Source organism: Microtus oregoni, unplaced genomic scaffold, assembly GCF_018167655.1.
Source record: "Microtus oregoni isolate MIOR12 unplaced genomic scaffold, Mior012 000006F_ref0000085, whole genome shotgun sequence".
NCBI lineage: Eukaryota > Metazoa > Chordata > Mammalia > Rodentia > Cricetidae > Microtus > Microtus oregoni.
This window is the reverse complement of record NW_024543065.1, coordinates 3750487-3869648: the sequence shown is the minus strand read 5'-3', so window position 1 is coordinate 3869648 and position 119162 is coordinate 3750487. Positions and strand designations below refer to the sequence as shown.

Sequence of the window (119162 nt, the reverse complement as noted above, 5' to 3'; positions counted from 1 at the left end):
TTGGACTAGAGACTTTAATATCGGATTTGAGGTGTGAAAGCACACATGTTCCTTCCCCCATGCTGGCCAGGTGCACAGAACACTTCTTGGAGCACCTTGCCAGATCAGCATGCCACCATGTCACCATGCCTATTTTGTCTCTTGATCTCCCTTCAACAAATCTCTCTAAAAATATTTGCTATTGGGCAAGAACTGAGAGCAAACAAATGACCTTTACTTGATTAATATAACAGTTCATCAGAATAAGGAATATTATGTAGACCTTAGAAGGACGTGTTCTTGACAGGTTCAGTGTGGCATATAGTCCCAGGCTGAAGCAGGAGGCTCCCTTAATCCCAGGTCAACCTGGGAATCATTGCAAGACCCTACCTATCGAAGAAAAGAAGAAGAAGAAGAAGAAGAAGAAGAAGAAGAAGAAGAAGAAGGAGAAGGAGAAGGAGAAGGAGGAGAAGGAGAAAGAGGAGGAGGAGGGGAGGAGGAGGGGGGAGGAGGAAGAGGAGGAGGAGGAAGAGGAGGAGGAGGGGAGGAGGAGGGGGGAGGAGGAAGAGGAGGAGGAGGAAGAGGAGGAGGAGGGGAGGAGGAGGGGGGAGGAGGAAGAGGAGGAGGAGGAAGAGGAGGAGGAGGAGGAAAAAGAAGAAGAATAAAACAAACAAAACTGTGAAAAGATGTGTTGGTGAGAGAAAACTCACTGACCAATGTGTGTGGTACAGGCTGTGTGTGGCTGTACAGCTGAGGGCATGAGGTAGAGGAAAGTTTTCTTATTTTTATTCCACATATTTTAAAATGACCTAATATTTGTGATAAGCCTGCGCTCAGCTGCTACAGCAGGAACTGTGTGGCTGGGTGGTAGAAATCAATGTTCTAAGGTTCATTGATCAGCATTAGCTGGCCATGCAGCTCCCCAGTCTCTTTCTGCTTTGCTCTCTGTTCTACAAATTCTGCTCTTACTCCTGGTGCTTAGGAGCTGCAGGTCACCCTGTGCAAAGGACTGGCCTCCAGTTGCTTCCTGCAGAAGCTTTGGGAGCAGGATTCATTTTCCTTAATATGATCACATTCTCTAGAAAAGCTCCTCCCATTCAGGAAAACAACAAAGCAGAATAAGATAGGGTTTTTTTTTTCTTCTCAGTTTGAAAATCTTCACATTTCCTTTTCCAGGTTACCTTTTTCTCTTTCATCTCATGTTAATGGGTTTTTGTCATATTGCTGTCCTTTTGTTGACACTCTCTGTTGATGGGGAGACCGCTTGTTGGTTTCCTGACTGCCCAAACTCAAAATAATCACACAGAAACTATGTTATTTGAAATATTGTTTGGCCAATAAGCCAAAGCGTATTTCTAACTTGCTCTTATATCCTAAACTAAGCTATTTTCATTAGTCTGTGCACCAGCATAAGGTCGTGGCCTACCAGGTCGGCAGGCTCCAGAAAAGGCATCTGTCCCTGGTGTGGTGGCTACATGGTTTCTCCCTGACTCCACCTACTCTCTCTCTCTCTCTATCTATCTATCTATATATATATATCTTCCAGCCTGGCTATATTCCGTTAAGCCATTGGCCTAAAGCAGCTTCTTTATTAACCAATGAAAGCAACACATATGCAGAAGGACTTCCCACACCATTTCCCCTTTCCTATCTAAATGAAAAGGAAGGTTTTACCTTTAACATATAACAAAAACAGGTATCAAGCAAGAATTAAAGTTACAATATTTATATCTATTTTATCTTTTATCATAACTAAGGAAAACTATAACTATCTGTTCTTCAACTCCATCAAAGTCTCCAGAAGGATATAATAATACCTAAGTAAACATTGTAAGCAACTTTCAAAACTTTAGAAATGACAGAGACATTTTGCTGCTTGGACAGTCACTCAAAGTTCTTCTGTACCATTGGGGCATCCATCTTCAGCCTACAGGCCCATAGTATCTGGCAGACTTTTTTATGAAGCAGGAAATTCTAAAACAGTTTCACCTATATTGGCAGTTTGTGAGTCACTTTTTTTCTATGTCCTGCATAATGTCTGGCAGACACTTTCATGAAGCAGGAACCTCAAAAGACCATCTCACCTTTAGGCAAGTTCAGCAATCATCTCTCCATGGGTTCTGCATGTCCAGCTCCCACAGTATAGTATCAAACAATTCAGTCAAGAGCAATTTCTTGCCCAAATGACCAACGAACTCCATAAGGAGCTTCTTCAGTGCCCATCATCCTCTTGAAGTAGATTGGTGCTGCCAGGAGATGAGTCTGTCATAAAAAACCCTCAGTTTTTAAAACATTTTAAATGCCATATTCTGAAGGTTTCTGAATGATCTGAAAGATATCTATCTAACTGAAATATATCTCTATCTCTAAAAAACCTAACTGACTACAAGCTTGACTATTATAGAGATATCTAGAAACCTATATTTCTTAATTATACATTTTTAAATGAGCTACATAAACACAATACCTTAATCAAGAGCAGAAATATACATATAACAAAACTAACCTTAAATCTGTATCAATAAACTAAGATCCATACCAATGCAAATCTCTATAGCATATCTCCCTTTAAATGTAACAAACATTTATAAACAATATTTGGGAATTTAGGTGTAGTTTTATCCAAACTGCTTTTTGCTTTTTGTTGGGCAAAGTAATTTTTGGGGTGTTCATGGTGACCTTTCGGGGGGTCTTGGGCATCAAACCACATTAGTCTGGAAGGAATCCACAGGCTCTCATCTTTTGTGGAAACAAAAGAAGAACCTCTTTTTTTAAACAAATTTTTAGACCCAAATTTTGAAGTCAAGATGCTTTTAAAACATATATGTTATATCACTAACTATATAGATTACAGAAATACACATACATATGTAAGTGGCATTTGCAAGAATGCTCAAAAGAGTACAACTGCCAAAAGACCCAAACTAGGAAAAAAAACATAATGAATTTGTAACTTGAGGGAAAGTTGTTGGCAGAGGTTTCTCTCCCACCCAGTCCCACAGTTCAGTCCTAAAGAGACACACAGAAGTCTATATTAATTATAAACTGGTTGGTCTATTAACTCGGGCTTATTAACTCTTATATCTTATATTAACTCATAATTCTTGTCTGTGTTAGCCACATGGCTTAATACCTTTTATTAGTGATGTATTCTCATCTTGCTTTCTCTGTGTCTGGGTAACAACAGCAGACTAAGCCTATCCTCTTCCCAGAACTCTCCTATTCTGGTCGCCCCAACTGTGCTTCCTGCCTGGCTACTGGCCAATCAGTGTTTTATTAAGCCAATATAAGTGACAAATCTTTACAGGGTACAAGAGCATTGCTCCCTTTCTTTTTAAAATAAAAACTGTGAATCCAATTTTGATGGAGGAAGGTCATTGGCTAATAAAGGAACTGCCTTGGCCCATTTTATTGGTTAGAGGATAGGTGGGAGGAGTAAACATAACAGGATACTGGGAGGAAGAGGAAGTGAGCAGAGTCTCAACAGCTCTGCTCTCTGGAGCAGACGCCTGAGAGAGACGCCATGCTCCTGGCTCCTGGGCAGACGCACGCTATGAAGCTCCAACCCAGGATGGACTAGGCTAGAATCTCCCCGGTAAGCGCACCTTGGGGTGCTACACACAGATGATTAGAAATGGGCTAAATTAATATGTGAGAATTAGCCTAAAAGAGAATGGGCCAAGCAGTGTTTAAATGAATACAGTTTGTGTGTTGTTACTTCGGGGCATAAGCTAGCCGAGCAGGCAGCCAGGGTGCTGGGGACGCAGCCCTGCCACCCTTATTACTACAGTTGGCGCCCCACGTTATGGACTAAACCCACTTAAAAAACCTGAGAAGACTTAAAAATAAGGGAGAGAGAGTTTAACACAGATTTTTGCTGTTTGTTGGTGGCATGCTGTAGAGAGATTTCCTGATTCGGCAACAGTATCAGAAAAAATGCTATGTCATTTTAAAGCGCGACTTCCTGGGGCTGTGCCGCCATTGCGATCTCTGTCTGGCTCCTGCGGGAGACAGAGCTTTTGAATAGAGCATTTGGAGTAAAGTGCTATGATTTGTTTGATGGCAACTAGACTCGCTGTGTTCTCGGGTCTGCTCTGCTTGTTAGAGGCAAGCATGCGCTTTCATCTAAGAGAAGCTTCCTGACTCAGCTTTAGCTGCAAAGCCTGCAGCTCATTAAGAGGTCCTGCCATGAAACACTTAAACGGTGTTGATGAAAAGCTGAATGCATGCTTTTCGGTTTTCAGCCATAGCAGGAAAAAAAGCTGCGCCGTTTAAAAATGCCGGCTTTCTGGGCTGTCCTGCCAGGGCAAACTCTGACTCTTTTACGCAGGCGGTCCGTGCAGTTTACAAGCACAGGCTGCTGAAGCTCGCTTGCTGGCAGGGACCTTGAAATGCCATAGAGTTGTCACAGTAAACATGGCTACAGCCTGTATATCCGCCATGAGGCTGGAAAGCTAAGGAATGGACTGGATCTAGCTGGCAAAGCCATGCCTTTAATCCTACACATATTGCTCAGTAATTTAAAGGCTCGTGTGGTCAGAAAAAGAGAGATATACAATAAAGAGAGATTCAAAGACAGAGAAAATTTCTGAATGGTTTAAAGTGTGTTAAAAATATATGCAGACTAAAAGTTGAAGTTCTTAAAGTAAAAAACAAAAAAAGGAAGAGAGTTGTTGTGTGTGGTAGCACACGCCTTTATTCCCAGTGCCTAGAAGGCAGAGACAAACAGATCTCTGTGAGTTCAAGGTGTAGTAGTGTACACCTTTAATCCCGAATGCCTGGGAGGCAGAGACAGGCGGATCTCTGAGAGTTCAAAGACAGCCTGGTCTACAGAGTTACTTCAGGTCAAAGATACAGAGAACCTGTCTCAAAAAGCAAAGAATTAAAAGTAAAAATAAACAAAATAGAGGTTAAAACAAAGCTGTACAAAGATGGAAAATACACAGAGAATCTTGATACTGTATGCTATTATGCTCTCTTTGAATTATTTGAATGCTGAGGAAGGAGCAACAGCTGCTAAAAGATATTTATTTATAAATATTGCTGAACTAATCCAACATAGATATTTTGAATTTGGATCTAAGGATATGATACTTTGGAAAGGAGTTTCTTATTTTGTTTTCACAGAGGATGAGACGCTGTTCATTTCTTCTATTCCGATTTGGTATGATGGACCACGCCCTCCTGAAGGGTTGAAGTGAACATCTTCAGAAAATTGGTTCGCTCAACTGCCAACTGAGATGAAACTAGCACACAGGTTATACCATGAAAGACCTAATTAACGACGCCCCCATTCAGCAGGAAGCAGTTTGGAGAGAAATAACTGCGCCCATATTCCCAAAAAATTTTATAAATGTTCTTTTACATTTAAAGGGGGATATGATATAGATATGAATAATTTGCATTAGTATAGATTTTGCTTTATTGATAGAGATTTAAGGTCAATTTTGTTATATGTATATGTATTTCTGATATTGATTAAGGTATTGTGATTGTGTAGTTTATTTAAATATGTAATGTATAATTAAGAAATATAGGTTGTTAATGGATAATCATCGATAATAGTAAAGCTTGTAGTCATGTTAGTTAGATTTTCTAGATATATAGAGATATATTTTAGATAGATATTCTTCATGTCTTTCAAAGATTACAGAATAGGGCATTTAATGTTTTAATAACTGAGGACTTTTCATGACAATGAGACACTCTGCTCCTGGCAGCACCAATCTACTTCAAGAGGAAGATGGGCATCGAAGAGGCACCTTATGGAGTTTGATAGCCATTTGGGCAAGAAACTGCTCTTGCCTGGACTATTGCATAAACTGGACACAGAGAACCCACAGAGAGAGGACTACTGAACTTGCCTAAGGTGAGATGATCTTTCGGGGTTCCTGATTCATGAAAGAGTCTGCGAGACATTCTGCAGGACACAACAGATAGTGACTGAACTGACTTTGAATTTTCCTGTTTTATGGAAATGTCTGCTGGATACCATGGGCCTGAAGGCTGAAGGTGGATGCCCCAACGGTACAGAGGAACTTTGGGTGACTGTCCAGGCAGCGAGATGTCTCTGTCATTTCTAGAATTTTAAAAGTTGCTTTTTTCTTGTTTGCTTAGGTAGTATTGTATCTTTCTGGAGTCTTTGATGGAGTTAAGAATAGTTAGTTATAGTTTTCCTTAGTTATGATAAAGATTATTGTAACTTTTACTTGATAACTGTTTTGTTATATGTAATTTTGCTATGTTAAAGTTAAAGCCTTTTTTTTTTTTTTTTTGTTTAAACCGAAAAAGGGGAAATGATGGAGGAAGGTCATTGGCTAATAAAGGAACTGCCTTGGCCCATTTTATTGGTTAGAGGATAGGTGGGAGGAGTAAACATAACAGGATACTGGGAGGAAGAGGAAGTGAGCAGAGTCTCAACAGCTCTGCTCTCTGGAGCAGACGCCTGAGAGAGACGCCATGCTCCTGGCTCCTGGGCAGACGCAGGCTATGAAGCTCCAACCCAGGATGGACTAGGCTAGAATCTCCCCGGTAAGCGCACCTTGGGGTGCTACACACAGATGATTAGAAATGGGCTAAATTAATATGTGAGAATTAGCCTAGAAGAGAATGGGCCAAGCAGTGTTTAAATGAATACAGTTTGTGTGTTGTTACTTCGGGGCATAAGCTAGCCGAGCAGGCAGCCGGGGTGCTGGGGATGCAGCCCTGCCACCCTTATTACTACACAATTTCCTTTGTTTAACTTTTTCCCCTGACTGTTATCCATAACAACTTGTAAGCAAAACTCTAAACAAACATTTATAATCCATTTTTGGGGGGAAAGTGTGCATAGTTTCGTAGTCTACTCCCTGCTGATTGGGGGCTCTGATAATCTTATGGGGACCTAAAGAAAATTTAGGATTATGGTCAAGTCCTGACTGTGAAGCTTGATCATCTCAGCCAACAGTCTCGAGGCTGTTCTGGATGTAGAACTCAGAGGAAACTCCAACAGAGGTCCTCTGAAATGTTGGATCATCTGGGCCATCCACTCGTATTGAAGATTTTTCAGGGGATCTTCCTTAATCAAACCTGATTTTTCTTAACCCAGAATGAATCCACAGTCTCTCATTTCCTGTGGAAACAAAAGCAAAACCTCCTCTCAAAAGTAACATATCTTTTGACTTAAATTTTGAAGTCAAGACATTTTTAAACTATATATGTTGGATTAATCCAGTAGCATTTATAATTAAATGTCTTTTAGCAGCTGCTGCTCCTTCCTCAGCCATCAACAATTCAAAGACACCACAATAACATACAGCATCCAGAATCTCTGTGTATTTTTTATCTTTATGTGGCTTTATTTTAAACTTTTTTTTTTTTTTTTAATTTTCGGTTTTTTGAGACAGGGTTTCTCTGTATATCTTTAGCTGTCCTGGAACTCACTCCTTCTTGAACTCACAGAGCTCCACCTGCCTCTGCCTCCCAAGTGCTGGGATTAAAGGTGTGTGCCAGCACACCCAACTACTCTCTCTCTGGCCCCCCCTTTTTTAAAGGATTTTATCCTTTTTATATTTTCTCCCAAGCCTGCATATATTTAAAAGACACTGTAAAACATTTCGTGGCTTTTTTTTTTTGTCTGAATCCATCTTTACTGTATATCTTTCTTTTTCTGACCACATGAGTCTGATTTGTCAAGCAATATAGCTAGGATTAAAGCTGTGGCTTTGAAGGCTGGATCCACCCCATTTCTTAGCTTTCTAAGAGCTGATTTCATGGTGGAAGTATCGGTGGGAGTCATGTTTAATGCCACAACTCTATGGAGTTTAAAGGTCCCTGCTACCACCAAGAAGCATGCTGTCAGCTATTCATAAACACTATTTAAGTGTTTGGTAATGGGGCATCTTAAAAGAGCTGCAAGGTTTTTGCAGCTAAAGCTGAGTCAGGAAGCCTCTCTTAAATGAGACTTGCTTGCCTCTAGCAAACAGAACCCACCCGAGAAAATGCTGATACCAAGAAGCCATGCTTAACTCTGTTCTTTTGTGTTTATAATTACTTTCCAAGTTCTCTCAAGTTTAATGTGGATGTAGTTGTCCATGTTAGGTTCCAATTGTTAGCGGAGACTGCTCATTCATTTCCCAGCCACCCTGACTCAAAGTAATCACACAGAAACTATATTATTTGCAATACTTTTGCCCAATATCTTACGTATATTGCTAGCTAGTTCTTATATCTTAAGCAAACCCATCTCCATTAGTCTGTGAATCACCACGAAGTCGTGGCCTACCAGAAAAGTTTTGGCAGGCTTCAGCGGAGGCATCTGTCCCTGGTGGTGGCTACATGACTTCTTCCCTGACTCCACGTACTCTCTCTCTCTATATATATATCTTTTCCAGCCTGGCTATATTCTGTTAAGCTATTAGCCTAAAGCAGCTTCTTTATTAACCACTAAAAGCAACACATATACAGAAGGACTTCCCACACCACTCTCTGATATTTTTCTTTTAGACATTGCATTGGTCATATTTACATAAATAAATATAAACACCCATGTTTAAATGCGTGTGGTAATAGACACACAGTCAGGGTCCATCCTGGACCTAAGACACCATGGTTGGTTTTTCAAAGTTGAAGACAAAGAAATGTTTGAAGAGATGAATAGATGTTAGAGATCAGAAAAAGCTCTGGGAACTGTTGTGATTATTATTTTTTTTTGTTATGTGTGGGCATAGAAGTCTTTCAGAAAAAAATAATCAAAATATCCTAAGAGTAATTAAACACACATATGGAATACCACTCAGGAATAGGCGGGACTGGTTATCAACAAATACAACTTGGATGGGTTCCAAAGGCATTATGTCTCAGTCATGTAGTCCAGCTGGCCTGAGCCTCTGAGACAAGATACATGTACTATGGCTGGCACAGTCAGAGGAGTGGAGGCCCTTTGGAGCCTGGAAGATGGTGAGTGGGTCTCAGGAATCAAGCACTTAACTCTATACATTTGAACTTTGGTTAACTTTGCCTTGGTTCTTCCCTCTTGGGAATAAATAACTAGTTGTTGATTTTTCTAGGAGTCCACAGTTGAGACTTTATGCTTTTAGAGAGACGGAGTTTTAGAGAGACTGACAATTTTAGAGAAAATTGGATATTTTATACTTGGCTATTTGTAATATTTTATATTGACATTAATTTGCCACCTTAGAGACAAATGAGATAGGAAATGTTCTAGTTGAGAAGTGATGTTCGTGTAATAAGTTGACAAGGGGTCAGTTGGCTAGTCTTATGTTAACTTGCTATGAACGGAGTCATCTGAGAGGAAGGAATCTCAATTGAGAAAATGCCTCCACAAGATTGAGTTGTAGGCAAGACTGAAGGGCATTTTCTAAATTGGTGATTGATGTGTGATGGTCCTTGGTGCTTTAAGAAAGCAGGCTGAGCAATGATGAACAAATCAGTAAGCAGCACTCCTCCATGGATTCTGACTTCCCCGATGGTGGGCTATGTGGAACCAGAAGACTGAAATAAACCCTATCCTCCCCAATTTGCTTATGATTATGGTATTTTATTACAGCCAGAGGAACTCTAAGACAGTGTCTCTGCATCCAGTCTCCTTTCCTGGGATCTAATTCAGATCATGAGACTTTACCCAGAGACATGTTATCTGATTCCAGCTAGTTATTTTTGTTTTCCAGTATGTGCTCCTTTTTTTTCATCCCATGTAGTTTTGTTCCAGGCATTACTACTACTGTGACTAATATTATTATTATTTACTGTTATTATTTGTAAAGAGCATGCCATTGCAATTTGAGTCTACCATTAACAGCTTACATCAAAATGGATTTGCCATCGTTTAGGAACTATTAACAAAAATCCAGCTCATTCATAGTTTTTACCTTATGTCATTCTTCTGTAGGATGCCATTCATGACCTCACATTACATGTGCTATTCTTAGCAATGAGCTTGATTCTTCTTGTTCAATGACGTCATTTGAGAGGGTCAAGAATTTTGTACAACGGCCTTCTAATGGAATTTGATGTTTTCCCTAAGATTAGATGAGTATTGCGAATACTTGAGAGGAAGCCCATGAAGGCCACCATTATATTATATATGCCGGTACCTGTGACCAACAAGACTTCACTGCTGTTCATCTTGACCACCTGGCTAAGGTAGTATTTAACAGGTTTCTCCAGTTAGAAGTAATATCATTCAACAATTTTTCCAAAACGCATTCGCTAGAAAAAGGTCACATGCTTAGCCCAAACTTCAAGTGGTGAGGGCTAGTCATTTATAAAATATTAGCTTAAGACCCTGTAGAGTTTGAGAGCTGAGCCTTGAATTTGATATGAGCTTCCTAGCAGCCCAAGAAGCCATCAACCATAGCAGGTACTATGGGAGCCTCCTTGTTTATGTCTAAATGCTTTATTTGTATGTAAAGAAACATTCTAGTGGTGAAGCTTAGCTCACCCCAGCACTGGGGACTGGCAGTCAAAGCAGTGGGGCTGGCTGGTTGACTCTATGGAAAAGAGGTTGAGGAAGGGTCATCAAACAGAAGAGCCCCAGGGTCTCACCCAAGGCTTTGGGGACATGGCCAATAATCAAACTGTCAAACACAGTTCAAAGGCCCTGATGTAGTCACACCAACTGGAGAGGTCCCAGCTCCAGTCAGTTTGGATGCTATGTCCTATGTCAATGACCCAGAAGACACTACTGGTCTGCAACTTCAGTCTGGCCACCCGGAGAGTGGAGTTGCTGCAGACTGTGTACAGGCAGGGGGTACTGAGGTGATTAGAGTCCCTGTACAGCAGCTGATTGGAACTGGGGAAGTGCATAGTGCACTGGAGGTGTGCTCCTCTTCAATCTGCATCCCCACTCTACAGCCCCCACTCAGCCCACAGTGCTCAGTTATTTAAAATTCCTATCATCAAGATTAACTAACTCTGTTCTTTTGTTACATGGAATGTGTGGAGTTGACGCTGCTGACAATCCAAGGTCTCCTTCATTACTAAGATAGAAATATATTATGTTTCAGAAGATAAACCTAACCACAGGAACAGCAACTTCGATGAAAATGTCAGTACGTAGTCGCCCACAGGGCAGCTATAATATGCCATAAGATTATACATTCTCTTGATATGTTCTGGCTTATGTGCTCTGATATTATCACTGCAACAAGCCCATTTAATGAACGCATGAGACTGCTATTTTAATATTAGTTTCCCTACTTATTTACGAACTATGAAAATTAGAAATCCCACATTCACGAGTCATTTCTGGAACATTCCCTTATCTGACCAATTACATTAAACCTGGAAACTAAATATGCAAAGTCCACATATTGGCACTTTGGGTCTCAAGCAAAGCAACATAGGAAACTGATAAAGAATAAAACACTAAAGCACTAACAAGAAATGAGAGACTTGAACTAATACCTAATAGTATCTGAGGTTACTGCAGCAAGACATACCCACGTTTTTGTAGGAGCTAGCCACGGGAGCCAGGGAGTCTTTCTTTTCAACCTAGGGTGCTATGGTTTGAGTGCTTGCATCCCTTCAAAACCCAGGTTCGAATTTAACACTCCAAACAGTATTTAGGAGGGAACTCCGGCATTAAGACTGCTCATGGCTCCGCCAGTGCCCTTGCAATGGACAAGAGAGAGCAGTCACCCTTTGTGCCACTGGAGCAGTGTTGCCCTGCCTGGTGAGGGGGCTGCAAGAGACATCTGGAAGCAGGGAATATTTACCATACACCCAATCTACTAGCACCCTCATCTTGGTTTCCAGGTTCTAAAGAGTTACGAGCCACTCTGTCTGGCTAAGGCCCCATGGATGACCTTGTGCATCATGGTTTTGAATTTTTTTTTATTATTAACCTTCTAAAGACATTCTGTATCTTCTGTTCTCCACTTTGTTGTCCCTCATCTCTGCCACGCATTTCTCTGTCCTTTGAAGGGGTTGTCTTGGTGTCCCAGACTCACTACCATGCATTCAGGAGAGGACCTGTCTCACTACCAGAACTGGAACAGACCGTCTTCCTACTGCTGACTTCATGACTTTCATTAGTTCTGGCAACTTTTTGGCTGTTGTAACCCTGTGCATTGTTGAGCATCCATTCCCTGTATATCTAGAACTTTAAAAAATGAAAACAGACTTTCTCCTTCAACTTCAGACCATGAATTTCCACTCTTTCTCTGATCCACCTGGGTATGTTTTCTGATCTCAGTTCCAAGTCATATTTGTGTTCCACCTAACACCAGAGTACAGTTTGAATTTTCTAACTTTGCCCTCTAGAAGGTAACTTTGTTAAACATGCCCGGCATTTTTTAAAAAATAACTTCTTGCTCACATCCCTACCTTTTAAATAAATATAGGCTTATGACATTTTCACCATCTATTTTAATTCTCCAGCCAATATTTCCATAACTGCAGTCCAAGGAAGGAAGTTAAAAAACATTTAAGGCACTTTAAAGCAAAAGGTGACTTCTGTGTCTCTGGCCCAGAGCTGATTCCGCAATATTTAATTCTTTGCTGCTGCTAGCATTTACTCATGAGGTTAACAGTGTGCTCTATCTGCACACATGTTCATTCTTTCTACTTCTGTATGGGATTCCTCTACAAAGTTTGCTCGCGTGATTGACAAGTCAGTATGAGAATTTGAACATCTGTAATTATATCACTTAATAAATTTTCATTACACATTTTGGGGAGAAAGTAAAGGTCGAGCTACATATATTTCAAGCGAGCCTTGAATTCATGATCTTTTTCAAATCTCATTAAATCTGGTTGCTTTTTCATTAATTCAATTACAGATTATTGAAAATAGTCTTAAAACTTGTTATAGTTGTTGGAATAGAAAATAATGTAGCCATAATACACCTCCATTGTTGGAATCAGTACACTTATTTCAATATATTCTTTTAAAGTCTATTTTACAACTGTGTTTACATTGCTCATTTCCTTTTTAAGATGGTTTCTCTGTGGAGAGGATACAGTCGGACAGGTAAAGGCTGATATTCACCGATGGGCCAGGGAGCTCTGAACACTAATTTTCAAAAGAGCAAAGTCATTAGCCCCTTCACTTGACTACTATTTATACTAAACTCTAATTTAAAATGCTAATATTATCATGCTTCTATATAATACATATATGGGCTATATATCAACCACTTCTTAGTTGCATCCTGAACTTTAACACCCTACAACTCTCAGTTCTGCTATATGTTCTATTCACTCCAGTGCTGGGAATATGTCCCAGGGACAATTCTAATTATGGTCAATGTTTCTATGGCTTTCCCAAAATATGGTCCTTTGACCTGTCCTTGCTGGGGATGGAGGGTTTGAGAACCACTACATCCTATCTACAGCCCGGTCTTGCAGAAGAGTCTATGGGTCTCAGGGGCAAACTAACACCAAAGTAAGGCAAGCAAAACTGCATCCCGGCACAGGTCATGAAAATTGCCCCTCCTAGACTAATTCAAAGCTAGGGTTACTCTGCTTCAGTTAAGTGAGTCAAAATGATTTCTTACTCAAGTCAAGTCAAGGTTGTTTTCTATAAGTATCTATACAGTTTCTAAATAACATATGACTAGGACACTTCTGTCTTAGCAAGATCCATCTCTGCTGAGAGCTACACAAATGCTCTTTATTAAACAATTACACATGAGTGCAATCACCCAGGAACTCCACCCAGCAGCACGATCAGGATCTGTGCAGGTGACCATAAGGATGCTATTCGCTTATGCAGCAGCAGTCAGATGGGGTGCTATACACCTGGAATTCCAGGACCTGAAGGATGAAAGCCAGAGGACCAAATTTTGGAGTTGCTTGGGCTATACAGCAAGTTCAACGATGACCTAGGCCATACCCCTCCCCCCCCAAAAAAAAGAAAGGAAAAAAAATTTTTTTTCTAGCAAAAATCTGGCAAAAGAAAAAAAAATAAAGAAAATATAGCAAAATCCAAGGAAATAAATTAAAAAGCAAGAAAAAGAGGAGCTATTGAATTTGCAAATCCATCAATATCATGCCTTTTCTAATTTCTGAAGTCTATGATAGTGAGTCCTTCAATCCCAGACTTGCTTCAGAACAACATCTAACCTAAATTTCGTTAGACTCAGGAAATGGTCCAAAAATCCATATTAAGTCGATAAACCTTCAAATTGGTTGTTGAAACACTGAAGAAAAGCCTGAGTCTTTCATAGGGAGCAGAGAAGACCAGATGTAGTCAGTAATTAATCCCACAGAAGAGCAAACCCAAGGTAGGGTTGAAGTGACTAAGACTCAGCTTGATTTACCATTAGCATAAAAAGTCAAAACCATGTCAGTCAGAAAATGCTTAGGTGAAAAGATCCCACAAAGCAGCGGGGTCTCATTTGGTGATGGGGTAGACTCCCTCGTGAATGCTTAAGGAAAACAACACATTTTTGCTAAGGCGTTTTATTAGCTGGTTTGTCAACTTAAATAATACCTTAGTGACCTAAGGACAGCTTTCAGTCCCCTCAATGACACTTCTGAAGTAGACTTGTTAAACGGGAGGGACATTCGCATTTTCAACACAGAAGAGATAGCAAGTAGATTTACCATCAGCAAATCTTTTCTTAGTGTTAACGTGAAAAAGCACCAGGTCAGAGACTGACTACATCAAAAGCCCCAGTTAGATGCCCTTCCTTAACACATTCACAGAAGACTGAAAAGAGAAAACAAAGACTGTTTTGGTTTGGCCAAAAGTTGAGTCCGTTTCATAATTTAAGTATCCTCCTATAATCCCACAAGTCTCAGGAAAACAGATACATTTTACTACCCTCCCCCCAAAGGGAAAAACTTTTGAAATGGAAGTATAATATTGGTCTTTCTTTGTCAGGTGGCAACTTGAAACTTTTGCAGGAGTGATTATTATTAATACTTCTTGGCAGCTAATTATAGCTTTAATTTCCTCGCCTACAAGACATTATCAACTGCACACTGTCTCCACAGCTGACACTGGACGCCTCCATGGCTGACTGTCTCTGCATTTGGAACATGGTGGACCCGTCACTCTTTTATCTGCAGAAGAAAGAAAAAAGTGCTGCTATCATTTCAGACCCTTTACAAGAATAACAGCAACAAAATCAGGGGACAGTGAAATAAGCTTTTCTTTTTCCTTCACTATTTTCCCCTTCCCCTGTCATGCTACTCATTTGTTTTCTAAGCTAAACTGTTCATATTAGTTATGGGCATACAGAAGAAAATCCAAATTACTGAAATTTCCTGGTTCAGTTCTGGCTATTTCCTTCAAAATGTCAACATACTCTATCATATATAAACCAGGCGGTGGTAGTGACACACGACTTTAATCCCAGCACTTGGGAGGCAGAGGCAGGTGGATCTCTGTGAGTCTGAGGCCAGCCTGGTCTACAAAAAGAGTTTCAGGATAGCCAGGGACTGTTTCCAGAGAAACCCTGTCTCAAAAAATGGAAAAAAAATTATGCTTAAGAAAATGTAACAACTACATTAATTCAAATTTTTGAATGAATTAATTCAAATACACTGAAAGCCAGTAATTTAAAGAAAAATAATAGTTTCTTCTATTAAACAAGACCCCCCCCAATTTATTTGACCCCACATATATAATATGTTTCTCTTCTCATCATTTAGAGACTATTGTAGTATAAATTTTAATTTCTTGTTCCACTATCGTGTGTTCCCTTAAGCCATAAGATCTCTGCAATCCCCAGAAAAGGTGAAAAAGACAAGATTAACTATGGACAAAGTCAGTGGCTTCTGTACCTCAGTGACAACACCAGCAGCGATGGTGGAACCGCTATACCGCAGCATAAACCTCCCCAGCTCCTTGAAGTCTTTGTAGAGCTCCAGAGCCACTGGTCTCTGTGTCTGCAGCTCTACCAGTGCATTCTGGCCCTTGGTGAGCAGCCTGTTAGGAGTGGAGGAAAGAGAAGGGACCGATGGATACGGGAGTGAGCCCCTGAGAAGTGAGCAGTCCACACCCAAGCCGTATATCAACTCAGTCTTCCAATCCAGGAAAGAAAGTTGCATGTGTGTATGCTTTAAATTCAAGGATATACCTTTGAAATTTTCTGGGTTAAAATGAACAAGGGTAATTCTAGATTTAAGAACCATTAGGAAGATGTCAGGTAGGAGTAGGGGTGTATATGTGTGTGCACGCGCTCACTCACGTGCCGAGCCTGCATGCATGTGAACCAATATAAAAACACATCCTATCCCCTAAATGCTCAAGCACCCATTCTAATCATTCCCGGAAGAAATCTAGAAGTTTAGTTATCTAATAGAGGGAATAACACACAGTTTATCAAGATACTAAATCTAATCCTCTTTTAAAATGTCGTTATTTATTTTCACAGTTCTAATGAGTCACCCTTGGCCTTCATACACGCTGCATATATTATACTAAAGATTCAGCAGCAGGCTCAGTGAAGGAAAATTCAAGAAGATAAGATGAGCCCATTTCAACTGAAAAGTTCTCCAAATAATTGTCATACAACCCAGACACAAACAATCCCACAGAGACGAGCATTTATGAGAGCCACTGAGTAGGGTAGAATCTTGTCTCTGCCACTTGCAAGCTTTGTGTCCCTTTGCTGATTCATGTGACTGCTGAGGGATAAGTCACGGGAAAACACTCATGACAAAGTCTAGAAAATATGGATCTTGAGAAATGCCATCCTTATAGTTCTGTGGTGTTTCCCAGAGCATCACGGCAAACACTGACATGGAAGCTAGCTAAGGGCTCCAGCAATGTGCCTCCTTCAAGAGACTTGCAGGCAGTCCTTTCCTCCTGAGGAGCAGACTGCCTTCAGTCCTCTTAGCTGGCACTCATCCAATTAACCCATTGGGCACCCTGGACCTCTTACCCAGGTGCAAACGGTGAGAATATTCAACGGCAAAAAAGGGGATTTTGGGTGGGATTCCCCATGGGGCTCAAGATGAGGGAAACCCCAAAGTGCTGGCAGCCAACCAAACTAGGACAGCCTTCAACTCTACTGAATTAGATCTGTATTCTGAAATACGCACTTGCATTATTTTATTTTATTTAAAGTATGCTTAGTTTCTCAGACAGTACTTCCTGTGTCAGGCAAAGAAGAGCTGTGCAGACCTCAGCCTGGATACTAAGGATAATAAGAAAACCAACATGATCACCTACCATGTAGACGGGAGAAAGGAAGGTGCTAGAGAATATGCAGAAACTTTTTTCTTAGGCTAGGGGACAAGCTCATTGAGCAGGTGACAAAATTAGAAAAGCATGAGACTGAAATCTGGAACAAGTGACAGGCAAGTTAAAATTCTCTTTAAGAACACAGGACTAGCTTTTGTCTTTGGTCCATCAGTATCTGTGCTTAAAACATACATATACATCTGTACTTACATTTTTTTTTATAATTCATATCACCATCATACATAACTTTAATCACATCTAACATTCCTAAACTAGAGCTTAAACATTTATGTAGGTGTTTGTATGATGCACATGTGTGTAGGTGAACGTACACATGGGTGTTCAGGCACGGGAAGGTGCAGGTCAGTCTTGGATAACATTCCTCAGCACTATTCATCTTGTTCTTTGACATGGGCTCTCAACGAACTTGCCAATTGTGCTAGGCTGGTAGGCCGGTGAACCTTAGTGAACTTGGCTCTGCCTCCTGGATGCTGCCATTACAAGTGGATATTAGGTCACCTAGCTTTCTTCCATGGGTTCTGAGGATCAAACTTGAACAGCAAGCACCCACTTTACCAACTGAACTGTCTCCATCCCTTAAATGTTTATTAATACACACACACACACACGTCACTAAAAGCTAACTGGTGAAAAACTGGATTCCATTTCCCTCAGTACATACATGAGCTTATCTGTAAGGAATTTGCTTACACTGTTAGTGTTTATGATTTCTCCATTGAAACACTTACTTAGGCTTTTTCTTTGTGACTTCACCAGTACTTTTGTTTAGGACACTGATCAATCGCTTAATCACAGCAGGCTCGCTGACGGTTTGGTAGTGTAACAGCACCTGAAGCAAACCAAAGAAGGCCACACTGAGAACTATTCGCCGTAGCAATTGCAGCCTTTCCTTTCGGCACACGATTAATTACACTCAGTCCAGCAGCCCCCACCCAGCCTCCACTAGCGAGGTGCTCCTTCGTATTTACCCTGCACTCAGGGTAAACTTTAGCAGGCTGCAGAGCCTTCTGTTCCCTTTTCCACTGCAAGGGTGAAGAGAACAGTACCTTGGGATTATTGCAAAGGCTAAAAAGCAGATATTGTTTACAACACTTACAGCCATGGTGACATCATAAGGAACAGCAGGGAAAGCATCTAAGCCTGAATTCCAAGCCTTTTATTTTATCTGTCTGTAGGTCAGCTAGTCCTTGGTGGTAAAACAGACTTCAGAGCATTGTGATGAGAAATCAACGGGATGAGATAAAGTGCTCAGAAGCACAGAAGTTCAACAAGTGAACTGTTTCATCATGAATCATGAGGGAGGGGATCTGTCATGTTCAGTAGTGATCACTACATCCACTCTTGGGCAAAAAGAACAAAAGTTCTTATAAATCGAAAGAGATAAAGGGGAAAGCAGCAACATTTGTAAGCATACCTGAGTACCAAGCATTGTGTGACAGGTAGTAGTTTTATTTCTATAGGAGATTAGACTGGGTTTAAAGTCTAACAGACATACATTCAGATCACTTTTACCTGGGCCAAGCTCCTTGACTTGTCTACCTGCAAAGTCCCTTACTGAAGCTCCACACACTACAATGAGGATGATCACATGGCACCTTGTATTAACAGTACCCAGCACATGGAAACATCAGATAACGGAAGATTTGATACATCACGCTCTCTGTGGCCATCCTACCCTGAACACTCCTGCTCTGGCACGACGTTAGATCAGTAGATCATACACTAAGTTCTGTCGACTATGTTTTCACATGAAAGAAAGAGCAAAAAGTTCTGTCAGGTAATATGGCCATGGAGCTTCATAGAAGCTTGAATTTCACACCTCAGTCAGTGAAAGCTATAAATCGCCGTCTCTTCCCATGTCGGCTACCAAGAGTCCTCCAGAAATCACATGGATGCAATCTTCTGTTTTACAAGAAAAGCTTTTATGAAGAAAGGGAGAAGCTTTGGTGGATAGCAATCAAAGTCAGAATGCAGACCGATATTCTTATTCAAATAATAAGCCCTGAGTGTGCTCCCAGTACGTCTACAGTGTGAGAACAGTAGACCATATTCCCAGGAGGCTGCCTACTTTAAAGGGTTTGCAAACATTAGTTTGAGCCGTTCAGTTGTAGAAACAGATACTTCCTATCTAGAATTTCTAACCAAAATAGCTTGCACTTGCTGAAAAGAGAAAAGCAAGCCCAGGCTGTAGCTCAGAGGGAAAGTGCCTGCACAGTGTGTACTAGGTCAGGGCTCCATCCAAAGGAAGATGGTGCTAGGGGCTGCAGATGTGCAGACCTAGACTTGGGGAGCTTCTGAAAGTCCTATCTACAACAGTAATGGCACACTGAAACTCCAGTACTTCAAATAGGTCAACTGGTCTTCTTTTTCAATGATACTCAATGATGTGAAATGCAAAGATTTCAATACAAGGAAGTCCTGAGCAGAGGGTGTCACAGCTGGAGTGGTGAGAACAATTCCATAGTCAATGACTGCAGGTCCTAAACTATTCACTGTAACGTAAGTATGTAAGAAACCTCTTCAGGACCAGATTCCCACACTCACCTCACACACAAGGTCTTTATGGCCTACCACATATCAAAGAAAAGGGGCACATGAACCTCACTGAGTTTCTCCTATTATTTGCTGAGCTGTAACATCACGACTAACAAGTGGGTTGTGGAAATATGGGGCTACATTTGATTTTTCCTTTTCTCTCCACAGCACCGTATATTAACTAAAACAATCTATTTACAATCAAGAAAATTATTGTATAATATCTTGATGTCTTAATGAATAGTATATGTAAAATCAAACTCATTCCTAATCTAAATCTACAGCACTGTGCCAACGGGAAGCTATCACATTTCACAGCGGAAATGATGAAAGCCTGGGTCCTGGCTTCACTGTTATTGTTTACCTAGTGACAACCTCATGCAAGTCTCTACTCTGTCTGAAAATATGGACAATGCTAACACAGGTCCAGAACTCTTACAACTCTGAAAACTCAAAGCATTTCTCAAACTCTATTATAGACTCATCTAAGAAGAGAAACTTGACGTGAGGCAATTCTGTCCTGTGTATCTCATGAGCTACAAACATTAACAAATTACATACAGAGAAGGTATGTGTTGAACACGGTGCTGAGTATGGTCTCTCCCTATTATGAGTTCCATATACATGTTTACAATCAGCTTTCTAATAAAATCTTTAACACTCTTGAAGTCTGAAATACACTGATCTAAGGGCAGCAGGGACTGAGCCAAGTCATCTAATGCCTCATTAAACTATAATGTTAGGCAACAAATAAAAATTTTCCTTAAGTAGCCTGCTAAAAATATCAGTGAATATATGTGATTTGATATTCAATAAATGTGCCTATGTTGGTTACTGGGGATATAAGAGGCTTTGTTTTCAACAGATGTTGCTAGGAAACTGGATGAGCAAATGTAAGGGAATGACAACAAAGTTTTGTCGAACATCATATATGAAACTAACAACCACATCAGGTAAACTGCAAGGCTCTTAAAGAAAACAGACAAAGGCTTCATGATGTTGGCTTTGGCCCTTAGCTCATGGACATGACACCAAAGGTACAGATAAGAAAAATAAACTGGATTTCTCCAGAATTAAAAAGTTATTACATTGTAGGACACGAAGAGAATCAGAAAATAACCTCTGAATAGGCCACACTTCTCAGTCCACTCAGAGATGGCTACAGGGTTAGTTTGGGGTGATGGTGCTCTTGGGATGGACAGCAGTGATGGTTAGCCCATACGACAATATACTGAGTTACATACTTAATGATGGAACTATAATTAAAATAAACTATAAATTAAAATTTAATCAATCTTACAGTATAAAGCTGTCATAACAACGAAGGGAAATTTACATTTACCTCTGTATGTACTATTATCAGAATTGCTAACTAGTAATTTTAATTGTTTAAGAAGGACTTTGTTAATTTCTTTCTATCCAAGTAGGTAGATATAACCATGTTTCCCAATCACATTCTGATATGCAGCAGAGTCTCGTAAAGCAGTTGAAAAGCTTCATTTGATGCTTATTTTTTTAAAAACTGCTATAGGTAAGAAGTGACTACATTGATATAAAAATAAGAATCACAAAACATATGATGACTTCATAGATATATAATCATAAAATGAATTTGAATGTCCTAATTAAATTTCTTCCTGGTTTCTCAAACACTATCATGGACTTTAAAAACTTGAAAGATCAATTACTATTCCTGCTTACTTCATTTTTTTTTTCTCCTGAAAAAGCTCCCAGGCTCAGAATAAAAAGAAAATAAATGTGATTATTAAATTCTGGTGTATATCTTTCTAGATTAGAATAAGATCTCGATTTGAAACAAATAGTGTATATTTATGTAAGTAACGGTTTTTCTGAATTTATAAAAACAAGAACACTGCATGGTAAAAGTGACTTTCACCTTCAAACCCACTGAGACACAGGTTTGCTGTCACAAGTGTCTACACCACATGTACTACACGGGGAAAGAACTGCCTGTCTGTAACAACATGAGAGTGTGGCCTTAAGTCTCTGAGAAGAAAATCACACAGGAAATAAGAAATCCTCAAGTAATGTCTCTCTGGGATAAAAAGCACCATGAAAAGGTCCCCATCCCACAGTGAAGCAGCAGTGGGCTGGCCAACTGCACCCTGCAGAGCAGTCGGAGTTCACCAATGTGACAGAGCTCGGGACACACCTGCAATCTCGGTGTGCACACGTCAGGTGGATAGTGCGCGAGCATGAACACACCATCAAGTCAAAACAGCAGACATCTAAGGATTTGCAAACACAGAATACTCTTATTTTCTGTATTTGTGTGACTTTCTAACCTTTAAAACTAATCTATCACCTTTATACTTAGAAATACCAAAAATAAGTATATTAAACAAAACAGAAGTATCTAAATTAAAAATGCTATGTAAGCTTTACTACCCAGTAAAAAGTCTAGCATTTTCCCCGTAAAAACTATGTTATTATCAGTTTGAATCAACTGATTATGAAGTATCCTCTCTTGAAAAAGTTCTCAGACTCAAGAATCAAAATAAGGGCTGGAGAGGTGCCTCAGGTTAAAAACACTGGCTGCTTTTCCAGAGAACCTGGGTTTGATTCCCATAATTGTCTGTAACTCAGTACCAGGGGATCTGATGCTCTTTTGGGCTCTGTGGGCATACTCATGGTGTGCAGACATACGTGTGGACAGACACCCATACATGGAAAATAAATAATAGAAAAATAAGAAACAAAAGAAGTATTTTCAAAGTGTAACTTATTTTTTTAAATTAGAAAAGATGTGGCTTTGAAACGATTGGCACATTTTAAGGTGAGTTAGGACTTCTCTGAGTTCACAGAAGCAAGGACCTCATACAGGAAACTTACAGGAAATCCTTTGGTTATAGGAACTTCAATATTGAAGATGAGGATCCGGGCTCTGAAGCGAGTGCAAGCTTTGATAGGTTCTTTGGGGCCACAAAATATGCAGCCAACACTATAATAGAGAAAGAGAGTAAGAATGGATGAGCACGAAGAAGATCACTTGTAAAGAAACTAAAATAATTAAGCAAATAGGAATGTGTTCTAAGGACCACCCATCCCAAACTACAGCACAGCTTCCTGCATTACAGCGTTCACCTCAGCACAGGAGGCGTGTGTGTCAACATGAATTAACTCCATTTTAGATGGCATTTGCTAAAATTACGTTTGGCCAAATAAAATTCTGGCTAAAACATAACCAGTGGATTGCAAAGCTCATGCACTCCGATACATGTATCCTGTGTCTGATACAATGGCTGTCTAAACTCATTTCCTTACTCACTTGATTTTGATGATATCCATCCCAACCACAGTAAGACTAACGTGATCGCCCGCTGCTGCCCAGTCAACAGGTTCATCATGCAGAGTGATTCCTGGAAATGAGTAAAAACCAAAGCCTACAGTGAAATACCTCTGCACGAAGCCATAACAGCCCAGGGAGTGTGGTGCTGTGTGCTCATCACTGTACTTGTCGTTTTCAATTTGAATGGGTTAGGAGTGAGAAGTGGACCCGGCGTTGGAGGAAGCACAGTTCCCCTAGACTTGATGCTCTAGAGCATCACCCTAAACACAATGGCTGGTATTTGTCCACAGCAGGCTGGGCAAATCTATCAAATATTTCAAACTCACTTACACGATTAAGCAACAGTCTCCCAGCAGACTTCATTCAAACACTGCTACTATATTCATGGGTGCAGGCACAGTTAAGTAGTCCAAATTATTAACTTACACCTAGTGACATAAAATATAGGACTGGCAAAGGTGGCTGGAAATATCTTATTCTCTTGAGCTGCCTTCCCTCCCTCTCATCTTTCCCAAGGAAGTCCCAAGGCATATCCTAGCCTGGCCTTGAACTCTTTGATCCTCCTGTCTTTCATTCCTGGATTCTGGGACTCTAAAAGTGTATCCTCATACCGGGAAAACTTTGTTTTCAATTAGAGAATGACCCGAATGAAGCCCGTGTTCAGTCAGAGCCTTTGAGAGTCCACCCATCTAGCCCTTAACTATTCTTGCTCAAAGACAACTTCTTCCCAGAGTCTGCACACCATGATTCACTGCAGGAGAGACAGAGTAAGAAAACAGCAATAAAACCTAACTTAAAAATCACCACATTCCTAATATATTATATAGGTATACCCAATCACCTCAGAACAGCCCTGAGAGCAAATCCTCAGGGCTGTATTTAGGAATAAGTTTCCTTATTCCATGGCTTTTGAAACAAATCCTATGTTTTCATTTTATGGGTTAGACTTATGGGTTAAATTCCTTTTCTGCTGGAAGTTGTGCCTTCTAATAGACAGTGTGCAGGCCAGTCATGGTAGAACTGTTCTGCACTGATTTATTTTTAATAAAATATAATCCCTTTATTTCTTCATAAAATCATATTTTTGGGCCTTATGTGAGATGCTCTTTTAGAACAATATTCTTGGCTTCGAAAATTAGTAATTTAAATGCAAAATTGATTATTTTAAATATCAGTCAAATATCAACTAATTACATTTAATTTTTAAATGTAATCAAAAATGGCTATATGTGTCTACTAGGAAATGGAGACTTGAAAATATGAAGTAGTTGATCTAATAAAATAGAAACTGTCTTTGTCTTAATATTTTTAAAGGGCTTTTCATATTTAATGGCCAATTTTCCAAAATACTTAACATTGTTTCTTCTTCCTCCCAACCACATTCTTGTCCCACACCTATTTTCTGTAGGCTTTCTCCTTGGTCAGACATTATTAAAGGGGCTTTCTTTGCTTTTTTTTTTCTTTGAATACTCGAGACACTTGATATGTTTTTGTCATTTGTGTTTTAGGGCTTTATTCAGGCATCCCAGGCTGGCCACCAACTCACACTGTAGTCTAAAAAGGCCCTGAAAAAACTGCAATCCTCCCTTCCTAGTTTTCCAAGGCTGGGGTTATAGGCACAAGCTACTAGGCTTAAATTTGCTGTCACTAGAGTTGCTGCTTTCTGATGTGAGTCACACACCTCCGTTCTGGGAGTAACAGGGCATCACAAGTGTACCTCACATACTTAAAGCAAAGAGCACACAGTTCCCTCTGGCAAACCTAGTGAAAACAGTGGGCAGAGCCAAGGGCTAGGACTGCCCAGAGACCAAGGCAAGTCTCAGAGCAGGAGCGCCTCTGAACTGCAGACTAGAGGGAAAGCTCAGAGTCTCCATATGGAGAACAGGCACACAGCAGGAAGGAATGTGCAGCTCTCACAGGTGACCACAGGGACTCAATATTAAGGCCTGTGGTAATTTTGGGACCATGTTCTTAACTCTCAGCTGCTGGTTATTTAAAATAATTTTTTTAGTTTATTCTTAAAAAAAAAAAAGCTCATTAGCAGACAGAAATTAGTATTTCCAAAGTGTTTTAGTTTTTGGTGAGTGTGTGAGTGTGTGTGCATGCGTGCATTCAAATCAGTACATTCACAGGGAGAACAGAGGTCAAGCTCAGGTGCTGTTCCTCAGGCACCAACAATCTCATTCCGTTCTGTTGTTTTGTTTTAAGGCAGGACTTCGCAGAGCAGTTTGCCTGCCTCTCCAGACTGGGACCGAATGCCCATGGCAGCCTGTATGTGGGCTCTAGGAACTACACACAGCCCTTCTTGTTGGCAAGGTGAACTTGAGCAGCTGAGTCACCTCTGCAGCCAGCCAGTGCTGTAGGCCTTAATCCCCTCAAAAGCAGGAGCAGAGAGCTGCACACGCAAACAACAGAGCTACAGAAAGTGGATCTTCTTAAAGTAGACATTAGTTTTCAGCTAACGGGATAGGCATGGCCTCTGGCATGCAAGAATAGGGTCACATGGAAAAGGAATCTGTCGTTCCCATATGACCTTTAAATATAGGTCGAGCATATTACCTAAATAGGTTATCTATCAATTTCTTAAAATACCTATGGTGGCTCACACATGGAAGGAATGTCAGCACATGAGGGGCGATGGCAGGAAGACCACAGAGCCGAGGCCTAGGTGATGGAGTGCCTGACTGGCATAGCAAGACTGCTTATCCAAACACCAAGAATGGAGGATGTGACTCATGGTGTTTCTGCCCAGCAGGTATTAGATTCAACCTCTACCACTGAGGGAGTGGGGTAGGAAGACAGGGCAAAGAGTGGCAGCAGAGTTTTAAAACTGAAAGTTTTAAAAATGTACACTCCAAGTTATAAACTTCCTAACTATAAACTTTACAACTATAAACACAAAGTATATGAAGAGCAATAGAGGGGTGTACTAAAATGTTAACCTTTCCAAAAGGTTATACTTCAGCTTATACTTACTATAAATAGTAGTATTCTATTATAAAACAGCTTCCATTTTACCCAGAAGTCACAGAATTAGCTAGAAGTCAGATTAAGGTTAAGTAGAACTGAGAACTTTGTAAGCTAAATTTAGATAAGAATATATACACACGAAAGCCTAAACTTGGACGGAAATAGTTATCAACAATCATCAACTCACACAGTTCACCTCTGAAGAAGCAGTGGAGGTGGCAACTTAAGTTAGCTCTACTTCTCTTTAATACTAAGCTTTTCTGTGTCGGTCTCTTATATTTACCTTAAAGACAGAAAGGGAGGGGTGAGCAAAGGGCATCATGTCTAGGTATAAATGTGATCAAAGCTGTCATTTGATTCTGAAATGTAGACTCCATGGTGACAAGCTGCCTGCTACTGACCAGCTACACTATCAGGCTGGATTCTTTAGTTTCTTCTACAAATTATAATTTTATAAGTATCTGTCTGGTATGTATACAGCTGACTCAGTCTTACACCAGATTTTATGACTCAGTGCCCCAAACAGAATACTACCAGGGTTAGAATGTCAGATGTACACACAGCCGTGTGCCACAACAGAAGAAAAATCGTTTAATGTTTTCACATGATAGTGTTCAACAGTCAGTATCATTTTGACAGTGAGTTACAATTTCAGTAAGAGGATATTTACTCTGGAGTTAGAACTAGACTACTGAAGAAGAGATCTGCTGTCTCAAGACCTGTTGGCAAAAGCGTGCTGCACACTGGTCATACCTTTTGTAGTACAAGTTTCATTGGGTGGCATTGCTAACAGTCGGTCACCAGTCTGGACATAACCAGCTTCAATTTTACCAGTCACACAAAAGCCAGATCCTTGATCTGAAAAACATACCAACAGCATATGAAGCAAATAGTAATGCTATCTGAAAATTAATACTGTGACATTGCTTTCCTACATAGGTACAAAAGGCCAGGAGTTAAATACCAATCAATATCATGTTGGAAACTTAGTATCTCTTCTAAATATTCACACTCACTTCACATTCCAGTTTTTCTTACAAATGAAATTATTCATATTATAAAAAAAGAGGTTCATTCTTTTCCAAATGTTTATTGAATGATTACTAAACAGCAGGCATTCTACTAAGCTCCAGGGTAAGAGAAGGAAATAGGCCATGTTCCATAAGAAACTTAACCCAGTAAAGAGAAAGACAAAAGCAAGTGAACTCAAGGGCCACAAATGTGATTTAAAATAAACAGAAAAACCGCGCACCTAAGAATTCATGGTGGCACACTGGGTGTAGCTCACTGGCCCAGCACATGCAAGGCTCTGGTGAGAAAGGGTGGGAGGCAGAGAACTAAGCAATAAGATGCTATTAATAGCTTTGCTTAACTTCAAATGTCTGTGGAGTCAAGTGGCCAATCTATAGTCTCTACTCTGAGGCTGAGGTAACAGGCTCAGGGTAGAGACATAAATGTGGGCAGTAGGGGAACTTATGGACATTCCTTTATGAAAAGCGTGGAAAGTAAGAGAAAGGAGACATGAGAACACTATTTCGGAATCTGAAAATGAAGCCCACACACTCAGGTCACAAAAATGAGGTGGCAGGAGAAAGTGGGTCAAAGAAAACCAGGAAGAAAAAAGTCTCACAATGGCTATGACAACAACTATCATCAAAAAGAATGCAAATTTAAGTACAGCAGGAGTCAGAACTAGAGAGTGTGTGTCACCTCAGGACACACTAAAAGGAACAAGCAAGGCAGAAGCTGGGAGGCTGCACAAAGAGCGAGCAGGAAGAAAGCAACTGCTTCAGGTGTTTCTAAGAGATAACAGGCATTTGAGAAGCACTATCATATTCCCGCTAGCACCACCTCTCTGGAGACTTACCTCAATTCCCTCCCATCCCTCTGCTCACATTCATTCCTTACTCATTCACTAAGCGTGCATTGTGCCAGGTACTGGACTAGACTCTGCTTGCCTTCAAGGGTTCACCAAATAACCAGCAGAGACAGCACTGTAATAATGAATGCCATGCAGAGTAGGGGAAGGAACATAGCAGGTGCCTTATGGGTGGGCATAGAGTAATCTGTAAAAGTAGTTCAGTGCAAATGCACTCTACTTCTGTGTGATAATGGAGATTTAGGAGACTACTGACATCTTTATATTACCAATACTTCATATCTTTTTTTTTGGTTTTTTGAGCCAGTCCTGGAACTAGCTCTTGTAGACCAGGCTGGCCTCGAATTCACAGAGATCCACTTGCCTCTGCTTCTCGAGTGCTGGGATTAAAGGCGTGCGCCACCACCGCCCGGCTTAGTTTGTATCTTTTATTCTATTACCTTTCTATAGATTTCTAGATAGGGTCTTCTACATATTTTTAAGCTAGACATATTCTTAGGTACTTAGTATAACACCTTCTCCACCAGTCTGAACTTTTGCCTCCCTCAGTTCTAGGGTACAGATTTCCTAGTTTCTTAATCACTAGTCTTTTATCACAGTTAATGGCTCTGATTTCTCATATTAAATTACCCTTTGTCTATGTGATACTGTCTCACTCAGACTGACACAGGTGGGTAGGAAACAGGCAAAGAAAGGAAGGGATATTAAAGTATGGAAATGGGGAGACAGAGCCAATGGGATCTTAAAATATTTATATATTTTATCAATTTTAAAATTATATTTAGTGTCTCTGAGTGCGGTGACTGAAATCACCGCCGTTCAAGTGTGTGATGCTCGGAAGAAAAGCTCAGGAGTTGATTGTCTCCTTCTGCCATGAGGGACCAAGGGACGGGACTCAGGCTGTCAGGCTTGGTGGCAGGTGCCCAGTGAGCCATAGGAAATGATGAGTTGTCCAATTTGTTTATGGACAGGAAGATAACGCTTAGGTTTCTTTGTCCCTGACAGGTGAATGCAAAGTGGGAAGTGGTGTGTAAACTGAAGGGTGTTCGGGTATCAGTGACAGTGTGATGATCATCCTGCACTCGTGCAGAGAGGATGGACCCAAAGACGATGGAATAAGGAAACGAGACACCAAGAGTAGCCGGGCAGCACGACACAGGCACTCTGCAGCACAGCACTCACCTTTGAAGACGTCCGACACACACAATCTAAAAGGTTTGTCAATGGAGCGTTGAGGGGGCTTGAAGGAATCTGGTAGAAAATCACAAACATTTGAATTTAAATTATGGAACATGGACATTGCTCAGTGGATGAGCGCAGCTTACACAGTGGCCTCGTTTTGATTCCCAACACCTTCAACCCGCCCCCCCCCCCCAAAAAAATTATTTTCCCACTATCTCAAGAGTGCCCATTACTGTCTGCTTCTAGAAAAAAATTATTTTGTAAATATTAACAGTAAAGACTGTCATTCATATACTTTACATTTATAAACCGTATTTCCCACATATTACTTCATTTAATTCTAACTAGTCTATCAGACAAGGAGGGCTACCTCAAACCTCCTAACATGGCTTCAAAGCACTGAATTACTTTAAATAGAACACATGATTTCATAACTGAAAGCCTAGTTTCTCTAATTACAAATTCTATGCTTTTTCATATACATTGTGTCTCTCATAAAGAACTCTAAATAATAATTAATATCAGGTTTATATCACATCAAAACAGCATAGCAGCAGTGCTCTTACCAATCTGTTCTAATAAACAGGAACCTTTATACCATGTCGTGAGCTCACTTGACTGTGATCTTGTGATTAAATTTTCACCACTGAGACCACTGGTGGGGATGAAAGCTACATCACTCTCCTATTAACAAGATGGGAGAGAGAAACTTAATTCCGCATTACATAAGCAAACATGCAGACTCATCACGACTACAACTGAATCAAGTTTGCAAAATCAACAGCAGCAGACTTGTCAAAAAAAAACAGGAACCAGCGAAGCACAGCCATGAGGTTATCTCAGCCAGTATTTTTCAATTTGGAGGAAATTCGAAGTTTTTCTTCTAACCATTAAAGCATATTTACTCACTGATGTAGACATAGTGCAGGTTTTTGCTGGATAAATTCTTTTCTACCAACATGCCTCCATGACATCCTTAAACTTTACTACCGAAGCTGGTAGGTGGGAGAAAATCTTATTTACAGAAAGCTCAGGCTAAATACTCAATATATGCACATTTTAAAAGTCAGGCATCTTAAAGAATATATTATATACATATACCAGAAGAGAAAGAAAAAAATAAAATTAAATACATTTAACAAGATAATATCAATACAGAAGGAAAGGGTGGGAATAGGTATAAATAACACTAAGGGTTTATAGATAAGCCATGAGGTATCATATTATTTTATATTTTTCTAAAATTACATATAATATATGTAAATGTATGTGTATATGTATAGTTTTAATGACATTATGCCACTTGGGTAATAATACTACCCTAAGAGCAATAGACTAACAAAAACTCCAGTACTAGACATAAGAAACATTTCAAGTGTTGGTAAGAGGAGGCCAAGAGATTCCCCAAACAATAGAGGGTATTCCTGTTGCCACTGACCTATCACCCAGAAGACCCACAAACTTCAGACATGGGGTTAGGAGGGATTGAACTGGATTTGTCCTTAAAGCCTCCTCCCTGTGAACTAGCTAGCACCCAAGGGTGGGGAGCAATCAACAGTACTATCCAGCTGAGACGCCTCTGAACCACTGTGATGAGCAGCATGGGACGATAACTGTACATTAAGGTGCAAGAGGTACTTCCATCTCACCAGTAACAAAGAGCTGTTTAACTAGATTCAAGGCCTGCTTAACAGGAGAGAAATCATGCCTGCTACTGGAACTATCCACCCACCATGGCTAGCGAGGTTATGGATCTTAGAGAACGTTGCCACTTTTCTAAACCAGCATATCTCCTAAGTGCATTCAAAATACTTATTCTTTTATCCCTAGAAAACTGCAGCTTCTCAACCTCATGAAAGAAGCTTGGCATTGCTGCAGATAGAGCCCATTACAAAAGTTACAAATGATCCAAATGAAGAGAACAAATGGTTATAGGGTGCCAAGCGCCAACTGATACACCTACAACACAATCCCACACACCTAAGGCGCAAGAAACATGGTGGAGGATGGGACAGAAAGACTGTAAGAAAGAGCCAGAGGACCAGGAAGTCTGCTGCAAGATTGTCCCCTAGACATGACAGGGAAATGACATCCATGATACCTTAGTAATATGTATGCTGAGTAAGACCTAAGCAATGATAAAACCAATGTCCACACTAACACCCTTAGAAAAGAATAGTCAACTAAGGAATGCTGAGAGGGAAAAGAAGTCTTCCCCAAGGAAGAGTCCCCTAATTGATTAACCAGTACCAAAGAAACAGCCCTGGAATCATATACATACAAGCAATACTAAATGGACTCAGCAGGTTTTACTTATATATCTACGCATATATATCAAAATTACACATATCTCAAAACAATAACACTGACACAAAAAGAGGCCATGACTTGGATTTGAGCGTGAATGGAGGGGGACGGGGATTGGAGGAGGTAGAGGGAGTAGAAGGGTGAGGGAAATGATAAAATATTTTAATTAAAAATTATAATATATAAAAATTTTAAAGACCAAAAAAGAATATTAACATAATAACTTGTTTTCTTATATCAGTAAAATAACTTAGAGATATAACTAAGCCAATTTAATTTAAAATTATCATACCTTAAAACCTGCTTGCTTAAGAAAATGCCCAAGTTTTCCAGTAATCTCTTGAAATCTTTCTTGTTGCCAATTTACCTGACAAAGATTCAATTTATACTTAGAATTATACATGAGAATATGACACATAAAATCAAAATTTCTATAATAAAATGTACATAGCCAAATATATAAAATATAAACTAAATTTAAACCTCAGAAAAAAATCTTAGCATTAATATTTTATTTAACTTTTAATAATCTAAGCTTAACTTTTCCTAAAACAGGAAGCCAACAATTTCTAACAGTTAGAATCTACTAGTTATGCTAAAAGTGATTTCAAATTTGGAGAGAATTTGATTTATTAAATAGTGCTTTGAACAAACATTAGACTAAAATATAAGGACTAACACCCACCTCTGCCAATCATCCTAATCAAGTATCAAGATTCAACTCTAGGTTATATGCAGAATTTATGACTATGTACATCAGTGCCTACAATTATGTGGAAATACATACCACAAGGAGTGTGAGCAATGAAGTCCTGACTCTTATGTAGTGGCTAAAATACAAGTACATATCAAAAAGCTTTCTGGTTTTCTCTACGTTTGAAATTTTTCATACAAAAATTCTAGAGAAAAATTAATACTATATGTAATAATAAACTATAGAAAAACTAACAAGGAATATTGGTGAATATTTATCAAAAGTTAGGGTAAAGAAAATATCTAAACATAAAAATAAGCAAAATAGATATTTTTATGTCCAAGTAATCAAAATGGAAAGAGCAAACTGTACAAATAATTTCAAAAGGAAAAATATACTTAAATATTATTACTATACATAAAACAATGATGTTAACAAATGAAATATGTTCTGTATATTAAATTCAAAAATAATTTTTTCATAATAGTTGATTTGCCAGTTTAGGGTCACAAATACACCATACCACATGTGCTAAGAGTAAATAATCAGCACATTTCTCAAAAGCACTCACATCACATTTGGTAAATTTCAAAAGCAATATGGCCCGAGACCCAGAGAACAAGCCATTTTAAAATATACACTCATATATACCATAAAACAACTAGAAGTCTTCAAAATTAGCTTGTTTAAAGGAATCATATCATTAACATAGCCTACAATAAAGCCATAAAAATTTCTTTATCCAAGAAAACATTATAATCCAATGGTTGTGATGGAGAAAGAAAAAATAAAAACCCATATCTATAAAAATGAATTTGCACTTTTATATGTACAATGTATGTATATACAATGTACAATGGATGTGTAACGAAATGGTAATTGAAAAGTTTTAATTTCCAAAAAGTCATTTTGAAAATGATACTGTTGATTAAAAATTAATAATACCATGCTCCATTAATTAAAAGATAGCAAATTTGTATTTCTAGATATGGTAACTAAGTTATTTGCATTTCTTAAGTAAATCCCTGACTCTACAAAGGCAAAATAGTACCCATTTAAATTTTTTTAATTTGTTTATTTTATGTGCATAAGTGTTTAGCCTCATATATGTGTGTGTACCACGTGACTGTCTAATGCCTGTAGAAGCCACAAGACAGTGTATCTCTGGAACTGGAGTTACAGATGGTTGTGAGCTACCATGTGTGTTCTGGGACACAAACCCAGGTCCTCTGAAAGAGCAACAGATGCTCTTAACCCTAGAGTCATTGCTTCAGCCACTAGAATATCATCTTAATCAACATCTGAAACAAATTCTCACAGAGTCCTTTAGCTACCTGATCCATTTTATTGACAGCCACAGCAAGCTGTGTCACTCCAAGAGAACGGACCAAAAGGCCATGCTCCCGCGTCTGTCCTCCAGTCTCAAATCCAGCTTCAAACTCTCCCCTGCTGGCATCAACAACTAAAACAGCTACATCAGCCTGAGGAAGGAGAGAGAATTAAAGCTAGAAATAACAACACACTCCTTTCATGCGAAGGACAGGTTACTCAATGAACCCCTTGGTCAGATTTAAAAGCAGGTTATAACATGACCCCAACCTGAAACCAAACACCAAAGCAAATGGGAGAATACCATGATGGCTTAAAAAAATTCAATACCTATTATAGACTTGTGTGACACCAATAATAATGACATAAACAAGAGGGTAGGTAAAGCCACTTGCTGCCGAGCCTAACTAGATGAGTTCAATGTCCTCAATCCACACAGTGGCATGAGAAAACTGATTCCCACAAGGTGTTCTCTGACCTCCATACAAATGATGTCTCCCAAGCACAGTCACACACACACACACACACACACACACACACACACACACAATAAAGAAGAACAATAAGAAAGTCTATACTTGATTAGTAAAAATTAAAATGTTTAGCAAAAGGGGGGAAGAGAACATAAAATTAAGACATAAAGATGACCAATAATTTCAAGTGTCATCTTTACCAAAAAAGATGAAGAAGAAAAAAAAGGGATACAGAGTCCTATAGAAAATTAGCTAAGATATAAGCCAGGGATTTGCTCAAAAAAAAAAAAAAAAAAGCAAATAGCCAAAAAGTTTAAATTTAAAAAGTTCCGCATTTAAAAAAAAATCAAAACTACATATTCACAGACCCTATCTTTAGATGTCACAGGTTAGTGATTTAAAAGACAAAATGATTCACTGGAGGCAGCAGGGAAGTGTTCTTGAACACATTTGTTATGGGACTAAACAGCCTCCCAAAGGGTATTTTCAAAGTATCAATAACCCTAAAACTGTGTACATTTTACTTCCCATCAATTCCATATTTAAGAATTTATCTTACAAAAACAAATATGCTACAAAGATATTCAGATATGAGAATATTATCTAAAGTAAGACAAATTATGTCACAAATCACCAAAGGTCGCAGTTCATCTTCTGCAGCTACTAAAACAGAACCTTGTGGGTTATGCACACTGGATGAAGTTGCATTTCTGTGACTGGTGTAATAAAAAGCTAAATAGCCAATAGCCAGGCAGGAGGTATACGTGGGACTTCTGGACAGAGAACTCTGAGAAGGAAGGGCAAGTCACCAACCAGACAGAGAGAGAGAGAGGAAACAGGAAAAGAGTAACCCTACATGGCAGAACGTAGATTAATATAAAACAGGCTCTAAGAGCGAGCTGAGACAAGCCTAAGCTAACGGCCGGGCTTCAGAATGAATAGTTCCCACGCCGTTATCTGTGAGCTGGCTGCTGCTGAAAGCTTGCTGCAGTATCACAAAGTTCTCCGTCCTGCGACTTAGACATTTCTCCTTTCCTACACAAATCCACAAGACAGAAAGAAAAAGTTCATGTTCCCTGTCAGCCTTCTGGTTCCCACAACTCCTGGCTTAGCCATTCTTCATCCAATTCTACTTCCATCTTGGGGAAATGGCTTACAAAATTTTGCAAAAAGAAAAAAAATGCCCCACTGTGCTTCTTCCAGGCCCATTCTTATCAATTATTTCTGTCAATGCTTTGTCTGGATATTTTTCGAAGAATGCTGCTCATTTTCCCTTACACAGATTCTGCTTAGAGTTACAACTGTCCTCAGAGACACTCAGATCACAAATAATTAATGCCTTATATTCCCCTCCTGAACCATCTGAGACTGGTAATACTATCTCTCAAAGGTCTGCTGATATTCCATTAAGTGCTCTGGCCTCTTGGTATAGTTCACAATAGCTTTTTAGTTGTTTGACAGGTTTTATTGTTGTTTTCTGTACTGTGTAGTTTATAAGAATTTCACAAAGATTATCATATAATCCTTATATGATATAAAACAATCATAAAGTAAGTCTAGAAGCTACACATAATACCACATTATTTACAGAACTTTATCATGTAAATTATACTTAGCACCCATAAGCTCGGCATGGTAGCCTACACTTATAAACCCTGCTTGTGGAAGGTAGAAACGGATCTCAGAGTTGGAGGTCACATCGAGAGTCTGGACTACATAGAAAATTCTAGGTTAGTTTGAACTCACAGCAAGCTCTAGTCTCAAGAAAACAAAACAACAAAAATAGTATTCAGGCACTGAAGGGACAACCTACATATTTTCATCTTTTACTTACTCAAATACTCTTTCTAGCTTAATTCTACTTCAAAGGGTTCATTATCATGCTAGTCTTTAATTTTAGCAATAAATGGGGTGGAGGGGTGTTCAAAAAATCTACACTTACATACCGTAATTTTGACACCAGAGTTCCTATCTCTGATAGCTCTACAGCTGAAACATGGCAGGAATCTTAGATGATACACAGAAGTAGATCATAAAAAATATATCTCATTTTTTGAACCTCCTAAAAGTAAAACTTTCAATTTGAAAATATTTTATGAGTTAAAATCCCATAATTGTTAGCTTGGTGGCTGTCAAGAACTGAAGATCAGTGTGGCACCTTCAGTTGAGAAAGTGGTACCTGGGCTGCTCCTGTGATCATGTTAGGAATGAAGTCTTTATGGCCTGGAGCATCCATTAAGGTAATAACTTTGGTTGTGGTTTCAAACTTCGTCATGCCAACATCCATTGTTACTCCCCTTAAACAAAACACAAGATGGTTAAAATCTATTATATAAGTAGTGATGTGGGCTAGACTTCTTAATAATAAGCTAAAGGACAACCTAAATTCTTCATAATAATAGGAACTCTTTTACATATTTATCTTGTATAATAAAGCACAGGGTTGAAATATCAGCTATAACCCATTATCCCTGTATGCTTTGAACCAAGGCTGTATATATAGCTACCTCAATCAAAATGATAGCTATTTCCCATTTCCTAATGTTTTGCAAGAAACTATAATTGTGAACAAAGAAAGTTATATAAACACATCTCTCGAAAGAAAAATACATAGAGAAAAGATAATGTGGCAAATTATACTTTTGAGGAATTAGCTTTTCTAATGCTCTAGTGTTTGTGTCACTATTAAAGAAATAAATACAGAAAACTTTCACTTGCAAATTTGTCAAGTTAAAATTTGAAAACAAGAAAAAAATCAGATGCCCAATTTTTAACAAAATCAAGAGGAGATGACAGGTTTTTTTTTCATATTCCATTTCATCCTTTTTTCAATTAGAAGAAATCCTTAAAAATGGCTAGAAGAGCCCTGAGTCATGTAACCTTGGAAACGTAAAAGGTTTGCTCTAGACCAGTGGTTCTCAATCTATGATCACAACCCCCACAGGGGCAGCATATATTACAGTTTATAACAGGAGTAGCAATGACATAATTCCATGGTTGGGAGTCACTATATTAAAAGGTCACAGCATTAGGAAGGTAGAGAACCACTGCTCTAGACCATTCAAACTGAAAAAGATCAGCCTTCCTTCCATAGCATGCGTCCAACACTACAATAATAAACTAGAGGTCTGCCATGGCAAAGGGATATGGGTCTCCTTAGTCAAGCCATTTGAGCTTGCCAAAGTGATGCCTAATCCTACTTAATGTTCTCCCACACCTAGAGATTCATAGCTTTTCATAAGAAAATGAAAATGTCATGCAGCTTATTAATTTCCAAATATTTAACATGGTGGAGTAAAGAACATGTCAGTTTTTAAAATGTCATCTGGCAACATACAGAAGAAACCTTCTAATATGTACTCAGAAACTTCGGCTGTCTACAGAATGGAGGAATAGTCTAAATCATAACATGGTGAGAAAGAAAGCTAGCAACCATAATATTACCAAATATGCAGATGTTACAGCTGGACATCTCCAATGCCTGGCCATTATAGGAATGAGTGAATTATTAGCTCACTTACAGCTCAACGCTGACACATAATTGGCACATTTTACTAAGCCCTCCAGCTTCAATTTCACTCTTCTCAGTCTATTAATCCACATAATCAGGATACACAAAGAAAACAAAAGCCATATTCTTTGATAATCTGTTAAGCAGGTGAGAATTACTTGGGCTTCTGATACTGACATCACATATAGTTCCACTGTTTTTCAAAATATGGCAAATAACAGGTTAAAGGGTAGAAAGCAGCTTTGCAATAATAGAGAGAGAAAAAGATAACCACATGAGGGAGAAAGGCCACGATGATCCAAATGCCCAGTTATGAGAAGCACTAAACATTAATATAACCTGCTTTACTGAGAACTGACTCACACGATCATTAGAGAAGACTGCAGGGAAATGAACACACGCAGCAGTCTGCAACTCCAGGTACTCTCTAACCATACTCTGATTAAAGCCATCAGAGATGTCCCAACTGTTAACCTAGAAGAGCTTTCACAGGGCCTCATGAGTGTTAGTTGTTCTTTTGACTCAGTAGTTCCTATCTGTCATTTCACTTTATGGCCTCCACTTCTCTATCTTTGATAGTCTTAAATACGATATACACTTATGCTTTAAATTACTTCAAAAGAAACACTCTGACTCTCGGGCCAGAAATATGTGATTATCTTCATCCTTCTGCAAGCATCCATCCAAATGAGCACTAAATCCCAAGAAAGGATAAACTGACTACACTCAATTGCTTCCTTTAGACCGTCTCATGAGAACATAGAACACGAATTAGAAAGCTGTGGTGGTCTCTGTTCTGGACCCACTGGGAATTCTGAGTGTAGGCAGAAGTTTTCCCCTTCACCTGCATCTATAACCTGATGCAAGACTGAGTCAAATCAACGTTAACTCCAGTCAGAGCGTGTGATACCCTGAGGGAGTGACAACTGCCAGCTCTTCTGTGCAAATCATCGCAGGGGATCTGCAGGAAATCTGGTGGGTGGTTCTGGTCTTTGTTGTTTGGTTTTAGATAAATATTAACCTATTTTCACAGAATAAAGGCATGAACAATGTACAAAACAAAAGAACTTTTTTAAGTTTTCTCTAACACATTTTATATGTTTTACATATTCAACACACATTGCATATTTATTTTAAAGGACTGTTATCAATTTAAACTGAAAATTTTGAAATATAATGACTACCTTTCCCTTTCTTCTCCAGTCTCATCCAAGACCCATGCATATGCAAAGGAAGCCTTGCCAGCCTTTTTAGATTCTTGCTCATATTTATGCATAGTTCTTTTGTTTACATTACCCAGCAGATAAAGCAAATGGCCCATCAGAGTACTTTTCCCAGCATCAACATGACCTAAGGAAGATTGATTCAGGATTAATACCAGGTTCATTTTCGGATTGTTCACACTGAGGCATTGCATGATTGTAATTCAATAGCTTAGGGAAGTATTTGGAGTAATAAATACCAATGTTTATCAAGGTTAAAACACCTCAACAGGGTGTGTGTGTGTGTGGGGTGTTGTGCACATTGTTTTAAAAGGGGCAATTTTTCCCATTTTTTAAAAAAATACTTCCCATTTTCAAAATATTCACCAAATGAAAATGTCATAAGCCAAGTCTGATGCCCTCCTTGGTCACAGGGCATCATTTCACCCAGAGTGGCTAGGATGCATTATGATGCAATGCCTCTTTGCCTGAAGTCTATGCTGCCCCCAGGGGCTGTGAGCCTGGAGCAGGTCCTCCAGACACGGCAGAACAAGGGCATACCAATGACCACTAAGTTGAGGAGCTGCTTCCCGCCCTGCCGCTTCTCCAGCTCTGCCTTCACATCTATCTGCTGCCTCAGCTTGCCAGACTTTTTGACTGGTGTGGGAGTTGAACTCAGCTCTTCTGAGGCTTGAATGGAGGGAGGTAGGAGCGCAGATTTATGAGCGCTGGTCTCAAGAACATTAGGAGAAGCACCGCTGCCATTGTCACCAGGAGGTCCTTTGTGAGGAGTATGCAGACTATCTCCATTTTCCTCAGAGGTTAAACTACAAAAAGAAGATCAGAAGGAAATGTCAGGAAACCTTTTCAACTGCTGTTCTACTGTGTCAGAGCACAGAGATGCCTCTTTTTGTAATTCCTTACATTTTAGATTTCAGCTAAGTGATTCAAGTCTGTTAAGGTGGAAATGGAGAGAGGCCAGAGCCAATCCACACAAATGCAGACCTCGAATCCTAGGAGAGACGTCTACCAACATTAAGATGTAGTCAAGTAGGGTGGTATGCACTGTCAGTCAGCAACACTTCTGCATCCTATGAGGTAAGAGTTGCTGTTTTAAACTTTCAAGTGCCTCTGAGATCTGAAAATGACCATTCTGGGCCTCGGCCTACATTGACTATTATGACTGAAAGAATAAATTGGGGACAATTTTTTTCAGACACTTTCTCATGTAATTTTATGATCTTAACTAATTAATGGGATTTCTTATTTCTAAACAAATTTTCCAAAAGTGAAACCATTATTTTGTAAATCTACAGGTTTAATTTTTCTTCTTGAATTGGGCACTTAGACACTAATTTATACTATTGATTTTGAGTACAGAGTATCTGTCTTACATTTAATGTTTCAATCAGTTCTATTTACCTGTATTCTATAGGTACTGCTACAATTCTCAATGTAGATAAAACAGAGTGCCTTTCAAACAATGAATACATGTGTACAAACAAATGGAGAAATGAATTGCCAGTGTATATTTTATATTCTCTCATTCAAGTACTGACCTTGTTTAGCTTCAATCAGGACTGGGTGTATCTGCGATGGTATGATCAGGATAGGGTGTATCTACAATGGTATGATCAGGACTAGGTGTATCTACAATGGTATGGTCAGGACTGGGTGTATCTGCGATGATGCGGTCAGGACTGGGTGTATCTGCGATGGTATGATCAGGATAGGGTGTATCTACAATGGTATGATCAGGACTAGGTGTATCTACAATGGTATGGTCAGGACTGGGTGTATTTGCGATGATACGGTCAGGACTGGGTGTATCTGTGATGGTATGATCAGGACTGGGTGTATCTGCGATGATATGGTCAGGACTGGGTGTATCTGTGATGGTATGATCAGGACTGGGTGTATCTGCAATGTTATGGTCAGGACTGGGTGTATCTGCGATGGTATGATAGGATTAGGTGTATCTGCGATGGTTTGGGCAGGGCTGTGTATATCTGTGATGCTGTGGTCAGGATTGGGTATATCTGCGATAGTATATGTGTGATGGTGTATTAACTATTGTGCGATCACCTAGCTCAATGTTTGGACTTTATAAAAGGAATACTTTATTGACACTGACCTTCACCAGTTCCTTGGGTATAAACACTTCTATTTCTTCATCACGTTATCCAGTACTTTAGTTACTGGTTTAGGAGGTCTGTGTGTGTATTTCCAATACAATATATTACTTTAAGCATATTGGCTGATTGCTATAACTTCTGAAACTTTCCACATTTAGACTGTAAAGTACTTAACATAAGGGTTGTGTATTTTATTTATTTTGTTCAAAGTCTCTCTAAGTGGACATAGTGGCAAATGCCTTTAACTCCAGCATTCAAGAGTTAGAGGCAGGTAGATCTTTGTGAGTCTGTGGCCTGCCTGGTCTACACAGTGAGACCCTCTCTCAAACAAAACAAAACAAGTTCCCATAACAAAGTTAAATATAATACAATACGTTACAGATAAAGAGTATCTGCATTAATTCAACCCTAATTAAGAGAGAAAGGACATTAGTAACTTTATAACTGAGTCACAACCAGATGACAACCAGAGTGCCATCTCACCTATCCCTGAACTAATACACACTGGAGGAATCGTGTCTCCTAGGCCTGAGCTCTTTTCCACACTGAACCTGAAACTGAGTGAATAAAACCTTGTTTTCAAATTCAAACACTTTGGTGGGAGACCATTAAAATTCTTCCCCACCTAGCAAGGGGACATATGTTACTACTACCACAGATTTTTATAAAAAGACAAAATAAGGCACCCGGGACTGCATTTTAAATGCTGAAAATAAAAGTCATTCTTGCTAAAATCCAATGGCTCCCTTCATGCTTTGGTGAGTGAAGCATACACAGCTTACAAAGAGTACTTCTTGTTTGCTTTGTTCTGTAAGACAGAGACTCGTGCAGCCTAGGCTACTCCATAACTGTGTGTAGCTGAGGATGACCCTGAACTCCTGATCCGTCAGTCTCCACCTCCCACACGTCAGAACAGCGAGTGTTGTTACCACACAGTGCAAAAGTGTTATTTAGAGAATAAAAATTCTCAACAATCTTAAAGATGCTAAATATTAATCTTTTACAATTTATTTGAAACATGTCTCTAGTAAAAACTCCTAGAAGAATTCTAGAGACTGATTTTAAAATAGCAAGTACTACCAATGTTGACTCAGTAATTTTTTTTTGATATTCTAAATTCTAGGCCTTAACTGCATGTGTTTTTGATACAATGACATCTTATTCAGCATAAAAATTAAGAGGGGCTAGAGAGACAGCTTACTGTACAATCATGAGGGTCTGAGTTCAGATGGCCAGCACCCACATAAAAGCTGACATGGTGTCACATATTCTCAGTGCCAGTAGAGGAAACATGTGGACCCAGGCTACCCTAGCAGGTTGTCTAGCCCAAATGGTAAGACAATGGTTAAGAGTACATAAAGCTTTCAGAGGACCCAAGTTCAGTTCCCAGCAGCAACTAAGGGTGGCTCAATCCAGCCTCCTCATGTACCTGCATTCATGGGCACACACCCCACAAAGAGACACTTACACATAATCTAAAAAGTAAATCTTTGAAAATAAAAAAAATAGTAAGGTGTGAAGAGCAAGCAAGGATAACACCCAATAATCACTAGCCTCTGCATGTGTGCATGGGTAAATGCATACACACATACACACTCTACATCCATACACACAAATATGCAAATACACACACAAATACATACTATATCTACACACAAATGTGCAAACACATACACACTACATTCACACAAATATGCAAACACACATACACTATATACACACAAATTCACTACATTCACATACACAAGTGTGCAAACACATATATACACTCAATATATTCACAAACATGTACTCATGCATACTACATCCAAACACAAATATAAAAACACATTCACTACATCCACATACACAAGTGTGTAAACATATATATTCACACATATACTCACTACATCCACAAATGTGCAAACAAAACATGCACGCACACATACACACTACATCCAAACATACAAATATACAAACACACAAGAGTTAAAAGAGCCTTAAGGCAGTATTTTTGTTTTCAATTTTCTCCTTTAATTTTATTTTGTATGTATAGATATTTTGCCTGCATTTATGCGCTGCAAGTGTGTTCAATGACTGCAAAAACCAGCAGAGGGTGCCATTATTCCCTGGAACTGGTGTTACATAATGGTTGTGAGTTGCCATGTAGGCACTGGGAATTGAAGGACTTGAACATGAGCACTATGGAAAAATAGTGTTATTCACCACTGAGCCATATCTCCAGCCCATGGCAAGTTATTAAAAATTCAGAGTATGATTCACTGACTCTCAAGTGCTGCTTGTCTGCACCACCCAGAGGTGCTCAGAATGTCCTAGTTCATAGTACTAGAGACTACAAAGCAGTTTGGTTTTGTTTAATGTTAGAGTAACTATCACTGATGTGAGGAAACTCATAGTGAGTCATACAATGATAAAGCTAGAATCAAAACTAAGTTCTCACTCCGTCTCTGTCCTTTGCTATACACAAAGCATGAGACACTTTAATGATATTGGTTTAGTATAGGAAATTGAAAAAGATGTTCACATCAATTCACAGGAGACAGGGCTGAGGGACCGAGTCTTACCCAGGCACTTCAAATCCCATAGTTTGCTTCTTCCCAGATACAGTCATTTTAGCAACTTTTGGCACAATTTCAGACTCACTCTGAGATGACCGAGATCCAACTGATTTTCCTAATTAAGGAGTGAAATATAAAAGGACAATTAATTTCCAGAAATGAATGGCATATTATCAACTAGAGATTGTGATTAATTTACAGAGAATTCATGTCTTTGTAAACATGTCTTCAAACAGTGAGATGAAGATGCAGAAAGACTATCGCCTATTTTGGGAAATCCCCGACTGTCTGGACACTCATGTTTAACCTCACCAAAATCTCTTTCTAATTTTGAGCTGACTGTTGAGTTTCAGTATTAAGAGCTAAGGTGGTTTCTGCACGGGGCCTTATTCTGACATTCTACCTAGATCCTCTACCTACCTCTCTGACCACACCCTTTCACAATACTAAAATTGTCTGGACAGTTAGCAGATGGCTAACTATTTTTGATCCCCTGAGATTTATCAACTGATGAACAAGTTGAAAGTCTGATGAACTTTGCTAGAACACTTCATGTGCTTTACTTGCATGCAGTACTAGAATCTGTGAGCTCTAAGATAGCCATAAATACAGGAGACAGGACAATGTAGAAAAACCATGAAGGAGAAGCTATGAGCCAGATCAAAGGAAGACTTCATGCATTTGACTCTTTATACATAATCCCTACATTTAAAATGTATTTTTTTAATTTTCAAGGAGTACCAAGAGTATTGGATTCACAAAAAAAAAAAACTGTATGTCACACTAGCAAATACACAGACAGTACCAAGTTAATTAGGAAAGATAAATGAATGTGCAGAGTTTACTACAAATGCTTCCTATTTGTCCACTCCAGGCCAGTCTTGCCAGAAATGAAAAGGTGAACAAGAAGAAAATGTTTGTGCTTGTAGTCCAGAGGGGGAACATAAAATAATTTTTAAAATTTATTGGAGTCCATACATGGTGCCATAAGATCTCTAGGAAAGTAGGAAGCAGAGGTAGATGATCAAGTAAATAAATAATTCATACATACATTCATACATAGAAAAATTGTAAAGCCTAATGCCATTAAAGCGAAGCACACTCCAGAAGACAGGCTATATACTGACCCTGCTGCAGCAGGCATTCTAAGAGAACAAATGGACCATGTGAAGCTGAAGAGGGCCAGACACAAGACCCTCATGCTTGTTCTACAGAAGTGGACACTACCACAATATGTGACCAAATAGCAGGAAGGAGAAAATGAGGAGACCAAGGGACAATATGTGAACACATTCCTTCTGATGACAAGAAATCCATGACATGAAGATGCATTCAGAAACCAGACCATGTGAGTACCGACAAGTGGGCATGCTACCAAACCCATGCAAGGCTTGTACTGGAGTACACATTTATGACTCAGGAGTACAAAACTGGAATGAACTGGAAAGTTGAAAACAAAGACACGTGATTGCCAGAGAAGGAACAAACCTGGAAGTACTTCAGCATTTAATGCCAGAGGATGTACTTGCCAGAAATGGGGAGCCAGCCAAAGGTTGACACCAAGGAAGGCAACAGAGGAGCCTGTGGCACAGAGCTGGCGTCCACAGGAGCTGGGGCTGCTGACCAATCAGATGACAAGAGGCTGAAAACTCAGTGGGACACGCTAACTTTAGACAAAGGTCACTGGCAGTTTATAGGAGCCCTTTAGTGGGGAAAGAAGTAAAAGCCAGGGTGAGTTAATAAGCAGGAGAGTGGGAAAGCAGAAGCGCGTGCTCTTTCTTTCCACCTGTGGCTGCAAAGTCGCCAGCACGGGCAGTTTCCAAGTTTTAGTAACTCATTTGACATGAACTAACATGAGGCTATTTGTTTATCTGCAGCCCTGATGTCAGACAGCTCCATTTCAGAGTGGGGTAGCACGGAGCTCGTCTGTTACAATCAAAAGGCAGGGCTAGCAGCCCCATGTGTGCACATGTAAAGGTTTCAGGCTGGCAGCCCCATGTGTGCACATGTAAAGGTTGCTGTCAATTCAAGCGTCTAAGGTTCAGAAGCCAATCTGGCCATAGGGACTTGAGACGAACATCATGCGCGTGCCGAGTGACTAAGAATGCTTGGTTGGAAACGGAAGAGTGGTAGAATGATGTAAACTCAAAAGGAAAATGAGAGAGCTCACATTAACATGTCTAAGAAGGCAGAAGGATCAGGAACCAAAGGACAGCAGGCACTGGGCTGGAGGTGAAAAGGAACAGAAGGCAGATTTTGATGTCTTGGAACTAAAAGATGAAACTTTCTCATAACTAACTCCTTCCGGAGACTGAACAACAACAACAAAAATAATGAATAATTGAAAGGATTTTTAATAACAAAAGAATAGACTTAAAAAGAAAGTAGGTGCAGCTGGGCATGGTGGCATGCAATTTTAATCCCAGCGGATGCAGGAAGAGCTCTGTGAATTTGAGGCCAGCCTATGCAACACGGTGAGTTCCAGAACAAAAAAATAAATAAATAAAACAAATCAGGAGCTAAGAACTGCAGACAAAGAGAGAACACAAAGCATTTGCCTTTCTGGGTCTGCCTTACCTCACTCAGTCTAATTTTTTCTAGGTCCACCCATTGCATCCATGCAACTGTCATGATATATACATATTTTACAGCTGAATAATATTTCACTGCAAACACTCAGACATGTCCATTCATCTGTTGCAAGACATTTAGGTTGTTTCCATTTCCTGGCTATTATGACCAGAGTGGCTATGTGCACAGTTGAGCAAGGATCTGTGGAGTAGGAGATGAAGGCATGGCATAGCTGGGTAAAGTGGTAGATTTATTTAGTTTCTTGAAGATTCTCTATCCTGAGGTCTAGAGTGACTACTCCAACTTACAGTCCCAACAATAATGAAGCAGTGTTTTCTTCCTCCACACCTCACCAGCATTTGTTGTCCATCTGCAGCTACCCAGTCCTATATCCAGCTTTGTTCATCTTAGCTATTCTGACTAGGATGAGATGAAATCTCAAAGCTGTCTCAAATTCCATTTTTGGATAGTTACTAGCCATTTTTATTTCCTCTAGCAAGTATACTCAGTTTAGATTTCTAACCCATTTTTAAAGTGGATGATTTGTTTCCTTTCAGCCTTGTGTTTTTTATTCTTTGTATATTTTGGATATTAATTCTCTCTGATTCAGGCAAAGATTCTCTCCAATTCCTTGACTTTCTTATTCATTTGACTATTTCCTTAGCCTTGGAGCTCCATATCCTCAAATGCCAGCATATAACACATGGTAACCATAGAAACTAATACATTATAAAGAAACCATAGAGGTGAGGGCAGGGGCATCAGGATACAGGAGATACGAAATAGAAAACAGAGTAACAGAAGGGTGGTCAGTACAGGAGGGACAAGGGACAAGTGAACACCAACGTTGTTGCATACAGCCTCAAGGAACCATATTTTATGCTTACCTGAAATTAAACAAACACACTACATAAGTATATGTGGACACACACACACACACACACACACACACACACACACACCTTAAAGAAGGCTAAGCCACTCGGGCTATGCTCCCATCAAGAACCACAGACTAACCAAAAACAGTATTAGGCACAAGAAACCTTTCAAATGGTTGGTCAGGGTATTCCAAATGAATCCTAACGCAGTATAAATTACAAATGCAGCCCTTGGATGCTTCTCAAGGATTAAAGGTAGGCCCCTCTTGCTGAAGATACCACACACTTTGGAACACAGACTCAGTTGATTGAAGATCTGACCAGAAAATTCCATGCAAGCTGCCAAAGGGCAGAGGGGAACAACAAAAATCATCACGGCAAGAAATGCATAAAGGTGTAAAAAGGGGCATACACATGCTGGTTGCGATCAATATCTAATAGACATAAAGCCTATTCAACGGGAGAGAAATCATGTCTGGTACTGGAAACTTAGTCAGCTACCCAGGGCTCAAACTAGCTTAAGTCCTTCCTTACTACATTCTAATCCTTATCCTTAGGCCTACAAATAAGTGCAGCTACCGCCCCTACCATAAAAGCCTCTTTACAGCAAATGGAGACCAGCAAGGAAACCACAACTGGACACAATGCAGAGACCACCAGACCATGGGGAGCCCGGCCCCAACAGATACTTTTACATCATAGCTCCTGCATTTATGCTTCAGGGAACTTTGTGGAAGAGGGTGGAAAGACTGTAAGAGGCCAAATACCAGTAAGTCTAAGTCTACTCTTAGAAAAGGCTGCATGAACAATAGCAGAACAACCACAATATCAATGGATATGTTAATGTGAATGGGGAAATCTGGGGGGGGGGGGCGCTACCCCTAAACACAGACCAACAGGCACTGATGACTGCCAAGAGAATAATGAGTCTCTTCCAGGAATGAGCCCCCCTTTTGGTTCTTCAGTGTAAAGTAGTCAGTAAAAACCATATATACACAAACAACAAAAGCAGACTCAGTAGATTGTGTTAAAATATATATATTTATGCATGCAGCTATACAATAATAAAGAGGAAGGTGCTATCAACTTGGGGGTGCATGGGATTGGTTCAAGGATGAGTAGCTGTGAGAGACAAAGTGATGCGCTTGTTTCATTCTAAAAACATTTCAAATAAAGGTTTAAACAACAAAAACTAGGCATAGTATTTAGACCCCTTTTAGACTTTGTGGTAAAGAATGAGACATTAACAGAAAAGGTACTGACTGCTGCATGCCAGGTGAAGGTTCTACCAACAGATGCCAGGAGGAAGGAAAACCTAAGTTAAGATACTGAAAACTAAAAACTGAATTGTTTAGAGACCAGGAAATCTAATCTGGGCATATAAAATGAGAAATGGAGGATACTGAAGAGAAGGGTCTGTAGGTCGTAATGGCCAAAACAGGGTGAGCTGTTATTCTGAGGGGAAATGAGACTGGACTGCTGCTGCAAAGTGAATATGCCACCACAAACGAGTGAGGTGTGAGTGCTGGGCTTGGGGGTGCGGGAGCAGCGCAGGACGAGGTCTTAACTCAGGGCCCAGGTGTCAAGTGATGACTGCAGAACAGGCCACAGACAAGACCCTCCGACAGAGGGACAGAAGGCACAGGAAACAAGATGATGGAAGGGCAGGAAAATGAGTCAAGTTAATTCTTAGACCCTGGGGCCAAATGGCTACACATAAAGTGAAACACAAAAGTGCATAAACAGCAAGAAACACTAGTGGCAAAAAAAGAGGGGCTGGCTTCAGGTGAGAAAAGCAATTAAGTGTTCAGCAGAAGAGAAGTGTCAGAGGAGGTGAGAGATACTTCATGCATTATGATAGTGATGGTGACAGCAGTGATGCTGCTGGTGATGATAGTGATGATGGTGCTGTGATAGTGATGCTGCTGGTGATAATAGTGATGATGGTGGTGTGATGGTGATGCTGGTGATGATAGTGGTAATAATGGTGCTGTGATGGAGATGCTGGTGATGGTAGTGGTAATAATGGTGCTGTGATGGAGATGCTGGTGATGGTAGTGGTAATGATGGTGCTGTGATGGTGATGCTGGTGATGATAGTGATGATGGTGCTGTGATGGAGATGCTGGTAATGATGGTGCTGTGATGGAGATGCTGGTGATGACAGTGGTAATGATGGTGCTGTGATGGAGATGCTGGTGATGACAGTGGTAATGATGGTGCTGTGATGGAGATGCTGGTGATGACAGTGGTAATGATGGTGCTGTGATGGAGATGCTGGTGATGACAGTGGTAATGATGGTGCTGTGATGGTGATGCTGGTAATGACAGTGGTAATGATGGTGCTGTGATGGAGATGCTGGTGATGACAGTGGTAATGATGGTGCTGTGATGGTGATGCTGGTGATAACAGTGGTAATGATGGTGCTGTGATGGTGATGCTGGTAATGACAGTGGTAATGATGGTGCTGTGATGGTGATGCTGGTGATGACAGTGGTAATGATGGTGCTGTGATGGAGATGCTGGTGATGACAGTGGTAATGATGGTGCTGTGATGGAGATGCTGGTGATGACAGTGGTAATGATGGTGCTGTGATGGAGATGCTGGTGATGGTAGTGGTAATGATGGTGCTGTGATGGTGATGCTGGTGGTAATGATGGTGCTGTGATGGTGATGCTGGTGATGATAGTGGTAATGATGGTGCTGTGATGGTGATGCTGGTGGTAATGATGGTGCTGTGATGGAGATGCTGGTGATGATAGTGGTAATGACAGTGATAGGGACGCTGATGGTTGTGATGGTTGTGATACAGTAGTAATGGTGTTAGGTGCTAAAAGAGGGAGAAGACACCTGAGTAAAACAAAAAGAAACAAGGTGAACTTTGACTTCTGTTGTAAGAACAATAAAAAGTACATGGATGAAAGCGCCAATAAAAAGCCTATGAGAAGAATTCTACACTCCCTTTAAGGCTAATTTTAGTATCTTCTATGGTTTCATGAAAAAACTTTTTTGATTCACTCACACAGTGAGTATATTGAAATACTGTAACTTTTACTTTTAAAGGCCTTGTAAGCACAGAGAAAAGTCAGTGTGATCTTAACATAATTTTTAAGGATGCAGTAAATATTACTTTGGTCTGTTTTACCTGTAAGACTCAAGACTCAACATTTAAACATTTTTTATTAAAAATAAACACAAAGATGCCAGTACTATAGATAGCAATACCAAACTTATCAAATCACTTTATTCGTCTTTCCTTCCTTCTTTCCTCCCTCCCTTTCTCCTTCCCTCCCTCCCTTCCTTCCTTCTTCCCTTCTTCAAGACATTCCTTTAGAAAACCAGAAAAACCACAGGCCATTTTTAACTTTAAAAAATATGCAAATACACATAAGATTTTGTGTGCTACTTCAAAGGGTTCACAAAGTCATCCTCATCTTTAGTAACAGGATGAATGGGAAGCAAATTCTACTGAGGTCACATTAACAACTAAGAGAGCGGGTCATGGATCAACAGGATAATGTTCAAATCACACACACACACACACACACACACACACACACACACACACACAATATCCTCCCCAACCAAATGAAAATCCACTCACCCTGAGACAATCGCAAAGAATTAAGGAGTACATTTTCAGGAAACACAAAACGCAACAGCAGGCAGTGGGTTCTGGACAGCAGACGGGTCTTGAACCCACAGCCAGCCCTTCTCTTAAGCAGCTGGTGCTTTGCTACCGTCACTCAACTTTCCTCTGAAACTTTCCTCCGGAGTCACAGCCGCACCACTCCTCCAGAATGGACAAGCTGGTCCTCTGAAATCTGATATGGTTATGACAAGTTTCCACAGAAACAGGTCAAAAAATGGTATTCAGCTCTGTGAATGTATGTATGACTTCCAAACACTACTTGAACTCAAACAGATTATGAGCTGAAAGGAAAATGTGTCCCTCCAAAGGATTATCAAGACCCTTGCCCAAACCATGCAAGATCCACCACAGACCACAACAGGGCCATCTAAAGGTACACATTCTGAAGGTTCATATTTAATGATAGCACTCAGTCCCTAGTAGAATAGGAAAAAATTGCTTATGTAGTCCATTGTTACGGGAGGTCCTCCCACTCCTCCAGCCTATGCCGCTGAGATACCAGCCCATTGGGGCGTGGTCTCTCTCCCTTTAAAAAAGCGGCCACTTCCCTCTCCTCTCTCTCTTGACTTCCTGCTCCGCAGGCGACTAGACTCCCTTCCTGGTTGCACAGAGGGCTGATGGTGATCTGTAAGTTTTTTCCCCTTTAAATAAATACCACCCTATTAATCATAATTCCAAACTGGTGTGGCGTTGTTTGTGACTTACGCCTTCAGTCCATTCTTCATTAAAACATGTTATTCAGTTTATCAAATTGCTTTCCTGCTTTATAAATAAGGAACATACAAGTTAAATTATTTCACTATAATGACAGGGTCTACATCCTAAATCAAATCACCTGCCTGCCTACCCTGTTCACCTTCTTCATGCTACAGTTACTTCTGCAACAAAGCATTCTTAAAAAATGGCACCTTCTGTCTCTTTAAAGCATTACAGTATTTGGTTTGGACATTTCTAGCCCATTTATCTTCCTTGATTTCTAAGTAACTGCAAGGATCAAGAAACACTGGAATAACAGGGCACACACCTTGTCTTCGACCCAATTTTTTTATTTGCTTAAGTATTATGCAATTAAGTTTCTAGAATACATAAGAAAAATAGTATAAACCTGGTGGTATAAATCCAGTCAAACTATGTTGGAAGAAAAGCATGATTCTGTTGAAGTTCATCAAACTATGTTGGAAGAAAAGCATGATTCTGTTGAAGTTCATTTGGAAAGTGAATGTGAGAAAATGAGCAGTAACAATTCAAAACTGGGAACAGTGATATGAAACCTGAACTTGCAGCTATCATGACTTTCTATAAAACAGCTGGAGTGATTAAAATCAGGGACTGTCACAAGAATAGCTCAATAAATTAGAGAATCTGAACTACACCATCAGCAGGAATACATTTGTATGTTTGTTATCTACAGTAACCAGTAAGACGTAAACACAGAAAAACATGGGACTAGAAACACACAAAGCAGCAAATCACTTCCTGCCAGCTTTCAATGTTCTGAGAAGCGGCTGAGGGATGAAGGATAGTGGGAATTTTAAATATGACTTCTTCTCCTACAGACAAGTATTACAGAGGAAAATCCATTCTGGACTCATCAAATCCTCCAAAAGGATTCGTCAGTGTTACTGACATTTTGAATGCTGTCATTTGCTGGTGTGAAGGGACTGTCCTCAGCACTGTAAGACATTTGGCAACACGGTCCAAATCTTTTCAGACTGTGGGGCAGAATTCCTTCAGTGGACAGTAATTAGCAAAGTGCACGTCCATTATCTAAATCCACTCCCCACAAACCAGCAATCCTTAATAATCTTTTCCTAGCTTCCAACCATGAAACTTCTCATTTATTGAGAATTCCTTACTTCAGAATTTTTCTATACAGTCCTTTCCTTTTCTTCTCACGGATATGACTCAGATTTGTCCCTTACTTTATTAACTACTCAGATCATTAGGGCCAGGTGCCTATGGTGTCTGACAGGGTGCTACCTTTATCCCTTGTTCAATAAACCGTTTCTTTCCTGTCACCAGGATCTTTTTACCCTCATTTACACACTCAAATATATTCAGTGTCTCTGTCCGTGGCCGTGGTCCTTGGCAACATAGCCCCAATTCCTGAATGAAGACTAGTTCTCTGACATCAACAATTTATTTCCTCATATACACAGCAATGACTATACCATATCTGTGCTCTGTGCAAGTGTCTTAACTTTGACAAAAAACTGTAGTTTCATTACTGAAATGATTCATGTGCTGCTAAACATTGGCTTCTTTTATTAAAATTAAAGATTCCTAAATTTGTTTTTTTGTTGTTGTTGTTGTTGTTGTTGTTTTTTTGGGGGGGGGGGCTTCGAGACAGGGTTTCTCTGTGGTTTTGGAGCCTGTCCTGGAACTAGCTCTTGTAGACCAGGCTGGTCTCGAACTCACAGAGATCGCCTGCCTCTGCCTCCCGAGTGCTGGGATTAAAGGCGTGCGCCACCACCGCCCGGCTAAGATTCCTAAATTTGAAATCAAGTAAACCAACACTTCTTAACAGCGCATGAATCATGGAGGCCAACTTTTGCACTGTATGAGGAAACATCTTTGGATTCACTCTATAGAGATTTGCTGAGCTTCTAAAGTAAAGACCACAAAACTGTCTCCCCTAGGTAACAGGCAATAAAACACAGTACGTAAGTTTACGCACACTTCTGCTATCCTGTGAGAGTAATAGTAAGTCTATCCCATGTCAAAGACTCCAAGTTACCAGCCACTTAGAGGTTAGTAACATCAATAAATAGGAGCTCTACTAACCACATACCCCAAGTTTGAAGCCAGCCATGTTACTACATGGTCTCAGGAAAGCAGTAATACCTATGTGATGGGGATTTCTAAGGAACTCAATGAATCCATTTACAAGCAGTGCTTTAAAAAAAAAAAAAAGTCCACTCCCAACAGAAAGCACACAGCCTGACAGCCACAGGAACAAGTCACTCATAACAGAAAGATAAAAAACACCAAGTGTGTGACACTGTGAACACGAATCAAAGAGTAAGACATGATTCTAATGCAAAAGGAACTGCCAGGATGTGCTTCAGAGTTAACACTGAGCTGCACTGATCCAGCATGAAGAGATTAGGGGCGGTGGGTTTTGAGATTCTACCCAACTTGGAGGAAAACAAGAATAAAAGGGGATGAGGGAGCCTGACTGCAGTTCATAGAGGATTCCCACCTAAACAGATGATGAAGACACCAAAGAGTTTATCTTATAAGACACTGTTTATACACTGAGTCTTTCAGAGCTCTGCAGGTTAAATTATGATAGTGTCCTGACGTGGGGAACAAAAACAGGAGCAACAGTCTGTCTGCAGACAGTTCACTCTAAGGGATGTGCCTGACATCAAGATAAACAAGAGGGAAAGAAACAGGGCAATTAAAAGAATTCTGAGGGACAGAAACAAGTTCCATATGGGCAAGTACTAGCACATACATGAAAACAGAGGAACAGTGACCGCTAAGACTCTAGTCAATGCACCACTAAACTGTGGGGTGAACTGGATGTCACTGGGGGAAACAATAGGAACCTGTGACTGCTAAGATCCTAAGGAAATACAGTAATAGAATATGGTGATGAGTTAAGAGGTAGAGGCAGAGAACCAAACAGGAACCTCGGTGACTGCTAAGACTAACCAAAATGCCGTGAATGAACAGATGCATGGGGGCTGAAACTCCTTTAAGAATGGAAATCCACAAAAAACACTCAATTATATGGCTACAGAGCAGAATTAGTGCACAAGCCGTTAAAACACTTGAAGTCACTCAAGACTCATACAGTGAACACAACATGAAGGGCAAGACAGCGGCCGAGTGAAAGCGTGAATGCTCGGTAGGGAGGGCAGCAGAGAGAGTTCACTCACTTTCCTTACAGACCAACGACTTCTTCAACGGAGCCAAGTTTCCCACGCATGAACTGTGGATCAAATCTGTTCAAGCCAATTTGGTCTAATCCCTCATTTTAGACAAGATTAAATGACTATCCAAGATCACACAGATGGTTAATGTAACATTTCCTCATTTCCCCCCAAGGCATCTTCCCTTGTTCCACTGTCTTCTGATTCTATCTCCTCAGAATGAGGGACTTATGTTCCCAAGCTAAATCAGGGTCATTTTAAAGTAGTCACAAAATAATCTTGAGTCAAGAACCTAGAGGAAATGAAAATGTGTTGTTCACCTCTTGATCCTGTGAATTTATTGAGGCACATCATAAATTACTGACATACTCTGAAAAGGTAATGCTAAAATCAATCTTTCTGCAAGGCATGGTGGTACATGCCTTTAAAACCAGCTCTTGGGAAGCAAAGGTAGTGAGCTCTAGGCCAGCCTGGTTATAAATCAAGTTCAAGGACATCCAGGGCTACAAAGAGAGAATTTGTCTTAAAATTATTATTTAACTATACTATTAGGTTTAATGTTTAAATTTCAAAGTCTCTTAAGAATATACTGAATGAGGTTAGTCTAGCAGTTAGATCCCTCTCTACCCAAACAGATAAAGTTTTAGTATAAAATGATTTTAATTTCTACTGGGAAACTAGATGCATAAGCCGTTGTTCCTCTAGGAAATACCTGGACGGTCTTCTGTTCATTCTGAATTTTTGGAGGTAGAAAAGAGGTATCCAGGTCCAGTGAGATGCTGTCAACTTTAGGTCACAGGTAAAACAAAATCCTAAAAGTGACTATCTGAATAATTTTTAAGCAATGTGAAAGGCCTTTGCTGTGCATCTTCGTGCACATACACACGCGTGCGCACACGCACTGGCACCCTGCTCCCTCCACTCTGAAAACTGTTCTCACTGACGAGTAGAAACCAGTGCCGATTAATCTGCAGGTTGATTTAATAACCTTTGCCAAACAGAGGTACCTACCCTCCCACTGAGTGGTTTCAGCTTTACCACAGGTATATGCAGACCTACTGAAATCAGGAGACTTTGGGGGGGGGGGGGGATCAAGGCAGGGTTTTACTGTGCTATGTAGCCCTGACTGTCCTGAAACTCACAACAATCTGCCTGCCTCTGCCTCCCGAGTACTAAAACTAAAGGCGTGCACCACCACCATCCAACTAGATGACCTTTTAAGTCGATGCCTTTAGAGTTTTCTTTTAAAAATAACTACCTAGCCTGTTCAATGGGAATTTTCCTCCATGCAGACATTAATCTTCACATGACTGCAAAATGCTTGAACATAAAAAAAAAGGCTTGGACATACACTATCACTATGAAGTGCTAAACAATAAAAACTGCTATTCAAGGGGGAAAAAAACTTCTTAAACACAATAAAAACAACCAAGGAGCTTTTGCCCACCTCTATATAAAACCCACAATAAAATGCAAGAAATACAAGGCAGTTTTTATATATAAACCTGTAGTATTAGAGTAATTTTAACCTAGACTGGTTAAAATTGCTACCAGCACCACCAGGAAAGAGATAGAAAGACAGACAGACAGAAGATAGACAGGGGGGAGGGAGGGAGGATTGATTAAGATGTATAGAGTGCACAGAAAGATGCAAGAACACTAATTTGTGCTTTAATTTAATAATGTAGGTCAGTGAAATGATCTGGTCAGCAAAGGCACCTGCTGCTAAACATGAGGACCTGAGTTCCATCCCTGGGATACACCACGGGAGAAGAGAACTGGTCCCTGAAAATTGTCCCCTCCCATGTAGTACCCAGTCCCCACACCAATAAATACTGAAAGGGGTTTAAAATGCATTTACACTTCTTAACGTTTTCAAAAAATAGTAACTAAGTTCTAAAAGCTAATTCCTTATTTTAAAACACATGTGGAAAAGAGAAAACAGGATGCAAAACTGTATGGTTAGCATGACCTTAGACCTGAAAGAACACACCGTACAGACTGTGACCGTTTTCCGAAAACGCTAAGTGACAACTCTTCCCCGACCCAACCTGTCAGCTTCTTAAGTGAGACCAGGCCTCACTGACGCAGCCCAGGCTGGTGGGAGACTCCTGGGGCTGGGGGTGTGCCAGAGCACCCACTTTTGTCTACATTAAAAATATTTTGCTTTCACATCACAGAAAGGTGACTTGAGAATTTCAAAAGAAGGAATGCTTTTTTCTATTTTTATGCTTCAGAAACATTCGAATTAAATTCATAATTAAACTTCTTTCAGGTGAAACAAATTCTGAACTTTTATGGTTTTTCATATCAAAACACCGTAAGTTCAAAAACATTTAAGATTAAAAGTAACAACAGGGTTTTCCAGGTACATTTTTGTCACCAATCACTTTCCTGAAAGCTCATTTCAATATACCAGTCCATATTAATTCACACATTAAGATTTTCAAAATTTCAAGAAATTGGTATTGATTTTCAAAAGAAAAACTATTTCAAATAAATCATTTCACTGAATCTAAGCAAACATTGAAATTCTAGTTACCAGAGGTACATTAAGAAAGTACATCAACAAAGCTAGAGACTAGACCACTTCCTTTAACAGTGCAGTTGCACTTTGGTCTGAACTATTCATTTCAAGAGAGCTATAGAGCACAAATCCCCGTCAAATCGTCACTCAGGACCCATCTCCAACAACGAGAAGGGAATAAACAAAAAAGAATTGCTGGGACCAGGTTTCAATTTTATGGACGTACCATTGAATCCATTAACTGACGAAAACAGAAACTTCAACATCCAGGGAAATGGCTCAGTGGTTTAAGTGCTTCCTTCAAAAGCCTGAGGACCAAATTCAGATACCTAGAAATCTATCTAGATGCCCAGTGGGTATGACCAAGCACCTGTAATTATGGCGTCAGAAAGCCGGCACAGGGGGTCTTAGACAAGCTGGGTAACAAGATCAACAATGAGTAGTTCCGGTTTGACTGCAACCGCAGCTCAATGAGTAAGGGGGACAAAATGATGGTGGACTCCTTACATCGCCCTTGGGCATCCGGACACAGCGCACATAGGTGCATGTTCACCCACTTGTATACATACACCCATGCAAAAACATGCATACATACAAGCATATTACACTCATATTCACACACATACAGCAAATAAATTTCAATCTGTGCTTCATAAGTCTTGATACAAACTCTAATACACAAAATAAAAATTATAATCATTACAGCAATAACAATTTCTACTGGTCATTTAGGAAATAACTGTGACAGTGTGCACTAACAATTATCATTCAACAAATACAGTTGGGTTTGGGGAGACAGAGTGAGCAGAGTGCTCACTGCACAAGCAGGGAGATCTGCCGTGAATCCCCAGGACTCACAGAAAAGCCAAGCCAGGACAGGGGTGAACCCCAGGAGCTCACCCGGCAGCCAGCCTAGCCTAACTGGCAAGCCCCTGGGTCTTACTGAGAGAGCATGTTTCAAAGCAGGTGGACAGCTCCTGAGGAGTGACACCAAAGACTGACTTTTGGCACATATGCACATACATACAAACACCCGAACAAAAATTACATTTTATTTATAGATATTATATTTATTTATGTTAGAAATAAATATAAATTTTATTTATATTTATAAATATTATTATTATTGTGACTAAAAATTTTGCTTGTTAGGCCAAAAGCACAAGAGCCTAATCCTTATCCCCCTCCCAAAACAGCCCTCTAGATAAGTACACTGCTGCCCTTCCGCATTCTAGCTTAGGCTTTTGTTTCATTTCTTCCAAACTCTGGCAGATTTCTTGCATATCCCAGTGAATTACCTGCTAGAAACCTCTCCCCAACAACTCACAGGGATCTGCTCAGGCACAGTAGGTATGAGCAACATCAAGAAGGCGTATTTGAAAACTACCTCAACAATATAGAAGCCAGGTTGATAAGCTCATTTGTGTGTCAAGAAATGCTGTGACGACTTAATAAATGACACCATTAAACATCACAACCACCCTAAGAACTGTTAGTAGCCTGCTTTTAAGATGAAAGTGAACTTGAGGCTGGAGAAACGATTCAGTGGTTAACAGCATTGACCTACGGATCGGGGTCCAATGTCCAGCACCCACATGGCGTTTCACAACCATCCGTAAGTCCAGTTCCAATGGACCCAACATGCTCCAGTTTCCACAGGTACCAGACCTACAAGTGGTATACAGATATGTAGACAAAATACCCATACATACAAAATAATATTGAGATTAAAAATAAAGGAGCCAGGCAGTGGTGGCACACCCCTTTAATCCCAGCACTCAGGAAGCAGAGGAAGAGGGATCTCTGTGAGTTCAAGGCCAGCCTGGTCTACAAAGCAAGTTCCAGGACAGGTTCCAAAGCTACAGAGAAACTCTGTCTCGAAAAACCAGATGGATGGATGGATGGACGGACGGACGGACGGACGGACAGGCAGACAGATAGATAAAGGGGCTATGACAGTGCTAAGTAAACCGCTAGAATGGACATGGACCTAGGTATCCCTGCTTCTCTACATTCCTGTGCAAACTGAGTGAGAATTAGCAACTTCCAGTCACAAATTCAGGAATACTGACCATCTGGATAAAGACAAAGTCTGAGGAGAAATAAAAATCTCAAGGTATACAAAGCTAGAAACCAGCAAAAAGGTTCACAGGAGTTCAAACCAACAAGCGCCCAAACTGTTTTAATGATGCTTTGCAATGTGTTAATTTCATTAACATTTTATTTAGATGCCACAATGCCATTTAGTTTTCCTGACATGAAACACCTATTCCCCCCCCACACACACACAGAGATAGAGAGACTTTCACAAACTCAACCTCACTTTTTTCCACAGTGCTCAGAGAGATCAAAGCACAGCCTACACATATTGAAAGCAATATACCTTCCAGCCTAGAGCTTCTCTACAGAGAAATAAAAGCCCTATTTGGTAACGGTATGTTCAAGGATATTCTACAAACAGACGTAAAACTGGAAATAGGCATATGACATAAAATGAATGAGCTTCTATGTAGAAGACTTAAATGAACTACAATACATCCAAATCATAGAATATTATGACTCCATTTTTTAAAAAAATTTTCATTTTAAAATGGAAATTCCATTTAAAAATGGAATAATCACTCTACTAAAAATAGGTTATAAAAAGTAGGATACTGAGTATATCTTAGTGTACTCTTTTTAGGAAAAAACGCCCCATATGTTTTTATGTGAATACTTTAAAGAATGCATATTAGAATGCTAAAGAACAGCCAAGTGGCAAAAGCCTGTAGGCAATTCAACTAAACAAACCCTCCAGCAGCCAGCTGAGTAATGCAAGCGTCTCAGTTCTAGACTGGACTGAGAACCAAGTTCAGTTTCCTGTCTCCAGCACTGTCCATCTGCAAGATGCTACGCTCGCAGATTCACACGGAAGCCTACTTCTCACAGAAACGGCAGAGCGGGGCATTGGCAATGCTAATCCCTCACAAAAAGCTCCAGGTACCACAAATACAGTTCTCGGCAGCACACAAGAGGCATCACAACAGTCCAAGAAGTGCCACATAACTGTCCTGGCCACTCATTCACAAGTAAGAGCCTCCATACAAACTCAAACCCATCAGTGTAGCATGAAATTCTTTACTAAAAAGCTTCAGAGATGCTGTTAGGATTCAAAATTAAATATAAGGAGTAAATGAGTGTAATACTTCTGAAGAATAACCTTAGTATGTCCTAAGCACTCACAGCAACCAACCCTTCCGTCCAGCAGTTGCACTACAGAATCATACCTTTCAGCAAATAACTGAGACTGTACAAATCTTACAGTAGTAAATAAATGAGCAATTTGAAGTCATGAGGCATCTGGTTAAATTAAACCAGACACTTAACAATGGAATACTACAAAACTCTTAAGGGGGTTGGAGACAGCGTTAAGAGCACAGATAGTCCTCTCAGAGGACATGAGTTCAAGTCCCAGCACTCACGTAGGAAGCACACAACGGCTTATAACTCCAATTACAGGGGATCTGATGTTCTCTTCTGGCCTCTGTAAGTGTTGCATTCAGGCATGTGTGCACGAGCAAACACACATAAAAATAAAACCTTAGAAAAATTCTAAGGAAGCTAGATAAAGTGCTACATGCCTGTAATTACAGCATTTGCAAGGCGGAGACGGGAGGGCAGAGAAGCAAGCCCAGGCTCCTCCAAGGCTCTCAAACCTTAAAAGAGCCTGTGCATAACCTTTTATAGATCCCTAATGCTAACACATTTCCTGATTTTTTTCCTATAAAAGGAATATAAAATAATCAAACGTTGGCTGAACTGAATCTGATTAGTCTTTTCCTTCCCTGTGTCCTTCACTAAAGAACTCAGTAATAAGTAGTATCAAACAAGCATTCAAAAGTTATTCTATTAAACACCTATTGCAAAAGAATTAAATAATTATATGTAAATATATGATCTAATTATAATATTGGCAATATTTAAAAAGCAAAATTAATTACAATTAAAAAATACTACATAATATTCAAACAATTTACAACTAAATAACCATTAAGCAAAAAGCTTTAAGAGTCTAAAGTATATTATTTTTAAATTAAGAAATTCATGCTTCAAGTTTTCCAGTGTAGGTGTATATAAAGAGAATCTTAAAACATCTGAGAACATTACAAACTACTTAAGCTCCTTCACCGTATTCAACCACTTCCTCTCAAAACTCCCACATAATATTAAGCCCAGAGCCATTCTTAAGTTATCTTTACAGATGTATAAATTATTGTTTAAATAAAAATACTCAGTAATGGATAAACTGGTGACTTTTCCAAGAAAATACATTTCCAATGGAAAATTAGAAGTCATTTACATATACCTATTTTAACAAACTACAAAACAAGAACTACAGTAAAACGAAATATTATTTAAATGCATATCTGAAAGGTTATATAGACTCTCATATTAATAACCCTTCATTACAACAGTCTTTCCATTAATCACAGGATGTGGTGGGAAAGGAGAAGACAGACTGCATCCCTAACACCACTCCTAGCTCCCCCATCACCCTGCAGTCCAAGGTAGAAAAGTCAAGGAAAACAAAGGGTCTTACCGCCATGTGCTTCCTTCTGGTTCTGTTTGCTTCTTCCAATTTCTTGACACCTCTAAGGAAAACCCTGACAGCTATGCTCTAAGACTATTTTAAATAACACAGCTGACGCAGTCACAGCAGGGAATACAGACACATTACATAAAGTCTGCTAATAAACAGAGCTACTACCAAAACACGGCATTTATTTACTTATTTTGAGGTAGAGACTCTCTACATAAGCCGGGTTATCTGACTATGTAGACCAGGCTGGCTGAAATCTCAGAGAGATCTGTCTTAAGCTGCCTCCAGAGTGTTGGAATTAAGGGTGTGCGCCACCACAATTGAGAGGAGGAAAATACATCAGAAAAGATTATCCCATGATTTAATGCCTTCTCCCAAATGCTCTTTTAACAGCTCACTCATATGAATGGTAACAGAACTGTATCGAGAACCCATTCTTAGGCTGTGTGTTTGCTACTAGTATGATTTAACACACATGATAACACAATTATCAAAATTAAGAAGGATGTTAGCATTTAGCACACTATCTTAGAAATTGCACTTATTACTATAAAACATAAAAGGTGAGCCAGGTGGTGGTGGCGACACACCTTTAATCCCAGTACCAGGGAGGCAGAGGCAGGCGGATCTCTGTGAGTTCAAGGCCAGCCTGGTCTACAAAAGCTAGTTCCAAGACAGGCTCCAAAACTACAGAGAAACCCTGTCTTGAAGAACCAAGAAGAAAAAAGGTAAAAGTTTTATGCTCTGCCTCCACAAAAGAAATGAAATATTTACAAAGCTGTACTAGGTATGAGCCAAGAACAGAATACAACAAGGTCAAGAACACAAGATGGCCCCAGTTCAGCCCTACATGCTCTCCATTCTTCAATGGCACTATTGAAAAGTAAAATTCCAGTGGCTGGACAGATGGCTCAGCAGTTAAGAGCGTGTCCTGCTCCTGCATGAACTCAAGTTCTATTCTGAGCACATGTTGAATAAATCATTGTAACTTTAGCTCCAGGGGGAATCTGACGCCATCTTCTTGTCTCCAGGTGCACCTGCATCCATATGCACATGCAACCCCACCACACATACATCATTTAAAATATGAGATAACTATATTTTTAAACTAAACTCCCTCTTTCTCAAATAAAAAATATTCAAACATGCCAAGACAGAGGTTATAGGAAGACACTCTAAGAAAAATAAAAAACAACTTAAAAGCACATGAAGAATATAGAACATGAATGAAAGAAGAAATTGTTTTTATAGTCTACCATATGTAATATAGTAAAAATACTGTGGCTAAGAAGAGTTTAAAAATGGAAGAAAAGGTTTTAAACAAGAGAAAGGAGGCTGGAGTAGCAGTTACTCTTCATCTCCACAGAACCTGCTTCCCAGCATCCGTGGGGGCAGACAACCACCTGCATCTCATTCCAGGGGTTCTGATGCCTTCTCCTGCTCTCTGCAGGCCCCAGACACCCACATATACAGTACAGCCAAGGACTCAAACATACAGAAGAAAATAAAATCAAAGAGATGGAGGAAGATCCGAAAGACAGCTCAGGGGAAGAGAGGAAGGGTAGAACAGTGCTACAGAAATAAAGGCCACAACAGACTCAGCTAGCTAGCTGTGCAAATGTGAAATATTCCCACAGATTTGTCCATTTAAAGAACAGGTCCCCTGCTGATGGCAGTAGTTTGGAAGGTTTTAGAACTTCTCAGAGATGGAGCCTCACTGAAAGTGGGTCATAAGAGAACAGAAACAGGGTTTATAACCTGTGCTGCTAACCTTGTGGATTTAACCCACAAACCATGAAACCAAATACTGGCTTAAGATGCTTAGTAGGTTCATCACAGCAACAAAAACATTGACTAATTCACTAAAAACACACAAGAATAGAACATCTGGGAGTTAGTCCAGGCAAACAAGGGGGCTCCATCTCCTGTTTGTCATGAAAAATATAAGCCGTAAAATCACGATCATGTACTACTAACTCAAAAAACATTTTGCGGTATTCTGAAAGGAAGATAAGAAAAGGGATTCAATGTAAAAAGACAAAGAGGGTCTAATAAGACGTCAACTCATTTAAAAACTGAGGGCTGGGTATGGTGATAGAGACCTGTAATTCCACCACTGAGAAGGTTGAAGCAGGGGGATCCGAGTTTGAGAGAGCCATCCTCAGCTACAAAGCAAGTTATAAACCAACAACTGTAAACTAATTTTATGAATGGATATCATCTTAAATAAAATGATAGCAAAAAGAAACTAGCACATTAGAGAATATTCAATGTGCTGCATTATCAGACTAGACTTGATATTAGAAGATCTATTAGAACACTAATAATGTAATACTTAATGTTATCTAAAGCCATCTGTATCCATGGAGACAGTGTTTTCTTGTCTCCAAGGGCATTTTGTAATCATTAAACAAACTTTCTCAAAAACTTAAAACGGGAAGAAAGCTATTTGAAAGATAACACAAAAAAAACTATTGCTAGGCGTGGTGGCGCACACCTTTAATCCCAGCACTTGGGAGGCAGAGGCAGGTGGATCTCTTTGAGTTTGAAGCCATCCTGGTCTATAGAGTGAGTTCCTGAACAGCCAGAGCAGTTAAATAGAGAAACCTTGTAAAAACAAGGAAAGGAGGGAAGGAGGAACAACAAAAAGAAGGGAAGGGGAACAACAAAAAGAAGGGAAGGGAAGGGAGGGAGGGAGGGAGGGGAGAGGAGAAGAGGGAAATGGAGGGGAGAAGAGAAAGAAAGTCAGTCTACAAAATACTGAAGAGAAATTCAAAGCTACAGGACCTAAAAATGTATTAGTAGAGCCCCAAGATAGAGAACAATTTAGTATATGTCACAACAGGTCTAATAAGAAACCTACCTTTCTATAAAGAGGAAAGATGCTGGTAGGGAAACCAAATTTACTGTGTTAGCCCTCAATGTCACTGAATCAAAGACACAAAAGTTAAAAATAAAAGAATCTGTTAAAGGTATTAAAATACTGACTCTATATTAATTAATATAACGAATCAGAACTTTCAAACAAAAGGTCTTAAGAAAAAAAGAAAAATTTGATTTAAAAACTGAAAAAATTTTATCTTCTAAAATATGCCCTAAGAGCAGAAAGTAAAGGTACACACCTTGTTATCCCAGCACCTGGGAGGCTGAGGCAGAAATGGTTATGAGCTAGAGCCAGCACGGGCTACACAGTGAATCTAGGCCAACATGGACAACAGAATAAAACTGTCTAAACAAAGCCAAAATTTAACACATGGCAAAATAGGAATCAGAAGTAACAATAATTATAAGGTCTAATCTATGCAGCATATATACATATATATATGTATATATATATAACTGTGTTTATAGATACATTTATACATACACACATATCCCTAAAACTTACTAAAGTTAAAGCAGAAAAAAAGTAGACGAAAATTAAGAAATAACAGCTTTAAAAAGAATACAAATAACTTAAAAATATGGAAAGGCAATAGAAAAAATACGTATCTGCAGGTGTGATAACAATTTCCTATGGGGTGGAAATAAGAGAATACAGTGAGGTACAGATGCATACGAAGACACCATGACTCAGGATATTATAAAACTCTATATGAACTCTAGTCCGAAGAGAACATAGTCAGGTACAAGAGGGGAGGGGAAGGAAGAAGAGGTTCAAGGAGGTGTGCCCGTGAGACTGCACAGTGTAACACTACACATATCAGAAGAAGGGCTTAAGAAAGAAAAGCAGAAAAAATAGGCAGAAAAAAAGAATACATGAACACTTCAGAAAATTTACTCTGGGTCTAGTGTATGAAATACTTTAAGAGAAAATGCACTGAATCAAGAGACTACTTAGATGTTGCTGTAGTTCTTCAAAAGCTAGAAGTCTTGAAAGAAATCACTAAAGATGGGGAATAGTGAATCAGATCCCCTTGATTCATGGACCCCAAATCTGGGTATTCAAATTTTCACTACCATATATCTGCAACCAGAAATCACTACTCAGGGCACTGCAGACATCACTTTCAGACCTGCATGGAACACTGAACAATTAGAGCCATCAACAGCTAAGTTCCTAGGTGAGGGCAAACACAGCAACACTATTCTCTTGTTTCAGCTCTAGTACTGTAAACATGTGCTTTGCAGGGTTCATTTACTCTCATGCTTTTCTATTTTTGCCTTCTTGGAAGAATACTGATATACCTAAAACCCCTAGGCATAAGAAAACTATGAGATACTTTATGAATACAAAGTGAATATTAGATGAAGTAGTACTTTATGAATCTCTGTGGGCTCGATGTCAATGTATTAATGAGATACAGTAATATATATTAAATAATGTATCTTTAATAGAGGCACGTGTAAAACAAAGTTATATGCTGAGCGGTTGATGGACATGCAACCAGTGGCTTATCAATTACAGGACACAGCGATCATATATGTCATATAGAAAGAATGTCAGTAAATCCTAATTCAGTATTTGCCATCACTCAGTGAAATGATTACCCCAAATAAGAAGAACTGACACTCTCTGCATGCATATATGCATACATAAATGCTTCCTCATACATTAGACATAAGTGTGGCAATCAGTTATAAGTAGCAGGTCAGGGAGAGAGGAATCAAAGATGACGCTAGGTTTCTGATCTGACAGACAGAGACTGATAAGCCAGGGAAAAAGCAAGGAAGCAGCAGTTCAGATGGGGAAAAGACAGACATCAGTTTCAGGATTGCATGTGCTACAACTTGCTATAAATACATGTCTACATCTACCCACCTCTTTGAAGGAAGAATCCTCACACTGTTACCTTGGCATGTCGCCTGCATCTAAAATGTTCTGCTTTAAATAGCACAATATAACCCAAGCATGACAAGGCAGGAAATATGGACTCAATTCTTACTCCTTCCACCATAATCTCTGAAATCAATAGTCACCCTAACTCCTAACCTGTATGGTTAATTATGTTTCTATATGACTCATAAAATATCAAATAACACAGATATACCTGCATGCACGCACACACATCCTACAGAAAAGAAGAACTACAAATGATGAAAATATTAGAAGAAATTCTTCACACCAAGACGGACTGTTTTTAGTTCATTTATAGAGACATGAAACAGTAGTACTTTCCACATTAATTACAAAATACCATTCTGAAGTATCAAATTTCTATAGAAACTTCTCATGGGTAAGAAAACCTATGTTGTAATTTCTTTCAACATAGCTTTTATAAAAATGTACATATACACTCAGAATGTGACATGTTTCCAACAGCCTGAAAATCACTTACACAATTACCAAGTTTTATATAATTATAGGTACAAACGTAAGAGAAATTCCTATTAATTCTTCCCTTTCTAGCCAACATTATCTTTGTTTACACACATTCCATTATTAAAATAACAGAAAACAATTTCTAAGCTACTACAGAACTCATTTTATAAACAAATATTTATATATTTACTATAAATAAATTTTATCAACAAATATATATATATTGTGTGTGTGTATATATATGTGGACATAAGAGAAAATTGATGATACATCATTTTTCCAAAATTTAATAATCCAAATATAGGTTCAAGGCCAATCTAAAAAATAGCAGCCATTTACAAACTTGTTCTTTTTCTCTGCACTGTATCATCTTTAGTGCTTCCTTTTATATCCAAAGCACCTTTCTGACATTATCATTGGGGTCACAACTAGATGCAAGATGGCCCAGATACCGCAAGAAAGAAAGGTTGAAAGCCAAGGAGATAAACAGGTGAGAACGTAAATGGGAAAAAAGGAAAAGCTAAGTGTTCTGTACTGAATGAATTCCTGGTTCTGGACAGTCAATTTTAAGAATTCTGTCCTTTACAATGTCAGGACAAAACACCCATGCACACAATAGAACAAAAAGAGCAAAAAGCAAAAATTTTGAACATTTTTCACATAATTTAGGACTAATTTTATTGTATTCCTATGTAAATAGAGACATCTGATCATAACACAAACAGAAATGGCTTTGTTTCTCACCATGAATATCTGAAATAGAAAATAAAGTAAGCCTTACATACTCAACATCCCTGAGCTACGAAGACAGCAGTTGGTCAACGAGCAGCAGCCAGTACACATTTGGTGCAAACACCCTAACAACAGTTTGTTTATCAATGAGCACACCTCTATGCCAAGGACCATGGCCACAAGTGGAAGCAGCAAAGAGGTTTCTTGGCTTCACCCTCTGAGTCTCAGAAACTGTGACATTCCCACAGCCAAAAGGGCAAGGCCTTGTCAAGCACATGTCCGACAGTCCAGTAGCCAAGACAAGTGGTAGTTTCAATCCTAATCAGCCGACAAAGAGACACACGGTCCACTTAAAACAGTACAATTCTCAAAGTATTGTTTTTCTTCTTGAAAATTACTATTAAAAAGTAAAATAATACTATCACACTCTTCAGTGTGGATTAAGTGACAATTGTGGCTTTACGAGCAAAGAGAACCACTTGCATAAGGCTTACTGTATCCGGAGTAATGATGTGTCACAAACTCTCAGAATACAATTCCACTCTACACAGGACACTGCCTATACATAACTCTAATTGGTTAGTCACATACAGAAGTCAGCTACTGAACTGATGGTGAAAGACTAGTGAACCCAATGTTAATGCTAATCCTAAAATGTATGTTCTGGTTTTTATAATGTCCTGGACATTATAAACAATGATATACTCAGTTACAAATACTATGTGGGACTCATGCTGTGGCTCAGAAGAATACTGGATATGGCAGTATCATGTACAGCTAAAACTACTGGAAAAAATTGAATACAACACACACACGCACAAAAAAAAAATTCAAGGAATAGTGAAGTAGCTTCCAAAAAAAAAAAAATATTTCTACTTAGATGGCAGCTACTCAATGTTCACTAAGAAATAGCTTTATGCAAGAAATATAAACACTACTTTTTATTATTCTAGGCAAAAGGTCATTATCCCTGATAAGTAATTTTCCTTGATATTCCTGATTATTAGAAATTAAGTTGGTCAGATATATTTGGCACTAAAATTTTACTATACAACTCTCCAGGAAAAGCAGACATAAGTACCACCTGGAGACCTTCTAGAACCACATTCCCAAGGGATCCTCAGAAACCAACTCAGACATCTGAAAAGCAGTAACAGTGGCTGTATTTAGAAAAATCTTCTCCGGGTGATTCCCAAATTCTAGGACCAGCGCTATTGAAGACATAGCCTTCTCCTACTGACTATAAGCACTCTCATGGGATCTGTCACCTCTGATGGGTCACTGCCAGGCATACAGTCATCAGGAGCAAAAAGGAAGGGTCTATATCTCATTATTTACTGTAAAGAAACTATTGAAGAAATCTGGCAAAAACCTATTAAAATAACATGCAAACATACTTCCAAACACTTTCTATATGTTTATTTTAAAGAAGATGCCTTCAAAATCTATAAAATAATGTATAAAAATAATTTATGCATTAGTTCAGCTGCAATATATACATGGTCCCTTAAAAGATTTTCATCTTATCATTAAAAATGCACCTCAACCATAATTCATAGTACTTTCAAAAATCAAGAATTTCAAAAGTTTCTAATAGGAAAGTTTTAGTAGTCACCTAAGAAAAAATAATAAAACTAGGAATGATGCCAATAATACTTGAAAATATAAGTATATCTCAACTATGCTATGCATCCTAAGAACAAATTTCATACTATAAGCCCAAGTAGTTGCACATTCATTTACAAAAAAAAGAGAACAAAATAGTTCATAGAAAAAAATATCTCCTCATAAAACTTAAGTTGTTTGTCAAATGAAACATCTGATGTTCAATTCACAATGTTTCCATACGTACATTGTAAACATACTCTATGAGCTAGCATTCAAATGAAACCAGTCATTACTCCAAAAAGACATTGTTAAAAAAAAAAAAAAACTCAGTGCAAAAATCCTTACCAACTTAAGTTGTTAAAATGTACTTAAGACAATTTTAATAAAAATCACAATTTGATCCCATAATTGAAAATGATGCTACAGAGACTTTACATTAAGATTAAAAAGCTTGCAACAGTAACTGAGTTTTCCTCTCATTACTATTCTCTAGTAAATGCTTTCTTTTGATTGGCTTTTACAATGTCATCCGGGGATGCTGATTTGAAGTCAAATGGCGTTATTGCTATAAGAGGACTCATTTCTTTGTCCGACACATCTTGAACTTGTCTGCTATAAAGGAAAGTCTTGTAGAGGTCAAGAGTGCGCCTCCTGCAGCTCTTCAGTGGGTAACGAAGACACAGCGTTGAAGCAAAAGCTGAAGGCCTAGCAGCAAGAGCCTTGGTCCACGCCAGAGACAACGGTGCTTTCTTAGCAAGGGAGCCTCTTTTAGTTTTCTTACTATCCTTAGTAGAACTGGAATTTTTCCCTAACTTTGAAGTTAGAACTTTAGTGTCTGCTGTTGGAGCAACTGATGGGTCAGCTACAGGCTTTGAAACAAACTCTGGAGTTTTTATCAGAACACTAAGATCAATATTTGAATCAATTCCAGGATTTCTCAATTCAGATAAACTGAGCTCAAAGGAATCTCTCTTAATCGGAGACTTGTCTAATTCAATCGTTTTTGCAATCAAATCTGAAAGGGACAAATTCTCCAGGTCTCTTGTGGGAGAAGTTTTGGAAAATGCCAACGATGACAGAGATCCTGTTAACTCTGATACTTCATTAGAAGACGGAGAGCGGTTTGCCAGTTGTGACAGGGGAAGGGACCCCAAGCCAGCAGATGACTGGTTACACAGGTCGGATAAAGTAAAGCACTGGCTGGGACTGTTTTCTCTGTGTTCCTCAACCAGCTCAGCTAGGGATAGACTTTCACACTGGAAAAATGGTAAACTATTATTCTTTACAATATTATTCTTGGCACTTTGTCCAGCTTCAGTGTTTATACTGGGATTAAAATTATTTTCCAATGGGACAGGTAAGTGCAACGGGTTATTTAAACTTCCCAAGATGGTCTGCACTGGCATGCTTTGAAAATCAGGTAGCACACTGCTTTGAACACCCCGAGAAGCACTGGCTGCCATGTTCCCTCTCATCAAGGACTTTAAGTCTGGTATTTCTTTCAGAGTGAAATCCTCCTCGGGAGCACACTCAGATGCAGGAGCATCTGCAGTCTTACAAGGCCCACTCTGCAGACTGACTGTGGGGGACAGACTGACTGACGGCTGACGTGCACAAGGATCTCTTGGCACGTCATCAGTCAGGGGTGTCAGGGACAGCTCCTTTGTTAACTTACATGATTCTAGTTCCTTTTCACTTTGGGGTCTGTCAAGTTTCTTTTTTCTATGAAGTAAATAGTGACTTGGCACAAGTGAAGAATTATGTGATCCATATTTTGCTATTGCACTAGAACAATCAAAAGATTTGCTGTTGCTATCCAAATGATTTTCTGATTGAGGGCAAGAATTTTGAACATTTTCAACTGAAACTTCATTAGAAGAAAATAAGACTCCTTACCTTACAAGAGCCATTAATGTTCAGATGAGCGAGTTGACATTTGCAGAAGACAGTCACAGCAACCAAAAGGAGACATGAAATAAGGCATTTAATTACTAAGTGCTTCCTTTGATTACAACTAAAGCGATACATGTTCATTATTTAGCAACAGGGACAATGAGGAAAACAAAAGAGGAATATTACCTCTAACAACCTAAGATGACCTTCACACTATTTTAATATGTGAGTAAACATTCTAATTTCCATGGATTTATCATGGAATCATAGATTTCATGAATGTGAAGCTCTATCACACTGAAATTGCCATGATTACCATTTTAAAACTTTTTAAACTCTTAAATCTTTAAATTTTAAAACTTTTAAAACTTCTTTTAAAAAGTAAAAAACTGGGTTCATTTTTCTCTGTACTTTAATACATTAAAAACAACAAGCATACACCATCTGTGATTTCCTGTGTTCTAGGAACACTTTATTAATAGAGAAGACATTATCATTACAATCACTTAAAAGTACGCCTGAGCCGGGTAGTGGTGGCAGGCGGATCTCTTTGAGTTCAAGGCCATCCTGGTCTACCAGAACTAGTTCCAGGACAGACTCCAAAAGCTAGAGAAACCCTGTCTTGAAAAACCTAAAAAAAAAAAAGTACACCTGAGTCCCAATCCCCACATGCAGAAACATACTGATTTCACAGGGGTAGGCTGCATGCAATTTTGCAGAGGCCTAACCCAAAGATTAAAGGACATATCAATCCAGTTAACAAATGACCACACTCCCAGTAACAGAATCATGCCAATTAATACAACTGTACCTCAGTTCTCATGTCCACAAAATTCTAAACCCCAAACCCACAAATCTAAAATTAAAAACCTATTCTTGTTTTTTTATGCATTAGCTAAAATGAAATATGAAGAGTACAATTTTAATACTTTATATTATTTAATGATACTCAAATAACATGAAATTATAGTTATAAATATCTATGACCTAAGTACAGAGGAATTTTTATCAATGGCTAGATATTCAATTCTGTCTCATTTCATTAGGATTTTATAAAGTTCAATAAGAAACTAACAAGAAGGAAAATGTCTTCTTTTATCTGATTTTATTTCCTTTGTGCTGTTGGTTATGGAAGCAAACACAAAACTCAAATTAAAAATCCCCAAACTGATGCTAGCGCTGGCTCAATAGTCAAGAGCATTGTCAATCTTCTCTTACCGAGGACCATGGTTTGGTTCCCAGCACCCACGCAGTGGCTCACAACCATCCTTAACTCCAGTTCAGGGGATCCGACACCTTCTTTTGACCTCCTAAGACACTGCACACATGTGGGGCACAGATAGAAATGTAGGCAAAACACTCACATACATAAAATAGAACTGCCTTTACAAAAGTGCAAACTAGAAAGCCAACTGATAATAACTGAGATTACTGATGTAGCCAACTAACAACTCAGCAAATTCACTTTTTGCTCAGCACCCAGAAGAGCTAGGGGGAGTGAAAGCATACCTTTCGATGCCTTTCCTGCAGACACTGCTCTTTCGCTCTTCTCCTTCATATTCTGCACATTGTCTTGTTCCAGAACCACTGACAAAGCCTTCTGGACATCAAACTTGTTTTTCAGAATTGCTTCAATCAGTATGTCATCAGGCGCAGCATCTCCCAGTACCTCTCGCATGTGATCAAGGCATGAGTACAGACGAGCTAGAACACACAACAGAGAAAGAGCTGTACTATACAGCATCTTCAAAGAGCTCTCATCGTGAAAGATCTTCACATGTGAACAGAGACTTTTAAATTATACTAGCAAGTCAAACTCTCCTTTTCTTCAGTAGAAATTACTTACAATGGTTATATTTTATCTACTATGCACTGTCTTCTCATATCTCATAAATGAAGAAATCAATGTAATGAATGCTTATAAATAATACTTGAAAAAATACATATAAATTGCATACAACAATATATATTCTCAGTGCAGGATAAGGTTACATGTTCCCAATTGCTTAAAAAATACAAATGGATGGAGCTGGACAGATGGCTCAGAGGGTAAAGCAGATAGGTACTATTCTTACAGAGGGACCCAAATTTGGTTCCCAAACACCAACATTGGGTCAATCAGATCAGCCTGTAACTCCAACTCCAGATGATCTAAAACCCTCTTTTGAGGTCTCTAGACATCTTCACTCATGTGCACATGTCAACACACAGACATACACATATAAACATAATCAAAAATAACAAATATTTAAAAAAAATACAAATGACACACTAACATTTTGAGACAGTCATGGTGAAATTTCTCCCAATCACTTCCAGCATGACTAGACAGGAAAGGGGATTGTGTGAGACTATTATAAACTTGTTGGTAATCCCAGGCAATCACTAGCTATATTTCTTACATGTCACAAACCGCTATTTTTTTTGCCAAACTAACTGAGCTCTCTCCATTACCGACAAATATCATCCTTTAAAATTATCAAAATAATTTAAGACCAAAATAATCAAATCTAAGAAATAAAGACAGAAAGGAACATTCATGGTTAAAACCATAATTAAACCTAGGATTGCACTGCTTAAAGATTTTCATTTTTCTTATAATTAAGCTATGATAAAAATTTAGTATAACATAATCAGTCTTACATCCTTAAGAGCTAAAATGGGACCAGGTGCCTAGAGGCTAAAGAATCAAAACAGATACTCATTTGTGTATATGCACAATTACCCTGATTTTGTTAGCTCCTGGCATTTAAGAAAATATTTATTCCCTATATCTGAGTGTTTTGCCTCACACTGATAATATCCAATCCTCACAGAAATGCTGTATGCCAGACATGTCACAGAATGTAATTCACCTCAAAAGTTTCTGTGTTGAACATGATAAGGCATCTACTATCAATACTTAATACTTCCCTTAGTAAAAGCTATTCTGCACTTTCTAATTACAAAAACAAATTCCTTAAATACCAAGACAATTCTGCTTTGGCTCTGTGTAAGAATTACACAGGCTTTCCCTGTTACTAGGAAAGAATCATGTACTGAACTAATACATGAATCACTGAAACTGGATGGCAATATTTAACAGAACAGGCATCAGAACGTCTAATCATTAATCATAGTATATCTATCCCTACACATTCATAAAGAGGAAAAGTAGTAAGGAGGTGAAAAGTGGAGACTACAGTCAGGCTGGCCTAATCAATCCATAGCCTATTCGTGTTCCTATGAAATAAAACTTACCAATAAGGCCAGGCAGATTCAGTGTGTTAATAGAGAGCCTGCTAAGCAGGTAGTTAACATGGGTCACAATTATCCCTGCTATGTAAGTAGTTACATGTCAGGATGGAAAGTTAGCCTCCTTTCTCAAATAACTTGGACTTAATCACTGACCACAGAAGCACAGGTGGCAGAAAAAGGACCTCTATTCTACTCCTGCCTTCTTATCCCTCATGACTATGCTAACACTCCTGAGTACAGACAGCACTACCTCTGTCCAAGTCACTAACACCAGATGTCCAACTCAATCTACAGAGTTGACAAAATTTAATTTCTCCTACTTTCTGATTTATGTAGTTATGCCTTCCTTCTATTTACGCTGATTGTTAGCTCCTGCCATTTAAGAAAATATTTATTTCCTCTATCTGAGTGTTTTGCCTTCATGTATGTATGTGCATCATGCCCAAGTCTACTGCCCCAGAGGTCAGAAGCGAGTATCTGATCCCATGGAACTGGAGTAATGGATGCTCTGTGGACCAACATGTGGGTGCAGGGAACTGAATCCAGGTCTCCTAGAAGAGCAGCAAGTGCTCTTAATCACTGAGCTGCCTTTCTGGCCCCAGTGATTGTTTTATTAACATATTCAAAGATCAGCTTACATTCTCCCATTTCTTTCTGTTTCCAAGTCAATTATAAACTTTACATGAACAACATGTATAGGAAAAGTACAACTGCAAAGGGGGGAGCAGAGCTCAGCCTCACTCATTCTCCAGACAGTCTTACTCACGTACCTGGCCGCTTACTCTATCAATCTATGGTTTAACAAATTCCTGAAGCAATGTCACATATGAAACGTATTAGTAAAAGGAGGCCGAAACATAGCTATTCTTTTCAAATGTTTAAGAGTTAAAAGTAAGCAAACAATCAGTGCTGCTACTCCTTACAGGTTCCATCTTGACTTCACTCACAGACATAACAGCTGCGGTTGTTACTCTGGGTTACTCTGTTTTTCAGAGGTTTCTTCCTTAAACTTCTTGGAAGCTACCCTTCTTGTAAATAGAGCAACTCCTGTCCTTTAGTCATCAGCTCTCTAAAACCTCATGGACCACAGTCCTTTAAAAATTGTTTCAACAAATCACTGAATTTCTCTTCCTTGTAAAACATGAAAGAATGAGAAAACTCAGTCAAAAATCCCAGTTATTCAGCAGCTGATAGGCTTAATGGAATCAAATTCTCAATCATACACTTCAACAGACTTCTCAATAGATACATTAAATAAGATGCAAAGTTTCCTTCAAAGAATAAGATATGCTTATATCATTACTGTTCATATTCATTACTATGAATAATCTCAATAAACTTTATAAATTCTTACTTGGTGATTAATCATTTTCAGCTAATGAAGATATGCTAATTTAAAAAGCCATACCTTGGTCAAGTTCACTTAATTGTTGATTCAAAAGAGAATTAGAAGACTCTTTCAGATCTTCATAACCATATTCTTCTACAGGGTTGTCACGTCGTGAGTAAATAAACTGAGCAGCTAGAATACAAAATGAAGAATGCTGTAATATAGCCAGTTCCTAACTTTTTCTCATTTTTTAACAAAAATTAAGATAAAGGAGCCTGGTCTACAAGAGCTAGTTCCAGGACAGGCTCCAAAACCACAGAGAAACCCTGTCTCGAGAAAAAAAAAAAAAAAAGATAAAGGAGATGAGACTATAGTTCATTAGTAAAAGCTTCCCTGATGGAGGAAGGTCATTGGCTAATAAAGAAACTGCCTTGGCCCATTTTATTGGTTAGAACATAGGTGGGCAGAGTAGGCAGAACAGAATGCTGGGAGGAAGAGGAAGTGAGTTCAGTCTCGACAGCTCTGCTCTCTGAAGAGACGCCATAGCTCAGCTCTCGGGGGGCAGACGCAGACCCAGAATGGACGTAGGCTAGAATCTTTCCCGGTAAGACTGATGCTACACAGATTATTAGATATGGGTTGATCGGGATATGAGAATTAGCCTGTAAGGGTTAGAGTTAATGGGCCAAGCAGTGTTTAAAAGAATACAATTTGTGTGTTGTTATTTCAGAGGTAAAGCTAGCCAGTGGCGGGAGCTGGGTGACGGAATGCAACCCGCAGCTCCCTACAACACTTCCCTAGTGTGCATAAGGCCCTGGGTTTGATTCTCAATACTGAAGCTGAGAAATCCCATTGAAGGCACTAAAGCAGAAAGAAACAGAGGAAAACATCAGTATGTACTGCTCTGGTCTCTGTACGCTAATGTACAGAAGGAAGGCATCTACATTCACACGCATGCATTCACTATACACACACACACACGTGCATGATTACACACACAAATCTGATCACCACTTACAATCACTTTGACAAGTGATGAAATTATAAATATTTCAAGACAATATAAATTCTACCCAAGTTGTAGTCAAAGCCCTTAGACTAGCACCTCACTAATCTCTTGTTGTTCTTCCTTCCTTCCCCCAGTCTCCAAGACCATTCTGTTCATTTCATCCTTGCCCACTATTATGCTCCTTTATTTTCTCTTGGTACTGATATTTTAAAGCACACATCAAACTTATTTGCTTAAAAAAACACTCAAAATGTATTTGCATAGTGAAGTCAATATTAAATTTTGCTATCCAAGAAACACTAATTTTGCCAGATTCCAAAAGGCTGCCAAAAGCATAAGTACTAAATTTAAAAATATATATTTTTTAGAATTATTTTCTTTAATTGACTCTTTGTGAATTTCATATCACATAACCCAATCGCACTCATCTCCATGTCCGCCTGCCACCCTTCAAACCTCCCCCAGAAAAGAAAACAATCTCGCTGTGGAAACTGCAGTGTGCCACACAAAGTATATCCTTTGACCAAAAATGTTCGTTGCAATGAGGTCTGGTTCCAGGCCTCGGGTTTCTGCTACACTACCAATACCAGATCCTCACTGGGACTCCTCTCCAATATCCTCTTGTTGCGCTGTGTCACGGAGATCCTGCAGTTTTGATTACACAGGACTGGGCCCTTCACAGACTCCAGCAGCTCACAGATGGGGTAGATGTTGGAGTAGGCCAACTCAAAGCCCCGGATCTGGGTCTGGATGGTAGCTGAATTGGTCATCCTACCTGCTCTGCTGTGCCTGTACCGCTAGGGCCAGCTCTCCCACTTTTACCAGGGAAGGGATACAGCTGACTTTCCTGCCTGTGGAAGCTGGCAAAGGCAGGACTGAATCTCCTGCACTGGTGCCATCGGGGCCGACTCTCCAGCACCGTCCTGGCAAGGGGCAGGGCCTATTCACCAAAGTGCTCCAGCCAGCACGGGGCAAGGTCAGCTATCCTGTGCTGGCACTCCATGGCCAACAAGAGGCAGGGCCAGCTCTCTTACACTCATGCCCTCAGAGCTCTCCCACACCCACACCACCAGGGTGAGAGGTGCAGGCCTGCTATCCTGGGCAGCCAGCAAGGGGTGGGGCCAGCAGTCCTGCCAGCAGTGAGGGGCATGTCCAGCTAAGCAGCACACTCAGATGTAGCTTCAGGCAGCAGACTAGACAAAGGTCATCCACTTGGCCTTTGATGGTAACACAGGCCATAGACATCAACACAGACACCAGCTATAGGAGGGCTTCAGACCCAGACATGGCCTTCAGGGGCAGCACACAGTGACACCACAGCCCCAGGACATCAAGCATGGCTACTCATACAGGCCTGTTCCTCGCCGCCATGGCATCTCCAGTTCCACCTCTCTCCAGAGTGCATGAACCACCCACTTATCTTTCTCTCCCTTCTCTCCATCACATACTCTATCTATCAATTAAAGGCTTTATTAGACCATGAGTACAGTATGTATGCTCACCTCTTGAATGAACAAAAGAAGGTTAGAGTTTTATTCCCTGAGCTACTCAATACATCATTTGTTCATTAATTCCCTAAATGAGACATACTGTCTAGGGTATTCAGATACTGAGGTGCCTGATCTTCTCACCTGAGGAATTACCACCCAGGACAGCCTGCAAGCATGTTTGTGGGGGCATTTATTTGCATAAACCCTTTCCTCCTCGAGTGGCTTTATGTCCTGGTGTTTTATTACAACCACAAAGGAGCAAATTGGGGCAGATAGCAACCATGACAGCAGTAATGAAGAGGCGGTTCTGCTTCACAGAGCAGCCAAAAGCCCACAGCTCTGCCACAGGCTGCTGCTTTAAATATCAGAAACTATTCTAAAACTACTCATTTCTTATTGGAAATTACCTGAAAACACACATTAAAAAATAACCTAGGCCCAGCACATGGTGCTCAGGCCTGCTATCCTAACTTCTGAGACTCTGAAACAGGGAATCCCTGATATGGGACAATGCTTTTCTACACTATGAATATGTATTACTCTCATTGGTTAACGAAAAGCTGACAGAGCGTAGCTAGGCAGGAAGTTAGGTGGGAAAGCCAAACTGGTAATGATGAGGAAAAAGAGGTGGAGTCAGGAGAGGTCAGCTGCTGCCCAGCAAGCAGCAGGTGAAGAAAATGAGTAACAAGTCATGAGTCACATGGCAAAGCATAAATAGAAATATGGGTTAATTTAAGTATAAGAGTTAGCCAGTAACAAGCCTGAGCTACTGGCAAAGCATTTATAAGCAATAGTAAGCTTCTGAGTCGGTTATTTGGGACTGGGCAGTCAGGAGAGGAAACATCCATTTACAAATTCCAGACTGCAGGTTAGCCTGAGGTGTGTGTTGGGATCCGAGGCAGCAGAGGCTAGAGTGTGTTCTGGTCTAATGCTACTGCTACACCACACACTTTCCTTTCTTGACTGTTTGTGGTGGAGTGTTCTGGTTATTGCTGTCTTTCTACAAGGTGGTGTTGAATCTCACACATGCCTACTAAGCTACATGCATGCCTACTAAGCTACATTTCACACCCGGTAAATGTGCTAGAAAATAAAAAAAATCATATTCTCATGCTTTTGTTAAAAGTGAGTTTATCAAAGAAGCAAAACTATTTAACTACATACTGTTCAGTAGACTTCCTAATGTACACAAAAACAACTCACAGCCTGGGTGTCCAGAATCTGAACAATGCAGGATTCGCATGAAGCCATGAGAGACACACAGAAGTCTCTGATCAAGGCATCAAGTAAGCCAGGCCCATACATGTAAATCTCCGGAAAACAACTTCTGAAAGAGTAACTTTTGTGCTGTTAGAACACTAGGTACTACCTAGAGAGTAACTATTAATTTGCACCAATTGTGAGCAATCACTGCTGTATGAAGAGTCCACTTTCATGGAAACCATATTCAACAAACCTTGTAGATCTCAACTTGCCTTTGAGACACAGTCTCTGTAGTCCTGACTGGTCTAGAACTCGCCATATACACCAGGCTGGCTTCAAACTCAGAGATCAGCCTGCCTCTTACTCAAGTGCTGGGATTAAAGACATGTGCCACCACACCTAGCAGACCTTGACTCTATAAGCCTCTCAAATCCATAACTAAGCACTACTATTCTTTCCCTAAATAAATGGTTCCCAAATGCCAGTCTAATACTCCAAATACTACTGATCAAAATTTACTATCTGTGTTATTCTTTTGGTCTCTGGTCCCTTTAAAGGACAAGCCACGCCCACTCCCCCAAGACCTCTAGTCACCATCTTGAATCTCTTACTGTCCTCTCTTGGTGTGTGTGCACGTTGTCTCTCTGTCTCCCTCTCTTTTTCTCTTCTCCTCTCCCTCTCTCTCCTCTAAGTAATAAATGTTCAGTTCTGATTCATACTATGTGTCTGTCACATGTCCCTACCCACGCGCTGGCTTGCCAAACTCCAGGGCCTGGCACCCGCCCACCCCACTGGGGACTCGCCAGCATTTCCCACTGCTAGCTGCTTGGGGAACCGCCCGGGGATTTTTGGCATAAAAATCTGCCTTCAGAGATCTTAGGATTTCACTGTAGGGCCCGGGTCTACCCTTGTTCTTGGGGTTCATCTTGAGGACAGTTTCTGGTCAGCCAGCTAAAACATTGTTTGTTCCTGTGCTCCCTCTGCCCCACCTGGTGATTAGCCGTAGGGCATTGTTTACCCCATCTTTCGTGTGGTAATTTCCCACCTGCCTGGGCAGAAATCCTTGTGCAGCAGCTAGGTACATAAGGATTTCCCCAAGGTTGAATAAATGGCATTCGGCTGATTTCCTTTCGAATGACCCAGGTCTCTTGTGTGTTCTTTCAATCTCCAGGCCCTTGCCCAACTTGCATACAGTGGCGTGCGAACTGTACCGAGGGGGTAACACAGAATCTCACTATGACCAAGTGACATCTTAATGATTTATATAACCGTGTAATACAGAGACTATTAGAAAAATAAGTCTTCAAAGCTTTCCTTAAACTTCTTCATTTTTGTTTAAAATGGGTAAGTGGGTAAAAACTCTTACTATACAAGCATGAGGGTCTGAGTTCAAATCCCTAGTACCCATGAAAACCAGGCGTGGCCATGTACATGTCTGTAACCCCAGTGCTTTGGGTGGCAGAGATAGCAGGATCCCTGAGACTTGCTGGCTACCAGCCTATGAGAGATACTGTGTCAAAGAACTAATATGAAGAGTGACATAAGATACCTGAGGCTCTCCCACACTCCCCACGCATGCACACAAGCATGCACCTACACCAACACAGAACACACACACACACAAAACTCATAAAAATTATTCATGAGTAAGAAACTCTTACAGGTGAACTTGGTGGGGCATACTTACAAAGCCATCTAAGTATGGCCAAAGCTGGAGGACCACCAAGAATTCAGGGCCACCCTGAACTATATATATAAAGTCTATTTTCTGTTTTCAAATAAACCATTACAAAAACTTTACATTTTAAAATGTGAGTATATAAATAAATACACACATACACATATCTTGTTTTGTTTTGTTTTGTAGTTTCGAGCTCTGTGTAGTCCTGGCTGTCCAGAACTTGCTCTGGACACCAGGCTGGCCTCAAACTCACAGAGGTCTGCCTACTTCTGCCTCCCGAGTGCTGGGATTAAAGGTGTGCACCACCACTAACCAGCTTCATATCTTTTTAGGACTTATGTATTATAGTATTATGACTCTAGTCCAGGATGACAATCATACTTACTTGATCCTTTTAAACAGTCAAATCAAAGAAATAGTTTTTTGGCTTTTTGTTTGTTTGGTTTACAACTTACCTGTTGATGGTGAAATACAATAATCATCCTCCACAGACTGGCCATACAAATCATCTTCTTCAAAATCTAAAACACAAAACAGATTCATTGACAAGTTCAATCAGTCCTCTATATTAATGAGGAAGTACCTGAATTATCTACAAAATAAATTAAAATAGCAACTGCCAAGGAACCTGAATGTCCACTTTTCCATAAATTCCAAGAATGGTACCCACAAAGCAGACATCCACTTAACCTAAATTACTGACAGTCTATCTTTAAAAGCATACGTACCTTCTGTTTTTTAAACTGACTGGGCTTTATTTAATTCTCCCACATCTGCCACGTGATCAGAACTCAGTAATAATCCAGTAGATTTATAAATGAATTGTCTAATTGATCACAAAACCTAAGGTAAGCCACCCGCTGCTCTCCCTAGGCAAACATCTTTACAAAAAAGGGAGTGTAGGGTACAATCCAACCAAAGTCACTCTCCGTGAGAACCAGGAAGACTAACTTTCGTGACCCCGAGTCTTCAAGTGAAGTATGTATGTGGAGTGAGTTGGCCTTGGCGGAGCATGTTCTCTAGGAAGGCTCCAGCTGCCCCTTTACCTCCGGCAGCCACCTCTGACTTCTTGTCTTCAATGCATAAGAAATTATTGCTCCTTCTAGGAAAAACTTAGTTCCGTCAAGTACCTGGCATACGTGGGACACTAAATTAATGTGTTCATAAGTTAATGAGTCAAATTACTTAAAACCCTGCAAGGAACATAAATTTATACCTGAGACTCTTAAAGAGACATTTTCAGGACAAAGTGTGCACATTTCCAGCTCTGTCAATGCCAAAAGCCTAGCAGCCCAAAAGAGAGTGATTACAAAGCTGTATGATAAGTGCTCAACGTGAGAAATAAAGTGACCTGGGAACATCCATGTGAACTTCTCCAGGAACAGAACATGCAAACCAATTCCACAGGAGAGAGTAGCCAGCTTTCTAGGGCACTCATGCTGCAGGAGCAGCATGCTTAAAGGCTAAGACCAAAAATCATGGCAATTAAAATTTGTATGGCTGCTAGTATTGGCTAAAAATATGTGAGGTTCAAAAAAAAAAAAAAAAAAACCAACCAGACTTTAATCCCAAATTTAAAAATGTTATTCACAACCCCCAAAAATATCTTTTAATATAACAAATCACTTTTACTAGTTCAGGTGGCCTAAAGAGCTATAATATTAAAATAGGGAGAAAATTCTTCCTGCCATCTTCCTAAAGTGGTTCATTTATTTCTTAAACAAAATATTGGTGTGGTTTCCTATACGCACGGCATCGCACCAGCCACTGGACTACACATAGGATTAAGCAGGGCTTTTAAACGAGCTGAGTCGGGCTGCACATGCAGAAGAGTTGCTTGCCCATTATGCACAAAGTCCTCGGTTCCACCTGGAGGTACTACATAAGCCAGACCTGAAAGTCCATGACTGTCATCTATCACCTGGGAAACAGAATCAGAGGCAGGAGGATTAGGAGTTCATCTCCTTGGCTGGACAGTGGATTCAAGTCCAGCACAGGCTACATGAAGATGTCTCAAAACAAGCAAAAACACTAGTTGAGGCAGTCATGAAAAATACTCCAAAGGACACAGAAAAAAAGAAGCAGGTGTTACAAAGAGGAACCAAAAGGTTTTAGACCTCAGGCTAAGGAAGTTAAAATACTTTTATGAATTTTTAATTATTCAAAGTCCAAAGGGAAGCCTAACTGGGGAGAAAACAACTAGACATTGAAAACAAATTATACTTTTGTAAGCAGGGAGGGAGGAACATCCCATGACAGGGCTGGACAGGCGTGGTTATGATGTCACCAATTGTTACAAAGAAGTATAACCTGACTTCAGGTAGCCAAGACAGGATGACGTCACCAACTGTTACAAAGAAATATAACCTGACCTTGGGTAGTCAAGACAAGAAGGTATTCAGCACTGAGTCTCAGAGGACACACAACTCTTGTCAAATACTTCACACAGAAATCCGGGCATTACACTGTGGGGAACCTCTCATGTTAACCAGCTGCTCCTTTTAGACAGTCCTTAACATCTTAAGCAGTACCCAGCACTCAGTTATCACTGAAGGAGGAAATAAGGTACTAAAGAGAAGAGTGTCCTTCGCTTCGTATCTACAAAATCTCTCCTGGTCTAAAGTCATTCCTCAGTGGCCATGGCCGCAAGGCATTTTATACATCCGCTACAAGTGGACGTCAGCAAAGGAAGACATTCCAGGCAGACTGGGTCCCAGTCTCCAAAGGCAGCACGGGCTGTTAGCTGTCCAACCATATCTGAACACAACGATGCTCACAGTCTCCCAGGGGTGTCACTAACAACAGACTCCTTCAACTGCACGCTCTCCAGTTGACAAAGCTCACTCCTTTTGCATTAGCTCACAGTGTCTTTATTTTCAGCTTCTAGGATGCTTGATGATACCTATTATTATCCATTCGTTGCAGGGCATATAGTCTTCCTAAAACCACTCTGAACTTGTCTCCTTGAGAACAGATTTTTTTTTAATTAAAAATAAAAAAACCCCAACGAGTCCTTTTCTAGGACTTCCCCTCTAGTGTTGCTTTTCATTTCCATTTTAAAATAATTAATATTATTGGACATTAACTGAATATATGCGTGAAGATCAGCAAATCGACTTAATTTCTTGAGCCTTTTAAACGTGAATCTTTTCTGTTTCTTAAGTCCCCAATTTTGAAATTCGCTGAAAATTCGGGTCAAGCGAGAATTCTGCAGTCAAAACACACGAACACAGGCAAAAATTAAAAAAAAAAAAAAAGTTGAACGTAAGCACTAAGCCAGCCTGGGTTTAAAAATAAGTAACGCCTCGGCGGCATGTCTGAAGAAGGGCTTATGAGACAGAAGTTAGAAACTGATATCTGGGTCCCCAAATGAAACAATGAGAAAAGAGGTATCCCAAAGAGCATCGAATCCCAACGTCGCCAAACATCCGTAGGCCCGTGAGCTGCCATTCTCCAGGTCAATCCAGAAGGCAGCAATCACGCTGTCTTCCTTCCCTGGGACTCTAATGTCCTACCCTTTCCCCCACCTTCTCCTCTCCTCACCACAAACACGACTTCTAGGGTCCGCACTCCCATCCTGGCGGACGTACAGGCCAGGATCCCAGCTGGAACAGCTAGGACGACTTCCCAGCGCGGCCCTGCCACCCACCTTCATCGTAGTTATATCCTCGGACGTTCCGATGCCGAGCCATCGCGGCACGCAGGGCGTCTGCCTCAGTCCCTTCCAAAGAACTCGGCTCAGACGCGGAGAAAGCGCCAAGCGCGGCCTGCAGACCTCTTCCGCGCCATCTTGGCTTCCGCCAGGCCTCTGCGCCAAGCGTCTGCGCAGACGCGACGTCCTACGTGCGCACTACGCGACGGCAAGCTCTCAGGGTCACAGCCGGCCTCCCGATAGCGCGTGCGCACTCGGCGGACGGCGCAAGGCCCCGCCCCCCAGCGAGTTGACTGACGTGGATTTCAATGCCGGAAATTCTCTCAGCTCTTTCCACGTTGTTGCAGTGAAGATGACGAGCCGTGATCTTTGACGTACACCAGCGTTCAGGATTATTTTCTAGACTTGGTTTTTGATCGTCTGAAAAGCTGCCTGTTTTGCTCTATGAGAGCTAGGACTCTGTTTCAGCTTTTAGGCTATAGGTAAACACGACAGGCAATCCACAAACGTGTGTGACTGTGGCATGGTAATTAGTCCAAGCTTTAGAGGAAGAAAGACATTTTGAACAAGTAATTAAAATATAGCCGCACTGGGTCACTATGTTTTGTGGTAATTCATGGCTTCAGGTATGGGCTCCATCCTCCATAAACAACTCTAGTAAACAACTGTCTGGCTTGAGCTATGTAAACTATTTTCATTAACGTGGATTAATTAAGAAAGATGCCTTAGGCATTGATTGAGTACATAAACATGTGAACTTGCTAAGAGCATTTAGTACAGCTTTTCAGACACAGCACTAGCCTTGGGGGCTTATGATGTAATACATAATACACAAATCTATAACCTGTTATTAAACATCCTCGTTTCGTAAAACACAAGGCTAATAGTGCTGTGTAAAGACAGCCTCATTATCATCATGAACAAACCGCTTTGTTGTAGCTTGTTTTTGCAATGCCAAGACCTTGTATCAAAAGGCAGACGTCAAATTCTACCTTACTCAGCTTTTCTTATCCACAACAATGAGAAAACACAAATTAAATTCATATTTGTAAATGGCTCAGGTTTGAGTTCTGACTACAGAATGGTTCTTCTTAACTATCATACTTTAACATGGCTCCAAGGCAAAATTTTATGCAAAAAAAAGTAGATGCTAGTTTTATATGATTTTTAAGTGTTTTATTTTACGCCTTTAAATAATTTCTACATTGCAGCCTATCTCTTTGTAAGTAAGGATATTATCTTACTTATGTATTATCCAACTTGTGAAGATGTAAACGACATTTGCCCATGTAAGAGTACTTAGCCCAGAACATGAAAGCGCTGAAAAATATTAAATGTGCTGGACGTGAGGGCTCAAGCCTTTAATCTCAGTACTTGCTAAATCGAAGCAGGAGGATCAGGAGTTCAAGGTCATCCTCAGCTCACAGGCAGGTACAGGCCAGCCAACACTACCTGAGATCCTGTTTCACAGGAAGTTGTGAAACGTAAACACAAATGAAGCTCCTGTCCCACTGAACCATCAGCACTGCTAACTAGAACTCACTGACGCGGCCCTTGGAATAAATGAGTTATGAACTGACCACATAAATCATACAGGGCAGTGAATAAGGAAACTGTCTTTCTGCCTAAGAGACTACGTACTTGGTTCTGTGGATCAATTTGGGTTGATTTGTGAAAAATATCAATGAAAATAGCACACTCTTTGTGCTTGTTAGTGTCAAGTTGACCTAACTTGCCACCAGCAAACATAGTCTACAGGAGAAAATAGGGAGAAAATACGGTTACAGAGAAGCTGCACTTGACTTTGTTTTTCTCAGTCTAGATCTAGTCCTTAAAAAAAAAAAAAAAAAAAAGTTTCTCAGACTTTAAGTGGAAATTTTTCCCAATCATTTGGGTGCCATTTGTAGCAGGATTAAAATTAGAGTCACCTGGAGATTGCCTTATCAGATTGTCCTGCTGAGGCGGCTGGTTGCTGTGGGAGGTTCCAGTCTCCTCTGGAGGGCACCCTCTCTAGGTGGGTGGGCCTGGTCTGAATCAGAAGGCTGGCCAGCATGAACCAAGGAGGGAGTCAGTAAGAAGTGTTCTTCTCCAGGTTCTGCTTCCCTTTATGCCTGAGTGGCCCGCCCTGGCTTCCCTCAGTGATGGACTGAAACTTGAAAGTGTAAACCCTTTCCTTCACCCAAGCTGCTTTTGGTTACAGTCTTTTAACACAGTAACAGAATGAAGCTGCAAGGCCACCTGTTGACAGTGATATTGAAGTAACATTGAAAACAATAAACGATACATAAAGTCTGTATTGAAAAATATTTACATACCTGTAAATTCCAGCAATGCCACCAACCCAGTCAAGACAATGAATATATGCAGACTCTCAAACATTATATGCAGAATATAAAAATATCCAGGGATACTTCTGCCCTTCATGACTGCCCGACATAGCCTTTGGCAACAGCTGATGGGCTGTCTGTTACTAAATACCTGTTTGTATTTTTAAAAAGTTCGTGTAGTCGAAACCTGGCAGTAGGTCCTCTTTTTAATGACTTCTTTTATTAGCGTAACTATTGTGAGATTCAGTCCCATAGGTGCTTGGGTCAACAGTCTATTCCTCTTTCTTTCAGAAAGAGTTCCATTGTATAGAAATGGAAGAGAAAATGCAGGCATCACCCGGTGGCCAGCCTACTTGGTACAAGGTGCTTCTAAAGAAGAAGTATGGCACAACTTGCCCCTCAAGTCAGAACATTGAATTATGAAGTCGCCTGCATAGTTGGTTGCTGGCCCATAGAGAGCCTGGACTCTTCCTCTCACCTCTAATGTGTCTCTTCCGCACAGAGACTCTAATGAGAGGAGTTCTCACTGCCCAGTCTGAGCTAATGTGCTAACCAATCACAAGCCATAGGCTTTCACTGTGTAAGTGGTTATTCACGAACAACAAATCAGACACTCTTCTCGGAAACTGTCTCCAGAGTGGTTTAGCTCCAAGCCCTTTACCAACCCACGGGCATTGCTGTCTCGTCTGGGGACACCCCGGTACCAATGGCATAGAAGGGCCAGCTGTAATATTCCATTAATCTATTGATACCTACTTTGTTTCCAGTGTTAACTACCGCAAATAAGACTGCAGTAAATATTCATTACAAATTCTTTTTTTTAATTTATTTATTTATTAAAGATTTCTGTCTCTTCTACGCCACCGCCTCCCATTTCCCTCCCCTCCCCCAATTAAGTCCCCCCCCCCCAGCCCGAAAAGCAGTCAGGGTTCCCTGTCCTGTGGGAAGTCCAAGGACCACCCACCTTCATCCAGGTCTAGTAAGGTGAGCATCCAAACTGCCTAGGCTCCCACAAAGCCAGTATGTGCAGTAGGATCAGAAACCCATTGCCATTGTTCTTGAGTTCTCAGGAGTCCTCATTGTCCGCAATGTTCAGAGAGTCCGGTTTTATCCCAGGCTTTTCCAGACCCAGGCCAGCTGGCCTTGGTGAGATCCCAGTAGAACATCCCCATTGACTCAGTGTGTGGGTGCACCCCTTGCGGTCCTAAGTTCCTTGCTCCTGCTCACTCTCCATCTGCTCCTGATTTGGACCTTGAGATTTATGTCCGGTGCTCCAATGTGGGTCTCTGTCTCTGTCTCCTTTCATTGCCTGATGAAGGTTAATATCCAGGAGGATGACTATATGTTTTTCTTTGGGTTCACCTTCTTATTTAGCTTCTCTAGGATCACGAATTTATAGGCTCAAAGTCATTTATTTATGGCTAGAAACCAATTATGAGTGAGTACATCTCATGTTCCTCTTTTTGGGTCTGGCTTACCTCACTCAGGATAGTGTTTTCTATTTCTGTCCATTTGCATGCAAAATTCAAGAAGTCATTGTTTTTTACTGCCGAGTAGTACTCTAATATGTATATATTCCATACTTTCTTCATCCATTCTTCCACTGAAGGGCATCTAGGCTGTTTCCAGGTTCTGGCTATTACAAACAATGCTGCTATGAACATAGTTGAGCATATACTTTTGTTGTATGATAGGGCCTCTCTTGGGTATATTCCCAAGAGTGGTATTGCTGGGTCCAGGGGTAGGTTGATCCCGAATTTCCTGAGAAACCGAAACACTGATTTCCAAAGTGGTTGCACAAGTTTGCATTCCCACCAGCAATGGATGAGTGTACCCCTTTCTCCACAACCTCTCCAACAAAGGCTATCATTGGTGTTTTTTATTTTAGCCATTCTGACAGGGGTAAGATGGTATCTTAAAGTTGTCTTGATTTGCATTTCCCTGATCGCTAAGGAAGTTGAGCATGACCTTAAGTGTCTTTTGGCCATTTGAACTTCTTCTGTTGAGAATTCTCTGTTCAGCTCAATGCCCCATTTTATAATTGGGTTGGTTAGCCTTTTACGGTCTAGTTTCTTGAGATCTTTATATATTTTGGAGATCAGACCTTTGTCAGTTGCGGGGTTGGTGAAGATCTTCGCCCAGTCAGTGGGTTGCCTTTTTGTCTTAGTGACAGTGTCCTTTGCTTTATAGATGCTTCTCAGTCTCAGGAGGTCCCATTTATTCAATGAGGTCCTTAATGTCTGTGCTGCTGGGGTTATACGTAGGAAGTGGTCTCCTGTGCCCATGTGTTGTAGAGTACTTCCCACTTTCTCTTCAATCAGGTTCAGTGTGTTCGGACTGATATTGAGGTCTTTAATCCATTTGGACTTGAGTTTTGTGCATGGTGATAGATATGGATCTATTTTCACTCTTCTACAGATTGACATCCAGTTTTGCCAGCACAATTTGTTGAAGATGCTCTCTTTTTTCCATTGTATACTTTTAGCTCCTTTATCGAAAATCAGGTGTTCATAGGTTTGTGAGTTAAAGTCAGGGTCTTCTATTTGATTCCATTGGTCAACTTCTCTGTTTTTATGCCAATACCAAGCTGTTTTCAATACTGTAGCTCTGTAGTAGAGTTTGAAGTCAGGGATGGTAATGCCTCCAGACGCTCCTTTGTTGTATAAGATTGTTTTGGCTATCCTTGGTTTTTTGTTTTTCCATATAAAGTTGATTATTGTCTTCTCCAGATCTGTGAAGAAATTTGATGGGGATAGCATTGAATCTATAGATTGCTTTTGGTAGAATTGCCATTTTTACTATGTTGATCCTCCCAATCCAGGAGCAAGGGAGATCCTTCCATTTTCTGGTGTCCTCTTCAATTTCTTTCTTCAAAGACTTAAAGTTCTTGTCAAATAGATCTTTCACCTCCTTGGTCAGAGTTACCCCCAAGATATTTTATGCTATTTGTGGCTATTGTGAAAGGTGATGCTTCTCTAATTTCCCTCTCTGTTTCCTTATCCTTAGTGAATAGGAAGGCCACTGATTTTTTTGGAGTTGATCTTGTATCCTGCCACATTACTAAAGGTGTTTATCAGCTGTAGGAGTTCTTTGGTAGAGTTTTTGGGGTCGCTTATGTATACTATCATATCATCTGCAAATAACGAGAGCTTAATTTCTTCTTTTCCGATATGAATCCCCTTGATCCCCTTATGTTGTCTTATTGCTATTGCTAGAACTTCAAGCACTATATTGAAGAGGTATGGAGAGAGTGGACAGCCTTGTCGTGTTCCTGATTTTAGTGGGATGGCTTTGAGTTTTTCTCCATTTAATTTAATGTTAGCTGTTGGCTTGCTGTAAATAGCTTTTATTATATTTAGGTATGACCCTTGTATCCCTAATCTCTCCAAGACTTTTATCATAAAGGGGTGTTGAATTTTGTCAAATGCTTTTTCAGCATCTAATGAAATGATCATATGGTTTTTTTCTTTCAGTTTATTTATATGGTGGATTACATTGATAGATTTTCGAATGTTGAACCAGCCCTGCATCTCTGGGGTGAAGCCTACTTGATCATAATGGATAATTTTTCTAATGTGTTCTTGGATTCGGTTTGCCAGTATTTTATTGAGAATTTTTGCGTCGATATTCATGAGTGAGATAGGCCTGTAATTCTCTTTCTTGGTTGGGTCTTTGTGTGGTTTTGGTATCAGGGTAACTGTAGCTTCATAAAAGGAATTTGGCAATGACTCTTCTGTTTCTATATTGTGAAATACATTAAGGAGTATAGGTATTAGCTCTTCCTGGAAGTTCTGGTAGAATTCTGCATTGAAACCATCTGGTCCTGGGCTTTTTTTGGAAGGGAGATTTTTGGTAATGGTTTCTAGTTCTTCGCGACTAACAGGTCTATTTAGATCGTTCACCTGGTCTTGGTTTAGCTTTGGTATGTGGTACTTATCTAAAAAAATGTCCATTTCTTTTGCATTTTCTAGTTTTGTAGCATACATGCTTTTGTAGTAAGATCTACTGAGTCTCTGAATTTCTTCTGTGTCTGTGCTTATGTCCCCCTTTTCATTTCTGATCTTATTTATTTGCGTGTTCTCTCTCTGTCGTTTAATTAGTTTGGATAGGGGTTTGTCGATCTTGTTGATTTTCTCCAAGAACCAGCTTTTTGTTTCATTGATTCTTTGGACTGTTTTCTGTGTTTCTATTTTGTTGATTTCCGCCCTCAGTTTGATTATTTACAGTCTTTTACTCCTCCTGGGCACGTCTGCTTCTTTTTTTTCTAAAGCTTTCAGGTGTGCTATTAAGTTTCCGATGTATGCTTTCTCTGTTTTCTTTAAGTGGGCTCTTAGTGCTATGAACTTTCCTCTTAGCACTGCTTTCATCGTGTCCCATAGGTTTGAGTATGTTGTCTCTTTATTTTCATTAAATTCAAGGAAGACTTTAATTTCTTTCTTGATTTCTTCCTTGACCCAGGTGTGGCTCAGTAGTTGACTGTTCAGTTTCCATGAGTTTGTCGGCTTTCAGGAGGTAGGATTGTTGTTGAATTCTAACTTTAATCCGTGGTGATCTGATAAGGCACAGGTGGACACTGATATTTTTTTGTATCTGTGGAGGTTTCCTTTGTTTCCGAGTATGTGGTCAATTTTCGAGAAGGTTCCATGAGCTGCAGAGAAGAAGGTATATTCTTTCCTATTTGGGTGGAATGTTCTATAGATGTCTGTTAAGTCCATTTGCTTCATTACCTCCAGCAGTTCTCTTACTTCTCTATTAGGTTTCTGTCTGATTGACCTGTCCATTGCTGAGAGAGGTGTATTGAAGTCTCCTACTACTAGTGTGTGTGGTTTGATGTCTGCCTTGAGTCTTAGTAATATTTCTTTTACATAAGTGGGTGCTTTTATATTAGGGGCGTAAATATTCAGGATTGAGACGTCATCCTGACAAATTGTTCCTGTTATGAGTATAAAGTGTCCATCTCGATCTCTTCTGATTGATTTTAGTTTGAAGTCAGTTTTGTTAGAAATTAATATGGCCACACCTGCTTTTTTCTTAGGACCATTTGCTTGAAAGACCTTTTCCCAACCCTTTACTCTGAGTAGATGCCTGTCTTTGTGGTTGAGATGTGTTTCTTGCAAAAGCAGAATGTTGGATCCTGTTTTCGTATCCAATCTCTTAGCCTGTGCCTTTTTATAGGTGAATTGAGACCATTAATATTAAGTGATATTAATGACCAGTGGTTGTTTACACCGGATATTCTTATTGTTTTGGAAGTAGAATTTGTGTGTCTCCCTTCTTTGAGTTGTGCTAGTGAAGGGTCGCTAGATGCCTCAGTTACTGTAGGCAGTGTTGGCAATGTTGGATTCCTTGGGTTGCGATTTTCCTTCTATTATTTTCTGTAGGGCTGGATTCATGGCTACGTATTGTTTAAATTTGTTCTTATCCTGGAATGTCTTGTTTTCTCCATTTATAGTGAACGAAAGCTTGGCTGGGTATAGTAGCCTGGGCTTGCATCCATGGTCTCTTAGCTTCTGCAGTACTTCTATACAGGACCTTCTGGCTTTCATTGTTTCCATAGAGAAATCAGGTGTAAGTCTGATCGGCTTACCTTTATAAGTTACTTGGCCTTTTTCCTTTGCAGCTCTTAGTATTCTTTCTTTAACCTGTATATTTTGTGTTTTGATTATTATATGGCGAGGGGATGTTTTTCTTTGATCCAGTCTGTTTGGTGTTCTGTATGCTTCTTGAATATTCAAAGGAATATCTTTCTTTATGTTGGGAAAGTTTTCTTCCATAATTTTGTTCAAAATATTTTCTGGGCCTTTGAGCTGTGACTCTTCTCCTTTTCTATTCCTATTATTGTTAGGTTTGGTCTTTTTACTGTGTCCCATAATTCCTGAATGTTTTGTGATGAGAATTTGTTGGCTTTGCAGTTTTCTTTGATCAGAGCGTTTATTTTCTCTATGGTATCCTCAGAATCTGAGATTCTTTCTTCTATTTCTTGTATTCTATTGATTATGCTTGTTTCTGTAGGCTCTGCTCGTTGACCTAGATATTCCATATCCAGCTGGTCCTCAGTTTGTGTTTTCTTCCTTGCTTCCATTTCAGTTTTCAATTCTTGAACTGTTTCCATTACCTGTTTGATCATTCTTTCTTGGTTTCCCAGGGTATTATGTACGTATTTACTCATTTCTTCAAATTTTTGGTTATACTTCTCATCCATTTCTATAAGGGCATTTTTCACATGTTGTTTAAGGGACTCTATTGCTTTCATAAAGTCAATTTTTTCCACTTCTTCTGTGTTAGGGTGTTGAAGACCTTCTGTTGTAAGATCATTGGGTTCTGGTGTTTTCATGCTGTTTTTCAGATTATTGGGTGAATTCTTGCCTTGGCGCCTGTCCATCTCCTCCTATCGATGCTATCTAAGGGGTCTGTTAAAACTGGTTCAGGTTTCCCTGCTGGCCAGGGGCTCCTCTTACAAAATGCCCTTGCTCTGTTTCCTGGTTCCTGCGGGGGGGGGGGGGGGGGGGGGGGGGGGGGGGGGGGGGGGGGGGGGCTGGGGCCAAGATCCCTCTCACCCCTCAGAAGGGTCTTCAGAAATAGGACCCGGCTCCTCCTTTGCCAGGGACCTCCCCAACTGAAGGCCTACCTCTTTGATTTAATTGTAGTGGGGCGATCTGCTCTCGGTGTTGCTCGCGTCCCTGCAGCCTGCTTCTGCTGCTGCTCCAGTCCCAGCCGGTCCCAGCCAGTCCCAGTCGGTCCCCGCTGGCTGCGGAGGGTGTCCTCCGGCCGCCTCCGCTGTCAGGTGTTCTGGCCGCCTCTCTTCATTATAAATTCTTGCATGAAAATAACGTCTACTTTTCCTAAATGATGTGAAAGACACCTTTTGAAAAAAATGCAAGCGCTAAGGATAGAACTCAATGGCAGAACATTCGCCTGGTGTACACATAACTGTGGTTACGATTCCCAGCCCCACAAAAGGGAGGAGAACAGAAAGCACCAAGCAAGGTTGGACCACTGTCAACACCCTTGAGCAATGGAGGTGCACTTTTTCACAGCCCTCAAGATCTCAGCAGCTGAAGGTATTTGATGTTCTGATGAGTTCTTCAATGAAGCGTTGTTTGGGCTCTTTGGTTGGTTGATAATGAGGCGTTTATTTTCTTATTTCTGAGTCTGGAGAATGTTTTTATATTCTGAATACAGTTCCTTTATTAGATGTATAACTTGGCAATATTTCTCCCAGTGTGCAACTCTTCTTTCCTTCTGTTAGGGTGGGAGACAGAACTCAGGGCCTTGTGATGCTGGGCAGGTGCTGGACCACTGAGCTGCATCTCCAGCCCTTTTCATTCTTTTCATACAATCATTTGAAAATAATTTTTTGTTTTAATGAAGTCCTCTTATTTATTTATTTATTTATTTATTTATTTAGGCTTTCATGGATTGTGCTCTTGACTTCCATCTAAGAGATCTTCACCAAAGCAAAGCTCACATAATTTTTTTTCCTATTTTTATGGTTGACGGTTTGAGGCTTTACATTTAGGTTTATGATACATTTTCAATGGAATGTTGGATATGGTGCAGGCTTAGATCACAGCCCATTTCTTGAAAAATGGCTGTTTGTTGTTCCCGCACCGTTTGTTGAATGAACTCTCCACTGACTCCCCTCTGCATGGTCATCACAGAAGTGGTTCTGTGTGAGGTGTCATTCCCGATGCTGGGTCTGTTCCATTGATCCCCAGTGTTACCCCCAGCTTAACAAAAATACTGTAGCCTAATCAGTTCTGAAACAAAATAATCTTTTTTTTCTTTCCCTTGGTTTTAGACAGCTCCTCACTGTGTAGCACTGGCTGGCCTAGAATTTGCTCTGTTGACCAGGCTGGCCTCGAACTCACAGAGATCCACCTGCCTCTGCCTCCTGGGTGCTGAGGTTAAGGTGTGCATCACCGCATGCAATTGACATATTCCAGCTTTGTTCTACTTTTCCTAAGTTAGGCATTTATCATTTCCAAATATGCCACATTAGCATAAAATAGCATTCTGAGATACCTAGATAAATATAAGGAAAGATGGAAAAGATTTAAGCTAAGGCTAGGAAGCATTGCTGAAGAAAATAAAATCCGCTAAATGAAGAGATGGAGACTGGACAGGTGGTTCTGTTCAAGAGCACTTGCTGCTTTGGAGAGGACCAACTAGGTTTCCCAGCACCGAAGTTGTGTGGCTCCCACCCTCCTGAAACTCCAGTTCATGGGATCCCATCCCTTCATCTGAAAGCACTCTCACTCAGACACGCCCACATACAAAGTTAATAATGACAATGATAATAGATAATAATAATAATAATACAAATGGACCATGTCAATGACTTGAAAGTATTATTTTGTTAAATAATAGAATGTTAGTTCCCCCCAAATTGATCCCTATTTATTGTTATTCCAAGCAAAATCAAGTCTTTGCTGGCAATTATCCATCGTATTCTGCACTGTTTGTTTCCGTATTGGGGACTGAATGCAGAGCATTATAGTTAACTACTCTGTCTACCATTAAGCTATATTCCCAAGTTAACAATCAGATTCTGGGACTTACATTTCATAATTTAAGTGTAATTTCGGGGGACTTGGAAGATGACCCAGTGAGTAAAGTGCTTGCCAGACCAGTATTTGGATCCCCAGAACATATACAGAAATCCAGGCAAGAATGGCAAAGTGCATCTGTAATCTCAATGCTGAGAAGGCAGGGACAAGGGATCCCTAGTGCTCACTGGCCAGCCAGCCCAGTGGGCAAGCTCCAGGTTTAGTGAGAGACTGTGCTTCAAAAAATAAGAGGGATAGTAACTGAAAAATACATCCGACATTGATCTCTGGACTGCTTGCTCTCTCTCTCTCTCTCTCTCTCTCTCTCTCTCTTCAAAAGTGTAATTTAGCCGGGCGGTGGTGGCGCACGCCTTTAATCCCAGCACTCGGGAGGCAGAGGCAGGCGGATCTCTGTGAGTTCGAGACCAGCCTGGTCTACAAGAGCTAGTTCCAGGACAGGCTCCAAAACCACAGAGAAACCCTGTCTCGAAAAACCAAAAAAAAAAATAAATAAAAAAAAGTGTAATTTAGATGTAAAGTTCCTGAAATAACCATGATATTCAGAACAAAGAATGGAGCTTATTAATTACATTAATAGCTAGATACCACAGATATACAAACAAGGCAACAATGCACACATCTCTGAGACATATTATGAGCAAGGAAGGGTTCAACCACTGGATCCCTGTAGAGCCTTGTAGAGGAAGAGCAACTCTTCCATAGTGACAGAAAACAGAATTTTGCACATCTTTTTTATTTATTTTATTTTATTTTTGGTTTTTCGAGACAGGGTGTCTCCGTGTAACAGTCCTGGCTGTCCTGGAGCTCGCATTGTAGACCAGACTGGCCTCAAACTCAGAGATCCGCCTGCCTCTGCCTCTCAAGTGGTGGGATTAAAGGCGTGTGTCACCATGCCCACCTGTTTTATCCATTTCAATTATGTATTTATTTTAACTGTTTTGCTTATGACTCCCAGCATGCCATTTGAGATAGGCAAACTTGAAGTCACTTAACAGTCTGCTCTCATTACAGCCTACTCTCTGTTTCTGTTTTCTACTCCGAAGTAAACAGTATTGATCCATGGAATTTGAACTAAAATGACTTTTCTATGGCTGAAATTCTTGGCAGGTGCTTAAATACCAATATGCTTTTTTTAAAAAAATAAATTATAGTGATTTCTGTACTCTGTAATTATTAAAGTGAAATGAAGGAAGTGATCTTTATCATTAGAAAGGAAGTGGGTGGGATGATAGTTAATAATTATGACAATAGACATGACAGTTCCCCAAGGTTCCAGAGTTTTGTAATTAAACACCAGGGAATGTTTAGCGCACACTACAAACTAAAATGTCCTGAGTCTTGAGCCTGGGGAGATAACTAAATCTGTAAAGGATTTGCTGTACAAGCCTGAGGACCTGAGTTCAGATCCCCAGCACCTACATTAAAAGTCTGGTGCCGCAGGTGTCTGGAATCCCAGCACCAGGGAGGTGGAGACAGGGGGGACCCTTAGAGCCGTCTGGTCAGCAAAGAGTTAAGTTGGTGAGCTCTGGTTCCATGAGAGGTCTTGTCTCAAAAGCAAGGTGGAGAGTGACTGAGAAAGACACCAAAGTCAGCCTCTGACCTCCCAATATGGACAGGCAGCCACACGTATCTACACCCAAACACACACACACACACACACACACACACACACACACACACTGTCCTAAGTTCTTTGAGACTTTTCTAGTTCTTTGCAGATTAATTTAGTACTACTAAATACACAATAACTAAAAATCTATTTACCTGTACTATTGTTGCTAAATATCTGTAAAAATCTATAAACAAATAGCTTTTCTCTTACTGAGCTTCCAAGTTATTCCCTCAACCTTCTGTCAAAACTAATGATATTCTTGTCTTCCATGGGGCTTTTCCTCGCTTCCCTTATATTACTCCTTTTTCTTTTCCTTATATTACTCCTTTTTCTTTTCCTTATATTACTCCTTTTTCTTTTTCTAACAGCGTTTCCCTCTTTTGCCTTTCGTTTTTTGAAGGGCAGAAACGTAGCTGAGTAAAAAACGGGCACTCTCCGGAGGACTAGGTAGTTAGAGCAAGGCCAAGATCTACTTCCCACAGAGGATCCCGAGGACTGGCGCTTGACGGAAGGGCTGACACCATCCCGACACAAACATGAGGGCGTCCAAGGAAGCTGAAAGAGACCTTCAAAGAAGGCTCCCTGGTGCTCTTCACTTGTGTGTGGCTTTAGGGACTGAGCGCGGAATGTATTAAGAGGGTGGGAAGGAGCTGCTGAGTCATGAACGTATCAAGCAGAGTGATCCCTGCAAGAACAAAACAGAACTCCGAGTTCCATCGAGAGACACGACTTTGCCGGGGAATGCCCGGAGAGCGGTAACACCTGCGCGCCACCTTCTATGGCTGCTTTCAAGCCCCAACCCCTTGCTATCTATCCAGCTGTCAATCATGTTATCACGAAAGAGAATCGTAAAGCTACTTCACAAGTTCTTTACAAGACTCACTTTTCAAAAGTTCATATTGTCCTGAATGCTCCAGTAAGCGCTAATCCTCCAGACTAAAACCTTTCACTGAAAACACTTTCAGTTCAAACCCTTAGAGAGACAGGATTTCCATGATGTCTCTATCATAGCCTGGTTCCTCACCTCACCTCTATAACCCTGCCAGTGGCAGTGGCACTCCAGGTCACAGATCCTACTCTGAAGGTTTCAAGTCTGGTTGTGTGTTCTGTCCCAGGGCATTAGGATGTGTTTCTTCAGCCTGTCCTCGCCCTGTCTTCTTTATTGCTCAAGATAGTACCATCTTGTCACAGTACTGTACTGAGATACATCCCGGGAGAATAAGAACGTCTCTTCTGTGCCCGCCACTACCCTCTGTCTGTCTCTACTAGAGCGTGTATGAGAAGTCTTCCAGCTCTGCTTGTGCCCCCGTCAACCTAACTGGACAGGAGTTCCTCAGAGGCAGGGCTGGTCTTTAGCTCCTTGTCCCTCCAGCAACCATTACCTTGACTGTTGCAAAACTGGGCTAAATAAACTAAAACGTGCTGAGTGACTCGGATGAAGCATTTATCCAATTATTCTTTATCAATAAAAACTCGGGAGTCAGATATGGGGCCAAGAACCTAAATGATCAGAGAAGTGGTGGGAAAGCGACCAGTGACCTCCCCGCCCCCTGACCCCAGCTCTCGCTTGTTCCTCAATCTAGAGAGGCCGAGACCCTCTCTAATCCCCACCCTACTACTTCCTGTGTAAAAAGGATCAGTCTGTCCTCCCAGTCCTCCAAAACCTCTATGGCTAATTTTGGTCAGCTAGTTAGTTAACTCTGCCCTCTGATTCAAAGCAAACTTTATTGTCGGTCTCAGGAGGGTCAGAATGCAAACAAAATGGCCCTTGAATGTATGCATAGGATGGAAATAAGTATGTTTCGTGAGGTATTAAAATTTATAACTTGTAAACATTAATATAAATAAGTCTGAAAAAAGAAACCATTTGCAAAGAATAAGAAAGTGAATAACCCAGGAATGGAGGCTGTTCCATCCTTAGTGTCTCACAGTGACTCTCCTGAATTCCAGGTTGGCACTAACAAATACTTCTGAAGGGATGTTTTCATATAAATGTGAGACGTGAAAGTTTTCAATATTACTGGCTGGATTTGGGGGAGGATGAAAGCTGAATAAAGTGCTTAAAGAGTTTTATGTGTATGGCCTCACAAAATGAAAATGTAAGACCATGTAAAAGTTGTACATTGATATTTATGAAATCATTACCTACAATGGTCAAAAAGTAGGTTTGGAACCTCCATAAACCAATGACTAAATAAATAAATAAAATGTTGGATATTCATACAATAGAATATAGTATTTGGCAGTGAAAAGGGCTCTCATTGTGATGGTAAGTTGAAATACGTATAAACCTCAAAAGCAATACGTTAAAGAAGGAAGCCAGTTAACAATTACTATACATATGGCATGATTCCATTGATAAGGAATATCCAACATGACCAAAACTGTAGAGACAGAAAGTATAGGCTCACTGCCCAGGGCTGAAGAGATTGCGCAAGGGTAGAGCTCTCGGGTGTGTGAGGGAATAGAGAATGACAGTTAATAAGCAGAGCCTGCTTTGGGGCTGATCAAAACATTCTGCAAGCAGTCATGTGGCGGGGGGGGGGGGGGGGGGGGGGCGCACAGCACTATCCTAACAAGAGCTGCTTTTAAAACTCTACACTTAACTGGGTATCTGGGGTGCATTTGTTACTTAGCAATAGTATTGTTATCTTTTTCTTAAATGAAAAAAAAAAGTCCTTTTCCACAAGCTGAAGGAAAACTCAGTCTGTTGGAAGAAGGAGTCTCTGCTATCTGCTGGATTGAAGTGAGCAGCTTCTCTAACTTGGAGGCAGAGGGGACCTGTCCCGTACAGTGGCCATAACTGAAGAGCGTAGAGGCCATCTGAGTCGCGCACCCCGTTTTGTCATTTGCCAGCCATAACCCTGAGCCAGTTGTTTCTCCAGCAGCTGCCTTCATTATCATCCCCCAGGGGAAAAATGTAGAAACTGAGATGTTTTCATTGGTGACGAGGATCCATGGAAACATGTAGAGCAGCTCCAGTCAAGGGAGTAGCCCCGCCATGTACTTGCTCCTTGTTCCCAGCACCCCCCATCCCAATTTACACAGCAGCAGGACAGACCCTGCTGGTTTGGGGCTGGTGCTTGGTGCTTGAGTCACCTGGGAGGCCCTTCAACTGTCTACTACCTTTGTAGGCCTACTGATGGCTCGCCATGGCTTTCTCGACTCTCTGAGGCACATGTAACATTTACTGCACCTGACATTCTTCACTGATGAGAGTCCCCAGCCAGGGACCACACATTCTCCTGTCTAGCTCTCGGCATCACTTCTGCACTATGGCAAGTGGGGGCTTTGGTAAGGAACTTCAGATTTGTACAAAGGAGGTTAGGCAAACAAAACCACCTTTCAAAACTCCAGGATGTATCTAGTCCATCTAGAAATCAACTTCTCTCTCTCTCTCTCTCTCTCTCTCTCTCTCTCTCTCTCTCTCTCCTCTCAGATCTTGCTGTGTAGTCTTGGCTGGTCTCAAACTTCTAGGCACAAGTCATCTCTTGACACATCCTCTTGAGTAGTTGAGACTACAGACATCTACCACAGTGGCCTGCTCAACCTGGACATCTTAGCAGCTACTACTCAGGTTAGAGAGAACTGTTCTTTATGAGTATAAAATTCTTTAAAAAAAAATACCTCAGTAAAAGCCTATATAAAAAAACATAAACTTGGTGTTTTTCTTGCTTTATCCACACTTGTTGCACACCTCTTATTAGTGTATACACAACTTCCCATTTGTGGGTGTCGTTGTGAACACTTTCTGTGTATGCATCACTTAGGGGCCCACATGGTCCTTTAGCAATGAGAAAGAGTTATAGCCACAGGGCAAAATGCTTCAAGGCACGAACAGAATACTAACGAGGAAAATCAAAGGCAAAAGCATTTTTAAATTCCAAGGGTAAAAATACAAAGCAAAGAAAATTTGTAAATCAATTTAAAGTGAGAAAAGATAGGGTTTAAAAGACTAAAAAGAGCCTCCGCTCTCTTTAGAAGTCATTTAGGACAGTGAGCTGTTGGAGGAATTTCCCCTCCTTGCCCTGTCTTGCTCTGTGCCTTTGAAAAGTGAATGATGTATAATGTCAGTGCATTGTTTGGAGCTGAAATCTAGAGAAACTCTGAAGAGGTAAGATAAAGGATGGTGTCAATCAAAACCACCTCAGCCTCTGGAGATGGCTCTGTCTAGATTTTCTTAAGAGGAACACAGTGGAAAATGTATGTAGAGTCGAGGTGTTGCTCATTTTGAAAACAAGACATGGGTCATTCACTCAGCCATGTAGCCTGTGTACTGATCATAGGTTTGCAAACTCTCCCCAAACGGTCATAGTGCAAAGAGGTTACTTGACGCTGATGTTATGTGATACTGATGTGTGTGCTAGGGCTCATTTAGAAGACTTCGCTAATGTCTCTTTCTCTCAAAATAATTTTCAATGTGATTATGCAACCTTTATTAATTCCTTTAAAAAAGACCTCTTCTTATTTCACAAGTTTTGATTCTACAGCTAACCAGGGAAGAACGATTTCTGACCCTAGTTAGGAGCTACGTCACTAAACTGATGTAACTAAAAGGTTTATGTCCATGTTTAAAGATAAATAAATAGAAACCGCACTGGTCCTTCTGTTGCAGAACACCCAGCAGCAATTATCCTTCTGATTCCCTGCCACCATTGTGGTCGATTATCTTCTCCTAAGTGACCCTTCAGTATATCCCATCCAGAATGTTCCTACCATGTGAGGCTGGTACTCCTGCACGGAAAAGAATGGGAGCACTCCTCTCTTGAGAGACACCTCCTTCCGCTGAAGCTGGGTCAACCTGTGATGACAGTGGCAGCGGCATCATGCACCTGCTAAGGCTAAGCAACAAAAGATGATATCTTTTCCACCTGAGCATCTTGGGGAAACTCACTGTAGAAAGCAAGTCACCATATTAGAAGAAAACTGAACAACTTCCTGGAAAGATTACGTGTGGCGTTCCAGTGGTGCCTGAGCTGAGGGTCCAGATGACAACTAACACCTATGACCGGATACAACCATGACAAGGCTTCAGATGTCACACCTCCCAGCCTTCCAGCTGATGTCAGCTCAAGAGAGACAGTCAATATTCTCCGATCCTCTACAATGAAGTTAGGAACAAACACAATTGTGCTCTTTATTTCAAAATACTGGCTTCTACAGTGATTTGTTACATGGTAATATATAACTTGAATAATTATTAATACAAAAAATAGATGAGTACCTACATATGTCAATGAAAAGCTCCATGCCTATAGACTCATAATTTATAAACGTCGATTGATTCAATGGTTTAATAAATACAACTGACTGTGATCACTTGTGGGGCAAGAATCCAAGGGTAGGAAGTGTGCTTTCCATGAGCTTCAGGCACAAGCCAGGTTCTCAGAGCTGCCTCCTGGGTGTACCATGAGGCTGACAAAGGGACTTTTTATTCCATCCCTACTGAACTGCAATACTGACATGACCAGGAAGGTGAATGTGTAACAAGGACTTGGTTTGCTGACTAGAAAATGCACATTATGAAATTCTGTAGTCCCTGCTCTTTCACGTTACCCAACACATCAATTGCCTGAAAGTTTTAAGAAATGGATTTATGCTTTTAAAAAAAGCCACAGCTCAACAATGAAACTTTTGATGAAGATTCTCGTTCCCAAGTGATGGTAATGGGGATTGTTTTTTGATTTTCTGAATGACTATAGGCTTTCTTCATTTCGATGGCGCTGATGATAATTGATTCCGATCTACCTCAAGGACTGCCTGTTCCTTAGGCTACCTTTTGATTAGAGATTGAGAAAGAGCAGGAAATTAAATAACAGGTGACTCATCATGTCACCAGGGCGTCCACATCAAATTTAATAAACACGGCAATTCTCCATGAGAATGTTTTCAAATGTTCTGGAAAATTCCAAAGAATTAATTATTCCCTTCCAGGTATTTCAGAACAAGCAAAGACTGAAGTGATGTTGTTCCCATGCTCAAGACAGCCTAGAATTCACGGATGTGCTAAGTGTGCAGGTAAGAATTGCCTTATCCTCTAATCGTAACTTATTGCCATTCAGTGAGAAACAGTAAAGTGCTTATCAGGAAAATTATAACAGACACTATGATATTGGGCCATGTGATTGAAAGATCCAGTCATCCATTGCCTTTCTTTATCTCAATCTGCTTTATTCTGAACCCTGAATTCAGGAGTGTTGGCTTGATAAAATCGGAATGGTTTATATCAAGAATATATATCTTCTACTAACTCATTTGACTTTGGCAAATAAAACAAAACAAAACAACAACCTTTCAGGGGTGTGCTAATGTTTAGAAAGGAAGTGACCCAGAGGAGAAAACCTGGAAATGTTCCTCAGATGCCATAGGAGGCAGTGTAGCACAATGGGTAAACAAGAGATTTAGGAAGAATCCATTGTTGTGAGCCTATGGCGCTCTTCAAGTCATGACAAATGTCTAGTACTTAATGTGTGTCCCGGTAACATGTATGTGATCTTGGACTTGCAGCAATACTAGCATCCATTATCTTTGAATGTAAAAGCAGCAAATATACCATTATAATCTGGATCTAAAGAGCTCCCCCAAGCAATTGTGTTATGTGGCCCTTCCGTAGCATTCAGGGGTGGCATCACAAGGGGTTTGATTTCACCAATTGAGTCCATCCATAAACTCACAACTGAATTAACAATTAGGAGATGTGACCTACTTAAAGGAAGTAGATCCCTTGTGCATGGCCTGAAATGGGTGTCATGTCTCCGGCCCCTCCCAGGCTCCGCCATGAGGTGATCACCCCAGCATCATCAGATCTTCCGTACCACATGGGCCCCACCTCAGTTCCAAAGGCAGCTGACCTAAGAACTATGATCCAAACTGTACCACTGCTCTTCGAGTTGATTCCTCTTGTTTGTCTGTTTTCCAAAACAGGGTTTCTTTGTACATCCTTGACAATCCTAGAACTTGCTCTGTAGACCAGGCTGGCTCAGACTCACAGAGATCAGCCTGCCTCTGTCTGCAGAGGGTTGGGATCAAAGGAGCCTCCTTGTCTCTACTTTTGTCACACTAGTAGAACCGAAGTAGCACATGCATTCTTGGAATTCTTCACTAACTCTGAAAATAGAAATATAGTTCAAGCTTCGCCGCTCAAGATAATCTCCTATCATCTGTACAAGTTCATTATAGATTACAACAAATGATAAACTATAGACAATTACAGATGTTAATTCCCCCTGAAGAAGTTGTTTAGAAATGCCTCATTTTTGATGTCTATCTTTACAATTCTTTTATTTATTTATTATTTATTTATTTATTAAAGATTTCTGTCTCTTCCCCGCCACCACCTCCCATTTCCCTCCCCGTCCCCCAACCAAGTCCCCCTCCCTCGTCAGCCCAAAGAGCAATCAAGGTTCCCTGCCCTGTGTGAAGTCCAAGGACCACCCACCTCCATCCAGGTCTAGTAAGGCGAGCATCCATACTGCCTAGGCTCCCACAAAGCCAGTACGTGCAGTAGGATCAAAAACCCATTGCCATTGTTCTTGAGTTCTCAGTAGTCCTCATTGTCTGCTATGTTCAGCAAGTCCGGTTTTATCCCAGACTTTTTCAGACCCAGGCCAGCTGGCCTTGGTGAGTTCCCGATAGAACATCCCCATTGTCTCAGTGTGTGGGTGCACCCCTCGCGGTGTGCACCCAATTATTTTAGAAATGCTTTCCCAATTTTTTCCATCTTTTAATATGTTACATTTGTGAGTTATAGGGCCTGGGGCCTGGGAAAATGACTCAGTAGCTCTTGTGAGCTACTGTACTAAAGTGCTCCTGGACTAGGAACGAGGACCTGAGTTTGAGTGTCAGCACTACTCACATAAAAAGTTGGGACATCAATGTGTCCATGTAACTGCAACACTGAGGAGGGGAATCCAGGCAGATCCTGAGGCTTAGTGGCCTAGACAAACCAGTAAGACTGTGAAACCCTGTCTCAAAAACCAAGACAGACAATGCCTGAGAAATCACATGTGAAGTTGAGCACTGTCCTCTGTCTTAGTTAAGGTTTCTATTACTGCAACAAAACACCATGACCAAAAAGCAAGTTGGGGAGGAAATGGTTTATTTGACTTACCTTCCACATTGCTGTTTATCATTGAGGGAAGCTAGGACAGGAACTAAAACAGGACAGGATCCTGGAGGCAGGAGCTGATGCAGAGACCATGGAGGAATGCTGCTTACTGACTTTCTCCCCTGGCTTACTCAGACTGCTTTCTTATAAAACCCAGGACCATCAGCCCAGCAATAGCACCACCCACAGAGGGTTAGGCCCTCCCACATATATCACTAATTTAAAAAAAAATGCCCTACACACTTGATTGCAACCTGATCTCATAAAGGTATTTTTTTAATTGAGGCTCCTCTCTCAGATGATGTAGCTTGTGTCACACAGGCACATACATGAGCATATACACACAAAAGAGAGAAATATAAGAGACAATGGAATATCTGCTCCGAGACTGTTTATAAGCAATGTATACAAATCTGGACACTTTAAAATATTTAAAAATTAAATAACCAGATAAATGTTCACACCAAATGACTGGAAGACCATGAAAGATCATGTTACATAGAATGTTTATGTGTCCTTCAAACTGGTATGCTGAAAGTCTGATCTGATAGCTAGTTGGTGCTAAAGACTTTGCAAGATAACTAACTAATAATGATAGAACTCTTATAAAAGGGACCAAGCTCTCCTTTTTCCATATGAAGACTCAGGAAAAGTTGGATATCTACAAACTAGGAAATGCTTTCTCACTAAAGACCGGATCATTGTTTGCTATTATAATAGCCCAAGTAAACAAAACAAGAAGCCATGGGAATTGTGCAATTAAACACAAACTCACTGAGACTGAGTTAGGAACCAAGTATGAGATAACAAGCATCATGCTGTAGGAAAAAAGATGAATGCCTTGAAATTAATTCACCAAGAGATGAGGAAGCCAAAAGCAGGTGAGAACACAGAGACCCAGTACTTTAAGAACTGCCCTGTAGTTAATGGGTCACTTTATTCTGTGTAATTACAGAAGGGCAAACTTTGTTAGGGGATGGTCTCTGTCAAAATGAGGACAATGTAAGTAAGGTTTTCTAGCAATGAAATAGAGTCTTAGGAAATGGTGACTTGCCCATTATGAAAAACTTTCTGTTAACAATGTAAGCATTTTAGATTTAGGGTCAGGGTTAAGCTAGCTGTTCTTTTAAGCACGATTATTCTGTAGTTCTATCTTTGGATGGCCAGCTAGAGGCTGGACAGACGTCAGCAGTCCCTACTCCCTGCTCTATCACAGGACCCTAGTTTGGTGTTCGGCACTCACACTAGGTGGCTCACAACCACCTGCAACTCCAGTTCCAGGGACTCCACAGCTCTTCTCTGTCATCCAGGGACAGCTGCACATGCACACACACACACACACACACACACACACACCACAATAAATAAATGAGCAAAGTAAATCTTTAAAAATAATAATCGAAGACAGGAAGGCATTTAAAGTACAAAACAAAGAGAGAAAGAGGTTAATAGAGTGTTCAGGAGAATAAGCAGAAAACACATAATAGGGAAAGACAAGATCAGTAAGGACATTTAGCCAGGAAAAGCAAAGCTCTCTGACCTTCACTTTGAGCATAGGTGCCTTGTTCCAAAACACAACTAGAAATGATCAGTTCAACCAGAATAGAAGGCAGACAAATCAGAAAATTGCTGTGGTGGCAGAGGAGTGTGACTATTGAGCTTTCAAACATGTCTTTGGGGTTGGGGAAACAGCTCAGAGACAGAGCAGATCACCAGCACACAGGAGACTACACTTTGCTTGATCCTCACCGCTGGGGAGAAAGGGTGAAGACAGGCTTGTAGTGTTATAGGAATCTAGATGGAAGAAGACTAGGACATGGATTAAATCGCTGACCATTGTCTTCTGTATATTTTGTGACTTGTGCCAATGGAAGGAGTGGTAGAGAAGGAAAACAAAGCTGAGAAGGCAATGTGTGGATTATCAGGAGGATGAGGACGGTAACTCTCCAAACAGCCTGCAGAATTTACATACAAGGTTTCCAAGTGGTATTCCTAGTCATCAATCCAAAGGGAACCCCTTTCTGAAAAGTACATAAGACAGGCACACATGTGCACATGTTAACGATTACAATCTATTTCAAGAAGACGGTGTGCTAATAATATCCTCGCATCTTAATTAAATTCCAACCCAAACAGCTGCATTCTACCTTCCCAAGTCCTCTGCTATGTGACTGAAGGAAGTCATGCTTCACTTCCCTAAAAGCTAATAAAAACATGTCTAGAGTTGTTTGTGTAGTGGTACTATATGGTAGAGTGTGATTCTTAACCTTTAAAAAAATGGTTACAGAACTCCCTGCATCTCTAAAATAAAGTCTCTTTAAATTGTGTCTGCTTGCCTTTTTCCCAGCAATAATATTTTGGGATATCTCTTTTGTTACTGTTCTGTATTTATGAACTATCATGGCTAGGGGATATAACACATCATAATTATTTTTATATAACATTATGTTTTCTTTTCTAAAGTTAGATTGGTAAAACATCTTTTTAAATTTCCTCATATTTTACGTGGTTTTCTGTGGGATACTATTTAGGTTCACAGTAGAAGCACCGTGAAGTTAGTGGCACACGCCTGTCATCCAAGTTCTTGGGAAGCTGAGTTCAAGACCAGCGTAGGCAACATCATGACACTTCATCTCAAAACTTGGAGGGATGGGATATATAACTGAGTAGTAGAGCGTCTGTCTAGCACGTGTGAAGCCCTGAGTTCGAAATTCACCACCACTTAGATAAATAAATACCTAGGTACAAACAAAGAAAGAAAAATCAAAAGAGGAAAAGAAGAAAAGAAGGGTGGGAAGGGAGGGGGTAGAGTAGAAAAAAGAGAAGAAACGAACATCTGTCTCCTCTTGTTTCTTCACTTCACCTCATAGGTGTCAGGCTTTTTTCTGTCTTCTCTTTCTATTGAGACAAGACCTAACTTGGCTTCCTTGTTAGAAAATCCTGGCATCATGAGAAGTTGAGACTTTGGCCCTGGCCCAACAAACTTTCAGGGCTGTATTCTTTCGACTCCATTCTGGTAGCTTAACCTGATAACCAGGAAGAAAAGAAGTGCTCAGCGGCGTGTCAGCTTGCTATCTCGCTTGCTTCACGTGCTGAAAATGTAAAATCCTATCAGCCATTGCTAGGATGGATGTCATATCATACAAAGCCTAATCTTGTTCAACGGATGCTCTTTTAAATTGCCCCAAATCTACTAGAACACCAACCTGATAACAAAGGCATGCCTGCAGAGGGATGATTCAGTTGTATCAATGAACTTGTCACTCAGACCTCAACCAAGAAAAGGAGTGTGATGGGGCGGGTAGGAGTTAAAAGCATGCACAGTCTTGATAATAAGAAAATATTAGCAAAAAAATGACAAAAAGAAACTTTTCTAAAGGTCCACACAGAATTCTGTCTTGTGTGTCTTTTTCAGTCCTTGTGGCGTGTACCCGAGAAGACAAGCTGTAAGCTGGCCTGAAAAATTAGATAAATTTAATCTTAAGAAATCTTTCCCTTGCTCTTGCTGTGATCATGATTTTTTTTAAGTTGAGGCTGCACATTCTGCTCTGCTACATTCTCACATTGCAGCTGGAAGGATAAACTTTTCAACTGGGACCATACCTCTTTCATTCTTCCAGTATTGCGATTGTGTAATTGCAGGAAGTGGGGGCTAGTTCTTCAATGCACCTTCAGAAATTATAGCTGGCCTCCTCACTTACCCCAGATTCTTCTTATTTTCTTGCCCCAGATACGTTCATTGCTTGTGAGTATGATTTATATGTGATATGACTTTACTTACATAAATTACTGTCCAAGCATAGTAGACTCTAACTGAAGGCGAAGGCTACAATTTATACCTTCTTTAATAATTTGTTAAGAAGCTCTGGCTGTATACATTTCCATGTGAGAAACTTCCCTTGAAATCTAATCAAATAATACTGAGGTAGGAATGTTTGGAAATTTTTATTAAGTCCGTCCCTTTAGAAACCAGGCTTTCTTAATTTATCTAGCCCCTCAGCTGGGCAGAGAAATACACAGACCTGTAATCCTCGTACTCGGGAAGCTGGAACAAATGAGCTCAAGGTCTTGGCCAACCTGGCCTACACAGTGAGTTTCAGACAGGCCCATCTTAAAAATTAAATTTCATTGAAAATATTTAATAAATACCTCTGTCTTAACTACTGTTCTGCTAATATGAAAAGACACCACGACCACGGCAATTCTCATAGAAAGAAAGCATTTCATTGGGAGCTTTCTTGAAGTTTCAGAGGTTCCATCCATTACCTTATGGTGGGGAGCATGAGAGCATGAAAGAAGGCACTAGTGCAGTAGCTGAGAGCTATATTCTGGTCTGGAGAGAGAGAGAAAGAGAGAGAGAGAGAGAGAGAGAGAGAGAGGGGGGGGGGGGAGGGAGGGAGGGCGGGCAAATGGGTCTCGCATGGGTGTTTGAAACCTCAAATCCCACCCCGAGGGACATACTTCCTCCAATGACGACACTCTTTATAATCCTTTTCAAATAGTTCCACTCCCTGGTTACCAAACATTCAAATATATGAGCCTATGAGAATAATTCTGATCCAAACCACTATATCCTCCCTCTGAGGCAGGCAAGCGTAAGAGATAGATTAGTTTGCTTATTTTGTTTTGGTTATGCAGACACATGCACACATGCATGCACCTCACACTTAGCAGTCTAGTTCCTTCACTGACATGCACTATGCAGACACCCTGCTCATCAAACAATGCACCTAGCACCCCCAGACTCCCTAAAACCCAGACGCATCAGGTTACACATATTTCCACCCCTAAAGAACAGTGTAAGATTCCCCTCCCAGTAACAGTCAAATCTTAAAAATTTCAGGTAAGTATATTCCCATTGTACACCGTAGGAAGAACAGAAGGGTTGATCAAGCCTGAAATGGTTTGGGGTCCATATACAGTAGGGTGAACCTGCATCCTCTCTCTAATAAATTTTTAAGAAGAATCCCTATTTATCATTTTACACTTGTGTGTAGTTGGTTGTGCATATTATTAAAATCAAAATCATTATAGGAAGGGACCTGTGTGGTAGGAAAAAAAAATTGAGTCCCTTAACCAAAACAGAGATTTACCCAAACTATGATATTTGTAAAAATCCTCTCCTCTTAAACTGTGTAAGTTTAAGGAAGTCCTGAGAAATAATTGGGGTTCTTGAATACTCTCACTCCTTTTGCTCTTTATCTGTAATTTGCTACTTTGTTCTGAATAGTTAGTAACCACTTTTGCAAAGCTGTGTGAGCTCTTTCTTTCAATACTTTGGATAAGAGGCCATGAACCTGGAAACCCCGGGTCCCCTACATTAGAAAGCACACAGGGTCAAAGGAGAATTTAGTTATTTGGCAGATTGCTCAGGGAATTTTTTTGTTCCTGGAACCTGAGTTTGTCAGGTTCTAACATGGTTATTTTTTACAGTGAGTGAAAAATTTTTATTGCAATGATTGAATATGATGATATTCCAAATCATGGGATATTGTGTACATAATCACAACCGAAAAGCAAGCAATAAAATGCTATTTATTCAAATATTATTTTAAAAACCTATGTGAACATAATTATGGTTATATTATTGATACTGTGCGCTGACAATTTTAAGGTTCAGTGCCAGGGAGCCCATTTCTGCTTTGTTGAAACACATTTTTAAAAATGTATTATTAACTAAAATCAGAAGTATTTTCCCTAATTTTTGATCATAAACATATTGACTTACAATAAGCCTTATTTTTTGAGTTAATATTAAAAATGTAACTTTTCCATAAGCCAATTTCTCTCAAAGAACTTTCTCATTGCATCTTTTACGTCTTTGCTCCTCAGACTGTAGATTGATGAGGTTGAACAGGAAAAAAATAATGATGTAAAATGTGCATCCCCTATCATGTCATGCTTCATAGCAAAGCTGGAACTAGGTCTCACATACGTGAAGATGATGGTTCCATGGTGGGTGAACACTCAAGTGAGGTGAGGAGCTAGTCATGGAGAGAACCCTTTGCTCTTCCCTTTGGCAGTACGCATCTTGAGAATGACAAAGGGAATGACATCATAAGAAACAAGGACGATGGATAATGATGGTCTCAGGGATGCCCACATAGTAGAAGCAGCTCATCTACTTTATTCTTTATTTTTAATATATAGAATTCTTTATAATTGTCTTTATTCTTAATATAAATTGTCCATCAACTTCTATTTGTCTTACTTTCCACCTTGTATTTGATTAAGATATTGAAATACACTTACTTTTTCTCTCTGCCTTTAGTGTCGGAGGCAAAATCATAACAACTGGGTTTAAAGATTAAGCTTGACTTTATTTTGGTTTCTAGAGATTTGTATTCTTGAAGTGTGACAGGGCCTTTCTCAGCTCTTGGTGGGCTTAACTTGGCAAAGTAGAATTTGGGCCATCATGGTCATTGAAGCCACCCTAAATCAATGGTTTTCAAATGCATTTTCTCACCACCCCAAGCAAGAGAATAGGTACAAAGAGGAGTCAGGGCAAATGTAGGTTTGTTAAGGAAAAATGAGAAAGGAACCCCTAATAGTGGGAGTGGCTCCAATGAAGGAATGTCTTTCTGCTGCCCTCTCAGCAGGGCCCTTGTAGGTCTCAGGGCAGGTGCTAGATGGAGACTGAAGTCATCTCTATTGGAATTGGTCACTTTTGAGCTGTGGTGGGCTGGCCCAGGAATACCCTTTCTAACTCCACACTTGGATTAATACTTTAGCTATAACCCAGCTATGTATCCATATAATAACACCCAGTGGCCCTTTGTGCTTCTTGCTTGCTGCCTATCCTAGAGAATTTGAAAGCAATAAACATCGTGATTGTTATTGGCTACCACATCCCTAATGTCTTCCATGTGAAGCCAAGGCTTTGGCGGGTTCTCTACCAGTTCTTTTTAGCTGAATCAATTGAAAGAGAGCTAGGAATATGACAGCACTTTGACCGCAGTGGTGGAACTTGGTTGCCCATCGTTCAAAGTCCATAGATACCGTCAGGGCTCAGCTCCAAAACTTCCCTTTGTATGCTGGGATGGAGACTATGAAGCACATTACACCTTTGCCACAACTAATAGAAGATGCTAGAAGGACTAGGAAGGCTAGGGTTAGAAGAAAAAACTTCCTCTTTCCTTCCTCCTTCCTTTCTTCCTTCCTTCCTTCCTTCCTTCCTTCCTTTCTCCCTTTCTCCCTCCCTCCTTCCTCCTTCCTTCCTTCCTTCCTTCCTTCCACCTCCCTCCCTCCTCTCTCCCTCCTTCTCTCCCTCCCTCCTTCCTCCTTCCTTCCTTCCTTCCTTTCTCCCTCCCTCCCTCCCTCCTTCCTTCCTTCCTCCCTCCCTTTCTTCCTCCCTCCCTCCTTCCTTCCTTTCTCCCTCCCTCCCTTTCTCCTTCCTTCCTTCCTCCCTCCCTTTCTTCCTCCCTCCCTCCTTCCTTCCTTCCTTCCTCCCTCCCTTTCTTCCTCCCTCCCTCCTTCCTTCCTTCCTTCCTTCCTTTCTCCCTCCCTCCCTCCTTTCCTTCCTTCCTTCTTTGACAGGGTCACACTATGTATCCCTGGTTGGTTTAATACTCAGTGTGTAAATTCATAGAGATCTATCTGTCTCTGCCTCCTGAGTGCTGGATTTAAAGGCTTACAACTAAAGACCACACTTGGGTTCTTGTTTATTTTCTGCATCCACCACGTTCTCTGCCTAAGAGAGTGGTTTTGCTTGCCTTTTCAAGCTCCCCTGGAGTCAGTTTCTTGGTGGCTCTATATTGGTAACATGAGTGTTCAGTCAGGAAAATTGGGGTGTCAGTCAATGAAGACCATTAATAAAAGAAACTGATCAGATATGAGAGATGTTTGAAAAAATCAAAAGAGAACATGGAAACTGCACAGAGAAGAGTAGCCACAGAAGACACCACCCAAAAGCCAAAAAGATGCCAGGCTTGCCAGAGCCTTGAAGCCTAGCATGGCTGTGTCTCAGGTCTCAGCAGAGACCCCACCTGGCTAGTACAGACCCCAGGAGCTCAAGGGCTCATGGAACTGGGACTCAGGACTTAAGGCAGAAGTGCTGCCTGGCTGGTAGGCATGTCCATAAAGAGCTCAGCCTCATCTTGGTCTGTGCTTATGACTGTGGCTCAGAAATAAGAACACAGTATGTTTACTGAGCCTGTGAGATGATCAAGAAAGCCAGTGTTTATCAGTGGATACAGTCATTGTTTTAGTATTTTGCTTCCTGGTCTATTAGGTCCCTTCTTCCCTCTCCTTCTTCCTTTCTTTCTCCTTTCCCTTCCCTCCTCTCTTTTTCATTCCCCTTCTTTCCACTCTCCTCCCCTCTCCTTTACCCTCTTATCCTCCTTTTTCTCAACCTCTGCCTGTCTCTGTCTTTCTGTCTCTCTCCTTTTCTCTCTCTGATCAAAACAGAGGAAATAGGTGACCAAGTACCAACTCAGAAAGACTGAAGATAAAAAAAAAGTCATCCGTGATATTTAATTCTTAGCCTAAGAAAAGACAGAAACTAGAAACAGGGTTAAGACATCATCTTCATGAGGTTGTTGTAGAGTTCAGGGCCCTAGGGGATATTTCTTCGATCCCATAAGTCAAGGTGGCTCACAAGCTGTAGAATAGATTATCCTTGCTATCACTGAGATACATACACACACACACATATACACATTGTTACCACGTTACAATGAAAACTTGCTGCGAATGGTGGTGGTTCATACTCAGTGGGATAAAGTCAGTGTGGCAGGACTAAAGACAGCTTAGAAGACTATCTTCCACAAATACTTTACCAGACAAGTGAATTCTAAAGTTACTGCATGTGTGTGTGTGTGTGTGTGCGTGTGTGTGTGTGTGTGTGTGTGTGTGGTCATACTAGAGATTGAACCTAGGGTCTTTGTGCTTGCAAGGCAGGCACCTTAACATTGAGTTGTATCCCCAGCCCTAGAGGCTGGATTTTGTTGTCATGAGGCTGCTTATTAACTAGCTATTGATATCTTCAGATTGTAATACAAGCTCGTAAGTATGATTCAGAAACTTCTGTAGATACTTATTGGCGATACATACCCCTGGTAGAAAATTCAGTTCTGTTAAAGTATGTGCTGATTTAACTAGGCATTGCTAGTTGTGTAGCATGTAGGAAACACAAGTCACAAATATTGAAAGTAATTATGCACGTATCCAAAATGCTCTTTATAAAGATCATTCTCTCACTCAACCTCTTGAGTAGGGAATTATGAAAATCAGCCATTCAACTTGTGGTTTGCTATTTAAAAAAAAAAATGCTGCCAGCCATTGGTGGAGCGCATCTTTAATCCTAGCACTTGAGAGGCAGAGACAGGTGGGTCTCTGAGTTTGAGGCCAGCCTGGTCTACAAAGTGAGCTATGGGACAGCCAGGACTACACAGAGAAGCCCTGTCTTGAAACCCTGTCTTGGGGAAAAAAACCAAAACAAAAAAAAGCGAGATGTCTAAAAGTAAGTACAGAAGCTGGGTCATCAAATTCTATCCATAAATTTCACTTTAAAACCTTTTTTCTTAGATTAAATATCCTTTTATTCATACTCCTCATAGTTACAGCCTTTAGAAGTTTTATTGATACTAAAAAACATTAATTGTCTCATCATGCCTCAGGGTACACACAAAATGATGTCAAACACAGGAGAGTACTTTTTAAGTGCTTTGAAAACCACCGCTCCACATGACGGAGGGCACCCTGCAATACTATAGTATATTCGTGCAAGCGTGGTTCACAACAACATTTTTGATATCAAGAACAATATTTAACTGACCCATCTGTTCATATTCACACTCTCAGTCTACTGTAAGCCTGACACATCTGCCATGAACAGCCATGTTTTTCTGTGGAAAGCTATTAGTAAGCATTGCTGCATGGTCCTCAGGAGGCCTGAGCACAGGAAGGGGGAGGCTGTTGCTTTTTTATTGAAAAAAAGAAGTCTGCAAAAACTAGAGAAAAGAAAAACTGAGTCTCACTGTTTAAAAGTGTCTTGAGGATTCGAAAAAAAAATGCTGTGAATTAGAGACATGGAAGATTTGTGGTGTGAAATTTACATGGAAAAAACCCTCTGGAGTTGTAAGTGAGGCTCAGGGACACACACACACACACACACACACACACACACAGTCAATTAGCAAAGGGTAGAATACCTACTATTCGTTGGCCATTAATTAGTTGACCACTAGGCTAACCGAGCTGAGCCATATATAAAAAAAACCTGCAGACTTTACAGAATGACCTGGGAAAGTTATTAAATAAGCAAGAGGCAGCCATAGCAAGAAACTGTACATCTATAAAAGAACAGGAAGTAATGTCTACACCATTGGCCTAAGAAAACCTGGAGAAGCTTTGCCGTTAGTGTGTCTTTCCAGAGGAATCCTGGCAGGCAGGCTGTGCCTCACTTGATGGCTGTCATCGGAGTCACTTCTACTGCTGGCTTCTTCACTCCTGGAATTCATGGCATCAACTCGCGTGAGCACCCAGAAAGCTTCTGCCTGATCTCTACTTCAAAGATCGTGGAGAGATTAGAAAGGAAGAGTAGTCCGTACCAAGGAGGAATGTCAAGGGAAGTGAACTCCTCTGTGCCAAGCTCCCTTTTCCCTGAGCTCACAGAAGGTCTGAAGGCAGATAGGAACTCTGCTTGTGCAATAGGTCCCTAATGAAGACTGGAGTGTTCAGCTTGCCACCAAAGACTGTCTTATAGCGGGTGGTGGTGGCGGCACACGCCTTTAATCCCAACACTCAAGAGGCAGAGGTAGGTGGATCTCTGTGAGTTCGAGACCAGTCTGGTCTACAGGAGCTAGTTCCTGGACAGGCTCCAAAGCTACAGAGAAACCTTGTCTCAAAAAAACAAAAACAAAAACAAAAAAAAAACAAAAAAAAAACAAAAAACCAAACCAAAACAACAACATCAAAAAGACTGTCTATAGCTTCCAGAGTTAAGCCATTCGGCAAAATAAAGACAAGACCGACAGAAAACAAATACCAATTTCTTTTAAAAATTATAGTTAAGCAATGCTTTTTTATTTCTTTTGAGACAGGGTCTCACTATGTAACTCTGGCTGTCCTGGAAGTCACTATATAGATTAGGCTGGCCTCACACTTCCTGAGATCTGCCTGCCTCTGCTGAGATTAAAGGCATGTGACACCACGCTCTGCTAACATGGGGAATTCTGATCCCTTTTGTGAAAGTCAATTAAAAAGAAAAAGCTAGAGAAGTTGAGAGCTAAGAGGACCAAGATGGCTAGGTTAGCACAGTTGGTCATAGAGTACCAGATGGGCGAGGACAACTTTCCTCCATCCATCTCCTACCTAGGGATTATCCTCTCGATGTGTCCCAGCTAATGCTTACACAACAGACCTGCAGAAGTTCAACTGTGTCCTGCCTCCTTCACCTTTCCTCTTCCCATCAGCAAGGCTAAGAAGCCCCTTTAATATGTATTAGAGTTAGTCTGTACTGCTGAAAGCAAAATGAACTGACATTGCATTCAAAGACCAAGTTTAATAACTTTAGATTTTTTTAAAAAAAATATTATTTCTCCATTTTCATTATTTATTTTATGGGTATGGATGCTTTGCCCACGTATACGTTTGTGCACCACTTGCATGCCTGGTGCCCAAGGAAGCCAGAAGAGGGCATTAGATCCCTTGGAACTGGAGTTAAAGGTGGTTATGAGCATGCGGGTGCTGGGAATAGAGTGTAGGCTCTCTGGAAGATCACCTAGGGCTTTTGTTTGTTTGCTTGTTTTGGTTTTTTAAGATGGATTTCTCTGTAGCTTTGGAGCCTGTCCTGGGACTCTCTCTGGAGACAGGCTGGCCTTGAACTCACAGAGATTGGCCTGTCTTTGCCTCCCTAGTGCTAGGATTAAAGTCATTGCCCGGCTCAGTCAGTGTTTTTAACCACTGAGCCATCCCTAAGTTCTACTACTTTAAACATGATCGTATGCCTGTGTTCTTTATTCAGTGAGAAAATTTCACCTTTGTAAACTGTACGGCAAAGGGACAAGACTTAGCATGAGTCACAAATACACACGGGCACAACGTCCAGACAAAAGCAGACAGTGTCACAGCTCCACAGCCTGCCAGTGTCTGGGCTGTTAGAGGATTATCATCCCTGCCCCCCCCCCCCCACCACCACTAGGCAAACCACAGCTACTTGTGTGGTTGGTGTGCAGCTACAGACCTTGGCTCTCCTGCCGTGTGATTTCACATAGAGCTGGAGCTCTTCCAGCCAGCAGGTGCTAACGGTCCCTGAAAACCAGCCTTTAAGAGAGAACCGAGAGGGGCCAGGAAGATGCCGCCAGCTGTCATCCCAGGGGAACAGGCTTTCGAAATCGAAGAAGCCCAGATTATCCAGGACACTGCTATCAAAGCTCAATGGAGATCCATGCACAGAAGCAGAACATGACTGGCCCTCTCCCCCTTTTCTTTTCCCTGACCACCTACTGTGCGCCATGCCAGTGAAGGCCTCACAGCCTTCCCTGTTTAAAATCTCGCTGTCCCTTTAAACTTCAGGCCATGAGCGCTTTCTTAGAAAAGCGGTTCCTTCCTTCCTTCCTGGAATGCACTCAGATATTTGTTCAGATTCTTGTTTTGTGTGCAATCGTGACATGTTCTGGAGATTTTATTGAAGCGGATCTAGCCTAGAGCCTACTGAGATAACAGCTAAATGGTAATTCGGTGATAAAGAATATATTTACTCCTCCGGAAGAGAAAAATTAAGTACATAATACACCTTGATTTCTCGCATTTTACTGATTCCATGGAGTAAACACTCCTACCATATCGTCATGTCCAACTCATGCTACCAAGATCAAGTCCCTGATCTTGAACTGGGAGGAAGGGCTCCCATTAGATCTTGTGGCCAGTCTGGACTGGTAGGCACTAGCATATCATAGCTTCATACCCACAGAGTTCCTTAAATAATGCCTTGCCACTCCTGCCTATCGTGATGGGGGCACAGAGGAGCACCTCTTCGTCCAAGGTTGCATGTCATCAGAGACCCCATGGAATTAGGTCTCACACAAATGGTTCTTCAGAAGAAGCTGATTTAGTTCTTTTTTTTCTTTTCATTGAAATAATTTTAGTTGTTATTGTTTTTGAGACAGGGTTTCTCTGTGTAGCTTTGGAGCCTGTCCTGGAACTTGATCCATAGACCAGGCTGGCCTTGAACTCACAGAGACCTGCCTACCTATACCTCCCAAGTGCTGGGTTTAAGGGCCTGTGCCACCATTGCCCAGCAAAATAACTTTTATACAGTATATTCTGATGGCTGTTTCCCCTCCTTTGCCTTTCCCCAGATCTTCTCTGCCTCCCTGTATCCAGCTCGTGCCTTCTTTCCCCCTCACTTTAGAAAACAAACAGGCCAAAAAAAAAAAAAAAGCAAAAACAACCAGACTAAAACAAATGGAAAGACACCCACAACATACACACTCACCCATACACACACACACACACACACACACACATAGACACAAAACGCTTGCCTATAAAATAAAAATAAATTTTAAAAAATGTGAAATTTACTCCTGTTGTCTAGACCAATACATGGCTAAAAGTGAGAGAAACAGTTCCAAAATGAGGACTTAAAGAACTTCAATTAGGAATTTGTTTTTATTTTCTGTTTGTTGTTTGTTGTGCTCCTGGTAGAACCCAGGGCCTCTCACATCCAGGTAAGTGCCAGCCACTGGGTCACACCCACCCCTAGCCCGCAAGCAGGAAATACCCGCTCTGGTCTCTAGTTCTGGTATTCCACTAGTACAAGTCCAGTTCTTTGATTTGTTTTGAAACCTTGGTTGAACTTTAAAGCCTCTAGCCCCGTGTCTTTTAATCCATCATCAGTCAATACCTCCTGTATGTAAGGAGAGGGTTAGTACAACAGAAAATGTGAACACATATTCTGGGAGAGAAATTGGAAATTTGTATAAACAAGTTATCAGTTTGATATTATTTTATTTTCCTAAGTCCAATCCAAGTAGCTAATTCACATTTTTTTCAATGCCTAGTATTTTATTTTTAGTCATGCTTCTTTATGGAGTTTATTAGCTTTTTTGAGAAAATGAAAAGGGACTAGAGAATTAGATATAAAGAGTTATTAGCTTTAACTACAATTTCTATGCCATGTAACTAAGAA

At 40.4% G+C, this 119162-nt stretch overlaps 1 protein-coding gene across 2 annotated transcripts; it reads right to left on the bottom strand.

Moving 5' to 3' along the window:
- Nucleotides 1–13570: 13570 nt before the first annotated feature.
- On the bottom strand, nt 13571–84597 carry Hbs1l (HBS1 like translational GTPase). 2 transcript variants are annotated; one of them, XM_041653459.1, is made up of 18 exons: nt 84410–84584; nt 81216–81281; nt 75456–75569; nt 72320–72514; nt 43232–43340; nt 39094–39359; nt 38515–38680; nt 35999–36116; nt 33352–33498; nt 31616–31690; nt 29583–29700; nt 29017–29085; nt 26709–26813; nt 22965–23055; nt 22529–22637; nt 17869–17969; nt 15715–15859; nt 13571–14991 (listed from the first exon to the last, which is right to left on the bottom strand). In XM_041653459.1, the coding sequence occupies exons 1-18, from the start codon at nt 84450–84452 to the stop codon at nt 14980–14982; spliced, it is 2049 nt and encodes a 682-aa protein (XP_041509393.1). In that variant the 5' UTR covers nt 84453–84584; the 3' UTR covers nt 13571–14979. The 2 variants fall into 2 exon arrangements, with proteins under 2 accessions (XP_041509393.1, XP_041509394.1); XM_041653460.1 differs by lacking the exons at nt 13571–14991; nt 15715–15859; nt 17869–17969; ... (9 more) ...; nt 39094–39359; nt 43232–43340 and adding an exon at nt 66388–70808 and having other exon boundaries at nt 84410–84597.
- Nucleotides 84598–119162: the final 34565 nt, after the last annotated feature.

Excerpts from the sequence above, each read along its gene's own strand:
- Hbs1l (XM_041653459.1), bottom strand. The coding sequence starts at position 84,452 with ATGGCTCGGCATCGGAACGTCCGAGGATATAACTACGATGAAG. Across the intron at positions 39,360-43,231 it reads ATGGGATTTGAAGTGCCTGG|TTTAACCTCTGAGGAAAATG; the intron begins GTAAGACTCGGT and ends TTCTTTTTGTAG. Across the intron at positions 15,860-17,868 it reads GTCACAAAGAAAAAGCCTAA|GCTGCTCACCAAGGGCCAGA; the intron begins GTAAGTGTTTCA and ends CACTCCTAACAG.